The sequence below is a fragment of the Osmerus eperlanus genome, chromosome 7 (assembly GCF_963692335.1).
Source record: "Osmerus eperlanus chromosome 7, fOsmEpe2.1, whole genome shotgun sequence".
Taxonomy (NCBI): domain Eukaryota; kingdom Metazoa; phylum Chordata; class Actinopteri; order Osmeriformes; family Osmeridae; genus Osmerus; species Osmerus eperlanus.
In genome coordinates, this window is record NC_085024.1 from 8,884,419 (window position 1) to 9,028,597 (window position 144,179).

Here is a 144,179-nt window from a genome sequence, read left to right on the forward strand (position 1 = left end):
CTTCTAACCAGTTTCAGTTTTGAAAACAGTGTGACTGTGTATGGTATGTTTTTTGGGCTACTTCTAATACTCATACGGCTGCCGCATTTATGCCTTGGCATGACCTGCGCTGGGATAGAGGGAAACCGCATGGATGGGGAAAGTGTGTGGGCAGAGCAAGCAGTAGTAGTACATAACCTACACACTTCCTTTAGTGAAGTGTATCCTCACTTTCATGAAGTTATTGTTGTAATCAAAGCTTTTAAAGAATGGATCTCTGCATGATGGGCCTGACCAGAGCACAGGTGGCCTGACACAACACGCTTCAAAGTTGTCACTTTCAAAAGGGTGGCATTTTAACCCTGTCAGTCCAACATGTCTAAAAGTTGGTACGCATGCCTTATTGCCAATGGGGAACAAATAAGTCTCAAGAACCCATAATGTCGGCAGCATGGATATTTCTCTACAGTGACAATTTGTGAAGAATTTCAAAAAATGACTTCAAATCAGCCATTCATCCAATTGTCTTGAAATGTTGTGTACATGTATGAAATACATGTCTGTGTCATGTCAATTTTGTAATGGTTTGCAATGCTGAGGAGGAACCCGCCATTGCTGCCTGCAGCTATATTTATTATTATTATTATACTTCTTAAGACTGGGTGTCTATGGCAGGCCCTAGAAGCGCTTGGTCGAAAGTTGTGAAATTTGGCACACTCATTGGGGACAGTCCCCTGGTCCAATTCACAAAGTTTCATGTCCCATACTCGGGCACTCTAGCGCCACCAATGGGTCAAAGTTGGAGATGGGTTTACACACGCAACTTTTAAACCGTATGACCCATTTTCAAAAATGAGGTACCATTGGATTCCCTGGATCAAGCCGAATTCAATGCACACCATGGCGTCAATTTCCGGTTGATAGATTTTCCGCTATTTCCGGTTTTATCAAAAACCTTTGAAAGTCTACTCCTCCTACAATCTTTGTCAAATCTTCTTCAAAATTACCAGATATGCTCTTCAGACCAAGCCGCAAAAAAGTTATGGTAGAGCATTTTGATACCCACAACCGTTTGTCCGTGACAGCCAATCAAAATCAGCAGAAAAGCCACCAAACAGGAAGTGAAGTCATATCTCAGCAGTTGTTTGAGGCAGTGAAACTAAATTTGGTAGGCCGCCTCGGAAACTTATTCTGAGGATGTCCTCCAAAGATTGTGTCATGTGACTAAAAGGGGGCGTGGCCGGAAGCATAAACGTGTTTTGGCTAATAACTGTTGAAGTGTTTACCTTAATAAAGTAATTTCTTTGTCTGTTGATGTCTTGTGAGATATCAAGCCTGACTATTAATAACTTTTCATAAAATTCGAACGGACGTGGCCGCCATTTTGGATTTCATGGAAAAGTATAAAAACCTTTTGCACGCCCCAATTTTTGTCCAATGTTTACCAAATTTGGCAAAGATGATCGTTAGACCCAGTTTCACAAAAGCAACGAGATGAATTTTCAATTTTCAAAAACGTTTGTTCGGTAGAGACGATCAAAAGCGTTGGCGAAGCCGCCAAACGAGGCGCAAGAGCATATCTCAGCAACCATTTGCGCGATTGTCACCAAACTTGGGTTCCATCGTTCCCATGAGGAGCAGAGGAGGCCTGCAGTGTTATACCATAAAAATAACTTTCAACTATCAGTACTCTTGAACGCGAACATATATTTCAACCAAACTTGGTGTGTTGCATGAGTGCAACAGGTTGTTGTGACTTAATTGTTGCACAAGTGCTATGGAGGCCATGTCCTGCTCTGGACTGCTTGGCCCCTCCATTGCTGCTTGCAGCTATATTTATTATTATTATTATACTTCTTAAGACGGGGTGTCTATGGCAGGCCCTAGAAGCGCTTGGTCGAAAGTTGTGAAATTTGGCACACTCATTGGGGACAGTCCCCTGGTCCAATTCACAAAGTTTCATGTCCCATACTCGGGCACTCTAGCGCCACCAATGGGTCAAAGTTGGAGATGTGTTTACACACGCAACTTTTAAACCGTATGACCCATTTTCAAAAATGAGGTACCATTGGATTCCCTGGATCAAGCCGAATTCAATGCACACCATGGCGTCAATTTCCGGTTGATAGATTTTCCGCTATTTCCGGTTTTATCAAAAACCTTTGAAAGTCTACTCCTCCTACAATCTTTGTCAAATCTTCTTCAAAATTACCAGATATGCTCTTCAGACCAAGCCGCACAAAAGTTATGGTAGAGCATTTTGATACCCACAACCGTTTGTCCGTGACAGCCAATCAAAATCAGCAGAAAAGCCACCAAACAGGAAGTGAAGTCATATCTCAGCAGTTGTTTGAGGCAGTAAAACTAAATTTGGTAGGCCGCCTCGGAAACTTATTCTGAGGATGTCCTCCAAAGATTGTGTCATGTGACTAAAAGGGGGCGTGGCCGGAAGCATAAACGTGTTTTGGCTAATAACTGTTGAAGTGTTTACCTTAATAAAGTAATTTCTTTGTCTGTTGATGTCTTGTGAGATATCAAGCCTGACTATTAATAACTTTTCATAAAATTCGAACGGACGTGGCCGCCATTTTGGATTTCATGGAAAAGTATAAAAACCTTTTGCACGCCCCAATTTTTGTCCAATGTTTACCAAATTTGGCAAAGATGATCGTTAGACCCAGTTTCACAAAAGCAACGAGATGAATTTTCAATTTTCAAAAACGTTTGTTCGGTAGAGACGATCAAAAGCGGTGGCGAAGCCGCCAAACGAGGCGCAAGAGCATATCTCAGCAACCATTTGCGCGATTGTCACCAAACTTGGGTTCCATCGTTCCCATGAGGAGCAGAGGAGGCCTGCAGTGTTATACCAGAAAAATACCTTTGAACTCTCAGTACTCTTGAACGCAAACATATATTTCAACCAAACTTGGTGTGTTGCATGAGTGCAACAGGTTGTTGTGACTTAATTGTTGCACAAGTGCTATGGAGGCCATGTCCTGCTCTGGACTGCTTGGCCCCTCCATTGCTGCTTGCAGCTATATTTAGGGGCCAAGCAGCGAAGCTGCGAGGCACCTATTGTTATTGTTAGTATTATTATTATTATTATTATTATTAGGGGCCAAGCAGCGAAGCTGCGAGGCACCTATTGTTATTGTTAGTATTATTAGGGTTCCTCCGGTAGGAGAACCCTATTGTTATTGGTGGTATTATTATTTTTTACCCATGGGAGTCAATGGCAGCCCCTAGACCAGTACCGTAAAAAGTTGTGAAATTTGGCATGTTGAAACTGCAGACCATTAGTAACTACCATACCAAACATGGGCCGTGTGAGACAATAGGTGGCGCTACAGGCCACGCCCCAATATGTCAATTTTCAAATTGATGCCATTTGCAGGCCATAAGTCCCAAAATTCTGAAATTCATTACATATGCCTTATTTCTCATGAGGAATAAAAAAGCCTCAAGAAGCTATAACGGCCGCCATATTGGATTTTTCTGTACAATAAAGATTAAGGAAACGCGTTTATTCCCTACTCCTCCTACATTTTTGGTCGAATTTTCTTCAAAATTGCCATAGATGATATCCAGACTGAGCCTCACAAAAGTTATCGTAGGGATTTCTGATTTTCAAAACCGTTTGTCCGGTAGAGCCAATCAAAATCTGCAACAAAGCAACCAAACAGGACGTTTGGTCAAATCTCAGCAAATCTTTGAGATATCAACACCAAACTTGGTATGTCACGTGGAAGACACTACAACATGTTACCATGTGCAAAGGCAACTTCATACCTCAAAAAATGATTGATATAAAGCAAATTGAATTTATTGCTAATGCTAAAATAATGCTTTACACATCCGCCGGCCAAAAACTGATACTCTGATTCAATCACTAGTTCATATGAAGACTCTTGAGAATGTTGAGTACACAAATCTGAGAAAAAGTTGACTGTAACATGAAAACTCGATTTTTAGTGAATATTTGAAACATGCATGCTTGGCTAATTTCTAGGGCTGTTTCCCCAAATCCTCTCTCCCTTTGCTCCTGTGCGCGCGTGCTCCACATTCTCACACACAAAAGGGGCCAGAGCCCCTTGACACACGCGCGAGCTTGGTACGACGCACAAGAAGAAGGCCATTTTATAGTTGGAGAAGACTTGAAGACAACGACTGACGAGACTCCTGCAGCCCTCAGAGATTTTCATTGTTACATTTGACAGTGAGTAATAAGAGCCTACAACGGCAGTACAAAACATGTATTTTAGCGTTTGTATTCGTATGATAACTTGAAGACTTTTATACTGTTGTAAACAGGATAGCAGCTAATCTATCTAGGCTAGCTGAGCTAAGGATTTCTCTTTGTACAGGCAGTATTACAGGCTAGCAAGCCGTACAATCTTTAACATTATACTTGCTTCTGTGAGACGCGTTTGAAATTTGTATACTGTGCGTAACTATGCGGTTGGGTTGTTCTATTTCTACGGTCTTCACATCGTAAGTTATTCTTTTCCAAACTGTAGCTAGGTAGCCTAGTTTGCTGCACAGATAGAGCTACCTAGCATTAAACAAGTAGCAATGGTACCATGGTTGTTTTGCTTGCTAGCTTTGTTTGGGTTCATGGTTTGATCGTTTAGGAGTTCCATTGAAAGCCTATAGAGCTACAATACGTTTGTAATCGGCATGTTGTACTATGCTGCACGATTTCCCATCTCTTGATAACATTTTATATTTGTATCAATTTTATACACTAAATTGCCAAAGTATTCGCTCGGTTGCCTTTACACGCTCATGAACGTGAGTGACATCTCATTCTTAAACCATAGGATATTATGTCGGACCACCCTTTGTAGCTATAATAGTTTCAACTCGTCTAGGAAGGCTTTCCACAAGGTTTAAGAGGTTTATGGAAATGTTTTACCATTCTTCCAGAAGTGCATTTGTGAGGTCCAACATTGATGTGGAACAAGAAGGTGTTGTATTGGGTTGAGGTCAGGACTGTGTGCAGGCCACTCAAGTTCGTCCACACCAATCTCGCTCATCCATGTGTTTATGGGCCTTGCTTTGTGCACTGTTGCACAGTCATGTTAGAACAGGAAGGGGCCATCTCCAAACTGTTCCCACAAAGTTTGGAGCATGAAATTGTCAAAATGTTGGTGAATTATTGCATTTCAGGAAATTAACTTATGGGTAGGAAATATTTAATGGATTGGGCTCGGCGGGGTATTTTGTCATCCATCCATTCCTACTCCATGCTCTTGATTATGTAATTGACCTACAGGTACATCTTCTAGGCTATGTTTATTTGTTTTAATTTTCTAATGTGAGTCAGTGGCTTGGCAGTATTTTAACAGTAAGGTTTGGTTATTTGTGTTAAACTGTGATGATTCTTTTGGTGAAACATAAATTTAAAGTAAAAACCATTTGCAAGATAAATTGTTCTCAATTGGTCTTAATTTGTATTTATAGTCGAGTCCGTTTCTCTATGTTTACATTTTACAGACTTAAATTTGAATGTAGACAGTGTAAATTGAATAAAGGTAAATAATGGATGTCTAAATATTTTTTTTAAGTACAGAGATTGGTGTTTTGAGAATCCTAACCCTTTCAATATTTTCTTAAAGGTCTGTATACTAGAACTGTTGAGTATGAAGTTATGATAATGTAAGACTATGAAATTGTTAAGCAGTAGTGTGGTATGTTACATTTCATAGTTTTTGATGGTTTTTCTATGTGTTTTTTAGATGCCATGTTCCAGCAAGAGATCCAGGGACCAAGGATCCACTGTTGAGGTTAGACTTCCTTGTGGGAAAAAATGCTAAACCAGTGTGTTTAAGTGATAAGATTAATTGAGAAAAATGAATGTGAATGAGCATTTTTAACAACGTCTTTGTTACGGACCCATGTTTAAAATGTCCTAATTCAGTCTGTATAGTTGTGGTTGTGTGTTTTTTCTTTTCTCCCCTCTTTCTTTCTATTCGCTGCATGCAGGTATGGTCTAGTCAGCGTTTGTTGGCGGTTGGCTATCAGTCTCCCTATCTCGTGATTGGCAATCAGCCGCGCACTTCCAATCAGCGGTTTAGTTGTCAACATAAAATTACCACACTGGTCAGCTGTTTCAGAGATTGCTTTGGAAAGTTGCTTGTTTAGAGAGTTGTCAAGTCAGAGAGACTTCTTGTTGAAATCATTGTAAATGTTGTTATTATTTTGTTAGAATGGTTTGCTTCATAGTGAACCCTTTTAATAGAGCAGTTAGTGGTGCAGCGTTTATTCGAGGGTGGCGTTCATTCAAGGGCAACGTTTAATTGGTAAGAGAGATTCAGTGAATTGTAGCTGCAGTGCAGCCATAGACAAACACAGAATAGACAAGGAAGTCAAACAAAAGCCCAGTGTAAAATGTATGCCGCGCGTGTCTCTACTTTGTGTACAAATCTGACGCAGCATGCCGTAACATTCTTACACTTTAGCTTTCAAACAGAAACCTGTGCAGAAAGCACTCACCACCAGCAACAGATCTATAGCACGCAAACTTGGTGTTGATGAAAAGCACATTCAGGAATGGTTAAGTCAGCTACCTCGCCATATTGTATACAATATGTATAACTATCTATAGGCCTGAATGCAATTGTCGCAATTGCATTATAATAATGTATAATTTTTTTTCAAGCAATGTCTTAATTTAGAATTATATAATTGTATTCAGAATTATTACGTGACTTTATTTTGAAGGCCTTTTGGGACGCTCATGAGTGAGAGTCGACAACCTAACAGCAAGCGAAGCACAGACAATTTAAAGCTCTGATAAAAGTTTCAAGTTCAAGTTTATTATCATATACTCATAAACAGCATTTATAAGTAATGAAATTCTTTGTGCTCAATGTCCGTTCAACTTGCAGAATAAAAAAATTCAATACTAAAGGATGGAGAAAAAGGGTAGAAAAAATAAGAAAAATTGTAGTGCAAAAAGATATTTCAAGGACAGTTCAGCATCCTTATGGCATGTGTGAGAAAACTATCCCTGTATCTGATGGTACAGGACCTTATACTCTTGTATCGCCTTCCAGAAGGCAGGAGGGAGAAAAGACTGTGGCAGGGATGACTAGGGTCAGAAATGATCCACTTGGCCTTTCTCCTGCACCGCTGGCTGTAAAGGTCCTGAATGGATGGTAATGCAGTCCTTGTAATACGCTGTGCAGATTTGACCACTCTTTGTAGTGTCTTCCTGTCCTGGGCAGTGCTGTTGCCAAACCATGTTGTAATGCCACCAGTCAGTATGCTCACAATGGTGCACCGGTAAAAATTGGTCAGTATAGTGCAGTCCATGCCAAATTTCCACAGTCGCCGCTGAAAAAAGAGCCTCTGTTTCGCTGTCCTTGTAACCACACCAATATGGTGGTCCAGCTCAGATCCTCACTGATGTTGATACCAAAAAATCTGAAACTTTTGACTCTCCACAGCTGTGCCCTCGATGTGAATGGGTGCATGTTCTCCCTGCAGCCGCCTGTAGTCCACTATCAACTCCTTGGTTTTTGCTACATTAAGCAACAGGCTGTTATGCTGACACCAGGATGTCATTGTTGCCACCTCTGCTCTGTAGGCAGACTCATCACCATTCTTGATGCAGCCGATAATGGTGGTGTCATCAGCAAACATAATGATAGTGTTGGAGCTGTTTGTGGCTGCACAACCATAGGTGAACAGAGAGTACAACAGTGGGCTTAACACACAACTCTGTGGGGCACCAGTGCTGAGTGTTAGACTGGTGGGGTGATGTTACCTAGCCGTACTGCCTGTGTCCTATCCAGCTGCACATGGAAGGACTGATGTTCCGGTCCTGTAGTTTCATGATGAGCCTGGATGGTACTATGGTGTTGAAAACGGAGCTGAAGTCGATGAAGAGCATCCGCACGTATATGTTGTTCTGATCCAAGTGAAAGAGAGCAGTGTTCAAGGCCAAAGCTACAACATCATCTGTAGACCTGTTCGGCCTATATGCAAACTGGAGTGGGTCTAATGCAGGTGACAGGCAGAATGTAATGTGGTCTTTGACTAACGTCTCAAAGCATTTCATCACAACAGGGCAACAGGGCGGTAATCATTGAGACAGCTCACTGATGGTTTCTTAGAGACTGGGATGATGGTGGCTCCCTTGAACCTATTGGGGACGACAGACTGCGACAGGGAGAGGTTAAAGATGTCAGTGAACACCTCTGCCAGTTCAGGAGCACAGGCCTTGAGAACACAGCCAGGGATGTTGTCAGGTCCTGGAGCTTTATGCACATTCACTCTAAGTGATAAGTTTAAGGTTGTTATAGAGGTTGTTAGCAATCTAAGGAAACCTCTATTCCCTTGTGTAGGCTACAGCATGCAGCCAACAAAGTATGTTGTTTTGTGTCTGTATTTGACTTTGGTGAATGTTATTTACATGCTGCGCATGTCATTGCATGTTCATATTAAGCTAAAGTGGTCTTTATTTTCTCATTACAGCGTGAGTTTAGTTTTAACGGTGGATTTGGAGAAAAAGCTTCAAATAAATCTGTAGCAAGAAAGACACTTGTGCCTGCCAGTGTTTCATGGGATAATAGTATGCTACACTTGTAAATTACTTGTGTAATAAATACTGTGTTTTAATTTAACCAATTAAATAACCGTTTTCTGATTTTTGTGGGGAGGCGTTTAATCGAAGGTGCCATTTATTACACAATGTTCATTTTTGGTGCAGCGTTTATTCAAGGTCAACGTTTAATCAAAGAAAAACTGTAGTTTTCTTCCCAGCATGGGAAGGCCAAAGGATGTTTACAATTGTAGTAGGCCATTGATATGTTTTAAAAGTTCAGGGATGTAATTTGTTGGATAAGAAGCCCCCATCCCCCACTCCAGAGACAATTGATGACAGAGAGGTGCTGACATTAAGTTAAACATAGTCATGCGTTAAAGAGTAGAGTAAAAAATAGAGACAAAATGTGTACATGGATGTTGAAACTCAGTGCTCTGAGTTTGTGCATGTCAGTTTAGACAAACGTAGCCTTTTAAACCTCTAGGTTTAATTCTCTCTTTTATACATTTAAAGTTGGATTTGACATTTAACAGACATTTAATCATTTAGCAAGTTGTTTGACTCAAAAACCATAACGAAGTACATATGGTGTAAAAAATCTGCAGTCAAATTTGGCGAAATTGCTAGCTTGGATGTTATCTTTACATATAGATGGGTTGGTGGTTACAAACAATGAGGATGCGCATGCAGCTTCAAGGCAGAACAATGCCTACCATTTCACCTCTAGTTTATATGTTCCCACCCCCCCCCCCCCTTCTGAATAAAGTTAGATTGATCTGATTTGTTGATATCTGTTGCTATGAAAACCATTTTAGCCAAGCTAACTAACATTGTTTTTAGCTAGCTGACATTACCATTCAATCACTAACAAAACACGAATAGAAATACTTTGCTAACAGTCCTCACGTGTAATCAAAAGCTTGTAGTGAGATCACATGCATGACCCCCCGAGACAAGCTTTCATGTTTTCATCGCTAGCATCTCGTCATATTACACAGCCGGAAGACAGCTAGATAATAAATATTGTAGCGTCAGCGCCCTTGGGTACCCAGCATGCAGTGCACACCAAAAACGCAAATAGCTGTGGAAAATAGTTTGGTTACAACAGCTGTGCAAGGGATTTCAGTTGTTGTGTTCGTTCACTTAAATGTGTGTAATGTTATTGTTTTTTACTTAAGATAATACTGTTGGTCACCCTGATTGTGCATGTTGTGTAGTTTAATGGGATCAGAGAGTCTGACCATGACAAAGTATTGTTAAGCTGCTGTACCATCACAAGGTACACTTGCTAACAGCTGGACATTAGCTATACCTTGGTCCAGTTCCCTACATGACTCTTGACAGTTGTTTGACTGAGACTCTAGAGAGAGCTCAATTCAGGTAGAGTTCTAATAGCCATGGTCTTCTAACCAGTTTCAGTTTTGAAAACAGTGTGACTGTGTATGGTATGTTTTTTGGGCTACTTCTAATACTCATACGGCTGCCGCATTTATGCCTTGGCATGACCTGCGCTGGGATAGAGGGAAACAGCATGGATGGGGAAAGTGTGTGGGCAGAGCAAGCAGTAGTAGTACATAACCTACACACTTCCTTTAGTGAAGTGTATCCTCACTTTCATAAAGTTATTGTTGTAATCAAAGCTTTTAAAGAATGGATCTCTGCATGATGGGCCTGACCAGAGCACAGGTGGCCTGACACAACACGCTTCAAAGTTGTCACTTTCAAAAGGGTGGCATTTTAACCCTGTCAGTCCAACATGTCTAAAAGTTGGTACGCATGCCTTATTGCCAATGGGGAACAAATAAGTCTCAAGAACCCATAATGTCGGCAGCATGGATATTTCTCTACAGTGACAATTTGTGAAGAATTTCAAAAAATGACTTCAAATCAGCCATTGATCCAATTGTCTTGAAATGTTGTGTACATGTATGAAATACATGTCTGTGTCATGTCAATTTTGTAATGGTTTGCAATGCTGAGGAGGAACCCGCCATTGCTGCCTGCAGCTATATTTATTATTATTATTATACTTCTTAAGACGGGGTGTCTATGGCAGGCCCTAGAAGCGCTTGGTCGAAAGTTGTGAAATTTGGCACACTCATTGGGGACAGTCCCCTGGTCCAATTCACAAAGTTTCATGTCCCATACTTGGGCACTATAGCGCCACCAATGGGTCAAAGTTGGACTTGTGTTTACACACGCAACTTTTGAACCGTATGACCCATTTTCAAAAATGAGGTACCATTGGATTCCCTGGACCAAGACGAGTTCAACACACCCTATGGGGTCAATTTCCGGTTATATAGATTTTCCGCTATTTCCGGTTTTATCAAAAACCTTTGAAAGCCTACTCCTCCTACAATCTTTGTCAAATCTTCTTCAAACATACCAGATATGCTCTTCAGACCAAGCCGCACAAAAGTTATGGTAGAGCATTTTGATACCCACAACCGTTTGTCCGTGACAGCCAATCAAAATCAGCAGAAAAGCCACCAAACAGGAAGTGAAGTCATATCTCAGCAGTTGTTTGAGGCAGTGAATCTAAATTTGGTAGGCCGCCTCGGAAACTTATTCTGAGGATGTCCTCCAAAGATTGTGTCATGTGACTAAAAGGGGGCGTGGCCGGAAGCATAAACGTGTTTTGGCTAATAACTGTTGAAGTGTTTACCTTAATAAAGTAATTTCTTTGTCTGTTGATGTCTTGTGAGATATCAAGCCTGACTATTAATAACTTTTCATAAAATTCGAACGGACGTGGCCGCCATTTTGGATTTCATGGAAAAGTATAAAAACCTTTTGCACGCCCCAATTTTTGTCCAATGTTTACCAAATTTGGCAAAGATGATCGTTAGACCCAGTTTCACAAAAGCAACGAGATGAATTTTCAATTTTCAAAAACGTTTGTTCGGTAGAGACGATCAAAAGCGGTGGCGAAGCCGCCAAACGAGGCGCAAGAGCATATCTCAGCAACCATTTGCGCGATTGTCACCAAACTTGGGTTCCATCGTTCCCATGAGGAGCAGAGGAGGCCTGCGGTGTTATACCAGAAAAATACCTTTGAACTCTCAGTACTCTTGAACGCAAACATATATTTCAACCAAACTTGGTGTGTTGCATGAGTGCAACAGGTTGTTGTGACTTAATTGTTGCACAAGTGCTATGGAGGCCATGTCCTGCTCTGGACTGCTTGGCCCCTCCATTGCTGCTTGCAGCTATATTTAGGGGCCAAGCAGCGAAGCTGCGAGGCACCTATTGTTATTGTTAGTATTATTATTATTATTATTATTATTAGGGGCCAAGCAGCGAAGCTGCGAGGCACCTATTGTTATTGTTAGTATTATTATTATTATTATTATACTTCTTAAGACTGGGTGTCTATGGCAGGCCCTAGAAGCGCTTGGTCGAAAGTTGTGAAATTTGGCACACTCATTGGGGACAGTCCCCTGGTCCAATTCACAAAGTTTCATGTCCCATACTCGGGCACTCTAGCGCCACCAATGGGTCAAAGTTGGAGATGTGTTTACACACGCAACTTTTAAACCGTATGACCCATTTTCAAAAATGAGGTACCATTGGATTCCCTGGATCAAGCCGAATTCAATGCACACCATGGCGTCAATTTCCGGTTGATAGATTTTCCGCTATTTCCGGTTTTATCAAAAACCTTTGAAAGTCTACTCCTCCTACAATCTTTGTCAAATCTTCTTCAAAATTACCAGATATGCTCTTCAGACCAAGCCGCAAAAAAGTTATGGTAGAGCATTTTGATACCCACAACCGTTTGTCCGTGACAGCCAATCAAAATCAGCAGAAAAGCCACCAAACAGGAAGTGAAGTCATATCTCAGCAGTTGTTTGAGGCAGTGAAACTAAATTTGGTAGGCCGCCTCGGAAACTTATTCTGAGGATGTCCTCCAAAGATTGTGTCATGTGACTAAAAGGGGGCGTGGCCGGAAGCATAAACGTGTTTTGGCTAATAACTGTTGAAGTGTTTACCTTAATAAAGTAATTTCTTTGTCTGTTGATGTCTTGTGAGATATCAAGCCTGACTATTAATAACTTTTCATAAAATTCGAACGGACGTGGCCGCCATTTTGGATTTCATGGAAAAGTATAAAAACCTTTTGCACGCCCCAATTTTTGTCCAATGTTTACCAAATTTGGCAAAGATGATCGTTAGACCCAGTTTCACAAAAGCAACGAGATGAATTTTCAATTTTCAAAAACGTTTGTTCGGTAGAGACGATCAAAAGCGTTGGCGAAGCCGCCAAACGAGGCGCAAGAGCATGTCTCAGCAACCATTTGCGCGATTGTCACCAAACTTGGGTTCCATCGTTCCCATGAGGAGCAGAGGAGGCCTGCAGTGTTATACCAGAAAAATAACTTTCAACTATCAGTACTCTTGAACGCGAACATATATTTCAACCAAACTTGGTGTGTTGCATGAGTGCAACAGGTTGTTGTGACTTAATTGTTGCACAAGTGCTATGGAGGCCATGTCCTGCTCTGGACTGCTTGGCCCCTCCATTGCTGCTTGCAGCTATATTTAGGGTTCCTCCGGTAGGAGAACCCTATTGTTATTGGTGGTATTATTATTTTTTACCCATGGGAGTCAATGGCAGCCCCTAGACCAGTACCGTAAAAAGTTGTGAAATTTGGCATGTTGAAACTGCAGACCATTAGTAACTACCATACCAAACATGGGCCGTGTGAGACAATAGGTGGCGCTACAGGCCACGCCCCAATATGTCAATTTTCAAATTGATGCCATTTGCAGGCCATAAGTCCCAAAACTCTGAAATTCATTACATATGCCTTATTTCTCATGAGGAATAAAAAAGCCTCAAGAAGCTATAACGGCCACCATATTGGATTTTTCTGTACAATAAAGATTAAGGAAATGCGTTTTTTCCCTACTCCTCCTACATTTTTGGTCGAATTTTCTTCAAAATTGCCATAGATGATATCCAGACTGAGCCTCACAAAAGTTATCGTAGGGATTTCTGATTTTCAAAACCGTTTGTCCGGTAGAGCCAATCAAAATCTGCAACAAAGCAACCAAACAGGACGTTTGGTCAAATCTCAGCAAATCTTTGAGATATCAACACCAAACTTGGTATGTCACGTGGAAGACACTACAACATGTTACCATGTGCAAAGGCAACTTCATACCTCAAAAAATGATTGATATAAAGCAAATTGAATTTATTGCTAATGCTAAAATAATGCTTTACACATCCGCCGGCCAAAAACTGATACTCTGATTCAATCACTAGTTCATATGAAGACTCTTGAGAATGTTGAGTACACAAATCTGAGAAAAAGTTGACTGTAACATGAAAACTCGATTTTTAGTGAATATTTGAAACATGCATGCTTGGCTAATTTCTAGGGCTGTTTCCCCAAATCCTCTCTCCCTTTGCTCCTGTGCGCGCGTGCTCCACATTCTCTCACACACAAGGGGCCAGAGCCCCTTGACACACGCATGCTTTCTTGAAAATGTGTGCTGACCAAGCCCCCACCCTCGTTTTTTAGCCCCTGTTTCATTTCGCTTCCAATCGCAGCTCGCTGTTACGAATACAAATTATTTTTCGGCGGCCATTGTTGTTTCCCGTGTCCCGTGAAAGTCGTCTCCCGTGAAAGCCGTGTTGGAGGCAGCCACTTTCGGTAAGTCCTGGTTTTACACATTTTAAGCTAGAATTAATGATTGGGTTTGTGAAAGTACACTACTCTTGAATTATGGTGAAGGTTTAGCACTTTTAGACCTTATAGATCGTGATTCTGAAGTGACGGAAAACCAAACTCGAAAAGTAGCTACTGTAGCTCTAGCTTTTTTCCTCTGTGTTTTTAATTAGTGAGTCATTTTGCATCTCGGCAAATTGTTCATCAAAAAGGTCGAGGAGAGCAGCCTTTAGGAGAAAAAGCAATTCCCCACAGACCTGTCGGCTCATAATGGTGATTTTTGGCGTGAAAGTCTTTGTAATAAGCCTATGCGGCAGGGAGACTTTTTCAAGGCGAGCCTGTTTCATTCGTCATATGCCCTGAGAAAGCGACCTACGTTAGCCAGGCTAGTTTTGCCAATTTCGGTAAGTCAGGCTATTTAAAGGTCTCTTACAGTCAGAATCACTGTTTACAAGCAAAGGTCGAGCTGGTCTTTTGTCAGATGTGTATATATTGACCAGTTTAGAGGTAAATACTCTTGCCAGAGCCTGGAATCGAACCCGTGTTTCGAGTGACTGCATGGGTCTCCATGAGGTCAACACATTTGGATTCAAGTTCAAGTAATGACACTGCATTTCACAGTCAAAACTGAAGTCTGTATCAAGTGTAGATGGGAAAAGCTTCATTTTTCACAACTGACATGGACCCTTTCTTCACTTTGACAGGTCTGGAGGGTCATGCAGAGGCCTGCTCAACAGAGGATGCAACAGACTCAAGGATGGTGAGATCCACACAGACCCCTTGCTGGACTACCCCTCTCTAGCTGGACAGCTTCTCTTCAGCCCTGACCCCAGAACAGCTTGATCCAGCTGGCCTGCCTGCCTACAGGGACAGTCACCCCACAGACACAGTAGCTCTGCAGCCTGCTTTTTTGAGGACATTGATGAAAAAGGACAAGCCAGCATTACTTTGATGAAAGTCTAAATGTTTAATCCTTTCCATGTGCCAGTATGCCAAGCTGCTGACTTTGTGTCTTAACCCTTGTGCTGCCTTCGGGTCACATGACCCAAAGGTTCATAACGAACCATCGTTGTGTTTACCCAATTTTACCCAATACAAAAACAAATAAAAATCATTTTCTTTTAACCTTCGCAATGTGGAGGGTCTGAGACAGCCCGACGGTTAAAAGAAAATGCTTCACTTTGTTTTTGTATGCGGTAAAGTTGTCACAATACGACGGTGGGTAACAATGACTGATGGGTCAGAATGACCCGAAGAGAACACAAGGGTTAAGTGATGAAACTAGTTCAAGTGATAGACTTTTGACCTGAATCCAATGATTATTCATCTGAATAAAAACCACTCAAGAGAAGTACTGCTTCTTGGAGCATTTGTGCTCCACATCAGTACATCTCACACATTTGCCTTTGTTTCCATGGGATTCATGGAATTGTTAGTTTCTGCTCCACCATTTCCACCCTAGTGTAATAATAAGTATAATTTAGGACAGCAATTACATTTTTGTGTTATCCTTCCGCATTACACACATTTAGTCAATGTTCTTAAACTCAACCGATTATTGTCATTTTACCATACTGTTCATATTGAACAGACATCAGTGTTTACTTGGAAAGATGACTGTATATTTCCACTTTTGATTTGTATTTCCATCGTAAGTTTGGTCTTTAATTTCATTTGGAAGTGGTATTAAAAGGTCTTACATTTAACTTGTTTATACCTTTCTTCACACCCTGTGAAGCCCCCACTGCAGAGACAGTTGGTGACAGAGAGGTGCAGACATTAAGTTAAACATGCCTTAAGAATAGAGTAACAAATAGAGACTAAATGTGTAAATGGCTGTTGAAACTGAGTTGGTGCATGTCAGTTTAGGCAAAGGTAACCTTTTAAACCTCTAGGTTTAAAACAAATTCAGATTTGATTGGAACTCTCTTTTATACATTTATAGTTGGATTTGACATTTAATTCATTTAGCAAGTTGTTTAACTCAAACAACCATAACACGGTACATATGGTATACAATGCTGCAGTCAGATTTGGCGAAATTGTTAGCTTGGATGTTATCTTTACATATAGATGGGGTCTTGTTGATGCGCACGCAGCTTCAAGGCAGAAAGACGCGTTCCATTTCACTTTTACTGTACCTACACCTTTAATGTTCCCGCCATCCCCCCATTTCTGAATAAAGTTCGACTGATCTGATTTGTTGATTTCTGTTGCTATGAAAACCAGTTTAGCCAAGCTAACTAACATTGTTTTTAGCTAGCTTGCATTACCATTCAATTGCTAACAAAACATTAGTAAAAATAGCTTGCTAATCGGGCAGAACTTGAACTCGGGCAGGAGACTCTGAGACCTCAGCGCACCACTAGCATCTCGTCATATCACGCAGTCGGAGCACAGCTAGATAATCAGCGTCAGCGCTCTTGGGTACCCAGCATGCAGTGCGGCATGTTAAAAAAACAACAGCTACGCAAGGGATTTCAGTTGTTGTGTTCGTTCAGTTAGATGTTTGTAATGTTATTGGCCGGGTTTCCCAGATTCGTTAAGAAGCTCTTAACGCTAAGAGCTTCTTAGGAGCGTTCTAAGAGCGTTCTAGAGCGTTCTTAGAACGCTCTTAAGAAGCTCTTAGCGTTAAGAGCTTCTTAACGAATCTGGGAAACCCGGCCATTGTTTGTTAGTTAATATAATCTTGTTGGTCACCTTGAGTGTGCATGCTGTGTAGTTTAATGGGAACAGAGAGTCGGCCATTTTACTATCACAGGCTATACTTGCAAGGAGCTGAACGTGGGCTGTGTCCTAGACCAGACCAATTGCCTATGAGGCTAATCTTGATTCTGGATTGACTGAGATTCTGGAAAGAGATCTACTCAAGAAGAGAGTCAATATCTGTGGTTTTCAAGCCATCTTTGAGAAAGTTTGAAAACAATGTTGCGGTTAATATGTTTTGATTGTGGGAGGCAACTTTTGGACTACACCTAAACCTCATGCGGCCACCGCACCACCCGCACTGGCAAAGAGGGAAACAGCATGGATGGGGAAAGTGTGTGGGCAGAGCAAGCAGTAGTAGTACATAAACTACACACGTCCTTTACTAAAGTGTATTCTGACTTTCATAAAGTTATTGTTGTAATCAAAGCTTTTAAAGAATGGATCTCTGCATGATGGGCCTGACCAGAGCACAGGTGGCCTGACAGAACACGCTTCAAAGTTGTCACTTTCAAAAGGGTGGCATTTTAACCCTGTCAGTCCAAAATGTCTAAAAGTTGGTACGCATGCCTTATTGCCAATGGGGAACAAAGAAGTCTCAAGAACCCATAATGTCGGCAGCATGGATATTTCTCTACAGTGACAATTTCTGAAGAATTTCAAAAAATGACTTCAAATCAGCCATTGATCCAATTGTATTGAAATGTTGTGTACATGTATGAAATACATGTCTGTGTCATGTCAATTTTGTAATGGTTTGCAATGCTGAGGAGGAACCCGCCATTGCTGCCTGCAGCTATATTTAGGGTTCCTCCGGTAGGAGAACCCTATTGTTATTGGTGGTATTATTATTTTTTACCCATGGGAGTCAATGGCAGCCCCTAGACCAGTACCGTAAAAAGTTGTGAAATTTGGCATGTTGAAACTGCAGACCATTAGTAACTACCATACCAAACATGGGCCATGTGAGACAATAGGTGGCGCTACAGGCCACGCCCCAATATGTCAATTTTCAAATTGATGCCATTTGCAGGCCATAAGTCCCAAAATTCTGAAATTCATTACATATGCCTTATTTCTCATGAGGAATAAAAAAGCCTCAAGAAGCTATAACGGCCACCATATTGGATTTGTCTGTACAATAAAGATTAAGGAAACGCGTTTTTTCCCTACTCCTCCTACATTTTTGGTCGAATTTTCTTCAAAATTGCCATAGATGATATCCAGACTGAGCCTCACAAAAGTTATCGTAGGGATTTCTGATTTTCAAAACCGTTTGTCCGGTAGAGCCAATCAAAATCTGCAACAAAGCAACCAAACAGGACGTTTGGTCAAATCTCAGCAAATCTTTGAGATATCAACACCAAACTTGGTATGTCACGTGGAAGACACTACAACATGTTACCATGTGCAAAGGCAACTTCATACCTCTAAAAATGATTGATATAAAGCAAATTGAATTTATTGCTAATGCTAAAATAATGCTTTACACATCCGCCGGCCAAAAACTGATACTCTGATTCAATCACTAGTTCATATGAAGACTCTTGAGAATGTTGAGTACACAAATCTGAGAAAAAGTTGACTGTAACATGAAAACTCGATTTTTAGTGAATATTTGAAACATGCATGCTTGGCTAATTTCTAGGGCTGTTTCCCCAAATCCTCTCTCCCTTTGCTCCTGTGCGCGCGTGCTCCACATTCTCTCACACACAAGGGGCCAGAGCCCCTTGACACACGCATGCTTTCTTGAAAATGTGTGCTGACCAAGCCCCCACCCTCGTTTTTTAGCCCCTGTTTCATTTCGCTTCCAATCGCAGCTCGCTGTTACGAATACAAATTATTTTTCGGCGGCCATTGTTGTTTCCCGTGTCCCGTGAAAGTCGTCTCCCGTGAAAGCCGTGTTGGAGGCAGCCACTTTCGGTAAGTCCTGGTTTTACACATTTTAAGCTAGAATTAATGATTGGGTTTGTGAAAGTACACTACTCTTGAATTATGGTGAAGGTTTAGCACTTTTAGACCTTATAGATCGTGATTCTGAAGTGACGGAAAACCAAACTCGAAAAGTAGCTACTGTAGCTCTAGCTTTTTTCCTCTGTGTTTTTAATTAGTGAGTCATTTTGCATCTCGGCGAATTGTTCATCAAAAAGGTCGAGGAGAGCAGCCTTTAGGAGAAAAAGCAATTCCCCACAGACCTGTCGGCTCATAATGGTGATTTTTGGCGTGAAAGTCTTTGTAATAAGCCTATGCGGCAGGGAGACTTTTTCAAGGCGAGCCTGTTTCATTCGTCATATGCCCTGAGAAAGCGACCTACGTTAGCCAGGCTAGTTTTGCCAATTTCGGTAAGTCAGGCTATTTAAAGGTCTCTTACAGTCAGAATCACTGTTTACAAGCAAAGGTCGAGCTGGTCTTTTGTCAGATGTGTATATATTGACCAGTTTAGAGGTAAATACTCTTGCCAGAGCCTGGAATCGAACCTGTGTTTTGAGTGACTGCATGGGTCTCCATGACGTCAACACATTTGGATTCAAGTTCAAGTAATGACACTGCATTTCACAGTCAAAACTGAAGTCTGTATCAAGTGTAGATGGGAAAAGCTTCATTTTTCACAACTGACATGGATCCTTTCTTCACTTTGACAGGTCTGGAGGGTCATGCAGAGGCCTGCTCAACAGAGTTCAACAGAGGATGCAACAGACTCGAGGATGGTGAGATCCACACAGACCCCTTGCTGGACTACCCCTCTCTAGCTGGACAGCTTCTCTTCAGCCCTGACCCCAGAACAGCTTGATCCAGCTGGCCTGCCTGCCTGCAGGCCCTGCTTGCCCCTGCCTGCCAGCCCTCCAGAGACAGTCACCCCACAGACACAGTAGCTCTGCAGCCTGCTTTTTTGAGGACATTGATGAAAAAGGACAAGCCAGCATTACTTTGATGAAAGTCTAAATGTTTAATCCTTTCCATGTGCCAGTATGCCAAGCTGCTGACTTTGTGTCTTAAGTGATGAAACTAGTTCAAGTGATAGACTTTTGACCTGAATCCAATGATTATTCATCTGAATAAAAACCACTCAAGAGAAGTACTGCTTCTTGGAGCATTTGTGCTCCACATCAGTACATCTCACACATTTGCCTTTGTTTCCATGGGATTCATGGAATTGTTAGTTTCTGCTCCACCATTTCCACCCTAGTGTAATAATAAGTATAATTTAGGACAGCAATTACATTTTTGTGTTATCCTTCCGCATTACACACATTTAGTCAATGTTCTTAAACTCAACCGATTATTGTCATTTTACCATACTGTTCATATTGAACAGACATCAGTGTTTACTTGGAAAGATGACTGTATATTTCCACTTTTGATTTGTATTTCCATCGTAAGTTTGGTCTTTAATTTCATTTGGAAGTGGTATTAAAAGGTCTTACATTTAACTTGTTTATACCTTTCTTCACACCCTGTGAAGCCCCCACTGCAGAGACAGTTGGTGACAGAGAGGTGCAGACATTAAGTTAAACATGCCTTAAGAATAGAGTAACAAATAGAGACTAAATGTGTAAATGGCTGTTGAAACTGAGTTGGTGCATGTCAGTTTAGGCAAAGGTAACCTTTTAAACCTCTAGGTTTAAAACAAATTCAGATTTGATTGGAACTCTCTTTTATACATTTATAGTTGGATTTGACATTTAATTCATTTAGCAAGTTGTTTAACTCAAACAACCATAACACGGTACATATGGTATACAATGCTGCAGTCAGATTTGGCGAAATTGTTAGCTTGGATGTTATCTTTACATATAGATGGGGTCTTGTTGATGCGCACGCAGCTTCAAGGCAGAAAGACGCGTTCCATTTCACTTTTACTGTACCTACACCTTTAATGTTCCCGCCATCCCCCCATTTCTGAATAAAGTTCGACTGATCTGATTTGTTGATTTCTGTTGCTATGAAAACCAGTTTAGCCAAGCTAACTAACATTGTTTTTAGCTAGCTTGCATTACCATTCAATTGCTAACAAAACATTAGTAAAAATAGCTTGCTAATCGGGCAGAACTTGAACTCGGGCAGGAGACTCTGAGACCTCAGCGCACCACTAGCATCTCGTCATATCACGCAGTCGGAGCACAGCTAGATAATCAGCGTCAGCGCTCTTGGGTACCCAGCATGCAGTGCGGCATGTTAAAAAAACAACAGCTACGCAAGGGATTTCAGTTGTTGTGTTCGTTCAGTTAGATGTTTGTAATGTTATTGGCCGGGTTTCCCAGATTCGTTAAGAAGCTCTTAACGCTAAGAGCTTCTTAGGAGCGTTCTAAGAGCGTTCTAGAGCGTTCTTAGAACGCTCTTAAGAAGCTCTTAGCGTTAAGAGCTTCTTAACGAATCTGGGAAACCCGGCCATTGTTTGTTAGTTAATATAATCTTGTTGGTCACCTTGAGTGTGCATGCTGTGTAGTTTAATGGGAACAGAGAGTCGGCCATTTTACTATCACAGGCTATACTTGCAAGGAGCTGAACGTGGGCTGTGCCCTAGACCAGACCAATTGCCTATGAGGCTAATCTTGATTCTGGATTGACTGAGATTCTGGAAAGAGATCTACTCAAGAAGAGAGTCAATATCTGTGGTTTTCAAGCCATCTTTGAGAAAGTTTGAAAACAATGTTGCGGTTAATATGTTTTGATTGTGGGAGGCAACTTTTGGACTACACCTAAACCTCATGCGGCCACCGCACCACCCGCACTGGCAAAGAGGGAAACAGCATGGATGGGGAAAGTGTGTGGGCAGAGCAAGCAGTAGTAGTACATAAACTACACACGTCCTTTACTAAAGTGTATTCTGACTTTCATAAAGTTATTGTTGTAATCAAAGCTTTTAAAGAATGGATCTCTGCATGATGGGCCTGACCAGAGCACAGGTGGCCTGACAGAACACGCTTCAAAGTTGTCACTTTCAAAAGGGTGGCATTTTAACCCTGTCAGTCCAAAATGTCTAAAAGTTGGTACGCATGCCTTATTGCCAATGGGGAACAAAGAAGTCTCAAGAACCCATAATGTCGGCAGCATGGATATTTCTCTACAGTGACAATTTGTGAAGAATTTCAAAAAATGACTTCAAATCAGCCATTGATCCAATTGTATTGAAATGTTGTGTACATGTATGAAATACATGTCTGTGTCATGTCAATTTTGTAATGGTTTGCAATGCTGAGGAGGAACCCGCCATTGCTGCCTGCAGCTATATTTACACTTCTTCTGCCATTGGAGTCTATGGCAGCCCCTAGAACCGTATGGTAAAAAGTTGTGAAATTTGGCACACTCATTAATCACAGTCCCCTCTTTATATTCACCAAGTTTCATGTCTCCCATTGGAGCACTCTAGCGCCACCAACGGGTCAAAGTTGGACTTGTGTTTACACACGTAACTTTTGAACCGTATGACCGATTTTCAAAAATGAGGTACCATTGGATTCCCTGGGTCAAGACGAGTTCAACACACCCTATGACGTCAATTTCCGGTTATATAGATTTTCCGCTATTTCCGGTTTTATCAAAAACTTTTGAAAGCCTACTTCTCCTACAATTCTTCTTTAATCTTCCCCAGAATTGGCACACATCATCGTCAGAGCAACCCTCACAGAAGTTATCCAAAGATTTTTGATTTTCAAAACCGTTTGTCCGGTACAGCCAATCAAAATCGGCAGCAAAGACACCAAACAGGAAGTTGGGTCATATCTCAGCCAATCCTTGAGAAATCAACACCAAACTTGGTATGATGACTCGGAACCCTCATCTGAGGATGTCCAAACAATTTGGTGTCATGTGATCACTGGGCGTGGCCGCAGGATGCAAAAATGTGTTTTGGCCAATAACTGTTGATTCGTTTGCCTTTATTAAGTGATTCCTTTGTCTCATGATATCTTGGGACATCCCGTGTGTGACACATGATAACTTGTGATAACAGCCGAATTAATGCGGCCACCATTTTGAATTACTGAAAAAACGTTTTTTCTGTACTCCTCCTACAAATGTTTTCCAATCTTCACCAAATTTGGCAGAGATCATCTTCAGACCAAGCCTCACAAAAGCCATCATATGTTTTTTGGATTTTCAAAACCGTTTGCCCGGTACGGCCAATCAAAATGTGCCGTTAAGCCAGCAAACAGGAAGTTGGGTCGTATCTCAGCAAATCTTTGATGGATTCGCACCAAACTTGTTGCGTGTACTCGTAACCCTCTTCTGAGGATGTACAACATGTTTTATGGGTCATTCGACTGCTTGGCCACCTCATTGCTGCTTGCAGCTATATTTCAAAATAAGTTTGCTAGAGGCAAGCTAGCTGCTGTTACTCCACAGTTCACTGATTGTTTGAAAGCGCCGGAAATTAGAAAGTTTCTTTTGACATAAAGTTTAGCTGTGGCATTGAAGACAGTACTACACACTGCCAGTGGGCGAGCCGAGTCTGACTGAGGCTAACGTCCAAACAAGCCGCGGTGTCACTCAAATTCCAAGTTTTACACAAATCACAAAAATATGCTGACCCGCTGGCTATCTTCGCAATCGCCATATCTTTAAAACACTGCCCTCCTTCTGATTTTTGATGTAGAATTGACCCTGGTACGAAATTAAGAAAATACTCATCAGAGATCGACAACAGCTGACGCAATCGTCAACGGTCCGTGTACGTGAGTTTAATTCCTTATGTCATTATAACATAACACGCATGAATACGAAAAACGTTTGTGAGTCCGTTTTTTCGTTTTTTTGCCAAAAAAAAACGGATTTTGACGTGTTATTTTGTTTTCTCGTTTTTTAAACACAAACCATAAAACAACTTTATATTTTGATTTTTCTCTCTCTCTCTCTTTCTTTCTGGGTGGAGCTAAGTGTGAAATGCCTGTCATTGGCCGAATGTGTCGTCAGCAGTACCTGTTCCTTCAAAGTAAAAGTTCTATCTATCAGTTACATTTTAGGGTATTCACGTTTATAAACTTGCCAATTAATCTTTATTGACTTGGGAGTTCGCCCCTCCAACTTCATTCAATGCATCTACTTTTTTATCATTGATGTAGGGCCTACTGATATCTACAGGCTAAATAAACTAATGTCAAAATGCTGTAGGCCTAGTCGTGTTTTTCCATTTATATTTGTATTAGTAATATTATAAGATCACATCAATCAATTGTATTGGCCTGTTAGTGTGGTGGTGTTGCTGTAAATTGTTAGCTAACTGATAGTGCTTATAGATTCAACATTCCATTGAACTTCTTTCATATTATAAGATTAGATTAAACTTTGTAATTGAACAGTACAAGTATACAGTACAACAAAATGCAATTAGCATCTAACCAGAATTGCAAATAGTATTTATAAGTATTAAGTAGCCTACATTAAGTATATGTATATAACAAGTGAAATACATGCGTATGTAACAACTGTAAAAATATATACATCATGGCAATTCTAAATGTGCAGAGGAAAATGGAATGTGCAAGGAGCATGTGCAACTGAAATGCAGGGATAGCAGCATGTGCGGTTCTTATGCACTGATGATCCTGTGTACCCTGCTCAGACACAGCTTGTGCATGCCGCTAGGCGCTTGACCTCCTCCCTGTAGTCTGTCACTGACACAGAGTTTCATGCATTCAAATTTCCCCCCAGTCATCTACACACCATACTCCACTAATTTAATGGTTACTTTTAAGTGTAAAAAATAAGTTGCACTATTAATAATACAAAAGCTGTGTCAAGTTGCATGGGTAGTTTTGATGGAGAGCAATCTTCAAGACATGCCACACATCTTTCATTGGATATAGGTTGGGGCTCTCATTGGGTCACTCAGGGATATTGACCTTTTTATTCCTTAGACCAGTGGTCACCAATCCTGTTGCAGGAAAGCTCCCTTTGTGTAAAGGTTTCACTCCACACGGCCTTAGCTGCCGTTAGTGAGTGGTTGCACAACTTACTAGCACACACATGGTGTACTTTTCTCTGTTCCTTTGTGATGCAACATTCAAGTACCATACAAAGTCAAATACATTTCAACACCTAACTGCACCTTCTCTTTCTGCATGAAATACTATATCTTAAATATATCCAGATACATGTGCCAGTTATACTACATTCATGTAAGAACTCTGAAATCCAAACAAACATTCATGCACTTAAACTTTATAAAAAATATCATTTCTGAAGAAGGGTCATTTCAGGTTTCAAATACATTTTATTACAGACAAATGCAAAAGGGCAACATGGCGTTAAACTTGGAGCTTTTTTATATACAAACTGTATATGTCAACACTTAATAGGGCGTTTGTGTGTGTGTGTGTGTATGCGTGCAGTTGTTTGTCTCTGGGATAGAGGAAGTTATCTTTTCGTAGGTTTACAGTTGAGTAAGATCAGATGCATAAGAGCATCCTGGAAGGGCGTATATGTATTGTTTATTACATTGTTATAAATGACTGTCATGTCTGGAAACTGTTCTTCAAAGTGTCTCTCCACTTGGGCTTGCTCTTCTGCATTTCCAAACGGGTTGATGCCAAATGTTGAGGATCTGGTCAATGACGATCTGGTGTCTGCCTCATAAAGATCCGCTGCTGCTGAGGCACAGGGTAGGAGATCCTCTGTGACCTTCTTGACACAGCCATGTTGTGCCAAGATGTTTGGAACTCCTCTGCCTGGTGTGAAACTCTTATTATTTCATTGTTATACATTGTTATAGTTTGTTATACACTTTTTATTTATAACAATTCAATCGTGATTCACAAATGCACATCTTGAAATGGTGGTATGGATTTAGAATCACATCCTTGAATATTGAAGTAATATATTGTATGTAACTGCATGCATTGTATATTCATTGGAGCAATGTAGTTAATTACTTGAGCTTTAACTTACTGCTTGCATAATTTTCCTCATAATGTTAAAGGTTGACATGAATTGATGTGAGAAGGCTGCATTAAAATACCTGGAATTCTATGAGCATTCCATGAGTCCACAACTCTGTTGATCCCAATGCTGGCAATATGACATGTCAGATTAGAAACACAGAACCTCACTGTACTGTCTTCCATGTTGATCCGCTCTTGGTCAAGTAGATTGACTAAAGCTGTCTTTATTGGGTAGTTGACCCTGTTGTTCATTTCAGGCCAAATACGCTCAATTCTGTGATTCTGTAGATCAAGAAGAAAGAAAGATGTAGTATCCCTGACATTTGAATAATTTGAGAATATACTGTAAACAAACATTTTTTTGCAGATTGTTTTCCAAAACTGATTGAACATCTGCAGCAATGTAATACAATTATTTTCCAAAGTGCATTTTGTACATTAATTAAAGTAATTAAATACCAACATTCCAATTTGACAAACAAGAATTGTTGAGTTTATTTGTATTAAGTACTGGTATGACACTGATGAATTCCAGGTCTCTGTATGTGTGTGGGGGTTTCTGGAATGGCAGCTCATTCATCACATGTACTGGTGAGTTATTTAATCATGGCTATATCAACCTACCCTTGTTGATTTGGTTTGTAGGTGAGGTGCTCTGTCCAGGTTGTGTCTGTAACCTAACAGTTGTTGTTGGATAAATAGAGTCAGGTAAAACTCTTTCCCGTGGTCTACCCTTACTTGATCCCACATTCCATATTCCAAAACCGCTGGTCTGTTAAAACAAATATTCAACACAAAGAGCACAAACACCATTTTTTTTTTTTACATTCATGACAACAAATAATTGTTTAAGATACCACTAATAGTTATATATGTGTATTAAATACAAATTGAAAATGTATACAACATCAATAACTGCTTACCTGTAAACATTCTCATAAATTATGAGGTTATTTTTCACAGGCATGGTTGAATGACCAACAATCTTAGAAGTCAAGCCATCAATGGCCAAGACATGTGTGGCCCCAAACATCACCAACTTTTCATTCTGGTCCATGTGAAGCTTGTGTCCCATGTATTCAGCATGGTAGGGAAATGGGTTTAAGTTCTGTGCCCCCTAAAACAACCATATTTATTTAGATTGAAGCATAACCATTTTCTGTAAAGAAAAAACATTTGCATCAGCACATGTGGGATAACAACTAAGGCCCGTTGGGCAAAATACTTACATGACAACGTGCTTCGTGGTTTGGTTGCTGGACTGATCTTAGCGCAGCCCCAACTCGACACTCAGACGCATGAATACCCTTGGTGGATAGGTACCCAGTCATCATTTTACGTCCAAATGTGGGTCCGGTCTGTTGTGACATAGTGACAAACACACCAATAGACATTAGACAGAAGCCTTCTTTATGTGACCTTTTTCATGATGGACACACTACCTGGTGCTTAAAGACCCTAAAAGTAATTTGTTTCAATACATTTATGCAAAATTGATGTGTGTGTATATGACAGATGTAAAAATATGAACTTATATGTAAATATGTTTAGGAATATGTATATTGAAATACAACTTTATATATGTTTAGATTTTTTATTGAATGTGAAGTAAATATTTATATCACCACTATATATTCATTTAGTTCTGTGGTTCATGACACAGAGAAACATACTTCTTGTGTACCCACCTCCTGTGTACCTTTGGCCACTGCCAATTCCAAATGAGTGGCCGACACAACTCCTTTTAAAAGTTATTGTCAGCACAAAACCGCTTTATGTTGTCTATAGAACACCCTCTTTGGACACCAGTGGAAGTCAGGAATGACGACATTTCTTTGTATGTCTTCCCTTGCATCTTCATTTCTTTAATAACCTCGCGGAAGGGTTCAAGTGTTGGTGAATTCATATTGCAGGCTTCAATATTTTGCCGTTATCTATGGTTCATAGGTAGGCCTATTTGAGGTATGTTCAGAGCCTGGTACGTCGAGTCTAGTGTCACATGAACTTCCTGTATGTAGTCTACGTAACCGGTCGCCTGTTCAAAGCTAACTTAATGTGTTAATTATTATTATTGTTTTATAGCTGCAGATCTAAGATCAGATTCCCAGCCCAAAATCTGATTCTTAAACATTCAGTAGAAACGCTGTACTGACACAGGGTCTGCTAAAAATGTACTTCAACCATGGTTCTCCCGCTCAATAGGTTTTTAATTAAATCTTTAAACATTGAAAAAAAAAACACAATTAAGGTAGCCTACTATTGGATTAATTTAATGTATATGTGTACTGAAATAAAACAGTGTATGAAGTTACCGAACGTGCCCCCTCAACATTATTCTCTGATTATAGTTAGAACTCCAACACGTGACGAATCTGACCGCGCAACACTGTCAAGAACTCACCATCACCATCGTCAACGTGCAACAAAAAAGTTAGGCTAGCTACCTTTATAAAAAGGCTGACTTTTAAACAGGAGGACATGCAGGTCGAGAAGATCACCCGCATATTTCAGGTATTTTGTTAAATCATTGGATTTTGAATGAAGGGGCAGTTGCTAGCTAAAGTTAGCTAGAGCTAACTTGCTTAGTTAGCTAACTAACCTCTAATTTCAGCGTGGGCTCGGGTGTCAGAAATAACTGCTAGCTAGCTTAGTAATTATACATCGTGGTTGGTCCAACCCAGCCCACTGCTCTTTCAGAAAAATATGTCCACACTGTTGTTAAAGAAAGTAGCCTATAAAGAATAGTAAATGTTTTTTTTACCCATGAAGTATGTATAGAACATACGCTTCTGTTTTGCAACTGTTTGGTAGCTAGTCACGTGTTTAGTAGCTACAGTACACTATCGTGCTGCCCCAGCTTTGTAGTTACTATAACAAAATGTGCTTCTTTATTAGGTCACCGGTAGCAGTCTTTACTTGACTGACGATGCCAACGTTGCCATATTCCCTGGAGAGCCAGGCTATTTCAGCGCCATTGACCTTGTTTATAGGTCCCATTATGAGGTCCATGGAGAGAGTGAAATTCCCACCACCACCACTCCACCCATCACTCCTACCTCAGGATCGGGACCAAGGTTTAAATTTTCATCACAGCCATCAGCATCAGCTGGCTCTGCTTTTGCCTTTAGTACCCCCCATGCCAGCACTGTGAAGTCTTGGACAAGGTTTACCTTAATTTGATATACTATTGATTATTAGTATTTTGATATATAATACAAATAAGTGTCAACAAATATTTTCCAATCCACTGACACTTCATTGCCATGGGATCACATACTAATGAAGTATAATATTTATTCTATTTTGTGTTATAGAGCAATCAGCATTGGTGAGGTACAGAATGGAAAGCCAGTCGCAGTAAGTGTGGTGACGGTACGGTTCACAGAAATGGAGGCAAACGTACCGAGCATCATTGAAAAAGTGATGATGGGTCTGAAGACAACTGAGTCAATGGTGCTGACGGATGCCAATTGGTGCGAAGAGTTGGACACTGAAGGAACAAGAGGTATTTAACTCAATAATGCTAAATACTGATTCAATAAAATTATGATTCTGTATTTTACCTGAAGTTTCCTATCACATTATGTTACATTGAGTCATTCAATAATGGCTATGGTGGTAAAACACTTTTTCAGAACTGAGTATACATTTCATTGTGTGGTTTGTTTTCAATGTCTTTCCCAGGGTCAATGTATTGGAAGCAAAATTCCCGCAAAATTAATGCTGTGTCCAACTCAGATTTTATTTGACTGAGAAGGAAAACGACCAGGTATGTGTTTGGGCCCTCTTTAGAAACATATCGTTGGCGGCAGTTCACATTTTTTACAATCTATGGTATCCCTTGCTTAACACATTTGGGCCATACACACTACTTTCCACATTATTATTGATATAAGTCACATTATGAGTCGGAACAGACTGATTTCAATCATTTACTTCGATTTTTGGTTCATTTTAATCCAGGCCTCAATTTGGTGATTTTGGTTTCCGTTGATCTTTGTTATGTCATTTTGTTCTCAATGAATAACACAATGTACAATAACGATTTTCATCTTGAAAATGTTTCCTTCATCAAGACACAATGTGTGATTTAGGTGTTCCCTCAATTGTTTGAGCAGTGTATATATTACCATTCAATTGATTTGACACATTCTCTCATGCAAGGAAATTAGTAGTTTTCTCCCGACTTTTGACTGATGCTGTAAACGAATGAAAACTTTATGTAAAATGTTGTTTGACATTGTTGTCACTGTCCAAGTTATCAAAAACAACTAAATTATTAACTTTGTCCTGTTTTGTTATGTTACTTCTCCCAAAGAGATGACAATTCTGGACTGCAGGAGGTCTTGGACAAAGTTGAAGAAGTGCTGGAGGCCTCCCAAGGTCTAGAGGCTGTAGCTAACCAAATGAGGGAGCTGTCCACTCTGGTCACCAGAGACTCCATCAACATCTCGCGTCCCCAGGCTACCCACCTGAAAGAGTCCTTTACCTGCATGATTTGCAGAGGTAGAAAACAGAATTTTTTTTATTGTGCAATTAAGTCATAATTTGCCCTATTTCTTTATAAATAAGTAGCGTTGGTTAACTATTTTGTTAATTGTACATTGCATGCATATAGGCCAGAACAATTTTAAGGTATTTGATATATTCTGGAGTGGCTGGTCTCAATACCAGACTTTTAATGGACATCTGGTGGAGCAGAGCCTCACACTTGTTTTATTCTGATCTGGCAAGTCATTGGTTTAATCATTGAGCATGCAAACAAATCTCAGTGACATCTTTCCTTTTATCCATAGTATGTGTATGCCTGGACCACACAGATCACAGACAAACATATAAAAACATGATCAAAGTTTGTGATGTCACGGAAGTATGTTAACGATGGATTAATGCCATTTATATGAATGGATTCAGTGAAGTTCAGCATCTGAATAGACTGATTTTTTGTTTAAAGAATTAGTAAATAGAGCACTTGTCACAAATCCCAGTGATGGGACCCAAATGCAGACCGGGACTGGTAGGTGGTGAAAAAAAAGGTATTTATTGGGGACAGGTGGGTACAGGTGATGGTGGTAACAAACGTGCAGGTCGGTGGTGAGGGTGGCTAGGCGGGAGTGAATGGGTCTCCAGGGTGCAGAGGCTGAAACAGAGGAGCAGGAGTCCGGTCAGAAAAATAAGGAAAAATTTGCAAAGCGAACAGGATGACTAATGGTATACTTTAAATACAGGCACTAAAGCGCAACGTACTGGTACGTCTAACGATCCGGCAGGGACTGGATGTCAGGCCACAGGTTAAGTAGTGGTAACGATGATCAGGAGCAGGTGTGTAATGGAAACAAGCTCAGGGGGGTGGGGCCGTGACAGTACCCCCCCTCCGGACGCCTCCGGGCGGACCACCCGGCGCACCTGGATGGAGACGGTAGAAGTCCCGCAGCAGGCCAGCGTCCAGGACCTGACGCCGAGGGATCCAGAACCTCTCCTCCAGCCCATAGCCCTCCCAGTCCACGAGGAACTGGAATCCCCGGCCCCGCCGATGGGAGTCCATGATGCGGCGCACCGTGTAAATAGGACCACCGCCGATCATCCGAGGAGGGGGAGGAGGAAGCAGGGGACTGAGGAGGACAGGCTTGAGGCAGGAAACATGAAAGGCAGGATGTACCTTGAGGGCCTTGGGCAACTTTAGCCGGACGACTGCGGGATTGATGATCCTCTCCACCACGAACGGGCCGATGTATCTGGGATTCAGCTTCCTAAACTCCGTTCGCAGTGGAAGGTCCCGGGTAGCCAGCCAGACCTTGCCCCCCACAGCATAGGAGGGTGCAGGAGTACGGCGACGGTTGGCCTGGACTTGATATCGACCGGAGGCCTTCAACAGGGAAGCCCTGGCACGCTGCCAGGTCAGGTGGCAGCGGCGGACGTGGGCTTGGACAGAGGGAGATCCTTCTCCTGTGAGGGGAACAAGGGGGGTTGATAACCGTAAAGGCATTGGAAAGGGGACATACCGGTGGCGGAGGTAGGAAGCGTATTGTGGGCGTATTCCACCCAAGGCAAATGGGAGGTCCAGGAGGTGGGGTTTGAGGAGACAAGGCAGCGAAGCGTCGTCTCCATCTTCTGGTTGGCCCTTTCAGCTTGGCCATTAGACTGGGGGTGGAATCCAGACGAGAGGCTGACAGTAGCTCCAATGGCTGTACAGAAGGCCTTCCATACCGCCGATGTGAACTGGGGACCTCGGTCTGATACGATGTCTCCAGGAAGACCGTGGATCCGAAAAACCTCCTTGACAAGGATCGCAGCAGTCTCCGTAGCCGAAGGAAGCTTCGGGAGGGGCAGAAAGTGTGCAAACTTGCTGAATCTATCAACCACGGTTAGAACAACAGTGTTACCTTCGGACGGGGGCAGACCGGTTACAAAGTCCATAGCCAGGTGAGACCAGGGCCGCCGGGGAATCGGTAGAGGGTGTAAAAGTCCTGCACTCGGTTGGTTCCCTTGTTCTGAGCACAGACAGGACAGGCAGAAACAAAAACCCGGGTATCTCTTCCCATGCCAGGCCACCAGAAGCGTCTGCGCAATAGAGCCATGGTACGGGCAACGCCCGGGTGACAAGCAATCTTAGCAGTGTGTGCCCACTGGAGCACAGCAGAACGGACAGAGTTGGGCACATACAAGCGGCCCGGTGGGCCGTTACCTGGACCAGGCTGATCTAGCAGGGCCGTTTTAACCTCTTCCTCGATCTTCCAGACAACTGCCCCCACTACGATGTCCTGGGGCAGGATGGCCTCGGGTTTGGCTCCTGTCTCCTCTGTCCTAGAGAACACATGGGATAGGGCGTCTGCCTTGCCATTCCGAGAGCCTGGTCGATAGGTGAGGGTAAAGTTAAAGCGCCCAAAAAACAAAGACCACCTGGCCTGACGGGAGTTGAGTCGCCTGGCCGACTGCACGTATGCAAGGTTCTTGTGGTCGGTCCATACGATAAACGGTTGCTCCGCTCCCTCCAGCCAGTGGCGCCACTCCTCCATGGCGAGCTTCACGGCGAGTAGTTCCCGGTTCCCTACGTCATAGTTCCTTTCGGCTGGGGAAAGACGACATGAAAAAAAAGCACACGGGTGGAGCTTACCATCAGCGGGGCTTCGCTGGGACAGGACGGCGCCAACTCCCACATCCGAGGCATCCACCTCCACCACAAACTGTAGAGAGGGGTCCGGCTGGGTGAGGATGGGTGCATCGGTGAACCGGTTCCTCAAATCCAGGAATGCTCTGTTTGCCTCGGAATTCCAGCAGAAGGGCCTGACACTAGACGTCAGGGCTGTCAAAGGGGAGGCCATCCGGCTGTAGTCTCGGATAAACCGTCGATAGAAATTTGCGAACCCCAGGAACCTCTGGAGCTGCAGTCTAGTACCAGGCTGAGGCCAGTCCAGAACCGCCCTCACCTTCTCTGGATCCATCTTCACCTGCCCCCCCGTAATAATGTATCCGAGAAAAGAGGTGGTGTGTGCGTGGAAGTCACACTTCTCTGCTTTCACAAAAAGGCGGTTCTCCAGCAAACGCTGGAGGACCTGCCGGACATGCTGGGTGTGGACAAGAATGTTCTCAGAGAACACGAGAATATCATCCAGGTAGACAAACACAAAGCGACCAATCATGTCTCCAAGAACATCGTTTACCATACTCTGGAATACTGCAGGGGCGTTGGTGAGGCCAAACGGCATGACCAGGTACTCGAAGTGGCCCATGGGTGTGTTGAATCCGGTTAGCCATTCGTCCCCCTCTCTTATACGGACGAGATGGTAGGCATTGCGTAGATCGAGCTTGGTGAACACAGTGGCACCCTGCAGGGAGTCAAAGGCAGAATTCATCAACGGCAGAGGGTATTTGTTCTTGATGGTTATGTCGTTTAGCCCCCGGTAATCGATACAAGGCCGCAAGGACCCATCTTTTTTACCAACAAAAAAGAATCCTGCACCCAGGGGGGATGACGAGGGACGAATGAGGCCTGCCGCCAGGGAATCCTTGATGTAGGCTTCCATGGCCTCACGTTCCGGTCGAGAGATGCTATAAAGGCGTCCCTTGGGAAAGGCGGCCCCAGGAATCAGGTTGATCGCACAGTCGTAAGGTCGGTGAGGGGGAAGTGACAGTGCCTGTTGTTTACTGAACACCTCACCCAAGCTGTGATAGACCTCCGGCACCAGGGACAAATCCGGGGGGGCAGAGGGCTTACTCTGGCTGGGAACATACAGGGAACAGGCAGATTTGAGGCAGTTAGCATGACATTCAACACTCCACCTGGTTACCTTGCCTGTCACCCAATCGAAGGTGGGGTTGTGTTTCCTCAGCCAGGGGTAACCAAGAACCAGGGGAACGCGTGGTGAGGACAGGATGTAGAAGGAGATGACTTCAGAGTGGTTGCCTGATAACAGCATCGTAACTGGTTCCGTTCTCATGGTCAAACGTGCCAGCGGTCTGCCATCTAGGGTAGTTGCTTCTATGGCCTCCGGGAGTTGCTCCTTGGAGAGCCCCAGCTGTTCCACCAGGTCAGCATCCATAAAGCTGTCATCCGCTCCAGAGTCAACGAGGGCATTAACCTCTACTGACTGGTCCTCCCTGATGAAGGTGGCAGGAAAAAAGGTTCTGGCTCGGGGTGAGGGAGACTGAGGAAGGTGGCTCGCTAGAAGACCCCCCATACCTAGCGAGCCTGGGAGTTTTCCGGGGGCTGAGGACAGGAGGAGATGTAATGGCCCGTGCGTCCGCAGTAGAGGCAGCTGTTGGTCTCCCGTCTACGCTGGCGCTCCTCAGTGGATAACCCGTGTCTTCCCACCTGCATGGGTTCAGGGTCAGGCAGCCTCACCTCTCTTCTGGATTCTTGGGGTGTTGAACGATCAGGGGTGCTCTGTTCCTTCTACAGGCTTGGTCGGTCTCAGGTGTGGCGGCTGGTTAGGAGACCCCCATCGTCTCTCCCTCCTTCTCTCCCGGCACCTGTTATCCACCCGGATGGACAAGGCTACCAGGTCGTCCAGACCCTGAGGATCAGGATAAGAAATCAACTCGTCCTTGAGTTGGTCGGTCAACCCCTGGTAGAATACTGCCTGTAGGGACTCCTCGTTCCATCCACTCTCCACAGACAGTGTTCTGAATTCGATCACGTATTCTGCGACGCTGCGGGTTCCCTGACGAATAGCAAACAAACGCTTAGCAGCGTCCTTTCCTCGTACGGGGTGGTCGAATAGTTTCCTCATCTCAGCCGTGAACTCCTGGTATGAGGCAATGCAGGGGTCCTGTCGCTCCCAAACAGCTGACGCCCACTCCAGGGCCTTTCCCCGGAGAAGCCCAATTAGACAGGCTATATTGGCCTTGTCCGAGACGTAGGTACGGGGCTGGAGGTCAAACACCAATCCACACTGCATGAGAAACGAGCGACACTTTCCCAAATCCCCCTCATACCTCTCAGGTGTAGGAACCTTGGGCTCCAGAACAGACATGGAAGCAGGTCCTGCTTCGGCAGGTGCGGGGCAAGGTGCAGGTGGTTGCGGGTCCGCTGGAGCACTAAGCTGGTCCCGGATACTGGACACGCTGGTAGAGAGGTTTTGTACTAATGCCATTATCTCCTGCAAAGCCGTGCTGTGTTGGCCCAACAGATTGCCTTGTTGGGAGACGGCATGGCGCACAGCGTCCAGGGCTGCTGGGTCCATTGTCTGGCCGGATCGTTCTGTCACAAATCCCAGTGATGGGACCCAAATGCAGACCGGGACTGGTAGGTGGTGAAAAAAAAGGTATTTATTGGGGACAGGTGGGTACAGGTGATGGTGGTAACAAACGTGCAGGTCGGTGGTGAGGGTGGCTAGGCGGGAGTGAATGGGTCTCCAGGGTGCAGAGGCTGAAACAGAGGAGCAGGAGTCCGGTCAGAAAAATAAGGAAAAATTTGCAAAGCAAACAGGATGACTAGTGGTATACTTTAAATACAGGCACTAAAGCGCAACGTACTGGTACGTCTAACGATCCGGCAGGGACTGGATGTCAGGCCACAGGTTAAGTAGTGGTAACGATGATCAGGAGCAGGTGTGTAATGGAAACAAGCTCAGGGGGGTGGGGCTGTGACAGCACTATCATATAAATGTTTGGATATCTTTGCTATATCTTTTGCAGAAATAATGGATGAGCCTATGCTGTCTGGGTGTTGCCGGAGCTTGCTTGGGTGTAGGGCATGCTTTGATGAATGGGCACTGACATCCACCCAGTGCCCAAAGTGCCGGGCCGACTGCCCACTTAAGACCCTCATTCAGGTGGCTGGTCTGTCAACTGCTCTGGCCGTAATAAAAGACCTATGAAGGGTCTGTCTCTCTCACACACACACACAAACGCGTTAACACCCTTAACATCTCTTGTTGCATTATTAAGTGTTGACATATAGTTTGTATATAAACAAAGTTCCATGACAATGTAATAAACAATACATATACGCCCTTCCAGGATGCTCTTATGCATCTGATCCATCTTACTCAACTGTAAACCTATGAAAAGATAACTTCCTCTATCCCAGAGACAAAAAACTGCACGCATACACACACACACACAAACGCCCTATTAAGTGTTGACATATACAGTTTGTATATAAAAAAGCTCCAAGTTTAACGCCATGTTTCCCTTTTACATTTGTCTGTAATCAAATGTATTTGAAACCTGAAATGACCCTTCTTCAGAAATGATATTTTTTATAAAGTTTAAGTGCATAAATGTTTGTTTGGATTTCAGAGTTCTTAAATGAATGGAGTATAACTGGCACATGTATCTGGATATATTTAAGATATAGTATTTCATGCAGAAAGAGAAGGTGCAGTTAGGTGTTGAAATGTATTTGACTTTGTATGGTACTTGAATGTTGCATCACAAAGGAACAGAGAAAAGTACACCATGTGTGTGCTAGCTAAGGCCGTGTGGAGTGAAACCTTTACACAAAGGGAGCTCTCCTGCAACAGGATTGGTGACCACTGGTCTAAGGAATAAAAAGGTCAATATCCCTGAGTGACCCAATGAGAGCCCCAACCTATATCCAATGAAAGATGTGTGGCATGTCTTGAAGATTGCTCTCCATCAAAACTACCCATGCAACTTGTCACAGCTTTTGTATTATTGGGTGTGCTTTGCCTTCGGCAAGGGCACAACCTTTGTTCTCTCACATATATATTATTATAAAAAAAATAATAATTTCTTTTTGCCCCCCTAAAACTCAGTCAATATTTGGCCTACATAGACAACCTAGGTGTCAAAAGTTTCGTCTTGGTAGCGATTGAGTTGCTTCTATTGGGATTTACGTTCCGTTGCATGGTTTAAGTGGAAATTAAGTTTTTGTGGCGAAAAGTGAAGCTAACGGTGGCTAACTTGCTAGCCACAGTCAATGACGCTACTTACGTCACTAACGTCACGAAAACTCGCGTGACTACCTCTAGCAGAACATTAGTTTAGCAGCTCGTTAACTTCTGGGAGATAGCTAAGCTAACTGCTTTACTGTAAGGCAGCTGCAGAAACGCCACAAGCAAAGAGGCCAGGGTGATAACTATTTACTAATTTTACTTTGTGATATGACACACAATTGTGACGTGTAATGTACAATATAAGCTGATTTTATTAAGGAAGTACATCTACTTTCGGAAACAGTAGTCTACTATGTCACTGAAGTATTATCATCATGACATTAGCCTCTGTTGCCCGGGCAACACATACTACAGTGGTCTGATGCATCTGTTTTCAATCGTTAAAATAAACATTCCTCACAAATACATTTTCGTTGTAGGATTTATTATGACATTACATTACAAGTAAACGATTTGTGGGTGAAATTATCATTACCTGTGGTTTCAAACCAGTGTTGCTCACTGCAACGCTGTAGCCTACGCGAGACACTACAAAAACATCTACACAGCTGTAGGAAGTCAAACGGCGACAGAACATGTTCGGCACTCCCCTTACTTAAATCAAAAGTCTATCTAACTACTAACCTTAACTTCATTGCCACAGCCTAAACTTTGTCAATCTGTTCATGAAAATAATTAATTTCAGCCTAAACCGTACAACGGAACGTTAAATCCAATTCAACCAACGCAATCGCTACCAAGACGAACACAGCAGTAGTCTAGTACTGTACCGTAGTAGTACAATTTACCGGGGCAGCTCTCCACACAGGGCTATATCGCACTTGGCGTTGTTACTGACAACGATCGCTACCAGTGAGCTTTTTATGAAAGCGATTTTCCACTAAATAAATGTCAAGCTTATTTACGTTTTTGGGGGCATATTTTCAGTTAGCAGATGGTACTGTTTGAATCGCGATTCCATCTTCTACTGCCGGGTAACGTCGTAGAATAATCTTCAAAGGAGGTTCTTTATTCATGAATGAATGCAATATGAGTAGGCTAAATGCCTTAAAATATCACGAGAAGGGAAAAACTTAAAAGGACGTTTAAGTCATAGAGATTAGGTCAATTTTTGCACCGGTCTGCCAAATGTATTCGTTTTGATTCAGCTATGAGGCTGCTATGAGGCTGTACCCTCTCTAGTTAATAGTGCAACTTAGTTTTTACACTTAAAACTAACCATTAAATTAGTGGAGTATGGTGTGTAGATGACTGGGGGGAAATTTGAATGCATGAAACTCTGTGTCAGTGACAGACTACAGGGAGGAGGTCAAGCGCCTAGCGGCATGCACAAGCTGTGTCTGAGCAGGGTACACAGGATCATCAGTGCATAAGAACCGCACATGCTGCTATCCCTGCATTTCAGTTGCACATGCTCCTTGCACATTCCATTTTCCTCTGCACATTTAGAATTGCCATGATGTATATATTTTTACAGTTGTTACATACGCATGTCTACCTTGGGGACTCGACGGCGGCTATCTCCGCATCCCGGGTGCCCATGCAACCTTCGCCTTCATATGGCATCTACAATGCCACTTAGAATAACCATTTGCACATCTATGTATTTCACTTGTTATATACATATACTTAATGTAGGCTACTTAATACTTATAAATACTATTTGCAATTCTGGTTAGATGCTAATTGCATTTTGTTGTACTGTATACTTGTACTGTTCAATTACAAAGTTTAATCTAATCTTATAATATGAAAGAAGTTCAATGGAATGTTGAATCTATAAGCACTATCAGTTAGCTAACAATTTACAGCAACACCACCACACTAACAGGCCAATACAATTGATTGATGTGATCTTATAATATTACTAATACAAATATAAATGGAAAAACACGACTAGGCCTACAGCATTTTGACATTAGTTTATTTAGCCTGTAGATATCAGTAGGCCCTACATCAATGATAAAAAAGTAGATGCATTAAATGAAATTGGAGGGGCAAACTCCCAAGTCAATAAAGATTAATTGGCAAGTTTATAAACGTGAATACCCTAAAATGTAACTGATAGATAGAACTTTTACTTTGAAGGAACAGGTACTGCTGACGACACATTCGGCCAATGACAGGCATTTCACACTTAGCTCCACCCACGTGAGAAAAATCCAAATATAAAGTTGTTTTATGGTTTGTGTTTAAAAAACGAGAAAACAAAATAACACGTCAAAATCCGTTTTTCCGTTTTTGCAAAAAAACTAAAAAACTGACTCACAAACGTTTTTCGTATTCATGCGTGTTCCGTTATAATGACATAAGGAATTAAACTCACATACACGGACCGTTGGCATTTTTCACTCATAATCCAAGCTCCAATTTGCGTGCTAGAACGTCTCTATCACGTTGTATCCATGCGTCGTTGCTAACGTGTGCTGACGTAGTGACGTAGGCTAGCACTGGTACCCTTCGTCGACAGAAGACACTTTTTGCCACAAAAATGTTGTAACCTCCTAAACTGTGCAACGGAGTGTAAATAAAAATACAAGCAACTCAATCGCTACCAAGACGAAACTTTTGACACCTAGGTTGTCTATGTAGTCCAAATATTGACTGTGGCTTAGGGGGGCAAAAATAAATCATAATAAAAATAATAAATATATATGTGAGAGAACAAAGGTTGAAGGCTTGAGCACACCCAACTATAAACTTCCTCACTGTACAAACACAACGAGCATCTCTCGCTCCCATGTCAATGTCTATCGCTCTCTTCTCACAACGTTGCTATTGGCTCGCTGAGGCATGTCTCTCACGTGCACAGAGGATGCAACATCACGTCTCGCACTCGGCCAAAAGCACGTGTCCAATCCACTCTCTTTTACACAGGATGGTCCGAAAAGACCAATACTACAAAAGTATCCAACTCGCATGTTTGGAGTCCAGCAAAGAAGTTTTTGCAAGAGCTGGATGGAACCATTTTCGTGGTTGGAATATAGTGTATCTAAAGATGCCGTCTTTTGCTTTGCCTGCAGGCATTTTCTCGGTGGAGGAGGGCACGGGTTTCATCGGGAGCCAACCTATACAATCAATGGTTTCACTAACAGTGCGTTCACACTGCAGCGGAGCGGGCGGCGCGGCTTCCAATTCATTTTCAATGAAACCAGGCGTTGACGCTCGCGTAGGGCATTGTGGGAAGGCGAGCGGAGCGGAGCGTTGCAAGTTGGATTTTCTCAACTTTATGTAAATGAGGAGCGTGAAAACGCTAGCATTGGCCAATCGGATTGGTTTCTTGTTTCTTGTAACGTAGCAACCGTTGGTCATGATAAACATTTTTAGGTTTCACAATTTCAAGATGGAGGAGAAACTTTTCGTATGTGACGAGCCTGAATTTAAAGATTACATTAAACTAATAATGCATGGTGCATGGTTGCCGATGTCGTCATTATTCCTACTGTGTTTTTATAGCCTACTTTTAAATTCAGTCTCGTCACATTACGTGACTGTTCTGTGCCACTGCTAGCTCGCTAGCCCAGCCTACAAACGACTGGTTGAGTGACCGGTGGCGTAACATGTATTCTACTGTAATCTTGCACTAGTAAAATCTTGCACTTACATAAATGTTGTGTAAAAGTGGTATTTTGATCGATATTGTGAGTACATGAACCCAAATCTGCACGCTTGGCCATGACTACAACAGTGACCTTAGAGAACTACAACTCTGTATTAACTTGTCTAACACGCCCCCGAGCGTGGTGTACTGTGGGAAGGCAAGCGATGCAGAGCGTTAAAAAACGTGTTTTTTAACCAAGCGTTTTTTGGCCAAGCGTGCAGATTTGGGTTCATGTACTCACAATATCGATCAAAATACCACTTTTACACAACATTTTGTGTCACACAGGGACAACACAGGGAGTCAGGTGGCTGAGCGGTTAGGGAAGCGGGCTAGTAATCAGAAGGTTGCCGGTTTGATTCCCGGCCGTGCGAAATGACGTTGTGTCCTTGGGCAAGGCACTTCACCCTACTTGCCTCGGGGAGAATGTCCCTGTACTTACTGTAAGTCGCTCTGGATAAGAGCGTCTGCTAAAATGACTAAATGTAAATGTAAACATTTATGTAAGTGCAAGATTTTACTAGTGCAAGATTACAGTAGAATACATGTTACGCCACCGGTCACTCAACCAGTCGTTTGTAGGCTGGGCTAGCAGTGGCACAGAACAGTCACGTAATGTGACGAGACTGAATTTAAAAGTAGGCTATAAAAACACAGTAGGAACAATGACGACATCGGCAACCATGCACCATGCATTATTAGTTTAATGTAATCTTTAAATTCAGGCTTGTCACATTAGTAACTTTGTTCTGAACAGAACTGGGTGTGCAGACACATACGAAAAGTTTCTCCTCCATCTTGAAATTGTGAAACCTAGAAATGTTTATTATGACCAACGGTTGCTACGTTACAAGAAACAAGAAACCAATCCCATTGGCCAACGCTAGCGTTTTCACGCTCCTCATTTACATAAAGTTGAGAAAATCCAACTTGCAACGCTCCGCTCCGCTCGCCTACCCACAATGCCCTACGCGAGCGTCAACGCCTGGTTTCATTGAAAATGAATTGGAAGCCGACGCCGCGCGCCGCCCGCTCCGCTGCAGTGTGAACGCACTGTAACTGGCGGAAAGCAACAGCATCTTTTAAGGGCCATCATGAGAGTATGGGACATAAATTTGCCATGGAGGCATGGAATGAGTACAAGATGAAAGAAAAAAGTGGCTCAAAAATCCCAAATATGCTGGATAAAGGACATTCGGTATTGGTCCAGGAGAACAGAAAGTATATGATGGGTGTTGTGGAAAGCTTGCGCTACTGCTTGTCAGGGGATCGCACAGCGAGGCCACATTGAAGATGAGGATTCAGCAAACAGGGTAAATTTCGCAAGTTGCTATCTGTAATCGGAAAATTTGATACAACCGTAAAAAAAAAGTTAGAGAACAACCCATCAAATGCCAAGTATGTGCACCATGACGTGCATAATGAGATGATCAATATAATGGCAGAAATGATTCGGAAACAATTAAGGGATGAGATTAAGGATGCTGAACATTTTGCAATTTTGGTGGATGAAAGCAAAGACATCAGCAAAAAAGAACAAATTTCAGTGATCGTGCGTTATTTGAACACGGAATCAGAGAGAGTGGTGGAGGAGTTCTTGCATTTCACTCCAGCAGATGGGTTAGATGCAGACTCGCTCTTTGCTAGCATCAAGCAGACGCTCAGTCGGTGCGGTATTGACTTGAATTGTTGTGTTGGCCAGTGCAATGATGGTACCTCAGTCATGTCTGGATGTAACAACGGAGTCCAATAACTTTTCAGAAGAGAGGTGCCGCAAGCAGTTTACATACACTGCCATGCTCATAGGCTTAACCTGGTGTTGGTGGACTGTGTGCATAATGTAAATGCTGCCGCTGAGTTTTTTGAGACGTTGCAAACACTTTACAAGTTTTTTCGGGGTCTGTGGTGCACAATCTCTTCCTGAAGAAACAGAGGGAACTTCCAACGGCACAGCTCATAGAGCTGAAGAGACTGAGTGACACTCGCTGGGCATGCCAGTATGATGCATCTGTGCGGTCAAGAAAACTCTCCCGGCTATAATCGCTACTTTGCGTGACACTGTTCGCGACAAGAAGGCGAAACGGAGGACAGAGTCTAAATCTGTCAGTTCACTTATAGATGAGCAGTTTGTTCTGCATCTTATTCTTTTTGAGGATGTTTTTAGAACGACAAAATTCATGTCCGATACGCTACAGTTTCCCAATTTTGATCTTTTGACAGCAGATGTCCTGGCCCAATCTGTGATCACTGGCATATCAGAGAAACGTACAGATGACAAATGGTAAGTAATCCGAAAGCAAGCAGGAGACCTGTGTGTTAATACTGGGATAGCGACTGTACAGCGTGAGAAAAGGCAGACCCAAACAGCCAAACATCTGGAGGACTTTATTGTGGAGGCCCCGATAGAAAGACCAGGCATGGGCAGCATGGATGACCTGAAAACGCAGTCATTCTATCCTGTTTTAGACAGTTTATTAATGGAGCTGCGGCGACGCTTCCATAGAAGCAAATGATGTACTGGCAGGCTTGCCAGCCCAAAGCCCCAATCACCCATCATTCCTAGACAAACAACTTATTCTGCCAATGGCTCGTCATTATGGGGTCAGCGAGGATAATTTGTTTGCAAAACTCCACCAGGTTCGACGGCTCCTGAAAAGGAAGGAAGAGCAAGGATGTACCATTAAGAGCAACCAGGAGTTCCTATCCCTTATGAAGCCTTACAAATACGCCTTTGTGGACCTGTACAAATTGATCTCCATATCTCTGACCCTGCCTGTCACATCTGCGAGCTGTGAGCGCAGTTTTTCTTGTCTGCATCGTTTGAAGAGCTACCTGAGGAATAGCAGTGGGGATGGCCGAACCAGTGACCTGGCACTTCTGGCGATTAACCCTCTGCGAGCACGGGCATTGGACAGCGACAGCATCATAGATGCCTTCGCTCTCAACCACAACAACAGGCGCATTGTCCTGTTATGAAGACGTCTAGGTAAGTGAAAGATTTTCCTGTGTTGTTTGTTGCATTCTGCTGGGTTTTTGCAATTGGGTTTACAATGTGTTTTTCTGTCCCATTTTTCTTGTTTAGGTGCTTGACAATAAGGTGGAAACTGCTACACCTGGTCAGCTTGCCCGGATTTGGGTTTTTCTTAAGGCTTTTCGGACATAGTTTTGTGTGCATGATACAATGATCTAGCTCGGATTATTGTGGTTTTGAGCGCCTACTGTTTGGTTTCTTTCATGTTTTTATTGATTGTGACCTAAAATAATATATACTTTTTGAAAGCATTTCTGACTCTTTGCCTGTTTTAGTTAATTATCTGCTATTCCAATTTGCCCTCTTTAGTTTAAAATGTATTGAACTATTTATGTTTAGTTTAATTTATCTGACATGATAGTGGTGACCTGGTGGTCATCTGGCACCAACTTTAAGTATTTGGGATTGCAGAATCTATAACATGCTGCATGCATTTTGTCAGTGACCGTCGCAGATGAACGCGCAGATGAACGCTTTGTGCGCGTCCGTCGGAAGTAGCCTAATGATAATAATAATACGATCGATTTGTATGGCGCTTTTTATGGACCCCAAAGACGCTTTAGAGAGCAAAAATGTAAACATATGACAATATGGTGGGGAGGTGTTGTAGGAGAGAACCATGTGACACATATGCTATCACCCTAATTTCATAGCACCCTCGGTCAAACACCGAGCACCCCCATAGCACCAGCAGAAAAAAATCTCTGGCGCTGCCACTGTACACATGCTGTACGCATCGGTGTTCTTTGGATAAAATATGTTTGTAGGTTTTGAAAGGGACTGACTATGGAAGCAAATTGTTACCAAAATTCAAATGAAAATGCATTTCCAGAAATGCATTTGCATTTTAAAAATGTGGCTGCATTATTTGACTCATAAATGAAATTAGTAATCAATCATCCTATTTGCATTTTAATTTTCTTCTTCAAGAGTGCTCAATTTTTCACTTAATTAAAATGAAAAAGAAATAGACATTTGAGATTTAATTTTCAAAACATGCCCCAGCAAATAGATACCAAAATTCAATTTGAAATGTAAAATTTGAAAATTCAAATGCATTTCCAGAAATGCATTTTCATTTTAAGAACGTGGCTGCAAAATCGTGACCACAATTCAAATTAAAATGCATTTCCAGAAATGCATTTTCATTTTAAGAACGTGGCTGTAAAATCGTGACCACAATTCAAATTCAAATGCATTTGCAGAAATGCAAAATGAACGAAAAAGCATTCTGAGCGGCGCAGCAGAGTGACGTCAGTAGCCGCTCTTCTTCAGCTCCCTGCTGACCGAGCTATCCATCTTGTTCGGTAGGGGGCGGTGTGCACATCTGCATTGCATTACATTGCAAATGTGCCGGGAAATTGATTGAATTGATTGCCGGGTCTTTAGAGCAGCGTTCCCCAACCTGTGCCCACCGGTCCGCGAACCGGTACCGGTCTGTGAGTCATTTCGTACCGGGCCGCACAAAAAAGAATTTATAACATTATTTCCTTTTAATTGATTATCAGAGTCTGAAAGACGTTTTATTCTGAAAAATGACCTGATTCTCTCCTTCTCCGCGGGCCTTTTCCCCTGAGCAAAAAAGCTCTGCAAAGACGTGTGTTTACTCATTTTTTAGCAAGTTTGTGGGCTTTATTGAACGGTATCATGCACGTCTCTTCCTCTTGACACATGACAAGTGATAGTTACCACTCAATGAAGCCTGTTTGAGACAACAACTCTATCGGTGTTTTGGATGAAGGCTATCCTGAGATCGCCACTAAAGCACTGAAAACCCTGCTTCCATTTCCAACATCAAGCGGGATTTTCTGCCGTGACAGCAATCAACCAAAATTTTGGAATAGGCCTGAACTGGATATAAGGAACGCACTTCGGGTGTCACTGTCGTAGCTTATAGTCACACACAACAGTGGGACTGACACATCGAAAGCTAGCTAGTAACAATATAACGATGGAAAACCAGGCTAAGAAACTTAAAGATGGGTCAATTGAAAAAACGGCTGTTTATTTTACATAAAACTCAAAAAACTATTTTTCGCTCAAATCAGCTAAACTATTTTTCTCGCGCTCGCATTAGGTGTGGAAGTCACTAACTAGGATCATATCAAACCCAGAATGTACATGCATTAGCAGCGCAGCTGTCCAGGGCCTATCTTTCCTTCCAGTCCGTTCTGCCGGTCCGTGAAAATATGTCTTACATGAAAGCGGTCCGTGGCGCAAAAAAGGTTGGGGACCACTGCTTTAGAGGACGCATCACAGACCATGGCGCTCCCTCAAATTGTGCAAACACTGTTAGAATTAGCTGAACAGGTAGAATCTAATAATATATCTGAGTCTGATGCCCGTGACCGAGTAGAACAAGTCATAGAGAGCATGGCTGCATACTCTGCCGTCACAGATTTACACATTAATAGTAGCTCTGACACTGTTTTATTCATTGTTTGACATCAAGTTGCTCAGTCTGTGATGCGTCCTCTAAAGACCCGGCAATTCAATCAATTTCCCGGCACATTTGCAATGTAATGCAATGCAGATGTGCACACCGCTCCCTACCGAACAAGATGGGTAGCTCAGTCAGCAGGGAGCTGAAGAAGAGCGGCTACTGACGTCACTCTGCTGCGCCGCTCAGAATGCTTTGTGCAGAATTGTGGTCACGATTTTGCAGCCACGTTCTTAAAATGAAAATGCATTTCTGGAAATGCATTTGAATTTGAATTGTGGTCACGATTTTGCAGCCACGTTCTTGAAAATGAAAATGCATTTCTGGAAATGCATTTTAATTTGAATTGTGGTCACGATTTTGCAGCCACGTTCTTAAAATGAAAATGCATTTCTGGAAATTTTCAAATTTTACATTTCAAATTGAATTTTGGTATCTATTTGCTGGGGCATGTTTTGAAAATTAAATCTCAAATGTCTTTCTTTTTCATTTTAATTAAGTGAAAGATTGAGCACTCTTGAAGAAGAAAATTAAAATGCAAATAGGATGATTGATTACTAATTTCATTTATGAGTCAAATAATGCAGCCACATTCTTAAAATGCAAATGCATTTCTGGAAATGCATTTGCATTTGAATTTTGGTAACGATTTGCTTCCATAGACTGACATGAGATGAGTTTAACAAAACATCCAGCAGGTGGTCTACACTCAAATTGAGCTTTTATTGCATAGTTTGGAGATGTTGAAGCCTGATATCTTATTGTGAAGGACATAACTACGTTCCCGGATATGTTGACAGCATTGATGGTCAGTTTGGTGACCCTGGATCAAGTTAATATCCGCGGAAAAACAGCAGCGGCGAGTGTTTACTATGAGGATAGAAGTGTGGTCGGGTTTGGACAAGGGTAGCGCACGGCTAATTTACCGCCGCCAGCGTCCTTTTACCGGCTCTAGTAAAGGCTAAGCTAACTCTAAAACCTAAAACAATATTTAGCTCGAAAGGTAAGAAGTTAAAGCTTAACGTGACATCATTAAATCAGCTGAAAACGTGATACGATCGGGATTGGACACAGTGACGCTACAGTTTTGTGTCTAGGTTAACTTGTTTGAGGTGTGGATTCCATAGATATATATAAAGACTAGATGTCTTACGGCGGAGTCTAGAACGTCCGCACATGGCGGCCATCTTGCTACAGTCAACTCGCTCACCCATAACATTGTGTTGATGCTCCATGTACTTTTAAAATGACCATAACTTGCTCATTTTTCAACCGATTTTTCAACAGTTTGGTTTGTTATCAACGTCAGAGATGTCGGTATGCCACTGCATACTTAAAAAAAAATAGAATAGAAGTATGCAGTGGCACACCGACATCTCTGACGCATTACATATGTATTACCTTATTCAAATTGAAATGAGTGACCATTTTAGAGGGTTCACACACAGGCCTCTGTTCGGGCTAATTCTATATTAGACATTCTCTGATTCTAGGTTAGAAATGTTGACAATGACCAACGGTTGCTACGTTACAAGAAACAAGGAACCAATCCGATTGGCCAACGCTCTTCACTGTTCCACTGTTCAAACTATTTCTGTTTCTACATCTTTCAATTATTAATACTTTTCAGAATGGGTTTTATTCGCCAAGAAACATCACACAGACAAGGAATTTACTGTGGCAGGAAGGTGCACATATTAAACATATAAGAACCTTAAATAAGAAGTGTACAAGTCTAACTAATACTAAGGGGCTACAAATGTAAAAGATTTAGAATGAAAAAATATATAAAATGGCTATAGTACAAATAGGGCAACATACTGCAATATGGCAAGGTGTCTTGTGCAGATAAAGTGATAAGGGGGGGTCAGATGGCTGAGCGGTTAGGGAGTCGGGCTATTAATCAGAAGGTTGTTGGTTCGATTCCCCTCCGTGCCAAATGACGTTGTGTCCTTGGGTAAGGCACTCCACCCTACATGCCTCAGGGAGAATGTCCTTGTACTTACTGTAAGTCGCTCTGGATAAGAGCGTCTGCTAAATGACTACATCTGAATAAGTGGTAAAGTTAGTGTGAGTCCTTGGCCTTGTTGAAGAGGCCAGCAGCAGATGGGAAGAAACTGTTTGTGTGGCATGAGGTTTTGGTCCTGATGGACCGCAGCCTTCTGCCGGAGGGGAGTGGCTGAAACAGAGTGTGTCCAGGCTGGGAGGAGTCGGCCACAATCTTCCTTGCTCGCCTCAGGGTCTTCGAGGTGTGCAGGCCCTCGAGGGTAGGCAGATTGCAGCCGATCACCACCTCAGCAGCGCGGATGATACGGTGCACTCTGCTCTTGTCCTTGGCAGTGGCAAAAGTGTACCAGATGATGGAGGTGAGGATGGACTCAACGATGGCTTTGTAGAAGTGCACCATCATTGTCTTTGGCAGGTTGAATTTCTTCAGCTGCCGTAGGAAGTACATCCTCTGTTGTGCTTTCTTGGTGAGGGAGCTGATGTTCAGTTCCCACTTGAGGTCCTGGGAGAGGATAGTGCACAGGAAGCGAAAGGACTCCACAGGGTTGACTGGGGAGTCGCACAGGGTGATGGGGGTGACTGTCTTGTTTACGCTCCTGTTTTTGTACGCTCCGCATACAAAAACCTTTACTTAATTTAAATAAACATTGTATGCTTAGACGAGCCCAATTAATTTCCAAGACCTCCTCTTGGTATTTAGCATCCTGTGTCGCTGATTGCAGGGTCCTGACACCGGTGTAAAACTCAGATACAGCATAGTTTGCACGTTCACCTTGTCTTTGCATCATACAATGTAGCCTACATTGAAAAGTACTAAAATAAGTACCTTATAATAAATGTAAAGTTTTCTGTAGCGACAGAAAATATTTTTTGTGTACCGTAATTCGTCAATTATTTTGGTTGACGTTTTAATTTTAAAGTCTTAAAGTTGCGTCAGAAGAATCACATTTCAGTACAATGGACAGCGTCTTGTTAAGTGCAACTTAAGAGACATCCATATAACGATGGATCGTAGCTGTTACGAGGGTTCTCTACGATCAAAATAGCGATCCATCGTTACTTCTTACGTGCGTTTCCCGAACATGCTCGTAAGGAGAATCATCGTACGTGTCTCTTAAGTTGCACTTAACAAGACGCTGTCCATTGTACTGAAATGTGATTCTTCTGACGCAACTTTAAAATTACAACTAATAAAATAATTGACGAATTACAGTACACAAAAAATATTTTCTGTCGCTCCAGAAAACTTTACATTTATTATAAGCTACTTATTTTAGTACTTTTCAATGTAGGCTACATTGTATGATGCAAAGACAAGGTGAACGTGCAAACTATGCTGTATCTGAGTTTTACATCGGTGTCAGGACCCTGCAATCAGCGACACAGGATGCTAAATACCAAGAGGAGGTCTTGGAAATTAAGTGGGCTCCTCTCCAAATTGAGGTGAAGAAGCTCTTGTTTGAAGAGATGAAGTTCACAAGGCCCTCCATTTCTGTGCCTATTCTTCTGCCCATTCAACAAGGTAGTGTCAAATTTAGGTTACCTTATAGCCTATGCATACAATGTTTATTTAAATTAAGTAAAGGCTGAATTGTGTATTGTATCATATATTCAGTGTTGCCTGTCCAATCCTTACATTTTTACATCCTTACAGTTTACCTTATAGATCCATGTGAGGAGCAGGTAGAACAAACTCCCATAAAACAACAATTTCTCAAATTACTTTTCTTGGTACTCCACTTCCCATAGGCAAATATATATATATGAGTCCTATATTTACTACTTGATTGAACTACAAGGTTAAAAACCATGCATATAAATGGTATCACACATGGCATGTCCCAGCTAGCAGCCTAAATAATTCAATGTACAAATACAAGCATCTCAATTCAACATATTTACTGTCTTATTTGCTAGTGTTGACTATATCTACAATCTTGCACAGGCCAACAGCTTTCCAAGACCATGTTTGCAATCTCATGATTCTCACATATTGGCCACAAATGACATTGTGACAAATGACAAACACATAAGTAATGAATACCCCATGTCTTCAACATGGAATCATTGTTTCTGACATGAATAATCAACTCTACTTTAATTGATGGTTGATCAATTATACTCATTATGAGTGTAAGATATGTCAGATGACATCATGATATCATGATGCTCCTGAACCTCATACAAGCAGACCTGCAGAGGCTAACAAGGAGGTCCTTTGCACTGACCCCTGCAACCCTACTGGCAGTGTTAAAGTTCTAGGCCACTGGTGCCTAGAACCTCCAAGTTTTCTGGAGGTTCTTGGAGATGGACATGGGCTCTCCAAGGCCTCAAGGTCAAGATCTGTGCAGGCTGTCACAACTGCATTACTTTGCCACATCCCAGACCACATCCAATTCCCCACAACCAGAGGGGACAAGTCAGTGGTGCAGGACTTAGGCTATCTTCAATGGCTTTTATGATTTTTGTATGAGTTTTCACTCCCTCCCAGCCCCTTCACCCTGTGTGACTTCCCAGTCAACCCTGTGGAATCCTTCCACTCCCAGCACTTTTTGAAAATCTCTCTCTTAGAGGCGCTTTGGATAAAGGTGTCTGCTAAATGAATACATGTAAATGTAACATCAGCTCCCTCACCAAGAAGGCACAACAGGATGTACTTCCTGTGTCAACTGAAGAAGTTGATCTGTCAAAGACAATGATGGTGCGGTATTGGGTACTGACAATGATGGGTACCATATTTGAGTGCATTCTCACCTCCTTCATTACCATCTGGTACCCTGCCTTGGACACACTGTTCCAGCCACTCCCCTCCGGCAGGAGGCTGCGGTCTACCCGGACAAGAACCTCTCGCCCAAGGAACAGTTTCTTCCAACTCTCACTGACTCATGTCTAAATGGAATTAGGCACTTAAAATGAACTTAAATCCAGGAGAAGAATACCACATCAGGCCAAATGAAGTACGAGAGAATTGGACTGCACCTCCCTCTTCCCAGGTAGGCTATTGTTTCCGCATATGCACTCTATTCCTCCTGTCTGCATGCTCACATGTTTTGTTGCACTCCCACCATCTGTTTCTCTCAGGCAGGCCAGGGGGATCTGCTCGTGCTTCTGCTCAGTCGTGACCCTCAAGGACTCTTCCACCACACCCGAGATCCAGCCCGGTAACTACTATCCCATCCTTACCCACTTCATTCAGTCTTGATCATATTCTAAAGAATTACACTCTTGTCTTCACAGGACGCTAGGCTCGGCCTCGCTACCAGCCTCCCCAACGTCAGGCTCGGCTTTGCCACCAGCCTCTTCATCCACCGAGCTTGGTGTGCTACCAGCCCTATAATTCTAATAAACATCTTCAATGTTAAATTGTTGTGTTATTGTACTCGTAAAAGCGTTACGTTTATGCATTTCTAGTTACTATTGCACATTACAACAGCCATATTTCAATTTTATAGTATTTTGAATAAGACTTGACATGTGTTTGTTAAATATACCTTCGTCTACTGCATGCGCCAAACCCACCAAATCAAATTATTTTGTGTAACCTAAATTTACTTAAGACTAAACCGGATTCAGATATTTTTTCGTCACTTAAACTTGTATGGTTCACTAACAAATATCCCAGTTCCAGCGTAACTGGTGTAAAAAGAGAACCAAAATACGTAATCTTATCTTCCATCGTAAGTAACTTTCAGCATTAGTCTATGTAGTTTTTATAGTCGGCCTACGTGTGTCTCCACTGAGTCTCTTTGCTACGATGCACTTAGCGATCTACGACTGGTCTGGAGCTCTCGTTAATCTACGAATATTTTCAAGTGCCTCTTTAGCTACGATGGTTTTGGGAAACGGCCCGTACAACTAAGATCCATCGTACGATGGACTCTACGATCAATTTAGGCTTACAATGCTTTCAAGAAACGCACCCTTGGCTGCGTCGTAAACCTAAGTAGATTTTAGAATCCATCGTACGACGAATCTTAGTTTTACGGGCCGTTCCCAAAGACACCATCGTAGCAACGATCGAGCAAAATAACGAAACCATCGATATTTTTTACGTGCGTTTCCCAAACATGCTCGTAAGGAGTAGGCCAATCTATGCGCTTTCAAGAGCTACGGATTTTCAAGACACACTTTAGTTACGGTGTCTTTGGGAACGGCCCGTAAAACTAAGATTCGTGGTACGATGGATTCTACAATCAATTTAGTCTCACAACGCTTTCGGGAAACGCAGCCCTCTGAATGGAAATCTATGGCTCTGGTACTGATTACACATTTGGCCAATGACAGGCATTTCACATTTAGCTCCACCCACGTTAGAAAAATGGAAATATCAAGTCGTTTTACGGTTTATGTGTAAAAAACGAGATAACAAAATAAAAAGTCAAAATCCTTTTTTTTCCGTTTTTGCAAAAAAATTGAAAAACGGAATAAGAAAACGTTTTCTTATTCCTGCTTGTTCCGTTTTGATGGGATAAGGAATTAAACTCACGTACACGGACCGTCAACGTAGATTATTTTGCGGACTTTTATTTTGAAGCATGTACTAGATTGGATGTTCATCATTGCATCCCGGTAGTTTTTGTGTCTCTCTGTATTGATAGAAGTTCAGTCAGAGATAATTACAAACTAGTAACTACTAAAAACTTTAGCTAATTAATGTAGACTAACCAGTTCTTGCCTTTTGTTTATAGTTGTTGTTCTTTGGCAGCCAGCAGTCAAAATAATAGTAATGCGTGACTATAGCTATAGCTTGGCTTTGAAACCTGTTCGAGCTAGGCTAACGAGAAACTAGCCAACGACACCGAAAAGTTAGCGGTTTGCTAACTAGAAAGTAAGCTCATGCTAACCAATTGCTTTGCTAGCTAGTTTGAAAGGGAAATTAGTCACTTTACATTTCTTAACTTGTTCTAACGATAGCTAACGATAGACAAGGCTCCTTTATTCTAGCTAGATTTAAGAATGTCACTGAGCGCTGTCCACTCAACGGTGTCCAGCCTAAAATCATGTCAGACAGATATCGGAACAGGAATGGACATTATTACAAATCTTGCACTTGACTTGGTTGAATCGCAGGGTAAGTAGCAAATACAACATACTTTATTCTTTGTTACTACGACAGTAGTAGTAGGCTACATAACTGTAGGTCTCTATTTCTGGTCCTTTAATATTGTGTATCGTTCTATAGAAGGTGCAGAAAACTCAGACCTAAAAAAACTGGAGGACATGATGGTGGACTGTGCCAGACTGGACAGAGAGATCAACTGCGTTGATGAGGTCGTTCACCACATAACAACCGAGGTCAGTAAAATTGCACCCTCTGATAAGAAAGTCTTCGTATGTGCCAAGTGGGTATTAAATGTGATTTCAGATGTATTCCTAAAGACGAAAAAAGTCCCTCAAGGTGTGAATAGTTTTTATATTATGCTTTAAAGTCCCTGTAAAGTGACAATAAAATATGGGTTCTGAGTTTTTCACACTACAGACACTACATATGATTGTAACTACCCAGCCCAATTTGAATGATTACAAAATCTTGAAAACATTTACAGTTTTCCAGTGGTGTATAAAGTACCCAAAAGCCATACTTGAGTAATAGTAAAGATACCTTACTGGAAAATGACTCAAGTAAAAGTAACCTTTTAGAATACTACTTGAGTAAAAGTCTTAAAGTATCTGTATGGAGCTAAATCAGGGCCAAATGTTTTGTTAATTCGAAAAAAAAATCTTTAGTCGAAAAACTAAAGCTTGACATTGAAAATGTAAGTTTTGGTCGAAAACTTGAAAAATAAAACCATGTATTAAAAGAAAAACTAAGTGTACCAATTTTTTTTTCAGGTTGAATAATATTTCGATGAAATCTTGGAATAATTTTGAATAAGTTATTAATTTTCACTTTCATATTTTCACAGTTTCACATTTCATGTTTTCAGATTCAAAACTTTTTTTTTACGGCTTAATTTTTTTTTTTAGTTTCATTTTTTTTAGTAATTATGAGTGACAGCCTAACAACGAGTCAGAAGACTCGGCTGTTGGCATGGCGTCCGCTCCGCCAAGGCAACAGGCTGGCGCCAGCGCACAGGTAAGACATGTGAAAGATATTAGCCTTTTTGAATAGATACTTTGGGACATTATCCCCGCAGTGGCATTTTTTTGTCATTAACACATAAAGGGGAAAATAGGTGGACAGCTGGACAAAGCTGGAAATTAAGCATCGCTAGCACTAAAGTTAGCATTAACTAACGTTAGCTTCACACTTCAGTATAGTACTGTACGTAGCTGGTGTTTTTACAGTCAGTCAAGCTCAGTTCTTTTTTTTTTAACTTTAACGTGTAGTGTAACCTAGTGTCTTTGTTAACCTCTGTTTAGTGTGTAAAACGTAATTTATCAGGCCAGAGCATTAATGTAAAGTTGTATTTGTCTATTCTATTCTAGGAACAAATGAAAAGAGACCTTCAGACACTTTCAACAAAACTGTAAATAGTTCACATCCAGCGGGAGTCTCTGTGTGGCCCGGGACAGTTTTGTTAAAAGTGTTCCAGCTTTGTCCAGCTGTCCACCTATTTTCCCCTTTATGTGTTAATGACAAAAAAATGCCACTGCGGGGATAATGTCCCAAAGTATCTATTCAAAAAGGCTAATATCTTTCACATGTCTTACCTGTGTGCTGGCGCCAGCCTGTTGCCTTGGCGGAGCAGACGCCATGCCAACAGCCGAGTCTTCTGCCTCTTTGTTAGGCTGTCACTCATAATTACCGCCTCTGAGTTTAAGCCACGCCCCCTACGCAAAATCGGGGCCAAAAGTCTGAAAAAACAAAAAACAAAACTGAAACTGAAGAAAAAAAAACTGAAACTCTAAAAAAAAAAAATATGAAAAAAAATAAAATAAATGAAGCCGTAAAAAAACGTTTTGAATCTGAAAACATGAAATGTGAAACTATGTGAAAATATGAAAGTGAAAATTGAAAATTAATAACTTATTCAAAATTATTCAAAAATTTCATCGAAATATTATTCAACCTGAAAAAAAAATTGGTACACTTATTTTTTCTTTGAATACATGGTTTTATTTTTCAAGTTTTCTACCAAAACTTACATTTTCAATGTCAAGCTTTAGTTTTTCGACTAAAGATTTTTTTTTCGAATTAACAAAACATTTGGCCCTGATTTAGCTCCATATATCTGATCTTTACTGTACTTAAGTATTGAAAATAAAAGTACAAATGCTGTTAATAAAAAATGAAAGGGTCAGAATTTTGAGAATTATGATGTTTATTCCGACTAGAATGAGCATATTTATAAACTGGGCCTTATTTGAACACAATAGGCAATACTAGCTATCCCCAGAGCTATTCCCTGGCAAACGCCAGCAAGTTTCCAGGAGCTTAACATACTGTATCAATGTTAAATAAAACGTCCCAAAAAGCCATTATGAATTTTTTAAATTTTAATCTTTGTAACATTTTGTGAATGGGCAACCTACTCCTGAGTATCCCAAGGTATGCATAAGGCACAACCTGAGAGCAATAACCTGGCGATCTGATACAAAGCCATAGCATTACATCAGGATCATCAGTTTTACAAGCAAGTTATCAGTACAGTGACAGTGAAATACTTTCAGCAACATGCACACACATCCCTTGAACAATAACGTTACTAGCAGCTATCTTGCTCCACACTGCTACGTTACTGTAGCTACTGTAATTTAGATTGTCACCATCCTAGCTAGCTAGCTAGATACCTCGCCAGAGATGGAATAAAGAATAATAATAATCTTTGTAGGTTATTAGCTCGCTTGAAATATTATATACAGATCTTACCCAGCGGTGAAAGAACATGACTAGTCTACAAGGTTGTGCTGGTGGAATTTAATGAAGAGGTCGTGGGGTTTCTTATTTTTTTATTTGAGACCTGTATGCTTTTGCTTCGATTATTGTTGTGTCCCCTTCATTGTTGATCTTAATGTTTTGGATATATCCTTCCACTTAGGGCTGGGCGGTATGACGGTATATACCGTGCAACGGTAGAAATGTGTCTACCGGGAGAGATTTGGCTATACCGTTTCAACCGCGGTATTTTTTTATTAGTTTAAATTATGTATTTCATACATTCTTATTAAGCATATATGCCATAAACCCCCACCCCCCTACTCACATGAGATATGTAAGGGATAATGTATATAAACGCCGGTCATTATCGGGAAAATAACCCCCGACAGGGCGAACAGCACCCCGACGCGAAGCGGAGGTTCTATACATTATCCCGCTTATTACACGGCTACTTGCTGAAAAAATAACTTAACACAGTGTGTCTTTTTACAATTTATTTGTTACCATTCGTAGTGTTGATCAGCAGAGTAATAGTTCGCCAAAGACGTTGAACTTTCTTTAGGCTTCAAATCAGCTGACGTCGCTAAGCAACGGAGTACGCTGGGGTTGAAAAGTTACCGGACTAATTGCGGAGTGCTACGAAAGACGTGAATCCGAGGCAAAGAGGCCACTTCCCTTGACAGCAGTCAAATATGCATAGCAACGGTCAAATATGAAAAAATTGTTCACCGCAGAATGTTGGGAAGCCCCATTCAAGTGAATGGAGCATTCTACAGCATTAAGAACAGCCGTGTAATAAACCGTGATATATACCGTTACCGTGATATAAAATTACTCATACCGTGATAGAAGATTTTGGCCATATCGCCCACCCCTACTTCCACTGCATGTTGCAGTCCATTTTGCCTTGATCTGGAGGATATCGCGGAGATATTACTCCAAAAAGAATCACTGACACTTACAGACAGTGTTGTGCATGAACAAGTTCAAAAGATGTAGCAACAGTAACTAAGGGGGCGGGGCTTTTGCTAACGGTCAATAGCGTATTAACGTGCGCTAGGACCACTAATTCGCCAAACCTGCTTTCAGTCTGTGTTCTACCACAGTCCTTGACGTTGGTCTCATCACTGTCATGATAAAAAAAAATTCTAAAGATGATTTGATTTTGTAACGAGTATCAAAGGTTTCAGAGGAAATGTATCGGAGTAAAAGTATCAGTTTTCTTTGCAAAATTTAGCGAAGTAAAAGTAAACAGAAATATAAGTCGTAAAGTACAGATATCCAAAAAAACGACTTATAACGACTATACAACACTGCAGTTTTCTCAGATCTTAAATGCTGGGGGCTTGTCCGCTGAGGTCGCTGAAACCACGCCCACTCGCAGGAAAGCTGCTTCTCAACTGTCAAATGCCGCTACAACAAATGGGTTACCCCCTATAGAGCTCCGGACGTCACGTGACTTTACTGTTTACGTCGCCATTTTGGCAGGATAACAGTGGCTAAAATGAACGGCTCCAGCACGGATTTCAACCTGTCCGAGTTCACTGCGCACTTTAATTCAAAAGACGTAGGCAGCTATAAAGCAAAACTTGATCGATTAAACATCAGTGATCCATATAATGCTCCCGGAGTTATTTTTACGACCTTAACGACTGAAACGGAAAGCTTTCTTGACCTTCGGTATCCAGATATTTACAACTCTTTAATCAACTTTCCTTCGTCCTACTCTGGAGAGTCTTTGAAAGCCTACAAAAGCCTGGAGGGATATAAATGGATGCAATCAGCTGGATTAGTGATGAATATTCAGCTTTGAAGTCTACCGTAGGGCTGAACGATTTCGGAAAATAAGATAATCATGATTAATTTGCAATTGCGATTTAAAATGCAATTATTATGATGTATTATTAATATAGATATATACTAGCCTACTGATCTCCAGTCAGCAACATAACACACAAAGTTCAGAAAAACTAAGGAGAACATACCGCCTGTAGCCTACCTCATCGAAAATATTTTGGTAAATCAAAGCTAAACTAGAAACGTAAGCTTTAGTTGCACTTTCTTAACTAAAGCTAGCTAGCTAGCTACCGTTTCGGAAAAATAACTTGCACTGTGGAGACAGTCGGAAATATTTAAAACTCACGCATCTAAAGGTTAAATCTTAAAAGAAAAAGAGACACTGTCTGAACATTTCTGATCCAGTCAGTAGCCTAACAAAAACAGTGGCACCGTCAGCCATAGTGATCCTACTGTATGTGTATCACCGAGGGGTATTGTGTATTTCGTGATGAACGCTTACTGCTTGAGTAATTTTGTAGTAGGCTACATTGAGTTAGGCTTTGAAACATCTCGATCAGTGATCCTGTCGGGTGTTATTTGGCTTATTTGACACACTGGTGTTCAGAATTTTAGCTATGCATCGTACATGGCTTGTGGTGTTTTTTTAGGGACAAATTAGGTTGGTGGTGTTGCCCCATGAGGTAGCAACTTTAGCCAGGCAGGTTTTGCACAATACTTGACACTGCGCAGCATCTTTTTTTAACCCTTGTGTTATCTTCGGGTCATTCTGACCCATCAGTCATTGTGACCCACCGTCGTATTGCGACAGATTTACCGCATACAAAGACAAAGTGAAGCCTTTTCTTTTAACCGTTGGGCTGTCTCAGACCCCCCACATTGCGAAGGTTAAAAGAAAATTATTTTAATTTGTTTTTGTATTGGGTAAAATTGGGTAAACACAACAATGGTTCGTTATGAACCTTTGGGTCATGTGACCCGAAGGCAGCACGAGGGTTAAAGGCAAAATTGGCAAAGTGACTGTAGTCTCAGGTTCTGTCGAGCCTGAGGCCATGATCGTACAGGTCAAGGTACAGTGTAGCATGCAAAGTTGATCCTTCGTCTGCAAACTGCATTACTCTCGCGTGTCACGTGACCAAAGTAAAATCGCATCCTTTGCGATTACAAAATCGCGTCTGTCCCATCGCGATATTAATCGCAAATGCAATTAATTGTTCAGCCCTAGTCTACCGGCTACAAATTGCTATGTGTAACGTTAATGCAGTCAGTTTTATAATTTGTATAGCTAGCTAGCGCTAGCTAGTCTGTAACATTCGTCAACGGTTAGCTAACGTACATTATATCAGTGCAATTTTCATCACAAAAATGCCATTACATATTTATTACAGATAAGAGACTGAATGATCCTCAGTTGAAGCCATGGGTGGCTGTCAGGAATTATGGGGTTCTTCTCTCTGGATCTTAGGAATCCTATAAAATGCTCTCCCTTTATGTTTTTCCCGATGGTTCAGGCATCCCGGCGCACAGCAGCTATCCACCATGTTGAATCAACGTTTATTGAAATAGGCAGCAAATTAAACTATGTATAATATGTAAGTAAGTATATATGTATGTACTAGGGGTGGAACGGTACATGTATTTGTACCGAACCGTATGGTACGGGCGTCACGGTTCGGTGCATGAAATTACACGGAGAATACACGGTATAAAAATTAATAAAACTCCCGTGCAAATTAATTAATGTAATGCGGAACTACTGTTAGATACTCGTGTTCTTTAGGGAAATCTAATCTGAAGCTTGGGCGCCGCCATGAGTCAGAGATAGGCTAGCTAGCAGCGCAAAGAACGAGTATGGCGAGTGGTGGCGACCCACGAGAGATAGAGGACCTGACGGCCTTTTTACAGTGTTTTACAGTAGTACAGGCGAGAGAGTGGTGGATAAGACAAGCACTGTGTGTCGGCGTTGTTCAGCAGTTGTGGGCAGTGACGTGCAGTCTGGGTAGGCAAGGTAGGCACTGCCTACCCTGCCAAAATTAAAACCTAAAAATGTTTATTAAATGATTGTATTTGATAAACTTGTATTTGTATTTTTACTCTTTATTCTTGTGATTTATATATGCAATATTTTTATTGCATATATTTAGTTTGTTATTCCAATTGTTTAGACGTTACGATGACATATGTAGTAGTTACGCATAATCAAATACAAAAACAATTATATAGCTGCAAGCAGCGATGCGGGTTCCTCCGCAAAATGGCAAAATATTATAAAAATATACATTGTAGAAGATCGAGAGTTGGAGAACAAGAGAGCAAAACCACTTCATGTTTGGCCGAAAACAATAGGCTGGATGGGGATGTGAACTTATGAGCATTAGGTTACAAGTCAGTCTCTATCCTCAATGCTATACACCAACTGTGGAGTTTTTATGAAAAGAAAGGGCAGAGTATTGGCTTTGGTCAGCTTTGGGACAAAGGTTAAGAAACGGTTGACATTTCATGGTAAAATTGTAGAGACGCTCCGATCAGGTTTTTTGGTGCCGATCACCGCTCACTGAAATCAGTATCTGCAGATCCGATAATACCGATCACGGTGTCGATATGAAGCATTCTATTTATTGTGTAGCATTATTTATGAAATTAATTATTCTTAACAACATTGGTATTGTATTTTAAGTATTTAAATTACGAGACGAGAGAGTATCATGAATTGACAACCATCCGTTCTATTGCAGGGAACGTGCAACATTCCACTCTCTAGAGGCTCTCAAGAGAACTTGGAGCTTATACAGTAGCTTTCCTGTGGAAAAATAATACAAACTTAACTGCAACATAAACAGGCTATAGCCAAATATCCAATATGTTTCAAGTCAGTCGGTTTCAAGTCAATTTGTCTGCATTTAGGAGGAGATAACTGACAGAATAATGATAAAAGGTGCACAGGAAGTCAGCAATTAAACAAAAAAAACAAAACCATGTATATCTATCTGTATAGTGTCTCACTCACTCACATCCTTTACTCACTTCACTCACTTCACGCACGCACTCACTCACTCGGAGAGGGGGCATACTAGAGTATTCAAACCTTACTTCTGATTAAGCAGCATCACTGGAAGATTTGCCTTGATAAATATAAGCATATCAACATTTTTAGGAGTCAACCTGTTCCTCTTCTCATCTAAAATATGTCCTGCTGTGCTGAAAAGTTGCTCGCTATCTACACTTGTACAAGGTGCGGAGAGGAAGACTCGTGCTGCTTGTGCGAGAGCAGGAAAGAGGTCTTTATTGGCCTTCCAAAAAGCAGTGGCTGTCCGTGACTGTTTTCGTTCGAATGCGGGTCTCACAGAGTAACGTTGCACATGTGCGATTCTGAAAATTCCAACCGACTATTTTCCGATAGGCAAAAACTATGACAAACGCTATAGTATGGCTTCAAAATTTACAATTAGAGGCTAACAAGTAACACTAGCAGGTAGTAGCATTGCTACGAGTATTATGCTAGGTTGCTAGGTAACGGAAGCTAACTAAAGCTAGCTAGCTTCCGTTTTGGAAAACAAACTCTGGTGGAAGCGTCGGAAATATTTAGAACTCACGCATCTAAAGGTTAAAGAATCATTTCTTACCATTGGCGGCCTGAAATGCCTATCTAACGTTTTATTGAAACGTCTCTGATAGTAGTTCTCCAGATGTTATGTCATCTGATCGGCCATGTTTGATCGTCCGTTTTGAGAACGCCGATCAAAACCGATAATGGGAATATCGGCCGATATGGATCGGCGCCGATCAGATCGGAGCATCCCTATAAAATTGCATGAAATTGCGCATGGTACTTCAGAATGATGTCATCTTGAAGCTAATAAGGTTTGAAAAACCATCAGTTCAAATTATATTTTATTTATTGACACAAAGATATTGAGGCAATGTGGACATTTACAAAGATACACCCCTTTCAGCCATTTTGTATTGCATTTCTTATTCCATTTCACCCTATATAAAGACATCTGCCCGCACACTATCCCCATCCATGCTGTTTCCCTCTCTCCCAGCGCAGGTCACGCCAAGGCAGAAATGCTGCGGCGGCCGTCTGAGGTTTAGAAGTAGCCCAAAAACACGCCTCCCACATTTTAACCGCAACACTGTTCAAACTTTAACGAAAACCGCAGATATTGAAAATCTTCTTGAGTTGATCTCTTTCCAGGATCTCAGTCAATCCACAATTAAGAGTATTCATGTGGGCAACTGGGCTAGGGCAGGGCTCATGTTCAGCTGCTTGCGAGAATAGCCAGTGAAAAGACGGCAGCCGACAAGATTATATTACCTAACAAACAATAACATTACAAACATCTAACTGAACAAACACAAAAACTGAAATCCCTCGCACGGCTGTTGTAACCAAGCTATTTTCCACAAGTCTTTGCGTTTTTTGACATGCCGCACTGCATGCTGGGTACCCAATGGCGCTGATGCTGATTATCTAGCTATGCCCCGACTGCGTGATATGACGAGAAGCTAGTGACGCGCCAAGGTCTCCGAGCATGAACCAGTTCTGCCAGATTAGCAAGCTATTTTTACTAATACAATACGATATGATGAACTTTATTGTCCCGCTCAGGGAAATTTGTCTTGGTCTCTGTGGTGCGTCATAAATGCCTTGACAGTCACAATAACAACAAACAATACATCCTCAGCCAAACATTATCAACAGTTACATAACAGTATTGCACATATCCCATAACATAACACATACATACACCTCATAATAATACATGCTAAAAGATCACTGTAATAAAGGCACTATAAAAATTATTACATAAATTTCATCCTCAAGCAGCATTGAGAAGTTTTATGGAAGTTGGAACAAATGAGTTCTTAAAACGGTTGAGTTTGCAGTAAGGGACTCTATATCGCCTCCCTGAAGGTAGGAGGTCATACTCTGAATGGAGAATGTGAGAAGGGTCCCTTGCTATTCTCTGGGCTTGACTAAGAACAGATTGTTCATAAATAGACTGCAAGGTCTGGTAGCTGCTTTTTCCAATGACCTTCATGGCCGTGTGCACCAGACGAGCGAGTTTAGTTTTCAGTTTTGCAGTGAGGTTGCCATACCAGGATGACATCCCATATATGATTAAACTCTCCAGCACTGCCTGGTAAAATAAAACCATAATGCTTTTGTTCACCCCATATACCCTCAGTCTACGTAGGAAATACAATCTCTGCTGTAGACGGGAACACAAGATATCAACATGCACATGCCAACTAAAAGTGTCATCTAAGTGAACTCCAAGATATTTATAAGAGCTGACCTGCTCAATGGGTGAGTCGTGTATAATGACAGGGCTATGATCCCCTACTAATCTTGGGTCTAAGACCAACTCTTTAGTTTTGATAACATTCAGAGTGAGGTAGTGAGCATCACACCATTGCACAAAGTTTTCTATTTCAGAAAAATAGGCTGAGGTACTGGAATCTTTGTGCAGTAGACTGAGGATGGCGGTATCATCAGAAAATTTAAAAACAAGGTTCCCTGGGTGGCTGCCTGTACAGTCATTAGTATAAAGTGTAAAAAGAACCGGGGAGCAGACACAACCCTGTGGGGCACCTGTGCTGATTGATTTGCATTCTGAGAGGGTGTTATTGACTCTAACCTGCTGACTCCGATTGGTTAAAAAGGAAAAATACCACTTAATTAAAAAAGGGTTAACACTTATCTTCCTTAGTTTAGAGATGAGCAGATGGGGTTGAAGTGTGTTAAAAGCCGAGCTAAAATCAATAAATAAAATCTGTGCATATGCTTTTGGGCATTCCAAGTGCTTGACAGTGGAGTGGGTGATGCTGTTAATAGCGTCATCAGTACCTCTCCCCTGCCTATAAGCAAACTGGTATGGATCAAGTACCAAGTTGACCTCTGCCTTAAGCACAGATAACATGTATTTCTCAAAACTTTTCATTACAATCGAAGTCAGGGCCACAGGTCTAAAATCATTGTTATCAACTGGACACGGTTTCTTAGCTACAGGAACTATGATGGATTTTTTCCACAGAGCAGGAACAGTGTGTGAATCCACAGACCGCTGAAAGATGGGGCACCAAGCTAAAGTGAGCTCTTCTGCACATGCCTTTAAAAGCAGTGCAGAAATGCCATCTGGGCCGGTGGATTTTTTAGTGCACACATGTTTTAAAATAGACTGAATCCTGAGTGGAATCCTGTAGTTAACATCAGTTAAAATAGTGTCTAAGACATTATTAGATTCCACAGAAAAGTCATGGCTATCAAATCTGAGAAAAAAGTAATTCAGTTCATTTGCCTTCCCCAGATCATCATCAGTACTGAGGCGTTTCTTGGTGGTATTCATATTTGTAATGGCCTTCAGGGAGTCCCACAGCTTTTTTGAATCCGTTGACAAAAAAGTCTGCTCTATGGTGTCCTTGTGATGTTTTCTGGCTTCCCTCAGCCTCTGTTTGAGTTCTCTTTGCACCATTTTCAGTCCTGCTCTATCATTGTTTTTAAAGGCTAGCTTTTTCCTATTAATACAGTCCTTTACGCTCTTGGATATGTAGGGCTTATTGTTGGGATACTCAATAATTGTCTTTTTCGTAACCACATTGTCTGCACAGAAATGTATGTAGTCTGTTATAACTTCAGTAGTTATAACAGAATAACTTCAGTAGTTATAACAGAATGCTAATGTTTTGTTAGCGATTTAATGGTAATGCAAGCTAGCTAAAAACAATGTTAGTTAGCTTGGATAAACTGGTTTTCGTAGTAACATAAATCAACAAATCAGATCAATCGAACTTTATTCAGAAATGGGGGATGACGGGAACATTAAAAGTGTAGGGTACAGTAAAAGTGAAATGGAACATTTCTTTCTGCCTTGAAGCTGTGTGCGAATCCTCATTGTTTGTAAACACAAGACCCCATCTATATGTAAAGATAACATCCAAGCTAACAATTTAGCCAAATCTGACTGCAGCTTTGTATACCATATGTACTGTGTTATGGTTGTTTGAGTTAAACAACTTGCTAAATGAATTAAATGTCTGTTCAATGTCAAATCCAACTATAAATGTATAAAAGAGAGAGTTCCAATCAAATCTGAATTTTTTTTTTTTTTACCTAGAGGTTTAAAAGGCTACCTTTGCCTAAACTGACATGCACCAACTCAGAGAACTGAGTTTCAACATCCATTTACAAATTTAGTCTCTATTTGTTACTCTACTCAAAAGGCATGTTTAACTTAATGTCTGCACCTCTCTGTCACCAACTGTCTCTGGAGTGGGGGATGGGGGCTTCACAGGGTGTCTACACTGATGTCTGTTCAATATGAACAGTATGGTAAAATGACAATAATCGGTTGAGTTTAAGAACATTGACTAAATGTGTAATGCGAAAGGATAACACAAAAATGTAATTGCTGTCCTAAATTATATTTATTATTACACTATGGTGGAAATGGTGGAGCCGAAACTAGCAATTCCATTAATCCCATGGAAACAAAGGCAAATGTGTGAGATGTACTGATGCAGAGCACAAATCATCCAAGAAGCAGTACTTCTCTTGAGTGGTTTTTATTCAGATGAATAATCATTGGATTCAGGTGAAAAGTCTATCACTTGAACTGGTTTTATAACTTAAGACACTCAAAGTCAGCAGCTTGGCATACTGGGACATGGAAAGGATTAAACATTTAGACTTTCATCAAAGTAAAAAATGCTGGTTTGTCCTTTTTCATCAATGTCCTCAAAAAAGCAGTCTGCAGAGCTACTGTGTCTGTGGGGTGACTGTCTCTGGATGGCTGGAAGGCAGGGGCAAGCATGGCCTGCAGGCAGGCAGGGCAGGCCAGCTGGATGAAGCTTTCCTGGGGTCAGGGCTGAAGAGAATCTGTCCAGCTAGAGAGGGGTAGTCCAGCAAGGGGTCTGTGTTGATCTCAGCATCCTCTGTTGCATCCTCTGTTACGCTCAGCATCCTCTGTTGTTGCTCTCAGCATCCTCTGTTGAACTCTGTTGAGCAGGCCTCTGCATGACCCTCCAGACCTGTAAAAGTGAAGAAAGGGTCCATGTCAGTTGTGAAAAATGAAGCTTTTTCCATCTACAGTTGATATAAACTACAGTTTTGACTGTGAAATGCAGTGGCATTACTTGAACTTGAATCCAAATGTGTTGACCTGATGGAGACCTATGCAAATCACTCAAAACACGGGTTCGATTCCAGGCTCTGGCAAGAGTATTTAGCTCTAAACTGGTCAATATATACACATCTGACAAAAGACCAGCTCGACCATTGCCTGTAAACAGTGATTCTGACTGTCAGAGACCCTTAAATAGCCTGACTTACTGAAATTGGCAAAACTAGCCTGGCTAACGTAGGTCGCTTTCTCAGGGCATAAGACGAATGAAACAGGCTCGCCTTGAAAAATCAGATATTCTGGCTATCTTTAGCAGGCTCTTGTCTACATAAAGCATCCCTGACGTTTTTGGAGTAGAATTGAGTGAAATACAAAATTGTTTACTGCCAGTGGGCGAGCCGAGTCTGACTCTGAGGCTAACGTCAAAACAATCTACCCCTGGGACGCAGTCTCTCTCCAATTGCAAGTCCACAAATCACAAAAATAATCGGAGCATCTGGCTAAATGCACAATTCCCACATCTCTTGAAGGCTGCCCTGCTCGACTTTTTTGGTGTAGACAGAACTGTAAAATGGTGAACTTATGAACATGACGCACCCAAAACATGGCTGCCGCCTAAGCCTATGGGGTCTCCCTGGCCTTCGAACTTATTCCAATTACGAAGACTTTCACAACCCACATCAAAATTCTGAGCCGATCAGGTCTGTGGGGAATTGCTTTTTTCTCCTAAAGGCTGCCCTCCACAACCTTTTTGAAGAATTCGCCGAGATGCAAAATGATTCACTAATTATAAACACAGAGAGAAAAAGATAGCTACTTTTCGAGTTTGGTTTTCCGTCACTTCAAGCTCACGATCTAAAATGTCTAAAAGTGCTCAAACCTTCACCATCATTCAAGAGTGGTGTACTTTCACAAACCCAATCATTGATTCTAGCTTAAAATGTGTAAAAATAGGTGACGTGACTTACCGAACGTGGCTGCCTCCAACACGGCTATCAGGCGATTCCAGTTGAAAACAACAACGGCCGCTGAATTTTTTTAATATTCGTAACGGCGAGCTGCAATTGGAAGCTAAATGAAACAGGAGCTAAAGACCGAGGGTGGGGTCTTGGTCAGCACACAATTTCTAGAAAGGATGTGTGTGCGTCTCACCAAGCTTGCGCGTGTGTCAAGTAGGGTGACCATCCTTCCGTAGGAACCCTAATAATAGGAATACTAACAAAAACAATAGGTTCCCTCCTACCGGAGGAACCCTAATAAGCAGTGCTTTTACTGTCCGTTCCCTGCGGACGACAAACAAAAAACTCACTTGAGCAATTCGATCCTGTATTTTTCAACATTGTAGGCCTACGTTGAAAAGCACAACTCTGCAGTGTCTTTGCACGTAAATATGTTATGCCAGTAATAGGGCTGTCCCGAATCAGTCAATTAGTCGATTTTCTGGTCGATATGCTCTTGGTCGACTAAGATTTTTTTAGTCAAGCTGCCGTATGGCAGTGTGAGATCTGATTCCCGCTTGTGTCACCATTGCTGAATTAAAGAAATGTTATACAGAAATTGTAGATTATATTATTTAAGACAAATAAAGCAACTCTAATAATATATAATTTAAAAGAAAAGGTGTTATTGTTTTCCCTTTCGTTAATCTGCGCTTTGTTTTGTTTAGATTTTTTGCACACGGCACAAGCACAATTGCCTGCCGAACTACAAACTCTGCCATAGCCTACTTTGTCAGTGTTATTAGTCAAAATGGCAAAGAAATCTGTGGTATGGCAGCATTTCATTAAAGTACATTTACATTTACCGGGTGACTCGAAAAACGTTGAATGCAAACTCTGCCAACAACGGTTTATTTTTCATAGTTCGACGTTGAATATGATGTAGCCTACCACCTGAAAAACGTAAGTTGGCCTAGGCCTACTTCGCTCATGCTAACGCGCTGGGTTGAAAAATGAATATGCCTATTATAAGAATCACATCCAAATCGAATGACATTATCTTCTCCGGCCAAGACAACAAAATCTTTCTCTGTTGCACCGTTCCCCACTTGGCTTCTACGTAAGTTCGCATGCTGCACGTTTCCAGGCAGTGATCAGCGCGCTCTGATGATTTGCATGTTAAACAAACAATATTTTAAATTTGTAGTACATTGTAAGAGATAATACATAATAACCAAACAGGTAATTTGTATTATATCGGCATTCGGTAACAACAGGACTGGTAACACGAGACTTGTTATTAGTAATAGCTTATTTTATAGCGGCTGAATCTGGAATGTCCAGCAGCTACATTGAGTCAGATCGGGAAAATGTTTGTACATTTATGTTTGTCTAGTTGTCAATCTCCCTTCTTACGTACGTATTTCTTTCATATTATCTCTCAAAACAGTGAGGATAAACATCACACAAAAGGGTTTGATGAAAAACATTGTGATATTTGTAGAAAAAAAAAACTTTTCAAATTTTGATTAGTCGATTTTCAGAAGTGTTTAGTCGAGTCTTGGTCGACCAAAGAAAATCTTAGTCGGGGACAGCCCTAGCCAGTAATCACCTATGTTACGTATCAAACATGGACCAATTAAAATCGAGATGTTACTGGACATTTGCGCAGCTAACGTCATTACACCAGCTACATTGTAAACTTAATCCCCGCAAAATTCAAGTCAAAAATTGAGGAATTTCTCCAAGCTCGATTTTATTTAAAAAAAGAAGGTAATTAGGTAATCTGGCTTTCATAAGTGCCTAGCCTCTTACTGACATCACCGCACGTCACTGGTTGTGACGTGCGGTGATGTCGCATATAACGCATCTGGCGTGTGCTAAATGACTAAAAATATCCGATGCCATCACCCAGGTGTGCCAATCACTGGAACGAGGCCAAAAAAAAATACTGACGCAATCGTAATTTACGTGTCATCTACAATGCGCCCGTATTCACTCGTAGGGGAACCTGGTTTGTTTTGCTATTCTCTCCGTTGTACCGAACTCGTACCGAACCGTGATGTCTGAACCGCGGTATGAACCGAACCGTGACTTCAGTGTACCGTTCCACCCCTAGTATGTGCGCTCCATTTTGCTCTCCACTTTCCTGCCAAAATGTCGATAACCGGTGCATGCTGGGATTGCGTGACGTCAACTACCGGGGCTCTATTCACACTGAACACGTCTGCAGGGCTCTACGCTAACTTTTTCCCCAAAGAGTACATGTGCTCCTTAATTCTTTTTTTTGTAGCACACATACAAATATAGGAGCACAGTGAGAATTTTGAGTTTTACAAACAATTAATTACATACATATTTATACTGCGTGTGTATGTGTGTACTAAGGGACACATTTGTGGAATATGGAAAGATAAGACGGCAACCAATTAGAAGCAGAGATGGTCCAAATGTCTTACGACGTTTGAAATGGCCGTGTTTAGATGGCAATTTCTGTCATCCTAAAACAATCAAATGTGTTGGTTTTACGCGAACGCTAAACTACAGGTTATGGCATATGGCTTTGAGGAACAGCACATTACCTACCACCAAAATCACACATTGACCCATGCCTACTGTAGAATTTTGTTTGACATTAATTTGAGCGCAAAATACAGGTTTTTCTGTGCAGTCAGACATGAATTTGTAAGTTTTTTATGTCTGGTTTGTTTACTAGACAATTCAGTGGGGGAGTGATCGTCATCATGGCTCAAACCTAGCCAACTTTGCAGTGGTTAGCTAGCAAGCAAGCTCTGAATAAAGCACCAACTACAGTTTACACTTACCTACAGTTTGGCATTGAACTTTAACTATTATCATATCAACAGATAGCCTGCTCTGTTTCATAAATTGTGAATTATATATATATATTTTTTTAATTGCGATGTTGTGAACTATAATACTAAAATTTGTGACCGTGAGGGTGCGTAGACTGCACGTGTCGAAAATGACAACCCAAAGTTATTTTAACCTTATTCTGTGCTTTTGAGAACATTTGACCTGCACACCTCGAGGCGTGCGAGGAAGATCGTGGCCGACCCCTCCCACCCTCGTCACTCCCTGTTCCAGCTACTCCCCTCTGGCAGAAGGCTGCGGTCCATCAGGACCAAAACCTCACGCCATAAGAACAGTTTCTTTCCATCTGCTACTGGCCTCTTCAACAAGGCCAAGGACTCCCATTGACATTCATTCACTTATTTAACTATTATAAGTCCATCTAATGGCAATTCAGTATGCATAAGCCACTTTATCTCAGTATCCGATTGCAGTATGTTGACCATTCACGCTGCTCATTCTATTCTTATTTTTATATATATTTTATTTTATATTTAAATTGTTGTATTCTTAGATTGTTTAGTTCTTAGAAATAGTTAAACTTTTGTACTTTTACTTAATTTAAGATCTGTATATGTTTAGTGTTTTGCACCTCCCTGCCACAGTAAATTCTGTGTTTGTATAACATACATGGCGAATAAACCTGATTCTGATTCTGAACATTTGGGGCTCAAGCACCAGAAGCCACACTCCGCCCATGGCCTATACGGATACTTTTTCCCAGCGTTGTTCACCTCTCTATCTCTGACTGGACTGCATCATCACATAAAACTCTACTGTGTTGGCGAATACCACTTGTGAAATGTGGGACTTGTAGTTTTTAAACGTGGGGTAAATAGATAATTGTAGTTTGTAATCTTTAGTCACAGAGTAGCATGTTATCAATATGTTAATAGCATGGCTAAGCCAAATAACGTTAGGCTATCAATAAATAACAGTTTATTAGTTTTAAAAACGGCTTATGCGCTCTCTAGTTAGGGGAGGGGCTATGCTCAGTGCTTCCATTGCACCATCAAGTCATAGTTTCAGCCCTGCCCAAAAGATCCTGAACACAAGTTGAGAAAACGTTTAACGGTCGAACTCCACAATTCAGTACTACATAGTTTGCAGTCTTTGTAATATGTTTAGGCAATACATTCCAATTTTTTTAAATGTGTTTAGACAAAAAACTCAGAATTCACTTTAAAGCTCAGCTACCCATGCTCATCTTGCTGTAGCCGAGGCATCAGAAGTTAAAATCTGGTGTAGGCAAGTTTTGCCAAGCTAGCTATTTTAGCTTCTATTCCAAAGGAATAAAACCATAATATCCCATCCACTCCCACAAAATACGAACACGCTGCCTGACTATAGAAATGCCGGAAGACTAGTCTAGTTAGTCCACGAGAGAGAGAGAGAGAGCGCTTTGGAGAAAGCAGCATTGTTTTTTTCACAAATTACCCCATGTTGCATTTACATGTAAGAACATACACAACATTATCATAATGAACATAAACATGGCTAATGTTAGTACTCACTACTTTCAAGCTAGCATGTTAGTATTGGGAAATTCTATAATAGAGTTTTAAAGAAATTCCCCCCAGAATACAACAAAACAGATAACTTACCGGTCCAAGAGAAATACGGCTACCATGGCGTCACTTTGCAGCCCCTTTAAATCTATCAGTTCTTGCTCACCGATATTGACTCAGGTTTTACTGTCCAATCTCTTTTTTTCTGGTAGCCTTTTCAACTACTGTCTGTTTTCTCTTTCGTCTTTTAACTGTGAAATCTGGAACTGAATTTATTGCCTGCTCTTTCTCCGCCATTCTTGTGCCTCTTGTTCGGTTGTTTAGAATACCTCTGCTGGTTGAAAACTACAGTAACGTGCATTTAGTGCAGGGGCAGAGTGCGTGCAGGTAGATAGACAGACAGGTAGCCCATCCAGTCATTAGTCTCATAATGGTCTTAATGATTTGTTGTGTTTATTTTAGTCCTGCAACACCCACAGATGTCGGATTGATTTCATATTACCATCAAACCTTGATGTAGTGGTTGCTATCAAGATGTGAAGTCTATTTAGGCAAATATGACAAAACGTGCTTCTCTTTCAACATTGCCTACACCATCTTTAAAGAAAGCTGTGTTGTTTTTTTTTAGGCTAATGAAAGATAAATATAGAGGGAACTAGAGATGCTAATTTAGATAATAATTTTTTTACTGATAACAAACGCTCAAACAACCTTGATTTGTAAAAAGCAGCATAAACAACAACAGAACAAAAACAGATTTTAAATGAAAACACAATGAATCCGAGAGTGTATTGCATTGTGCTTGTACTCTGAAAGTCACTAGACTACGTGTATGGAAGCAAATCGTTACCAAAATTCTAATGCAAATGCATTTCCAGAAATGCATTTGCATTTTAAGACTGTGGCTGCACTATTTGACTCATAAATGAAATTAGTAATCAATCATCCTATTTGCATTTTAATTTTCTTCTTCAAGAGTGCTCAATCTTTCACTTAATTAAAATGAAAAAGAAATAGACATTTGAGATTTAATTTTCAAAACATCCCCCAGCAAATAGATACCAAAATTCAATTTGAAATGTAAAATTTGAAAATTAAAATGCATTTCCAGAAATGCATTTTCATTTTAAGAACGTGGCTGCAAAATCGTGACCACAATTCAAATGCATTTGCAGAAATGCAAAATGAACGAAAAAGCATTCTGAGCGGCGCAGCAGAGTGACGTCAGTAGCCGCTCTTCTTCAGCTCCCTGCTGACCGAGCTACCCATCTTGTTTGGTAGGGGGCGGTGTGCACATCTGCATTGCCTTACATTGCAAATGTGCCGGGACATTGATTGAATTACCGGGTCTTTAGAGGACGTATCACAGACTGAGCAACTTGATGTCAAACAATGACTAAAACAGTGGCAGAGCTACTATTAATGTGTAAATCTGTGACGGCAGAGTATGCAGCCAAGCTCTCTATGACTTGTTCTACTCGGTCACGGGCATCAGACTCAGATATATTATTAGATTCTACCTGCTCAGCTAATTCTAACAGTGTTTGCACAATTTGAGGGAGCGCCATGATCTGTGATGCGTCCTCTAAATCAGCGGTCCCCAACTTTTTTGCGCCACAGACCGCTTTCATGTAAGACATATTTTCACGGAACGGCAGGGATGGACTGGGAGGAAAGATAGGCCCTGGACAGCTGCGCTGCTAATGCATGCACATTCTGGGTTTGATGTGATCCTAGTTAGTGACTTCCACACCTAATGCGAGCGCGCAAGAAAAATAGTTTAGCTGATTTGAGCGAAAAATAGTTTTTGGAGTTTTATGTAAAATAAACAGCCGTTTTTTCAATTGACAAAACCATGTCTAGTGTGATGTATTTTTGTCTCTTAATTTTTCAGCCCCATCTTTAAGTTTCTTAGCCTGGTTTTCCATCGTTATATTGTTAGCTAGCTTTCGATGTGTCAGTCCCACTGTTGTGTGTGACTATAAACTACGACAGTGACACCCAAAGTGCGTTCCTTATATCCAGTTTAGGCCTAGCTATTCCATAATTTTGTTTGATTGCTGTCACGGCAGAAAATCCCGTTTGATGTTGGAAATGGAAGCAGGGTTTTCAGTGCTTTAGTGGCGATCTCAGGATAGCCTTCATCCAAAACACCGATAGAGTTGTTGTCTCAAACAGGCTTCATTGAGTGGTAACTATCACTTGTCATGTATCAAGAGGAAGACACACGCATGATACCGCTCAATAAACCCCACAAACTTGCTAAAAAATGAGTAAACACACGTCTTTGCAGAGCTTTTTTGCTCAGGGGAAAAGGCCCGCGGAGAAGGAGAGAATCAGGTAATTTTTCAGAATAAAACGTCTTTCAGACTCTGATAATCAATTAAAAGGAAATAATGTTATTAATTATTTTTTGTGCAGCCCGGTACGAAATGACCCGGTACCGGTCCGCGGACCGGTGGGCACAGGTTGGGGAACGCTGCTCTAAAGACCCGGCAATTCAATCAATTTCCCGGCAAATTTGCAATGTAATGCAATGCAGATGTGCACACCGCCCCCTACCGAACAAGATGGGTAGCTCGGTCAGCAGGGAGCTGAAGAAGAGCGGCTACTGACGCCACTCTGCTGCGCCGCTCAGAATGCTTTTTCGTTCATTTTGCATTTCTGCAAATGCATTTGAATTTGAATTGTGGTCACGATTTTGCAGCCACGTTCTTAAAATGAAACTGCATTTCTGGAAAAGCATTTGAATTTGAATTGTGGTCACGATTTTGCAGCCACGTTCTTAAAATGAAAATGCATGTCTGGAAATGCATTTGAATTTGAATTGTGGTCACAATTTTGCAGCCACGTTCTTAAAATGAAAATGCATTTCTGGAAATGCATTTTAATTTTCAAATTTTACATTTCAAATTGAATTTTGGTATCTATTTGCTGGGGCATGTTTTGAAAATTAAATCTCAAATGTCTATTTCTTTTTCATTTTAATTAAGTGAAAGATTGAGCACTCTTGAAGAAGAAAATTAAAATGCAAATAGGATGATTGATAAATTCGTTCAAATAATGCAGCCACATTCTTAAAATGCAAATGCATTTCTGGAAATGCATTTGCATTTGAATTTTGTTAACGATTTGCTTCCATATACGTGATTTACGTGATACGTAAATTCAAACCATTAAGATGATTGGCGGCTATATGGAAGTACAAATGTTATTTTGCTGCTCATCAACAAAAACGGAAAATGCCCCCCCCGCGGGGTTCGGGAAAAGTTTGATTTTCCAGCTAGCTCCGTAAGTGACTCAATGTAGTGGTGAAGGAGTTGGCTAAGGCGAACGCTAGCGATTGGTTATGCCAGATCCAGAGTGGCTCTGGGCCAGGGCTCCAGACTGCGACCAAATGGTCGCATTTTGCGACCAGTTTTTGAGACAGTGCGAGCATTTTTTACAAGTACTCGCGCATGTGCGACCAACAAATGTTTTATTTATTGGGTGTGCACAACGTCAGCACACGTTAGCAACGACGCATAGATACCACGTTCTAGTAAGACAGCGATATCAGCGAGCCCTCAGCATTAGTACCGTAGCTAAAAGTCTTGGAATGTTTAGGCTATTTTTCGCTAGGTTCCTACGAACATGTCTTTATCTGCCAGACAAGTGGGTTCCCCTTCGTTCTTTTGGTGAGCTGTCTCACGAGCCCTTCTTACCCGGCGTCATGGAGCCGAGCAGCTAACTAAATACTTATTTAGCACTAGCGTTGTTAGCTACTGTATCCCTGCATGTGTTTGCGCTGTTGCTCAGCAAGTGTAGTGTAGGACAGGGGCGATTCTAGGATCAGACCTTCAGGGGTGCTCAGCCCCCAATGAGAATGTGACATGAATACAGTGCCTTGCAAAAGTGCTAAACCCCCTCGTTAATAAATCCCTAATTTCACTGGATAACAATTAATTCATTTATGTATTATTATGCAAAATATTGAATGAATGAAAAAAATAAAGACTACCAGCATCAAATGATAATAATCAATAATAATTGATATTTTTTTATTACTTTATTATTTTTAGGGGTTCTGAGTTGAAATTTAGGGGTGCTTGAGCACCCCTAAAAAGGGTCTAAAATTGCCCCTTCTAGGAGGACTGATTGATAAGTGCATCATACATTTAAGGCATAGCTAAGACTTGCATACAGTACGTAATGTCACATTAGATAATGTATTTAAACTCAAGCTTGTGTGGTGCGTCGCTGTATATCAGTTGTAAAAATGACCCATCTGCAACCGACGTAAGCACACCCCACAATTTCCCCAGAAATTGTACCCTCTCTAGTTACATTAATAATTGCATTGCAGGTTGATTTTAAAGGTGTGCCCCTAAATTTTCTGCTTGCGCTCCTAAGATTTTCAGTCAGGAGCTACGGTGCTCCTCGTAAAAAAAGTTAGTCTGGAGCCCTGCTCTGGGCATATCCAATAGTTTTAAACTTCAACAGAGTACCCGCCTTCAAAGAAGTTAATGCTTGTCAATGGAGCGATCCCAGACTCTCTGTACAAATGAAATGTATGAGAGTCTTGTTAGGACCAGGCTACATTTTTACTCCAGCCGGAGTCAAATTGCAAAAAGAATCTAGTGCTAGGATATGATATGAATATGCATATTCTTATTTCCATTACTTTTCGTATTAAATCATACACCTGAACTGTTTATACCATATTGAAGAGAAGAACTATGGCTTTCTAATTATATAAATATACGTATGACTAAGGCAAATCATCATTTGGCAAGAAGATTTCACGCAGCAATTTTTACAATACTCTTCTTCGTCTGCCATACTTCATCAGACAACTTCATTTTCAACCACTTTTATTACAAGATATAGGAAAACTTAGAGCATATGAAACATGCATAATTCTGTGGGCAATGTAGAAAGGCTAACAGATTAGAAATATTATTTTGTTTAAAAGTTATGACCATTATAGTGATTAGTGGAAAAACGGAACTCCCCCCCCCCCCCCCCCCCCCCCCCAAAAACAAAACAAAAAACTAGCTGGCGCTAGCTAGTCATACTCCTCTCCATAACTAAAAAGGTTTGACTTTCTTCCACAATCGACCAAATTGGCCAAACAAGTTATAGATATTTATTTTAAAAGGTAAATAGTGTAGCTAGCTAATGTTTATTTAGCTAGTTTTACAGAAATTTGCAAAAAGCAAGGCTATGCAGAACTACTACGGTCAGTAGCTGCCTGGCACAAACGCAAAAGCAGGATCATGTAATTTTGTTGTGAAAAAATTGCGTTACTCCTACAAATGCTTCATAACTAAAAAGACACAATTTTACTTTTAATTGACAGTTTACTACCCATGTTAAGAAACTTGTCTTTACTCGAAATATTGCCGCAGTTTTCAATTAGAAGCGGTAGATCTAACACTGTCTCCCATGGTATCCTCTCTGACTCCGCTTAGGCAAAAGATGGATGACCATGATGACGATACACTTTAACAAATTATATGTGCGTTTAGCTTATGTTGTCATGGAGTATCTGGCAGTTTTCATAAATAAAATTGGTGATTGGAATTCTAAGATATTAAGGCAGGAGCCATGGATTTTAAGTTCCCATATTTGAATGGTCCAGCTGGAAAGGGTTAACATTCGTGTTGTCGGTTAACGGTTACACGATATGCATCCCTAGAGGGAACACATCTAAACACTTTAGGTTCTGAGGGATATGAAGTGAGTTTGTTTTGCACCTCAGGCCAGACACCAGCAGTACCCTGAAGCTTTGTTTGCCCTGAGTGACCGGGTGAGAGACCAGTATACTGAGGCTATGAGCAGGCTCTCTGATGCTGAGTTACAAAACCACGACAAGGTGGTCAGCTTCAAGGAGAGCATTAGAAGTTCCATAAAACAAGGTAGGATGCAACAATACCAACAATATTTGAATTTACAACTTAATTAGTTAATTGCATGTAGATGTATTTTGTCTTCTGTTGACTAAGACATGTAACATTGTTAAATTACTGTCAGTTTAGTTTTTTTTTTATCTATAACTTGTAAGACATTCAATTCTTTCTTTAGCCAATTCAAACACAGCAGAGGATACGGAGGAGGAGCTTGACGAAGACATTGCTGTGACACAGAGTCAAGTGAACTTCATTTGTCCCCTCACTCAGGCCAGTTCATTTCTCTCACACTACAGTACAGTACCCAATATACTGCATAGTTGTGCTACCAAGTCACATTATGCTACCCTACTCTTACTTCATTTGGCTAGAGTAATGTTTTTTGTGTTGCAAAATTATGTTGCCATATGGTTATTGTCTCACTTTTCAACAATGGCACTCAACTGCTTAGAGAGCCAGTGATCACAAACCACCCTTTCACATTCAGACTAACTGATGTCTACACCCTTTCGTGTGTAGCAAATAAGCCATAAGACCACTGCCGGGCTCTGATGTGTAGTGCTTACAGTTGGTCTTTAAGTAAAGTTGAAGTGAATTTATGAGATCGGGTGATCAAAAACATATGATAACTGCTGATTAACTGGGAGGAAATCCCCCCCCCCCCCCCCCCCCCACATGTTATAAACCCCAACCCTATGCAGCTTCTCATAGTCTTGGTCAGATGCTGTGTGTTGGTGCTTCTCTGAGACTAGATCTTTGTCTCCTGCAGGTGGAGATGAAGAACCCAGTGAAGAACCGGAAATGTTGCCATTACTACGACCAGGAAGCAGCTCTGAGCATGATCAAGACCAAACACGATAACAGGAAGAAATTCCGGTCAGTTGCCTTTCTTCCGTGCTGTAACGCGTTTTATCACAGTAGAAACACTTGGGTCATTTCTCAGTTTTTTAACAGACTGTGAAAGTGCAGATTGTAAGCTTTCAAATTATGTGTCATACATTGAAATCTTAGAATAGTAGAAGTTAATATGTGTATCTGAATGTTGGTAAACCTGGAAAGCTCTAGCCTAGATAATCGGCTTCAAAGATTGTAGACCTTTTCACGCCTTCAAAGAGGTGTGGTCGTTTTGTGTTAATCATTAGAAGTGTCGAGCGCCGGCCGCATTGAAGGAAAGAAAAAGAAAACAATATTTGCACTCAATCCTAGATATGTGTGTTTTATCACCCAGTATTGCACTGACTACCTTGCACTGTACCTGGCCCGATTATGGTTCAAGTTATGTGTTAAGTTGTTGGTGCAATTCAGGGGACGGGACGGGGGGGGACGGCGACCATGTCGAGTCAGGGCTCAACATTAACATTTTTTGGCACTGGCCCCACTGGGCCAGTGGGTTTGAAACTTACTGGCCCCACTGGGCCAGTGGGTTTGAAACTTACTGGCCCCAAGACAATTTTTACTGGCCCCCCCTCCAAAAGTTGTAATTTATCATTGTTACAACAAAACAAAAGACTTCTAAGTTGTGTTATTCTGTTAACATGTTTAACCATTTATTAAACACATCCTGGATATAAAAAGAACAAAAATGAAATCACATTTCTAGTGATAAAAAAATAAAAAGGTAATAGTCAGCAAAACAATTGACTTTTAACCTCAAACATGACATGCTCTCTTCCCTGCTGACAGCCATCTCTGCACAACTCTGTCAGGCTGAAACTGAAACCTCTGGTCCCTCAATGCTAATATATAAAAGCTTCCATAGCATTTCATCAGTATGATACTAAGTACCCAAGTCGACACCATTCTTCTGCTGCAGTTCAATAGCCTGGGGGAACGAGGTGAACGGCTGGCCCGTCTTAATTACGTGATATGCCGTTGTTATAAGTCGTGCAGTAACACGATGGGCATCTACATTTAAATTCCTGACCAGCATGGTCAACGGCCTGGAAGATGGATTGTCAACCATCGGCATAGCTGTCACGCAAACCAGGTGCTGTCTGCTAGCATGGCTGGCCAGGGATTGTTTTCGAAAATTGTCGGTGCCTGTGTAAAAAGATCCACTTTTGTCTGCTTTAGACGGGAACATACGACAGACGACACAGTGCATCTTCGTTTCATAAAAAAAAAATGCTTCCATTTGAGCTCGTAGCTCTACTTTGCTGCCATCGTCATTTATTGTCTCGCGCCAGTTGTTAAAAAATGTATCGAGATTAGAGAATTACAATTTGACAACCACTCGTCACTCACTACTCAACTCTTGATTTGCCAACTGTGCGCCCCACAAGCTGAAGTTATTTATGCATTTAGCAAAACATATGAAGGATGTTAACTATTCCAATGCAAAAAAAAAAATTCAATCAATAATTTGCAGTGGCCCGATCGGGCCAGTGAGTTGCTAGTTTAACTGTCCCGACGTTACGTTTTACTGGCCCCGGGCCATCGTTATTGTCGAGCCCTGTGACAGAAATGACATGCCATCGAATAAATAAGATAAATTACATGAGGCCATTTAGTTTGTTGAATAAAAGAGAAAGCTATAGACCTGTTTGAGAGGAATTTACCTTGTCACAGTTGAATAACGACAGTTCAGTGGGTAAAATGGACATAAAGTGAACCCCAAAGTCCATTGACACCTCTTCCCTATGCAAATCTCACATCTCTGTTGTGTAGACACAATAGATTTATTTGTACGTTTTTATTTCAAGTCTCCACCTTCGACGTTTCAGTGAGTGTTGGCCGTGTTGCTCTTTGCTCTGCAGCTTCACTCGTTGTAGACCAACCAATCAGCGCGCAGCTCATCTATATATTCATGAGCATACCATAAAAGGAGAAAACCTAACGTTTTTTCCCGGGACAAATTCACTGGAAGCATCAGGAGGCATAGAACAGCACCCGGGCCATTTTCAGACCAACCAACCCTAATATAATAGTAGGGGAAACACTGACCTATATAGGCTAATAACAGCTTCCTTTGTTCCCAAAAAACGTCTTTTTTTTCTCATCATAACCAATGCTCACGTGCTGTAAGAAGTGACCAACACCAATAAGAGTTCAACCAATCAACTAAAAGCATGAAACTTACACTTTACTTTTACCAGCTGGCTGAGATATTTACCTCCATATTCAACCCCTCTCTGTCTATCTGCTCCATCCCCAAGTGCCTCAAATCTGCCACCATTCTGCCGTTTCTGAAAAAATCAGCTGTGAAGCCTCAATGACTAAAGACCAGTGGCCTTCACTTCTACTGTTATGAAGTGCTTTGAAAGACTGCTGCTAAATCACAAAAGCCTCCCTCCCCTCCACACTGGATCAGCACCAGTTCGCCTATAAAGCAAACAGGTCAACCGCGGATGCCATCAACTCAGCCCTGCTTTGTGTGCTGACCCACCTTGAACATCCTGGCACCTACGCAAGTTTGTTTATGGACTTTAGCTCTGCATTCAACTGCATCATCCCCGGAAGACTGGTGTCGCACTAACATCAGCAGATGGATCCACGACTTCTTAACAGACCGTCCCCAGTCAGTTTGGCTGGGCTCCCAACTTTCCTCTGTCCTCACACTCAGCACTGGGGCCCCCCAGGGTTGTGTGTTGAGTCCCCTGCTATACACTCACGACTGCACCCCAGTTCATGACAGCAATATTTTTATCAAGTTTGACACCGCTGTGGTAGGACTTATTCACAACAATGATGAGTCCACCTACAGGGAGGAAATCCAAAAACTGATTTTTTGGATTTCATGTCGGATTCTCCGGCATGCACTCTAACAATCACTGCTGATAGATGGCCTAACATTTTGTACAGCCCTATTTCTGATACAGTGGAGGCAGAAATTTAGCTGTGGCGGGCCGCCACGGCAAAATCAACATAGAGCAAACACTGACCTGGTGCTCAACCTGTCTCTCAACAACCTCTAAGACCAAATAGGTGGTAGACTTTACATTTACATTTAGTCATTTAGCAGACGCTCTTATCCAGAGCGACTTACAGTAAGTACAGGGACATTCCCCCGAGGCAAGTAAGGTGAAGTGCCTTGCCCAAGGACACAACGTCAGTTGGCATGACCGGGAATCGAACTAGCAACCTTCGGATTACTAGCCCGATTCCCTCACCGCTCAGCCACCTGACTCCATGACTTCCGTAGGAAGAGGACTGACCTTGCCCCGGTCTACATCAATGGGGACACTGCGGAGAGGGTTAAGGACTTCAAATTCCTGGGGACACACATCTCACAGGACATCACCTGGGCAACCAACACCACAGCCCTTGTGAAGGAAAGCACAACAGCGGCTGTAATTTCTCAGGTCACTCAACAAAATCAACTTCCCCCAGAAGCTGCTTTTATCCTTTTACAACTGTTCTGTCCAGAGTATCATTTCGCACAACATTCTGGTGTGGTTTAGCAGCTGCACCGCTGCTGACAAAAAGGCGCTGGACAGAGTCAGGAAATCAGCAAAATATATAATTCACACACATCTCCCCTCACTTACTGATATATATCACACCAGATGCCTGCAGCGGGCAAAAAATATAATTGGGTGTGCTTTGCCTTCAGCAAGGGCACAACCTTTGTTCTCTCACATATATATTATTATTATTCTTTCTTTTCCAACCCCTAAGCATCCGTCAATATTTGGACTACCTAGAAAACGTCGGTGTCAAAAGTTTCGTCTTGGTAGTGATTGAGTTGCTTGTATTTTTATTTACGTTCCGTTGCATGGTGTAAGTTAAAACTACGTTTTTGTGGCGAAAAGTGAAGCTAACGGTGGCTAACTTGCTAGCCACAGTCACTGACGTGACGTTATATGTCACGAAAAAACGCGTGACTACCTCTAGCAGAACATTAGTTTAGCAGCTTGTTAACTTCTGGGAGATAGCTAGGCTAGCTTTACTGCAAGGCAGCTGCAGAAACGCCACAATCAAAAAGATGCCAGGGCTGCGTTTCCCGAAAGCGTCGTAAGCCTAAGTTGATCGTAGAGTCCATCGTACGATGGATCTTAGTTGTACGGGCCGTTTCCCGAAACCATCGTAGCTAAAGAGGCACTTGAAAATCCTCGTAGATTAACGAGAGCTCCAGAGCAGTCGTAGATCGCTAAGTGCATCGCAGCGCAGAGACTCAGTGGAGACGCACGTAGGCAGACCATGAAAACTACATTAGACTAATGCTGAAAGTTACTTCCGATGGAAAATAAGATTATTTTGGTTCTCTTTTTCCACCAGTTGCGTTGGAACTGGGATATTTGTTAGTGAACCATACAAGTTTAAGTGCCGAAACAATATCAGAATCCGGTTTATTCTCAAGTAAATTTAGGTTACACATATACTATAACATTGACATATGGCTGTTGTAATGTGCAATAGTAACTAGAAATGCATTAACGTAACGCTTTTACGAGTGCAATAACACAACAACAATTGAACATTGAAGATGTTAATTAGAATTATAGGGCTGGTAGCACGCCAAGCCCGGTGGATGAAGAGGCTGGTGGCAAAGCCGAGCCTGACGTTGGGGAAGCTGGTAGCGAGGCCGAGCCTAGCGTCCTGTGAAGACAAGAGTGTCATTCTCTAGAATATGATCAAGACTGAATGAAGTGGGTAAGGATGGGATAGTTACCGGGCTGGAGGTGTGGTGGAAGAGTCCTTGAGGGTCACGACTGAGCAGAAGCATGAGCAGATCCCCCTGGCGTGCCTGAGAGAAGCAGAGGGTGGGAGGGCAACAAAACATGTGAGCATGCAGACAGGAGGAATAGAGTGTATATGCGGAAACAATAGCCTACCTGGGAAGAGGGAGGTGCAGTCCAATTCTCCCGTACTTCATTTGGCCTAATGTGGTATTCTTTTCCTGGATTCAAGTTATGCCTAATTCCATTTAGACATGAGTCAGTGAGAGTTGGAAGAAACTGTTCCTTGGGCGAGAGGTTCTTGTCCGGGTAGACCGCAGATTCCTGCCGGAGGGGAGTGGCTGGAACAGTGTGTCCAAGGCAGGGTACCAGATGGTGATGAAGGAGGTGAGGATGCACTCAAATATGGTACCCATCATTGTCAGTACCCAATACTGCACCATCATTGTCTTTGACAGATCAACTTCTTCAGTTGACACAGGAAGTACATCCTGTTGTGCCTTCTTGGTGAGGGAGCTGATGTTACATTTACATGTATAAGTTTAGCAGACGCTTTTATCCAAAGCGCCTCTAAGAGAGAGATTTACAAAAAGTGCTGGGAGATGGTAGCGCCCAGCAAATGGAAGGATTCCACAGTGTTGACTGGGAAGTCACACAGGGTGAAGGGGCTGGTGTCGTGGATTAATAATCTAAGTTTTTACCCAATATCCAAGTTTTAAAACAGCACGGAAACGACAGCAAAGGATGATGCAAAGTGTTTATTCGAATCTAACACAAAGGATTGATTCCAACAAACGCGAGTGTGGTCTCGAGATCAGACTGGAAATGTTTTTCTCCGGACATTTGCTTATATATTTACTCTCCATTATTTTATGATATTTTATCATTGGTACATTATATCTGGTCACAGATGTATTTATGTATTTCACACCCGGTTGGTCAATTGTCACAAAATTTACATTGCCAGTACTTTTCCTCTACCTTCCCCTTCCAGGGCCCTCCTGAGGCCTTGCCGCCCAGCTGCACAGGGACACTGAGTTTAAGGACATAAATCTGTCCCCTGATGTCTGGCGCTTGTAGTTCTCAATATCTGGGCTTTGTAGTCCTTCATGGGAAAGGCCTACACACATACTTCTCTCTCTTGCACTCAAACTCTATCTATCTGGACTTCCACATTTTGGCCTTTATATCTTCTACGTTTTGGTGGTAATACTAATCAGTCAACAGCTTTGCATCTGTTTTTCAGTAATATAGCAAATAAAAGTAATAAAGGTGATTAAGAGGTTCATTTTCAATCATATAATCCATAATCATTTCTCCATCTTCATAATTACAGCAGTGTGATGTTTTTTCCACAACACTGGGAGGGAGTGAAAACTCATACAAAAATCATAAAAGCCATTGAAGATAGCCTAAGTCCTGCACCGCTGACTTGTCCCCTCTGGTTGTGGGGAATTGGATGTGGTCTGGGATGTGGCAAAGTAATGCAGTTGTGACAGCCTGCACAGATCTTGACACTGAGGCCTTGGAGAGCCCATGTCCATCTCCAAGAACCTCCAGAAAACTTCCAGTGGCCTAGAACTTTAATACTGCCAGTAGGGTTGCAGGGGTCAGTGCAAAGGACCTCCTTGTTAGCCTCTGCAGGTCTGCTTGTATGAGGTTCAGGAGCATCATGATATCATGATGTCATCTGACATATCTTACACTCATAATGAGTATAATTGATCAACCATCAATTAAAGTAGAGTTGATTATTCATGTCAGAAACAATGATTCCATGTTGAAGACATGGGGTATTCATTACTTATGTGTTTGTCATTTGTCACAATGTCATTTGTGGCCAATATGTGAGAATCATGAGATTAACATGGTCTTGGAAAGCTGTTGGCCTATGCAAGATTGTAGATATAGTCAACACTAGAAAATAAGACAGTAAATATGTTGAATTGAGATGCTTGTATTTGTACATTGAATTATTTAGGCTGCTAGCTGGGACATGCCATGTGTGATATCATTTATATGCATGGTTTTTAACCTTGTAGTTCAATAAAGTAGTAAATATAGAACTCATATATATTTATTTGCCTATGGGAAGTGGAGTACCAAGAAGAGTAATTTGAGAAATTGTTGTTTTATGGGAGTTTGTTCTACCTGCTCCTGCTCCTCACATGGATCTATAAGGTAAACTGTAATGATGTAAAAATGTAAGGATTGGACAGGCAACACTGAATATATGATACAATACACAATTCAGCCTTTACTTAATTTAAATAAACATTGTATGCTTAGGCTATAAGGTAACCTAAATTTGACACTACCTTGTTGATTGGGCAGAAGAATAGGCACAGAAATGGAGGGCCTTGTGAACTTCATCTCTTCAAACAAGAGCTTCCTCACCTCAATTTGGAGACGAGCCCACTTAATTTCCAAGACCTCCTCTTGGTATTTAGCATCCTGTGTCGCTGATTGCAGGGTCCTGACACCGGTGTAAAACTCAAATGCAGCATAGTTTGCACGTTCACCTTGTCTTTGCATCAAACAATGTAGCCTACATTGAAAAGTACTAAAATAAGTAGCTTATAATAAATGTAAAGTTTTCTGTAGCGACAGAAAATATTTTTGGGGTACCGTAATTTGTCAATTATTTTGGTTGACGTTTTAATTTTAAAGTCTTAAAGTTGCGTCAGAAGAATCACATTTCAGTACAATGGACAGCGTCTTGTTAAGTGCAACTTAAGTGACACGTATGATGATTCTCCTTACGAGCATGTTCGGGAAACGCATGTAAGAAATAACGATGGATCGTTATTTTGATCGTAGAGAACCCTCGTAACAGCTACGATCCATCGTTATCGGGAAATGCAGCCCTGGGTGATAACTATTTAATCATTTTCCTTTGTGATATGAAACCCAATTGTGAAGTGTAATGTACAATATAAGCTGATATAAGGAAGTATATCTACTTTCGGAAACAGTCTACTATTTCACTGAAGCATTAGCATCATGACATTAGCCACTGTTGCCCGGGCAGCACATACTACAGCGGCCTATGATGCATCTGTTTTCAATCGTTAAAATAAACATTCCTCACAAGTACATTTTTGTTTTAGGATTTATTAGGACATTAGATTACAAGTAAACGATTTGTTGGTGAAATTGTCATTACCTTTGGTTTCAATCCAGTGTAGCTCACTGCAACGCTGTAGCCTACGCGAGACACACTTCCTAAACACAGCTGTTTAGGAAGTCAAACGGCGACACTTACTTAAATCAAAAGTCGTTAAATCGAATTCAACCAACGCAATCGCTACCAAGACGAACACAGCAGTCGTCTAGTACTGTACTGTAGTTTACCGGGGCAGCTTCTCCACACAGGGCTATATCGCATTTTGCGTTGTTACTGACAATGATCGCTACCAGTGAGCTTTTTATGAATGAGCGATTTTCCACAAAATAAATGTCAAGCTTATTTACGTTTTTGGGGGCATATTTTCAGTTAGCAGATGGTACTGTTTGAATCGCGATTCCATCTGAGATAGCTCTACTGCCGGTAACGTCGTTGTTGGAATAATCTTCAAAGGGGGTTCTTTATTAGTGAATGAGTGCAATATGAGTAGGCTAAATGCCTGAAAATATCACGAGAAGGGAAAAACTTGAAAGGAGGTTTAAGTCATAGAGATTAGGTCAATTTTTACACTGGTCTGCCAAATGTATTGGTTTTGATTCAACTATGAGGCTTCTGATCACCATTCCCTCTTAGGAAATGAGAAGACAACTATTTCATTCTACACTTCACTCTTAGTATTTTGAGTTGTAAATGAGCAGCAAAAAAAATATGCTTTTAAATCTATGTAATCTTTATAAATAATAAGTATGCATTTTTATATAAAATATACTGAAATATCAGTTGTAAAAATGTCATAAAAAAATGCACCCCTCTGCAACCGACGCAAGCAAGCACACCCTACAGGGCTCTAGAGTCGCATAGTGCGACCAAATTGGTCGCACTATGCGACCAAAATGTGTACGGGTGCGACAAAAAAATTTCCTAGGTCGCACCGGTTCACCTAACCTCCTCGCATCCGCTGTCTCTCCACAAACGAAGCGTTTGTTATCCTAAGACGGAACTGACACTCATGGTTGGATCATATCGTGGTCTAAACCAATCAGAGACAGAGATGGGGCGGGTCTTTGCCTCTGATTGGCTGTGGTCCAGATATTCCTGTAGCTCCGTGCTGTGTGATTGAAATTACGACCTGAGCACCAGAGAGTCAGTTTAGCAGACCTGGGGTCTCATTTATAAAGCTTGCGTACGCACAAAACGGGGCTTAAAATGTCCGTACGCCACTTTCCACGCAAAGGTTGTGATTTATAAAAAACAAACTTGACGGGAGAATGTGCGGTCCTCCACGCAAACTCTGACCCTCCCGTAGGCCTACGCACATTTTGGAAGCAGTTGGAATTGGCGACGCAGATGACCGTACTGTAGTCAGACTGCAGAAAGTGAATGTGGGAAGAACATTACTCGTAATATATTTTGTTTTCCTTACACACGTTTTTTTCACTCGATTTCATAATTATCATGAAGATTAAATCCAGCAGTGTAATCCAGTGTTATTTGCGCTTGTACTGACTGATAATTGTTCCATAAACACCTTGTACAATCCAACTCAAATTTTAAATCAAAATTCAGCGCTGTATGTGTCACCATCAGATTGTCCACTACGGGATGTAGGAGGGGGAGATGCCCGAGCCCGACTGCATGGAATACAGGATAACATCACATATCCTACCTTTAGATAACTGCAGAACACATTGTATAACTAAATATATTTCTTTAATACTGTGCATATATCATCATATGTCAAAAACTGGAAATACAGTCGTTAAGATCCCGCGCAATCGCTACACTCTACGTCCTCGTTATCAGTCCAGACTTCAATAGACTATACTTGTTCATAACAAAACATTTTTGTTTTCAAATTGTATCTCGATTTGCGGTATCACTGGCACAGTTGACGCCACTCGCACTGGTTTTTTTTTATTGGTGATCCAACGGCCACCAAATAATGTGGTTTTCGGGCCTCCACCAATAGGTTAACAGTGTCTGAGAAGTTGTCATGCGCCATGATTCACCGTGAAGAACAATCGCATGCCAGGGTCATTAATATACTGGATTAGCATTCATGAGGTGCTTTGCATTGACCATTTATGGTTAAAAATGGGCGTGTTCAGGGCGGAGTAAAATGCAGATTCACGTACGCACACTTGTGGGTAGTCTGTGATTTATAAAGGGAACATTGCTTACAGGTGTGCGTACGCACGGTTTTATAAATCAGATTTTTTTGGGGCGTACGCCATTTTAGGCTTTTGGGCGTATGTACACTTTTAGTAAGAATCCTACGCACAGTTTTATAAATGAGACCCCTGGGCATTGTATGGCCCGCGGGCCATAACCGGCCACAGGCTGTCTCAATCCGGCCCGCGTGAGGTAAATCAAAAATTTAAAATAAATAAATGTGTTGAGCGGTAGTAAATATGTAGTCCTGAAAGACTACAGTGATCAGGCGATTTACATATGTGCGCTTGCGCAACCTCACCGACAGGAGAGTTAGCTGTTGGTTAGCCCTCGAAAATGAAAAACTGCCACTGATTAACTTTTAACAAGACATGGACTTCTAAGTATCTGTTTACTGAGGTCAAAGTGAAAGAACTAACACGGACATAATAAGAACTTGACTGATTCAGTGGGCGCGGGCTGATGGTTTGCTAGTTGAACTGCAGACCCTGATCATTACCTGTCAGCTGTCTTTCGCATATCCACCTCAGACATTCAGACAGATTTCGATGCACTTGTTCAAGCCCACTGGATTTCTCTCACAGAACAAAATGAACTGAAAAAACGTATTGCTTTTTGTATAAAGTTGATCAATTCCACATCTTTAACATACTGCAAAACAACTTTTCAGTGTTTGTGAAGATTAACTGGTTACAAATAAAATGAAACACTGTTGTTGTTGTTTATACTGTTTATTACTTCTATAATCTTTCCTATTTGACCTACACAAAAAAATATCTAATCTAAAATATTTATATAAATATTTACAGAATATCCTTATTCTTCTGATAACCAGTAGCAGCTAATCAAAATATATACTTTACTGCTTTTTACAATGGGAGAAAATGAATAGTGAGCAAATTGATGAGGCCCTCCAACACATTTCAGGTTTCTCATGTGGCCCCTTGTAAAAATGAATTGCGGACCCCTGAGTTACGAAGCTGGGCCATGGAGCTAACCCATGGAGCTAGGATTTTGATGCTAGGGAGAGTGTGGCAAGATGATTTAGCCAAGGCCATAGGGCAAGAAGGCCAAATTACAGGTGTTGGCCATCTGAAGGGCATGCGACAGCAAGGTGGGACCCGCTATAAGACTTTGAGCCATGAAATGTTAGGTCTCAGTTCAGGGAAGCACTTTTAAAGCAGCACTTAGCACTTTCTATTTTGAAATGTTTTATTTTGCTTAAAATGTTTTAGTTTGGTAGCTCAGTGAAGCACTTAAAAGATTTTTTTTTATATACAGTATGATTGTGCTTCAAATAAAAAATATATTTACCTACACCTTATTCTTGTTTAAGATCATTTACATAATATATATGAATGTATATGGAGCGTGATAAAAAGGTGACCTTGAAATTGTGGCGACGCAAGGAAAAATTTGGGTGCACCTAAATTTTGTGCTGGTGCACCTAAATAAAAATGTTAAGCGCACCAGTGCAACCAAGGCAACAAGTTAGTCTGGAGCCCTGCCCTACAATTTCCCCAGAAATTGTACCCTCTCTAGTTAAGGATTGTTCCTGATTCTGATTCTGATTCCCACCCAGGTCACAACCTCTTGACTCTGCTGCCATCTGGTGGCGTTACAGATCTTTCCAGGGTCGCACTTCCAGACTTTTTAATCGTTTTTATCCAAGTGCCATAAAACACCTGGGGCCTCATGTATAAACGTTGCGTACGCACAAAAATCTTGCATACGCTGGTTTTCATGCACACGGTGTGATGTATAAAAATGTACTTGATGTGAGAATGTGCGGCCCGTCACAGAAACTTTTGAGCAGACTTGAGAATGTGCGGAGCGAATTCTAACTGAAAAGTGCCGAAACTCACCAAACATAACAAAATAAAGTTTCCACTACAGTTACTGTCATACGTTTATGATGTTGACTATTCAAAAAACATAAAAATACAAGTTTGATCATTAATGTGGATGATCACATCAAAATGCCAAAACCCAAACGGGAAATACTATGTACTGTTTAATCCGCCACCACTTAATAACTTCTGTTTAACTTGAGGTGTCAAACGAACAACAAAATCACTCCGGAAATGCATGTCACGCTAACCCTATAGCTGCCATGCTGTTACGATGCGCCACCAATCGTTTCTTAATTTCGAGTTTTACATCGGACCATTTCTTCTTAATTTCTACCATGGTCCGGTTCTCCGAACCCAAGGCATTTACGGCCCTATAATAATAATAATTGTATTTGTAATGCACTTTATATTTAGCTAAATCTGTTAGAGGTAAAAAAAATAATAAAGGGCGCAGATAGCGACAGTTTTCCACTCTGCCGACTTTCTTTGGTGCTAATACCTGATGACAGGCCGCCAAACAGGACACATTTTCTCGCCTCCACCTCTGTGGTTAGAACCTTGATCTCACAGTCTCAATTTGTCTTTTTTGCGTGTTTAGCCATTTTAATTCAGACAAAGAAATTACCTCAGGAGCGCATTTATAGGCCATCTGCATATTCATTTATGGGAGGAGGCAAGGCGGGGTCAGTGGCTCGTTCACGTGCGGTCAATCTCACGTTGATTGTGATTTATAAAGGAAAGGTGCGCAGGACCTGGCGTACGACCGGTTTTATGCATGTAAATATTTCTGTGCGTAGGTACTTTTCAAGTTTTGGCCGTACGCCATCTTCTGGTATGAAAGCTGCGCAATCTTTTATACATGAGGCCCCTGAACTCATGACCCATAGGGATCGCACTGCCCTTTATGTCTTCTTTTAGCTACTTAGCAATTTTTATAATTTATTTACTTATTTATTTATTACTGTGTTCATATTGATTAGGTCTCTTTTCTTATGTGTTAATTTATGTTTTACTATATTGTCCTGTCATACTATGTGTCACCACCAGGAGAAGTGCAATTGAATTTCGTTGTTATGTGCAATGACAATAAAGGCATTCATTCATTTATACTAGAATGTAGCCTAATGGAATTATTATTTGCTTGTCCAGCACAAATAATCAACACAAATGATTATTTGAAATTTGATTATAACTGTACACCAACTATTATAATACAATGAATTTGGCTCTTTTTGGGCGTTTGTGTGTTGACAGGTAAGTGCGATTCTTATGTCATGACAGCGGATTTTGTATATTCGCACATTTTGTATATTCATTTTGTATATTCACACATGAGCGAAACAAATATATGACTTTGATAGTTTGCAACTATTTTGCAAATGGTAGGCTAAACCATGTATGAATATGATAAGGTCGGCCTAATAAAAGGAGATGACAGCATGGGCTGTTATGATCATTGGATTCCCAATAGTATAACTGATCATTCTTGAAAGCTTATTATTTATAATAATTTGAGACACTGACAGACTACAGGGCTCCGTCACTACTCGATTCGGCGGCCACACTTCATTGTCTCCACTCTCTTTGACTTCCTCCTTCACAACCAAACACACAACCCCCTTTTCTAGTACCTGCCTAACATCATAACAGCCCACTCAATAAAATTGCTTACAATAGCATTTCTGAAATATCGAGAGGTGTAAATGAGCATTTTACAACCTCTTACATCTGGCTCCAACGAATTCCCATATTTTGTACAAAGAGATCCTATCAGAATGGAATGCTTGCATTGTTGGGGAACCTGAAAGATGCATTCACGGTTTACAATCTCATAAAAGAGAAGAAATCCTGTGCACAATGCAGTGCCCGAGATTAGCCTTATTTTATTTAGTCCATAGATCTAGACAGAACAAAATGTAGGCTATTCTAAATGATCTGTCAGGCTACTTGTAGTATATAGACCGCCTACTTGATTTATTAAATGCAACTTTCCTTTTACAGGGCTGTACACTAACCTTTTCCACTGGTGGCACTTGCGCTACTAACTTTTTCAGTTACTGGCGCAAAACGTAATTTGGTTGCACAAATTATTTATAGTAAGCCGCTCTGGATAGTAATGAACCTGTATTGCATACAGATGTGCACTCTAAAGGTCCCATGGCATGAAAACTTATTTAACATTAACATGAGTTCCCCTAGCCTGCCTTTCGTCCCCCAGTGGCAGAAATTTCGATAGGTGTAAACCAAGCCCTGGGTATTTTTCTCCCCTTTTGAGAAAATGAAAGCTCAAATGCTCCGATCTAAAAATCTTCCCCTTATGTCGTCATAAGGGGAAAGGTTACCTCCCCTTTCTCTGGTTTGCCCGCACAGAGAATTTGGCCCATCAATGAGAAAATGAGCTACGACATGCGAGCGCTATATTGTTTTTCCCTCAAGAGACATCATGGTTTGCAAAGGCAGTTAGCCCCGCCTCTCTCATAGCATTTAAAGCTACAGACACAGAAATGACATGTCCTAAGGAAAGCTCATCGTGGGACTGCTCGTAGTGGCAGTAATTCTGCATCAAGGCTGAATTTCGGGATAGATACTTCAGATACAGTATTAGGAGACCACTAAGACTAAATAAAAGCATCCAAAAACAGCATGCCATGGGACCTTTAATTACTTGCCATCTTTTAAACCACATGCCTTCTTGTTTTCTGTAACATTGATTGTGATAGATTTACTGCAATTTACAGTAGATGATTTACAGTAGGCCTACATTATGAAGTGCAAAATGAATTTATTTTAGATTTCAACATGCTATGGGTGGGGCACAGATGGGCAGACTCCTGAACTCTTAAGGAAAAATAACGCCGAAATGCAATCGGGAGTGCTGCTGCGTTACGGGATATGTAGGCCCTACCTTTCTCTACACTTCGCGTGCTTCATTGTGAAGATTCAATGTTTCGTGTTTGAATTGTTTTGACGCTGTTACAAATTTGGACAGTCCTGCAATTGAAGGCCCACAGAATTTACAGTACACACAGTGCGCATTGCTCCGTCTTGGTAGGCTACCTTAACCAGCGCCGCCGCCGTCAGTATTGCCAGTATTACCATATGGCAATACTACTTTTGAAACGAGTATTGCCTCATTTGCCTGGCAATACTACTTTTTTGCAGACCTTATGAGGTTTATTTAATTTAGAAGACTTAAGTAAACTGTAATGACAACCACATTTTATGTAGTGAGGAATCTGAAGCGATACGAAAACATTAGATTTTTCAATAGGCTACACGTTGCACCTTGTGCTGGCGAAAAAGTTTGGCAATACTAATACGCTGGTGATGGCTCCTATGACCGTTGGTATTCTTCGAGCCACTGGTGTCGAAATTCATGTCCGTATTGTCCATTCTTCTCACTCACATGCGCCGTTTGACATGGCGAATTGTCCGCTTCATTTTAACACGTCAGATTTGAGGAGCCTATATGCGATTGCTGCGTTCGTCTTGACAAAAGGTTGATTTTATTTTATTTTATCAACGTTAGGCTACACCATTCCGGGTGGGGGTTGCGGGGCTGAAGCCAACTTCATCTGTTGAATGCTCAGAGCATGTTTTAAAACGTGTTCTTAAAATACACATTACTGTTTTAATAAATGTTCATAATAAATCATAGTATATTGATAAAACCTAAGGTAAGCACAAAAATAATCAGTGATACATTTGCGACCCTTTAAAAATTACGGTCACAATGGCATTTCAAAAGGTCGCAAATGCGACCATTTCGGTCGCAGTGTAGTGCCCTGATTTTACATGCGCTACTGCCCTTGCATAACCCACCATCCACACTTGAAACTGGAGTCCCAATGTTACAGTAGCCTAATAGCCCACATAAAACCAAAATACATGTATGATTGGAGTCAGGTGGCTGAGCGGTTAGGGAATCGGGCTAGTAATCAGAAGGTTGCCGGTTCGATTTCCCAGCATTCCCCAAAATGATGTTGTGTCCTTGGGCAAGGCACTTCACCCTACTTGCCTCGGGGGAATGTCCCTGTACTTACTGTAAGTCGCTCTGGATCAGAGCGTCTGCTAAATGACTAAATGTAATGTAATGTAAATGTATTATCCACTGCCTAGGCTACATAGGCTATATAGCCTAGAATTTAATAATAAACCATAAACCTACTATTCGGCCACCCCTAACCAGTGCTCACAAGCAGAAACGGTTGCAGTGGGCACAGAAATACATGAAGACTCATTTTAAAACAGTCTTGTTTACTGTTGAGGGCCGTGCAACCCTGGATGGTCCAGATGGATGGTTGGTGGATGGCCACCATGTCCCAACAAGGCTGCAACGTCAGCAAGGAGGTGGCGGAGTTATGTTTCGGGCCGGAATCATGGGGAGAGAGCTGGTCGGGCCCTTTAGGGTCCATGACGGTGTAAAAATTACCTCGGCAAAGTATATACAGTTTCTGACTGACCACTGTCTTCCATGGTACAAAAAGAAGAACCGTGCCTTCCATAGCAAAATCATCTTCATGTATGAAAATGCACCATTTCATGCTGCAAATAATATATGTGTTAGCTGCTATATGGGCATAAAAGGAGAGAAACTCATGGTGTAGCCACCATCCTTCCCTGACCTCAACCCTATTGAGAACCTTTGGAGCATCCTCAAGCAAAAGATCTATGAGGGTGGGAGGCAGTTCGCATCAAAACAGCAGCTCTGGGAGGCTATTCTGACATCCTGCAAAGAAATTCAAGCAGAAACTCTCAAAAAACTCACAAGTTCAATGAATGCAAGAATTGTGAAGGTGATATCAAAGAAGGGGTCCTATGTGAACATGTAACTTGCCCTGTTAAGATGTTTTTGATTGAAATAGCTTTTGATTTCAGTAAATATAACCTCCTAATGCTGCAAATTCAACAAATGACAATTTTCAGTTCTTTACAACCTATAAAATTATTTGAAATTCTGTTGTGCATAACAATTTGGAACAGTGTATTGAGTTTTTTGTTTTTGGAAATGTTATCATTGGGAGGTTTGTTCAGTAAAATTTGAATTATACCCTAATTGTAAAAGAGAGTGAATAAGAGGCATGCTTTGGCCAACCATGGAACACCACACATAGACAAACCAGCTATTACAGTAAAATAAATTAACCCTTGTGTTATCTTCGGGTCATTCTGACCCATCAGTCATTGTGACCCACTGTCGTATTGCGACAAATTTACCTCATACAAAAACAAAGTGAAGCATTTTCTTTTAACTGTCGGGCTGTCTCAGACCCCCCACATTGCAATGGTTAAAAGAAAATTATTTTTATTTGTTTTTGTATTGGGTGAAATTGGGTAAACACAACGATGGTTCGTTGTGAACCTTTGGGTCATGTGACCCGAAGGCAGCACGAGGGTTAAGGAATGCCTGTGCCTCGTCTTCTAGTGTTCTTACCGACACGCTATGGTGACAACTAAAACCAACATTGAGCCAAAACACAACCTCCCCAACAAATTGGTCCTTTGAGCCGGATAGAGTCGTTACCATGGCAACCTCAGAGCACAGTAAATCCGTATCCGCACCTGGCTCAAGCTTGCGTCCGCGCAGGGAAACCAGAAGGCCGGCACATCTCGATGGCTACGTTGTCAACTACGCAGACGAGCCCACCAAGCAGTTCGTTCGTCGCAGAGAACATGTGACGACATCCACGACCCCCAATCCCAAACCACCACTACCAGGGACATCGAGTACAACTGAGAACCTCCTGCAGCAGATAGTGGAGATCACCAGGCAGCAGAGTGAGACAGCTAGACGCCAGACCGAGTTCTTGGAGTATGTCCTGCAACGCAACAGTCCACAAGCATCTGTTCGGTTGTCCAGAGCATCATCCAGCCATCAGACACCTCGGACCCCGATCATGAAATCAGTGGAGAGGGGACAGCCGACACCTGATGCGACTCCACATGATGCATATTCTATCCATTCTCCCTGTCTGCAGTCTCCTATGTCTCCGTCCTCCTTCGTAGAAGAGTTGTCTCAGGTACTGAAGAATAACTGCTTAGGTAGCCTCACCACCTCCTCTTTGCAGAGACCGCTCTGAGCATCACTATGCATCGCCATGTTGCACCCCGATAGATCAGAGAGTACAGCCACACAGGGTTTGCTATGCGACCACTTCCACCCCTCCCTGTGCAGAAGCATCAGCAGCAGGTGCAGCCTCCTTTTCAGTCACTTTACGCGCTGTGTGTGCTCATAACTTAGTTTTCAAATGGTTTTCTTCAATTTCATTTATATATATCTTATTCATAAGAAACAAACAGTACAAGCAATCTCTACATCAGTAGGCCTTAGAAATAGCCTATCAATGGCAATTATTTATTTATATGTATATGGTTGTAAATATTGGTAACACTTTAGAATAATGGTCCATTGTTAACAAGTAGCTATGCAGGAAGTACTAAGTAGTACTACATTAACACCAAATTTAATACTATTAACTAATATGGAACCAAGATTAACTAAGCAGTAAGTAATAGCTAATTTACGACAAAGGTAGTTCCTTGGTAGGTATTTGGTTATTACTAAATAAATATATCCTCTTGAGAACTACTTGTGAACTATGACCAATTAAGAAAGAACCAATTAATTATTAAAAGTAATTATTCACAAATTCACAAAAGTAACATGTCTAAAAAGTGAACAATTTGGTTGTATTACTCTTAACATGGTCATAACTTTTCAGAAGCTTGTGCCTCAAATGGGTTCTTTGTGGAAACCAGTTTATGAATATTATATCCCCCCAAATACGTTAGCTACAGGTTGAGCTTGTGATTACTCTTACCAAAGGATGGACGTATGTTCTCTGTTTATTTCAAACTTAAACATGGTATAATACAAATAATGATGATTTGTTTAACATTTTTAATAATTAGGAAGTGATGCTGACACGCTCATGATTGGATTAGTTTACTATTATGAGCTCTTGAGTGTCAGTTCAATATGTCTCAGACTCCAAAGACCTACCTTTATGTTACAGTAGCCGCCTGAGGAGGACTTCTCTTTAGGATATGAATATAAACATTTATGTTCTCTTTTCAAAAACAATTTGCATCCTGCATTTATGTTGCGATAAGCGCAAAACCACATCTTCCAGATTACAATGTTTGTTAGAATATCACTAGTGCCTCACAGAAATGTATGCCTGTACCGTATATGTCAAATATAAAAATAGACTTATTATATTACTTGTGAAAACCAGTATAACTCCTCACTAATTACTCAAGCGTTACCTTGTCATCCTGCAGGAACTAGGCCTACTTGTGATGTGGACCATTATTTTAAAGTGACAAACATGTTAACTACTCACTAATTACTCAAGCGTTACCATGACAACTGCAGTGATTGGGTAACACTTTTTTTTTATTATATGCACTGGAAGACTTACATTAAATCGTAAAAGAAAATCCTACATAATGCAAAAATGCACATGGACATGCAAGAATAAAGCATTTTGTAAAATATGTCTGAATGAAACTTTGTTTGGCACAATGATGAAACTTAGCATTTAAACAAGAATTATGTATTTTGGAATGAAACATTCAACACATTCAACAAACTGTGATGAGAAACTGAGTCAAACATAATGGCTAAATAAGTAATAAGTAAGTACATGGCTAACCCTAACCCAATCAACGTATAGGCCTACTCACTCTATAATGAGTCTAGCATTGGCCACTACTGCGAAATACAACAGCAACGCAATTCCAAAGGGATGAAAATGATGAAGGAAGAAAGAACAAATGGCAGGACTGTAAAATAACTTGCCAGATAACCCAATTCAGAGAACAGGAACGTGGCCCAAAACGCAGCTACTGTACAGTTGTTGCTAGCTGTAAAGCCAGGCTAGCTGTTGGCTAGCTTGTAAAAAGTCCCATTCATACAAACTGTATAGTATTGCAGTCGAAATTCGCACTAATTCTACAATTTGAAATTCACCTAGTCGTTATCTAAGGGATTATGTTAGCCTAATACTGAATATTTACCATCCATAAAAATGTGCCAAATGATTTAGCGCTCCAAATTCACTCATTGACGTTGCACCGGAGTATAGGTTTAGGGAAAACATGACATGGATTTCAGGACAAATTGGTTTCGGTAAGCCAAGTCGACTGGATTTGGAAAATGGACCGGCCGGCATTTGATATTTTCTGAGCTGCAGAAAGACGTAATAGCAGTCACATCGAAATTGCCCGCATAATCATACAGTATGATCAAATATTGGGGAGGGACGTGTTATAACGTTAATATTCATAAAATGGTTTCCACAAAGAATTCATTTGAGGCACAAGCTTCTGAAATGTTATGACCATGTTAAAGGTGAAATGACATGAAAACTTCACTTTAAGAGGTTATTTAACATTAATATGACTTCCCCTAGCCTGCTTTTGGTCCCCTAGTGGCTAGAATTTGTAAACCAAGCCCTGGGTGTTCTTCTCCGCCTTTCAGAAAATGAAAGCTCAATTGCTCTGTTTGAAAATCTCCTCTTTGTTACGTCACAAGGAGGAAGGTTACCTCCCCTCTCTCTGTTTTGCCCGTCCAGATAATCTGGCCCGCCCATAAGAAACTGAGCTACGACCGTGCAAGTGTTTTTATCCTCAAGAGACATCATGGGTTGCAAACGAACAAAGCATTACATTTGCTCAGTTTGGATGTACAAAGGAAAACAAAAATCTTTTACAATTCCTTTATCCGAGACTCTGAAGACCCAGTATCTTAATTTTATTTTATCTGGAAATGCGCCTACACAACTTCTGTTGTAGGCGCATTTGTTTTGTATGTCTGCGCCAAACACTTCAGCCACGACTGTTTCCTCAACTTGAGCTAATACAAAACTGGCCTTGCTGAAATTAAATTCTGGATCAGTACTAACTCTCCTTCGTGCAGCTACTAACCTCGGACAAGTAAGTTAACTAACGCTATATCATTTTGTAGTTTTACTGTATATGGTTACCTAGCTTGCTACCCTTAGAATGTGGCTGTAACATTAGCTCTGCAGCTAACAGCTGAGTGACTGTCGCTAATGTAAAGGTAGATAGCATCAAGTATGTGTGTGAATACACATGCTGTAACGTGAGTGTTGTACACTTCTTTGTTATTTGGATAACCGTTCTGCTGTTGGTGTTATGGCGCCCGCGATATCCGCCTTTCCCCTCATTGAAATGACTGAGTGTGTACCTCTGCAAACCAGGGTTATCAGATGAGAATGGGCAAATTCGAGGCATCTTACAGCAACGGCGCTACAGCCATTGCGATACATCCATTGTAAACATTAGCGCATGGTGCCGCCCCTCCGCTCCTCATTAGCATTTAAAGCTACAGACACCAAAACAGCGCGTTCTGAGGAAAGATCCTTGTGGGACTGCTAGTAGTGGCTGTAATTCTGCACCAAGGCTGAATTTCGGGAAAGAGACTTCTGATACAGTATTAGGGGACCACTAAGGCCTATATAAAAGCATCCAAAAACAGCATGTCATGTCACCTTTAAGAGTAAAAAAAACACAATTGTTCACTTTTTAGACATTACTTTTGTGATTAGTAATTCATTGCTTATTCTTTCTTAATTGGCCATAGTTCACACGTAGTTCTCAATGATGATATATTTATTTAGTAATAATCAAATACCTACCAAGGAACTACCTTTGTACTAAATTCGCTATTACTTACTGCTTAGTTAATCTTGGTTCCATATTAGTTAATAGTATTAAATTCGGTGTTAATGTAGAACTACCTATTACTTCCTGCATAGCTACTCGTTAACAACGGACCATTATTCTAAAGTGTTACCTAAATATTTGTATAGGCCTGACAATTGTTTTCATTAAATCAAAATAGCTTAACTAAAGAATGGTGTATGTCATCATGGTGTATTCGTTTGAGACATTATATTTTGTCTCAAGAAGTTTGAGTTCTAGTTTGAGTTTTTCTTTTTGAAGCTCTTATCTTCTCATGTTCTGCCTTGAGTTTGGCGGTCTCGACCTCCACACGAATGATTTCCTTTTCAAGAAGTATGCGCTGCAGCTCAGCAAAATCTCTCTTTCGTTTGGGGGTTGTGGGCGTGGACTTCTGGGATTGTGTCATCCTTTGTGTTGTGGGGCTCTCCTCTTCACTCAGGTTGTCGTTTGAGTCTGTAAAATTGCAACAGTGTAGACTATTTGTTGCTATTTGTCTATAGGCTAGCACTTGATCGTAATGCAAACAATATATAGGCCTAACGATACTTGCTACGAGGCTATTGATTAGCAAACAAACAAATGGAGCTGTAGTGGGAATAGGCAAAATGACTTAACACTCACACTGACAGCTGTCATATCGTGATCTGTGCTGCACTGAACGTCGGAGTCTTCAACCATTTGAACTGACAGTTCTGAACTGTCAAAGCCGTTCAATCCGTTAAAGGTGGGAGAGTCCTCTCCAAAATTATCAATAATAATCCCACTGTAAACTGATATTTTTGGTGAAGGACCACCCCCGGTTGGCGGGTTTTTAAATGCTGATGCATCCTTTTTGGCCCTTGAAAGAAGATCTTTCCACTTCTTCCTAACCTCTTCAACTGTCCGCAGTCCTCCGTCACATTCATTATTAATTTGATCGGTTATTGATTTCCACGCTGACTTATTTTGCTTGTTTGTGTTGCTGTTATTGAATTTTCCCATGAGTACGCTACTATTATGGTTATACATCTCTATACGTTTTCTAATTTCTGTATCTGTAAAGTTTATTTTCCTTTTTGGGGGGTTTTCTCTATTCTGCATTGCTTAATTTTAAGGGAGATGCTAGGCAGTAGTAGAGTGTGCTTAGGCTCTTAAATGTGTTGCTTGGCAACGATCGACACTTTCGCCTTTTCACAAGATCGCGCATCTTAAGACCAGGCGTAGCTACAACCGTGATTTGTCAAGCATGGTGCACTTGGTGTAAATTAAAATCACAAAGTCGGACGTAGCTAAGACCGATGTAAGAGTTAGGACCAACTTTTTTACGCCCAGCTGGTGCACTCGGCCCCTGGATCCCAAGCATCCCATCACCAGTCCCCTCATAAGGCAGTACAACAGCAAACTGTGCCATCCTGGGCCAGATAGAGTCTTTGTGGAAATAAGGAGAACCTTCTGGATCCTCAAAAGGGGGGGAAGCTATACGACGGCACCAACACTCCTGCATAGAGGGTCAGAAATGGAGGGCCAAGCCCACAATCCCAAAGATGGCGGACCTCCGCCTTCGCCTCCTAAAGCCAGCGTTCTACTCTACAGGTGTAGACTGTTTTGGACCGTTCCGGGTGAAGCGGGGGAGATCCAACGAAAAGAGATGGGGTGTGATTTTTAAGTGCATGTGTTGCACCCCTGAAAACAGGAGAAATAATCACGAGAGTGATTTGTACTTGTTTCTCTCTTGCAGGGGTTTATTGCAATGAAGTTAACACACTTGTATCAACATTTCAAATGTCCGACCTTGGAACAACAACATTGACCAAATAATTTCACATATAATATACAACAAATATCAAAATAGTCTTCCACCACATTGTCTGTACTGGCCCACAATGGCGGAGCGCAGGTTCATGGGCACAGAAAACGTGGTGTCCCTACTCTCAAAATATACACACAAAAACTTAACTTAGCTTAGTTAAAATAACTTGGTTCAATGCAAAACGTCTCAATTACGGGTGACAAGTGCAAAACGTCTCAATTACAGGTGACAAGAAAACAACAATTGGTAACGTTTACCTGAAAACAGGAGAAATAATCACGAGAGTGATTTGTACTTGTTTCTCTCTTGCAGGGGTTTATTGCAATGAGCAGAAACAACACGGAAATCCCCTAGTGGCGGGTAAAAGACATAAGCAATCGATAAAGAACACAGGATTCAGGCATTCTGGCTGATAACCGATAATATGACTGAAATGACCTGAAAACAAAACGACATACTTATCTAACATGAAAAATAACGAACAATTCTTTACCTTGAGGCTTCTGTGAATTCACATTTATTGTAAACCTATTTTAACCATTGTCTTTTAAAGCATGAAATCACTTTATGAAATACACTGCTGTATAAAAGAAAACTATACTATTCTAACCTATCACACTAAACAACAATTGGTAACGTTTACCTGAAAACAGGAGAAATAATCACGAGAGTGATTTGTACTTGTTTCTCTCTTGCAGGGGTTTATTGCAATGAGCAGAAACAACACGGAAATCCCCTAGTGGCGGGTAAAAGACATAAGCAATCGATAAAGAACACAGGATTCAGGCATTCTGGCTGATAACCGATAATATGACTGAAATGACCTGAAAACAAAACGACATACTTATCTAACATGAAAAATAACGAACAATTCTTTACCTTGAGGCTTCTGTGAATTCACATTTATTGTAAACCTATTTTAACCATTGTCTTTTAAAGCATGAAATCACTTTATGAAATACACTGCTGTATAAAAGAAAACTATACTATTCTAACCTATCACACTCTCCCCCACTTGAAAAATGTCGTCTCGACATTGTACCAAAAAGAAATTTCTTCAGAGTCCATGTTTACTCATTAGTCCGTCAACAGAAGAGCAAACCATCCACAGGTTGGAACTGAAGACTATAGTCCATAAACAGTCCATTTTCTGCATTCATAATCCAAAAGGAACAAACGTAGTTTTGACGACAGTCTCTCGTACTAGGTCGTCCATGGCAAAAAATGTCAACTCAAGTTTGTTGTAATCCATACATACCAAACGGCTGGGCGTAGTATGGCTGTAGAGCTGGAAACCATGGCACCAAACCTGGACACACAGGATGCAGTGATGGGGCAGGCTGGACACTGAAGCAGGATGGAGTGCCCAGGTGGTCGTAGGTCATCCGTCTCGGCGGGTGTCTCTCTCGTTGAGGTCGCTGGGGCGATGGCTCCTCTGGTCCCTCAGGAGCAGCAGGCGATGGAGGGGCCGGTGGATCACCATCCGCAGAATCCGTCTCCTCACTGGTTGTCTCCACAGCAACAGGGTCAGGAACGTCGCGTTGGTCTCCACCAGGGGGCTCTGGCGATGCGGCAGGTGCTGGTTCTGGAAGCTGATGTCTCACCGCCGGAGGTTCTCTCAATATTTCAACGGAAGAGTCTGATGGCTGGAACACAGGATGCTGAGGTGGTGCATAGTAAAAGCTGTACTCATCACCACTCTCCTCATTGTCAGACACAGGGTTGTCTCGAGCAGGTTTGCTTCTGTTTTTGTGTTTTGCAGCATTGTCTTTATCAGGGTCACGTTCAAAAGGTAAGTGGTCACATGACATGAGTAAGTTTCTGTGTAGCACTCTAGAGCGTCCTTTGCCTCTCTCTGGTCTTACTTCATAGATTGGGAGATCTGGACCCATTTGTCTGACTACTGTGTGAATAGTGTCTTCCCAATAGTCTCTTAGTTTCCCTGGGCCTCCCCTTGGTGACAGGTTTTTGACCAAAACTCTCTCGCCAGGCTGTAACACAGAACTCCTCACTTTGGTGTCATAATGTCTTTTGCTTTTATCAGCAGCTTTCTTGGCATTTTCATTTGCTATGGCATATGCTTCTTCCATGCCTTTTCTCCATTTTTCAACATAGTCTCTGTGGTCATGAAAACTTGAATCCGAATACAGTCCAAAGAGCATGTCAACTGGTAATCTGGGTGACCGTCCAAACAGTAGATAAAAGGGGGAATAACCAGTTACTTCACAGCGTGTACAGTTATACGAGTACATCAACTTGTTGATCGATTCCTTCCAGTTCGACTTTTGTGTTTCCGTTAGCGTCTTAAGCATTTGTAACAATGTCCTGTTCATACGCTCAGCTTTGCCATTCCCCATTGGATGATAGGGCGTCGTTCTAGAGCCTGCTATGCCACTGAGTTTCTTGAGCTGCGTGAATAGCTGATTTTCAAATTCACCGCCTTGGTCGTGGTGAATGCGAGAAGGAAAACCAAATTTCAGGGCATAGTCGTTGAATACAAGGTTTGCTGCAGTTTTCCCTGACTTTGACGTTGTGGCATAGGCTTGTGCAAAGCGTGTGAAGTGGTCAACTATCACTAAAATATATTCATAACCGCCTTTGCATTTGTCAAGATGTAAAAAGTCTATACACACAAGTTCAAACGGCTGTGTGGTTACAATATTGGATAAAGGTGCTCTTGTGTCACGACTGGGCTTTTTCTGTTTGACACAGGAACAAACTTTGGTCACATAATGCTCAATGTCTGACTGCATGTATGGCCAAAAGAAGCGATCACGTACTAGGGAAACTGTGCGGTCAACTCCTTGATGACCCAGGTTGTTGTGCAGTTCTTCAAACACTGTCTTTATGAACTGTTCTGGCAGGACTAATTGTTTGCGGGCAACTGTGGTTCTGTATAGGAGACCATCACTGTCTAGTACTAGCTTGTCCCATTCTCTGAGCAGACATTTGGTTTTTGGACTGAATGTTTTCAGCTCTTTGGTCAGTGGCTTTGAACCTGACTGTTTACACTGTAATACAGGGCCTATAACAGGATCAGTCTTTTGTGCTTGGCTTAACTGTCCTTTCGGTATGGGTGTGAATGATGCTTCAGCTGGCTCACCTTGTGCTGTGACCAACATGGCTGTTACTGACAATGTCCATGTGGCCGGAGTGTCATTTTGCACCTCAATGGCTTGAATAGCAGCTGAAATAGAGTCAGGTGCAAGTTCTACTGAACAGTCTCTCATTAATGTCTCTACATCTAGAGGCATTCTGGATAAAGCATCAGCATCACCATTTTCCTTTCCTGGTTTGTACTTAATAGTGAAGTGAAAGTCAGCAAGCTCAGCAACCCATCTAGAAGTTGTTGCGTTAAGTTTAGCAGTGGACAAAATGTATGTTAGCGGGTTGTTGTCAGTAAACACAGTGAATGTTGGGGCATAGTATAAATAGTCTCTAAATTTGTCAGTGATAGCCCACTTCAAAGCTAAAAACTCTAGCTTGCCTGCGTGAAAATGGTAGTTCTTTTCAGCTGCTGTTAATGTGCGGGAGCCATAAGCAATAACTCGCAGCTTACCAGTTTGTCTTTGGTACAACACTGCACCTAGTCCCTTGTGTGAGGCGTCAGTGTGTACGATGAACGGCTGAGTGAACTCCGGGAAGCCGAGCACCGGTGGGTTGAGCAAACAGTCTATTAGTTCCTCGAGTGCACTTTGGTGTTGATCAGTCCACAATATTTGAGTTGTTGAGGGCACAACTGGACTGGATTTCTTCTGTTTTCTCTTTGTCACTTTTAAGTTGTCTGTGTCTTTTTCGGCTTTCAACAGTTCATACAGACAGCTTGCTTTTCTGGAAAAGTCTTTTATGTACTGTCTATAGTATGACAGAAGGCCTAACATTTTTCTGAGCTGCCCAATGTTTTGTGGGTTGATGTCTTTGAGTGCTCTTACTGCGTCAAAATCTGCGGGATCAACTTTACTGCCCTCAGCTGACACTATTCTGCCTAAATAGCGTACTTCAGCTTTAAAGATGTCACACTTACTTGGCTTAAGTTTGATACCAACGTTTCTTAGCCGCTGGAGAACTTTTCTCACATCCTCCACATGATCATTGAAGGTTTTGCTGTAGACTAATGTGTCATCCAGGTACGGGATGCATATGTTGTCACGAAGTCCCTCCAAGCACTCTTCCATACAGCGTTGAAATGCTGCAGGAGCATTCATCAGTCCAAAGGGGATGCGTATCCACTCATAGAGTCCCCAGGGGGTCACAAAGGCAGTGAGTGGCCGGCTTTCCTCTGACATGAACCCCTGGTGGTACGCTTTTCCCTGATCCAACAGTGAAAACCAAGAGTTTCCACCTAAACTGTCCATAATGTCCTGAACACGAGGGATTGGCTGGCGGTCAGGATGAGTTTTTCTATTCAAGTCCCTGTAGTCTATGCACAGTCTTAAAGTTCCATCCTTTTTTCTAACACACACAACTGGTGAGGAGTATGACGAGTTTGACTTTTTGACCCAGCCTTGTGCTATTAGATCATGTAAGTAACTTTTCATCTCTTGATAGAGTGGGCGTGGCACTGACATATATGCGCGTTTAACAGGCTCATTGTCTTTGAGTGAAATAGTCATTTTCAAGTCTTCAATACAGCCTATGTCATTGTCCGTTTTAGAGAAAGACTCACACTCATCTCTGAGCATTTGCTGCACGATTACTCTCCGTTCTTCACTGAGATGGCTGAGATCTACAGGTGGGTGCCAACTTTCACTAGAGCTACAGGGTGACTGTGTATCTGTGGGAGTAACTGAAGCTACAGTAGCTTTTTCAAACACCTGAGCAGGTAAGATGGAGGTAATAGTCTGCACTGTGCCCACTACTGTACGGCCTAACAGGACAATATCATGATCAGTTGGATTAGAGACATCAACACTTATGATAGGTAGCTTACCCTTTTTAACTTTAACCAAAGTGTCAAAGAACTCTAAATCATCTGGCCACTGCGGATTTAAATCTGGCTCAAACAACATAGTCATGTCTTCTTTAAATGGCTGTGCAGCTAGACGGCACTCAACAGGAATGTGACTTCGTTTTGGTACAGTAATACAGTCTCTCTTAGTTTTGACTTCAAACTCATCTACGGTATCTGCGCTGACAGCCTGAATGAAAGCTTTCACCTTGTTCCTTTTGAGGCTGGGGAATGCTTTTTTCACTGTGCTGTATACTTTTGCCTTTTCGGTCTTATTCAGGAGGTATTCAATGACATTGTAACCTATAATGGGGTGTGACAAGTAAAAACCTTTCATTACCAGCATGGGGATGATTATTCTCTCAGGTGGTTCAGCTCCGGAAATGAGTTGAAAAGTCGTCTCGATCCACCCGAGGTACGGCATGTTGGTTCCATTGGCTGCATTCAAACTCAGTTGAGTTGAGTCCATGAGCTCTGCAACATCTCTCAATTTTATATGTGGCAAATAGTCCTCTTTCCATCTCTCGTTGATGATTGACACTTGTGAGCCTGAATCCCACAGAGCCTGGAGTCTGTGGCCATCCAGGAGACACTCGACCAGGCATTGTCTGCCCACCAGAGATGTGACTTTGTGAGTGGTGTTTACCTGGGCTGGTGGCAATGGAATATGGACAGTTTTATTTTCATGGTTTGTCTTTAACTCAATGCATTGTCTCTTGTGTTCATTCCAATGTTGCTTCTGGCATGTTCTTGAACAATAAAGTGTCTTTTTGCATGTTGAACACTGCCGCAGTGTATTATTTGTATGTTCTTGTTTACAGTTGGTACATTGTTGGGACTTGTGGTGGGCGATGGTTAACACTCGTCCCTTGGTGGTAACCATTGCCCGTTTAAATGTCTCTCTTGTTGTTGTCTTGTACCTCTGTTTCTGCATCCAGCTTGAAAGTGTTCTCCACTTCCACAGAAGTAGCAGTGTGTGCAGCGCTCGCTGGCTCCGGTTTGCTGGCAGGCGTGGCACCTCCTCTCACGACGAGCTGGACAACTTTGGTAGTGCTGCGCTGGATACTGAGGGGGTGGTGGTCTTTGGCGGGGACCCTGATAGCTATAAAACTGCATCTGCGGGTCTCTATCATACTGCATAGCTGGTGGAGGGGCATATGACTGAAGACTAGTCACTGGCTGCTGTAATGTCTCTTTAATTTGCGCTATCTCTGCACTGAGACCTTTAAGGGAGGCTACACCTATCTTAAGCTCTGCTAGTTCAGTAAACAGTTCAGAAGGAAATTTAGGCTTGACCTCTTTCACTGGATTCCTGACGGGCACTGTGTCATTTAACTCAACTGCACTCACACTTGTAGCTGACTGTGAGGCTAAACACCTTTTCTTGTTTTTTCTCTCGGTTTCATTAGCACAAGCCATATTTAACCTCTCTAGCAAGATCTCATCTGGGGTCCCAGGGTCTAACAATAGTGGTTGCATGTCTATTCTGACACTGTCACTCTGAAAGCCTGTAAGTATTGTGTGTAAGCACATACGCTGAACAAGAGCTGGGTCATACTTAAGCCCTGATTCTGACTCTTGTGAAGCAAACAATACTTTCTGTTTCAAATCTAGGACTCTCATAAGGAAAGTTTGTGCGGTCTCTTTGGGGTTCTGTACCTCTGAAGCAAGTTGTTTATAGAGTTCAGTGGCACTCTTCTCTTGGAAATGTGAGCGGAGAATGCGACGTAGAGTGGGCAAAGTAAGCTGGGCCTTTCCCTCCAGGTAGCTGCGTAGTTGTAGGCCTGGCAGAATGGCTCTAATGACAGAATCTACAATGTCCAGCTCTGAGTAGCCTCTGCTCAGTCCGTTTTCAATCTGGTGAGCAAGACTGGAAAATGTCAGTTTATCCTTTTGGCCCGGCTCGCCTATCTGGCCTGATATTTTAAAGTCCTTTTGCCAGTAGGGGCTTTGTTGCTTGTGATCAGGCACACTACTCACAGGGTGGTTACTTGTTTGAAACTGGAGTTGAGCCGCTGTGTTGTTGACTACCTTAACTGTCTCTGTTACCAGTGAAGTAGCAGTTGCTTGGTCTGTGTGCCCTGAATCACCTCTTTCATTTGTATCTTGGTCTTCATTTTCAGCTTTTATTATTTCAGCAATCTCGTCATTCAACAACAGTAGTTCTGACATTCCTTGATCCTCAAGTTCTTCCATTTCATCTCTTCCAATGTGCATCTGGATATGTGTTAGCAGAGACAGGCGTGTTCTTGTGCTGGCCTTTATTTTGTCTGCTATACCCAAGTACTCACAGATGGTCACTAAATGGTCTTTGGGCAAGGTGTGCACTTCACGCACAATTTGTTCTTGTAGTTGTTCCAGCATCGACATTGTGGCAGTAGACAGGAGGAACTTTTGCAGGTACAGGTGACGCTGAGGTGTATGGTCTTTGCAGCTCCTGATGATCTCTGGTTGGCCTCAGGACGCGTAGACTAGAACACAGCTGCCAGCTCTCCTTTACCACAAACCCCTCCTCGCTGTAGTCTGCCTGAGTAGTGTGGGGGGATTTAGCTGGTTTAAACTGCGGTGCACAGACTGTGTACACCAGACATCTAAACAGCCATCTCAGCGGTGCCTCCAAATGTTGCACCCCTGAAAACAGGAGAAATAATCACGAGAGTGATTTGTACTTGTTTCTCTCTTGCAGGGGTTTATTGCAATGAAGTTAACACACTTGTATCAACATTTCAAATGTCCGACCTTGGAACAACAACATTGACCAAATAATTTCACATATAATATACAACAAATATCAAAATAGTCTTCCACCACATTGTCTGTACTGGCCCACAATGGCGGAGCGCAGGTTCATGGGCACAGAAAACGTGGTGTCCCTACTCTCAAAATATACACACAAAAACTTAACTTAGCTTAGTTAAAATAACTTGGTTCAATGCAAAACGTCTCAATTACGGGTGACAAGTGCAAAACGTCTCAATTACAGGTGACAAGAAAACAACAATTGGTAACGTTTACCTGAAAACAGGAGAAATAATCACGAGAGTGATTTGTACTTGTTTCTCTCTTGCAGGGGTTTATTGCAATGAGCAGAAACAACACGGAAATCCCCTAGTGGCGGGTAAAAGACATAAGCAATCGATAAAGAACACAGGATTCAGGCATTCTGGCTGATAACCGATAATATGACTGAAATGACCTGAAAACAAAACGACATACTTATCTAACATGAAAAATAACGAACAATTCTTTACCTTGAGGCTTCTGTGAATTCACATTTATTGTAAACCTATTTTAACCATTGTCTTTTAAAGCATGAAATCACTTTATGAAATACACTGCTGTATAAAAGAAAACTATACTATTCTAACCTATCACACTAAACAACAATTGGTAACGTTTACCTGAAAACAGGAGAAATAATCACGAGAGTGATTTGTACTTGTTTCTCTCTTGCAGGGGTTTATTGCAATGAGCAGAAACAACACGGAAATCCCCTAGTGGCGGGTAAAAGACATAAGCAATCGATAAAGAACACAGGATTCAGGCATTCTGGCTGATAACCGATAATATGACTGAAATGACCTGAAAACAAAACGACATACTTATCTAACATGAAAAATAACGAACAATTCTTTACCTTGAGGCTTCTGTGAATTCACATTTATTGTAAACCTATTTTAACCATTGTCTTTTAAAGCATGAAATCACTTTATGAAATACACTGCTGTATAAAAGAAAACTATACTATTCTAACCTATCACACATGACCACCCGTTGTGTTCATCTGGATCTGCTCTATAATATGGACACAGATGCCTTTCTTATGGCTCTGAGACGGTTTGTGGCTCGACGTGGAACTCCATTTGAACTTCTCTGTGACCATGGAACCAACTTTCGAGGGGGTGATAGAGAGCTGCAGGATGCCTTCAGCACCATGAGTCTAGACCTCCAAACACAACTGGCCAAGCAGAAGGTCAGGTTCAAATACAATCCCCCTAACGCACCACATTTCGGAGGTATGTGGGAACGTAAAATCCGCTCAGTCAAAGCTGTTCTCCATACAACAGTAGGAGTTCAAACACTGACAGAGGAAGTCTTCAGGACACTCCTGACAGAGGTTGAGGCAATACTGAATTCCAAACCGTTGGGATATGTCTCTTCTGATGTGGCCGATCCTGATTCCGTCACCCAAAACTAACTGTTCATGGGGTGGCCGGACACTTCACTGCCGCAGGTCGTCTATCCCAAGTCGGAGTTGCTGAGTCGGCGGAGATGGCGTCACTCCCAGGTACTGGCAGATCAATTCTGGAACGGCTTCATTAAGAAGTACCTGCCCAGCCTTCAGTTAAGACAAAAGTAGATGAAAGACACTGAAGACCTTCAGCCTGGATCCACCGTGATGATCGTGGACCACCAACTCCCCCAAGCACTCTGGCCTGTAGGCCGGGTTGAGACCACCTATCCTGGAGCAGATGGCCACATACGAGCAGCGGAAATCCAGGTCAAGGACAGACGCTACCATCGACCAGTTGCTCGCCTTGTCAGGCTGCTTGCTATTCCTGATGACGATAACCAGCAAGCACCTCTTCCATAGATAACACTGTCTACAGGACATACATTCACCCAATGAATGTAGGGGCGGCTGTAAAAGAGAGTGGATAAGAGGCATGCTTTGGCCAACCATGGGACACCACACATATACATAGACAAACCAAAGCTATTACAGTAAAATAAATGAAAGAATGCCTGTGCCTCATCTTCTAGTGTTCTTACCTACACTCCATGGTGACAACTAAAACCCAACATTGAGCCAACACACAACCTCCCCAACATTAATAGTTGATGACTTGAAAATTATACTGACTGTCATTTGCATCGACTATTTAGGAAAATCAGAGAAATATATAATTTGCATAATAATTTGAAACGCAGTGTAGTGTTGTCACCAAAACCTGTACTCAATAATAAAAACGGTACAATACCAGAATTTCAGAAGTATTGGGTTGCAGAGTCGGACGCTGACAAGCTTAGTGTTGCCAAAAAATCTCACCAGAAATCGCTAGTGGCTCTCTGAAAAGTCGCAAGATTTGTTGCTATATGAGATTTTTTGTTACTAGGGAAGGAGAAAAATTGCTAAATCTAGCGACAAAGTCATAAAATTGCCAACACTGGACAAGCAGCTAATGCTACAGGGGCTGGTTAATGTAATAGTCTAATAGCTAATGTCATATTGCACATACTTTCGTCCTATTTCCCCTAAAGCAATAAGGCTTAAAGAGATCTTCCACTCATAATGTTCTAAATGGCATAAATGCTGCCAATTAATAATTGATGTAACAACGTATTGTAAATGGTCAGTAGCCTATCGATTAAGAAACTCGAAAGCATGTGCACTGTCTGCTTCATTTGATCTTGATAGACTAAGCATTCTGTAGCAAATAATAACAATAAACCCACTATTTATTAATTAAAACTACTTCAGCATAATAATGCACTTAAAATACAAACGTGAGCAAAGGCAGCAATCGCTATCGAATCAACAGACGTGCAATTTAGCTAGCCCGGGGAAGAATACAAACAACGAAAATCACCAGTTAACTTAATTTAAATGAGCAAGAACTATAGACGAATACAATAACAGGCTTAAATGAACTGACAACATAAGTTATACGACTTACAGTTCTTACATTGCAACACATGCAATCTCAAACTGCGGTGTGAAGCGCGTGTCCGTGCTATACTCCGACATGCACTCTAACAATCACTGCTGATAGACGGCCTACAATTTTGTACAGCCCTATTTCTGATACCGTGGCGGCAGAAATGTAGCCATGGCGGGACACCACGGCAAAATCAACATAGAGGAAACAATTGCAAACAATTGCAAACAATTTGCAAACATCACCGTTCATGTCGTTTATGGTTTGCAGCATACTGAAAATGCAATACCTAATAATGTGGCAGACAAAAGGAGAGGGCACAACAGGGTTAAAACATTTTTACAGAGACTTTTAGATTACATAGTTTGCCGAAATTTGTGTTTTGGAGTTTGGGATGTATATTTACATTTTGTGCTTATAGCGCGACCAGAATTTCAAGAGCCCCATGAAGTGTGTCCACTCTTTCTATTTATAAATTATGTTCAAGATTCATATTTTTGAGCTCTACAAATGATCTCCAAGTCATCTGCTGAGTTCTCAAGGTCTACACTCAGTCCACACACACTTTTTGCCTTTAGGCCTACATGCATTGTGATTGAATTAATGTTCTGTTGTTGTCATAAGTAGGCTACAGCCATATTGTAGGTGACTGTTACTGTCAACAAATGAGAGTTCTTCACTAACCTATCTTTTTTTTTTTTTTTTGCTTCGGTATCGAAAATGGTAGAGTATGGAGCTAAAACAGGGACAGAAAACTGAGGTATTAAAAATAGAAATTGGCACTGAAAAATGTTCAACTGAAACAAAAAAATCTCTCAATACGATTTTATTTTGATATTTTTATGCATCATGATGCAATTTCAATCTTTACACTTTTTCTTAATTTCATTTTTTTTCTCAATCACAGTTTTTTTTTACGCTGTCAGGATTTTTACAATGTCACTGGTTTTCAGTTTCAACTTTCTGGTTTTCAGTTTCAACTTTCTGTCACTGTTTTGGCGTAGAGGGGAGGGGCTTGAGGGGAGGGGCTTGAGGGGAGGGAGTGACTGTGCGCGCCCCTCCACCAGAGTCCGTCATCCTCAGTGCAGCTTGCTTCCACAAGTTCACCTGCAGCCACCAAATCTCAAGTGAGTCTGTATACTTCTGCCAAAACAGCACAACGTCCATTAAAAGCTAACATTAAACCTGCCCGCTTCTATTAAAAAAAAAAAAAAAAACTGCAGAAGTAAACAGACTTACTTGAGATTTAGTGGCTGCAGGTGTATCAGTACCAGCTGTAATATAGAGTAGTATATAGAGAATGTTTTAATATGTTTATCCTCCGTGTGTGTTTTCCCTCATCTCCAGTTGTCCAAAGGTGGGCTGCAACAACACAGACGTGAGGAAGGAGGATTTGATCTTGGATACCATGATGAAGAGGATGATTCAGAAAAAGCAGAACTCAAAGACATGAAATGTGATTCCTGGAATGTTTATTTTATTAAAAGTTTCAACATTGGAGACTGTTCTGTTTGTAACATAAGTATCTTTTTCTTTTTTTACAATGTAAATTAGATTTCTGTTTTCAAGGGAGAAACAAAGTTGTGTCCTTAAAATAAAGTTCCTAATTAAAGAAGCAACTCATTTCACTCCACACAAAAAAGTTGTGTGTGGAACTTATCAGTAACTAACCTTTGTATTAGTCCGTAGAGATTGCAGTTAGCAAATGTGACCACTGGATGGTAGTGTCTTAATAGGTTTGTATCTGATATGTCAAATTAGTCATAATTAATAATTAGTCAATTATTTCTAACAGAAAATATTCATGTAATTATTAAAATGTGAAACGATGGCTCGAGTTATGCTTTATTACCATTTAATGAATACAACAGATATTTTGTGAATGAAATCTAGGAATCCACTTGTCTGATTTAAATCTCTCTCCTTCTGACCCATTCAGATTTTTTATCCAACATTTAAAAAAATAAGCCGATTGTTGAGATGAATCTAGGTGAAGCTAATCTTTTAACAATCTTACAATAGTGTTATGATTTCAGCTGCCTTCCTCTCTTTTTAGAAAAGGAATGTTATGCCACACCAATCGCAGCCTAAGATAGTTGGCAGTCAAGACTCTTAAAATGATTAGTCATTCATTCCTATTTTCTGGGTCACTTTGAATTAGGTTCTGCCAGTTGCCAAACTACATTAAGTTTGAGCTGGGAAAATGGCAGCCTGAAGAATTTATTTTGGATAAACTATCCCAAAACATGTGCCCATAACATCAGCCCCATTCCTCTGTATCTGGGTGGGGTTTTTAGGCTGCTGGTTCATGTCAGGGTTGGGAGAAAGTGAAGGAATGTATTTCAGAACAAAAGAAATGACGTAGGACGTTTCTATCTTCCCCACTATTCCCTCCTGCTTTTCTTCCTCTTTCCCAACCCCCGCTCCCCAACCCTCCCCTCCTTTTGGTCTTGTTAACCTCATCATTGACTTGCACCACTACCCTTGACACCACTGGAATGCAATAGATAGCATGTGCTGTGGGAGTATCTGCTGACCTTGAGGTGTTGTTGTGTGCTGTTCCACCTGGTAGCTGTGTGTACAATAAACTTCTAGCATGTTCAGTTACTGGTATATGTCAGTTGTGACAGTCTTTTTTCCCATGAGCCTCATGTGACACCTGGCACATCACAACCTGTGCTGGTCTGTTCTGGTTAGGTTAAGTCGAACTGAGGCTCAGAAACAACACAATTTCAATATAGTATTAATAAGTAGTATCAATTAATTAAAGTGTTTGAAGAAATGGGGTAAACGCTTTTCTTTAAGTGTACTTCACATGTACAATCATGTACATAGCAATACTGATAGTAAAAGCAGTGTAGGTACATGGGAACTGCTATGTAATACATGGTATTAAAGGTTAGCCCAGGTGAGGCCCAAATGCAGCAGCCTGGGTTAGATTCTGGCTCGGGCCAATTCTGCATGTCTTCCCTTTTCTCTCTCCCATACATTTCCTGTCTGACTATGACTGTCACTGTGCAAAAAGGCAAAACAATGAAAGGTAAAAAGGTTAGCAGGATAGAGTATTACAAAAAATGTAAGACGGCACTACAAAAGGAGGTGTGTAAACAATATTAACAACCACTTACCCCCGGAGAGAGTTACTATGTAATTATATTGTTACTACTATGGAAGTTTGTGTACATATATGTAAGTACACATACATGTATGTACACATACAATACATGACGTGTTTCTAAAATTCAGCTCTGACAACCTGCCACATAGACTTGATCAGTGTGACAGAAATTAAGATTATACCTCTGCTTGAGGTATAATCTTAAACCGCCATGCTTGACACATTGTGGTCACACTGGCAGCAGAACCTTTGTTCCCATTGTTCAGAGCAACAAAATATGTCTGACTGAAACCATAGCTTCCTGCAAAATTGGCAAAATGTACAATTTTGTACATTATGTACAATTATACTGTGAAAGTTTGAGTTCAATTATGAGTTATTAAGAAGTCTGTTGTGAACACAAATCACAGACACAAAGAAGGAATATGAAACTCAATGTTCACAAAGATGTTTTGACAAACAAAGCTTGTTTGACCAATATACACAAAAGCTTTTATTCTGAAATGGCCCAGTGAAGTGGGGACTTTTGGGCAGTTCTGGCTGGATCGGGTTATTAGTTTAGGGCTCCCGGCACTATGCTTAGTTTAGGGCTCCAGGCACTATGCTCCCTTTATACTGCCCTGTAATCCAGTGTGATCTGTTGTCCCAGCAACAGAGGCACCTACTGTTCCCTGTGTAGCTCCACAACTCTGGGATAAAAGTGCAGAGGATATGCAAATGAACCTCCAAGGTCCAATAGGATATCCTCAGAAATGGAAGGAGAGTGTAGACAACTGGTTTCATTCCATTCCGGAGAAACTCCTTCAATGTGAAAGGCCGCTGTAGAATTCATTTAGTGCTCAAACAACTGCTGGAAGTAATCAAAAAATCTTTAAATTTTATATTTATCTGAAAGAAGAGGATGTAATCTTTAATATTTTATCTAGGAGTTTATTACAAGGGGGAAGGCAAAGTAGACTTGTGTCCATTCCACAGTGTTCCATAACAGTTTCCCAAGGAGTGGTCAGAGAACACCATATGCTGGCTACTCAACGTACCATGCACAGAATATGGGTGTGAATGATAAACTGCTTAACCCTTATCTGTACACATTAATATTAGTCCCTGCAAAGTGACCATAAAATGTGTTCTGAGTTTGTCACACCACAGGAAAATGTGTTCCTACCCACCCAGCCAAATTTGAATGATTAAAAAAAACAGCAAGTAACTAAAATAAGTTATAAAAATCTAGAAAGAATTTGCTATTTTCTCAGACGATGGGGGCATGTCCACTGAGGTTGCTGAAACCACGCCCACTCACGTGAAAGGTGCTCCTGTCTCAACTGTCAAATACTGCTACAAGAAATAGGTTAGACCAGGGGTTCTCAAACTTTTTGGGGCCAGGGATCCCTTACAGGGGAGAACATTTTCCAAGGACCCCCCCATAATCATAACACCCATTCAGCATACCCTTTGTGCTCTTAAATGGACACAATATGCTTGTTGTATTGGTGCAAATGATCCCCATCTGTAGATTATTATATATTTTTCACCTTTTAATGATACAGCCCAATTGATGGCAAATTATTTTGGACCCCTCCCGTTTTGGTTCGCGGACCCCACTTTGAGAACCACTGCGTTAGACTATACAACAAAAACTCTACAACAAAAATGGATACTCAGCAGGATTGGCTTTACACAGCCGTATAAATTTGAGCCTCCAGAGCCAGAATCACATTCAGAGGACATGGACCGGCTACCCGGTAATTAATCCCATCCTTCTCGGTCTGCAACCGAATGGTAATTTTTAATCTCCCTTTTATGCAAGTTAACAACAGCATACACTCTAGTTACTATTGGACCAAAATAAAAAGTATAGCCTACGTTTAGTCCTGGGAGCAATCGCATCAAATCGCATCAAACCCTCAAGTAAAGTTCCCATCAAGATGTTTCCCAATAGCTTTGTCAACATTCAGAGCACATCTTTAGTGTGTTCGGTTAACATTTCTGGCCGATGCCATAAGATTTGTTCCCTTTCGGCCAACTTACCAACTAAATAGAATAAATAGGTTAGTCTTGGCCTTTGCATTGTGCTCAGATTTTCTTAGATTAAGCTGGTAAACCGTGAATGCTGCCTGGTAAGTGGGGTATCCCATCCCCCATCCTAAAGACCATTCAATCAATTCATGTAATCAATTACATGAATGTTTCAAACGAAACAGCGTTCTTCCAGAACCAGGGTGCTGCATGAAACAACACAGAAATACATGAGACTACATAGAACTAAATAAGACCTACACATTTTTACAGTGCACGTACAAACGTGAGCAACAGGACAATATAGACTGGACAAGACACAGTGCAGTGCCGACCAGTAGCCTTCACAATTCTAGTGATGAGCCACTTGCTTTAAAACCGGTTTGGAGCGTGTGACGAGCAGTCAGTATGCGGTGAATAGCATAACAAAGATGTGGTTTTAGTAGCCAAAGTGGGGGCGGATTGAGCATTTCGCTGATGGCCCTATTCACAGAGCGCCTCCTTAGTGTTTTCACTGGGGCAAATGTAGCCTCACAGGACAGTTGTAAGTTACAGTGGTAAATAAAATAGTCTGCATCAAAGGGGTGTGTTCACACTTTGGTTTGATGAAAACGAACTTTGATGCAATTGCTCTGTTAGCAAACCAGGACCAAATGTAGGCTATAGCCAAATTTTTGGTCCGGACCAAGAGATCCAAGGGTGCTTTCACACCTATTAGTCTGTTTGCTTGGTCCGAATCAGTAAATGAGTTGCTACTTTGTTGCATTTCTTATTAGGTCCGGTTAGTGTTCACACGGTCCTGTTTTAAACGAACCAACGTGTGTAAAAAAGCAATGACGTTTGTAAAAAACAATGACACGCGGTCGTACAGAAAATGTGTGAGGGAAAATCACTTCCTTGTCACGAACAACAATGGAGCAACAGCAGCGTATTGCGATTGCAATACTATCTTTAATTGTTATTATTTGGTGTTGCACGCCACGGTTTTTGGGTTGTTCGTTGGTCTTTTACTCAGGATTATATCCAGGTTATCAAACCATGGGAATTATATTTTTTTCGTCCGACTTTTCCGTCCGACTTTTCCGTCCGACTTTTCCATAGAACATCACGCACTTTTAGTTTTTTTTTTTTTTACTTTCAACCAACATTGGTCCACTGTGCAATGATGACCCTTTATTTCAGTATATAACTAAATAATTGAAATACCTCGCTACTATTATGTGTCTCCAAGTATCTCTGCAATATCATCAGCCCATATTTGCCGAAGAGCCTTCACTTCATCATTGTTTTCCCTCAACTAATTTCGCTGCTAATGAATGGCACGGCTGTCTCCGCCAAGTGTCAATTCCTTTTTCAACCCACAATGCACTACATTTTGGTTTGCTTCCTGGAATAGGTCAATATTAAGTCTGATTACGTTCAGACCTAAAGCGAACCGAACCATGGTTCACTTCGAACCGGACCGAGTCCCGTCTTTTTAGGGGGACCATGGTTCGGTTGTTTGGTCCGCACCATAGTTCGAATGCGTGTTCTCACCTCTCCAAACGAACCGGACTTTCAGAGAAAATGGACCATGGTCCGATTGAAACGGACCAAACATGTCAGGTGTGAAAGCACCCTCAGTGGCCAATTTAACCCCTAGCATCGCGTGGATTTTTCGCTAGCGTCCAGCTTCGTTCCTCTGTGGACACTTTAGAGAAGTTTGAAATGCTGTTTATGGCAGTAGATAGTATTTTGTTGGGGCCTGTTTGCAGTTCACTTTAAAGTTTTTGGTAAGCCTTCCTTTTACAGTCCCTTAAGTACTAGATATTTACATAGAAAGTAAAGGGTATGTTTTGTGTTTTATTGGGTATTACCGATTGGTACCAAGGTGGTAAATACCTCGATAATTCGAAGTATTTACCCATTAACTAAATACTAACGTGCTGATCATTACTGGGTATGTTTTCTGTATTATTGGGTATTACCGATTGGTACCAAGGTGGTAAATACCTAGATAATTCAAAGTATTTACCCATTAACTAAATACTAACGTGCTGGTTATTACTGGGTAATTTTCACTGGTCCTAATTAGGTAAAGACAGAAGACAAAACTTAGTATTTACCTGGAAACGTATAAATATTACTATTTAAATACCGCTGGTAGTAAGTTGGTAACTACGGGAGATATATATGGTAAATTATAATGTGTTATTGGGTAAATACCACTGCTACTAAGTAGGTAAAGACGGCCAAGCTCCAGCAGAATTACGAACAAAATACTCTACTATTACCCTGCAGTTACCTACGATTTATGTCGGTAACAGTCCACGTCTAATGAGAATATAAGATAGTACTTTACAATAAAATACCTTTTCAGATACATTTATCAATGATGGCCTCATTTACTTGGCTGGTATACCTACCTCCGCGGGAAGAGTTTTCCTCTACTGTCATGGTATATCTTCTTGGATACTGGGTATGTTCTTGCGCATGTTTGGACTATTTACTCAGTAAGTAATCTGAAACTGGACTGTAAAAGGAAGCCGTGTTTGTTTCCATGGTGTTACCAGGCTCTTATCCTTTGTAAGCGAATACCACTTTGTCAACGTTACGCTTAGTGTGAACTTGTACTATACGTTCCAAGGCGATACCAGGTAAAACATGGCTATTTACTCAGTAAGTAATCTGAAACTGGACTGTAAAAGGAAGCCGTGTTTGTTTCTATGGTGTTACCAGGCTCTTACCATACAGTTTGTAAGCGAATACCACTTTGTCAACGTTACCCTTAGTATGAACTTGTACTATACGTTCCAAGGCGATATCAGGTAAAACATGGCTATTTACTCAGTAAGTAATCTGAAACTGGACTGTAAAGGGAAGCCGTGTTTGTTTCCATGGTGTTACCAGGCTCTTACCATACCCTTTGTAAGCGAATACCACTTTGTCAACGTTACCCTTAGTGTGAACTTGTACTATACGTTCCAAGGCGATACCAGGTAAAACATGGCTATTTACTCAGTAAGTAATCTGAAACTGGACTGTAAAAGGAAGCCGTGTTTGTTTCCATGGTGTTACCAGGCTCTTACCATACCCTTTGTAAGCGAATACCACTTTGTCAACGTTACCCTTAGTGTGAACTTGTACTATACGTTCCAAGGCGATACCAGGTAAAACATGGCTATTTACTCAGTAAGTAATCTGAAACTGGACTGTAAAAGGAAGCCGTGTTTGTTTCCATGGTGTTACCAGGCTCTTACCATATCTTTTGTAAGCGAATACCACTTTGTCAACGTTACCCTTAGTATGAACTTGTACTATACGTTCCAAGGCGATATCAGGTAAAACATGGCTATTTATTCAGTAAGTAATCTGAAACTGGACTGTAAAAGGAAGCCGTGTTTGTTTCCATGGTGTTACCAGGCTCTTATCCTTTGTAAGCGAATACCACTTTGTCAACGTTACCCTTAGTGTGAACTTGTACTATACGTTCCAAGGCGATACCAGGTAAAACATGGCTATTTACTCAGTAAGTAATCTGAAACTGGACTGTAAAAGGAAGCCGTGTTTGTTTCCATGGTAAGCGAATACCTACGGTGGCCGACATGTGCAAACGCGCTGCAAATTAAGAAAACACATGCCAATAGACAAAACACAAGCAAATTAAGAAAACAATTTCATGAATTTGGAGTCAGGTGGGAGAGCGGTTAGGGAAGCGGGCTTGTAATCAGAAGGTTGCCAGTTCGATTCCTGGCCGTGCCAGATGACGTTGTGTCTTTGGGCAAGGCACTTCACCCTACTTGCCTCGGGGGAATGTCCCTGTACTTACTGTAAGTCGCTCTGGATAAGAGCGTCTGCTAAATGACTAAATGTAAAATGTAAATTTGACAACACATGCGCAGCATTCAGCAAACGCGCTGCAAATACACACAACACAACCAAATACATAAACGCGTTGCAAAAACGAAAGCACGCAAACCAAAAACGCTGCATCCAGTTTTCACAACTGAAGTTGACCAGGCCTCTAGGGGGAGCGCTAAGTGGAAAATCTTGATTTTCGGCCCCACGGAGCGAGAGAGAGAGACGAGAAGTTTGTTTTGGAAATGGGACCAAAATCGAAGGTGCTCTTTTGAAAAACTGTAAAAGAAGAGGGCCGCATGTAAACATGAAAATAACCTTTTTATGTCGCCTCTTTACTTCGATGTTGGTCCAAACCATAGAGTTAATATTACTAGAGGAAGCAACTTTTGTCTTCCAAGATGGCGTCCCCATTCATTTCTATGAAAAGTGCTCAGTGGCGTAGTGAGGCAAGCGAGAGCGCGAAACTGGACCGCGCCATCTTTCCACTTCCGACTCTTCCGGTCTAGCTTTAAACAGTGGCTATTTTTTCCCTGGCTCCGAGACCTCATGCACGCTTGCAACTAGCTGTACACGTCATACTTTGCGACAACCAGTCGCGAGCATAGATTTATATGGTTGCGAGCGTGTGAGCTAAGGCATTGCAGTGGCAGAATGGGGTACAAGCATTACCCAGCTCCAGGTAAATCGGCTATCGGCCAATGTGAACTTTTGTGCTCGTGCCCTGTTAGTATCCGCGAGCACATTTGCAGACAACGTTTATTGACGTAAGCAAATAAATGGGGTGCTAGTTTACCCCTTTCGGATTGGTTTCAAACTTAGCAAAAATCAGGAAAAATTATTCTATGAAAAAGCTATTAGTATGAGCCAGGTTCGAGAATCAAACAAAAATTATTGGGGGAGATAGTTTTGTAAATGTTGACTGGAGTTAATAGAATAAAAACGACCGGAAGAGCCGGAAGTCTAACAAGAAATGCAATACCACCTACATCCACCGGGGCCGTTGCTTCAAGCCGAGGGGCGAGGGCTTGGTCCAAACTTCTCATATGCTCTCTCTCTTTCGCTCCGTGGGGCGAAAAATGAAGATGTTCCACTTAGCGCTCCCTCTAGAGGCCTGGTCAACTTCCGTTGTGAAAACTGGATGCAGCGTTTTTGGTTTGCGTGCTTTCGTTTTTGCAACGCGTTTATGTATTTGCACCATTTTTGGTTTGTGTGCTTTCGTTTTTGCAACGCGTTTATGTATTTGCAGCGTTTTTGGTTTGCGTGCTTTCGTTTTTGCAACGCGTTTATGTATTTGGTTGTGTTGTGTGTATTTGCAGATTGTTTGCTGAATGCTGCGCATGTGTTGTCAAATTCATGAAATTGTTTTCTTAATTTGCTTGTGTTTTGTCTATTTGCATGTGTTTTCTTAATTTGCAGCGCGTTTGCACATGTCCGCCACCGTAGGTATTCGCTTACAAAGGGTATGGTAAGAGCCTGGTAACAACATGGAAACAAACACGGCTTCCGTTTACAGTCCAGTTTCAGATTACTTACTGAGTAAATAACCATGTTTTACCTGGTATCGCCTTGGAACGTATAGTACAAGTTCACACTAAGGGTAACGTTGACAAAGTGGTATTCGCTTACAAAGGGTATGGTGGGTATGGTAGCCTGGTAACACCATGGAAACATACACGGCTTCCTTTTACAGTCCAGTTTCAGAATACTTACTGAGTAAATAGCCATGTTTTACCTGATATCGCCTTGGAACGTATAGTACAAGTTCATACTAAGGGTAACGTTGACAAAGTGGTATTCGCTTACAAAGGGTATGGTGGGTATGGTAGCCTGGTAACACCATGGAAACATACACGGCTTCCTTTTACAGTCCAGTTTCAGAATACTTACTGAGTAAATAGCCATGTTTTACCTGATATCGCCTTGGAACGTATAGTACAAGTTCATACTAAGGGTAACGTTGACAAAGTGGTATTCGCTTACAAAGGGTATGGTAAGAGCCTGGTAACACCATGGAAACAAACACAGCTTCCTTTTACAGTCCAGTTTCAGATTACTTACTGAGTAAATAGTCCAAACATGCGCAAGAACATACCCAGTATCCAAGAAGATATACCATGACAGTAGAGGAAAACTCTTCCCGTGGAGGTAGGTATACCAGCCAAGTAAATGAGGCCATCATCGATAAATGTATCTGAAAAGGTATTTTATTGTAAAGTACTATCTTATATTCTCATTAGACGTGGACTGTTACCGACATAAACCTTAGGTAACTGCAGGGTAATAGTAGAGTATTTTGTTCGTAATTCTGCTGGAGCTTGGCCGTCTTTACCTACTTAGTAGCAGTGGTATTTACCCAATAACACATTATAATTTACCGTATATATCTCCCGTAGTTACCAACTTACTACCAGCGGTATTTAAATAGTAATATTTATAAGTTTCCAGGTAAATACTAAGTTTTGTCTTCTGTCTTTACCTAATTAGGACCAGTGAAAATTACCCAGTAATAACCAGCACGTTAGTATTTAGTTAATGGGTAAATACTTCGAATTATCTAGGTATTTACCACCTTGGTACCAATCGGTAATACCCAATAATACAGAAAACATACTCAGTAATGATCAGCACGTTAGTATTTAGTTAATGGGTAAATACTTCGAATTATCTAGGTATTTACCACCTTGGTACCAATCAGTAATACCCAATAATACAGAAAACATAGCCAGTAATGACCAGCACGTTAGTATTTAGTTAATGGGTAAATACTTCGAATTATCTAGGTATTTACCACCTTGGTACCAATCGGTAATACCCAATAAAACACATAACATACCCTTTACTTTCTATGTAAATACCTAGTACTTAAGGGACTGTAAAAGGAAGGGTTACCTAATTAGGGGCCAAGCAGCGAAGCTGCGAGGCACCTATTGTTATTGTTAGTATTATTATTAGGATTCCTCCGTAAGGAGGAAACCTATTGTTATTGTTAGTTTTATTATTATTAGGGGCCAAGCAGCGAAGCTGAAGAATTGGACAGTCCCCTGGTCCAATTCACAAAGTTTCATGTCCCATACTCGGGCACTCTAGCGCCACCAATCGGTCAAAGTTGGAGTTGTGTTTACACACGCAACTTTTAAACCGTATGACCCATTTTCAAAAATGAGGTACCATTGGATTCCCTGGATCAAGCCGAATTCAATGCACACCATGGCGTCAATTTCCGGTTTATAGATTTTCCGCTATTTCCGGTTTTATCAAAAACCTTTGAAAGCCTACTCCTCCTACAATCTTTGTCAAATCTTCTTCAAAATTACCAGATATGCTCTTCAGACCAAGCCGCACAAAAGTTATGGTAGAGCATTTTGATACCCACAACCGTTTGTCCGTGACAGCCAATCAAAATCAGCAGAAAAGCCACCAAACAGGAAGTGAAGTCATATCTCAGCAGTTGTTTGAGGCAGTGAAACTAAATTTGGTAGGCCGCCTCGGAAACTTATTCTGAGGATGTCCTCCAAAGATTGTGTCATGTGACTAAAAGGGGGCGTGGCCGGAAGCATAAACGTGTTTTGGCTAATAACTGTTGAAGTGTTTACCTTAATAAAGTAATTTATTTGTCTGTTGATGTCTTGTGAGATATCAAGCCTGACTATTAATAACTTTTCATAAAATTCGAACGGACGTGGCCGCCATTTTGGATTTCATGGAAAAGTGTAAAAACCTTTTGCACGCCCCAATTTTTGTCCAATGTTTACCAAATTTGGCAAAGATGATCTTTAGACCCAGTTTCACAAAAGCAATCAGAAGAATTTTCAATTTTCAAAAACGTTTGTTCGGTAGAGACGATCAAAAGCGGTGGCGAAGCCGCCAAACGAGGCGCAAGAGCATATCTCAGCAACCATTTGCGCGATTGTCACCAAACTTGGGTTCCATCGTTCCCATGAGGAGCAGAGGAGGCCTGCAGTGTTATACCAGAAAAATAACTTTGAACTCTCAGTACTCTTGAACGCAAACATATATTTCAACCAAACTTGGTGTGTTGCATGAGTGCAACAGGTTGTTGTGACTTAATTGTTGCGCAAGTGCTATGGAGGCCATGTCCTGCTCTGGACTGCTTGGCCCCTCCATTGCTGCTTGCAGCTATATTTAGGATTCCTCCGTGAGGAGGAAACCTATTGTTATTGTTAGTTTTATTAGGGTTCCTCCGGTAGGAGAACCCTATTGTTATTGGTGGTATTATTATTTTTTACCCATGGGAGTCAATGGCAGCCCCTAGACCAGTACTCAGCAAATCTTTGAGATATCAACACCAAACTTGGTATGTCACGTGGAAGACACTACAACATGTTACCATGTGCAAAGGCAACTTCATACCTCAAAAAATGATTGATATAAAGCAAATTGAATTTATTGCTAATGCTAAAATAATGCTTTACACATCCGCCGGCCAAAAACTGATACTCTGATTCAATCACTAGTTCATATGAAGACTCTTGAGAATGTTGAGTACACAAATCTGAGAAAAAGTTGACTGTAACATGAAAACTCGATTTTTAGTGAATATTTGAAACATGCATGCTTGGCTAATTTCTAGGGCTGTTTCCCCAAATCCTCTCTCCCTTTGCTCCTGTGCGCGCGTGCTCCACATTCTCACACACAAAAGGGGCCAGAGCCCCTTGACACACGCGCGAGCTTGGTACGACGCACAAGAAGAAGGCCATTTTATAGTTGGAGAAGACTTGAAGACAACGACTGACGAGACTCCTGCAGCCCTCAGAGATTTTCATTGTTACATTTGACAGTGAGTAATAAGAGCCTACAACGGCAGTACAAAACATGTATTTTAGCGTTTGTATTCGTATGATAACTTGAAGACTTTTATACTGTTGTAAACAGGATAGCAGCTAATCTATCTAGGCTAGCTGAGCTAAGGATTTCTCTTTGTACAGGCAGTATTACAGGCTAGCAAGCCGTACAATCTTTAACATTATACTTGCTTCTGTGAGACGCGTTTGAAATTTGTATACTGTGCGTAACTATGCGGTTGGGTTGTTCTATTTCTACGGTCTTCACATCGTAAGTTATTCTTTTCCAAACTGTAGCTAGGTAGCCTAGTTTGCTGCACAGATAGAGCTACCTAGCATTAAACAAGTAGCAATGGTACCATGGTTGTTTTGCTTGCTAGCTTTGTTTGGGTTCATGGTTTGATCGTTTAGGAGTTCCATTGAAAGCCTATAGAGCTACAATACGTTTGTAATCGGCATGTTGTACTATGCTGCACGATTTCCCATCTCTTGATAACATTTTATATTTGTATCAATTTTATACACTAAATTGCCAAAGTATTCGCTCGGTTGCCTTTACACGCTCATGAACGTGAGTGACATCTCATTCTTAAACCATAGGATATGATGTCGGACCACCCTTTGTAGCTATAATAGTTTCAACTCGTCTAGGAAGGCTTTCCACAAGGTTTAAGAGGTTTATGGAAATGTTTTACCATTCTTCCAGAAGTGCATTTGTGAGGTCCAACATTGATGTGGAACAAGAAGGTTTGGCTCGCAGTCCCTGCTCTAATTCATCCCAAAGGTGTTGTATTGGGTTGAGGTCAGGACTGTGTGCAGGCCACTCAAGTTCGTCCACACCAATCTCGCTCATCCATGTGTTTATGGGCCTTGCTTTGTGCACTGTTGCACAGTCATGTTAGAACAGGAAGGGGCCATCTCCAAACTGTTCCCACAAAGTTTGGAGCATGAAATTGTCAAAATGTTGGTGAATTATTGCATTTCAGGAAATTAACTTATGGGTAGGAAATATTTAATGGATTGGGCTCGGCGGGGTATTTTGTCATCCATCCATTCCTACTCCATGCTCTTGATTATGTAATTGACCTACAGGTACATCTTCTAGGCTATGTTTATTTGTTTTAATTTTCTAATGTGAGTCAGTGGCTTGGCAGTATTTTAACAGTAAGGTTTGGTTATTTGTGTTAAACTGTGATGATTCTTTTGGTGAAACATGAATTTAAAGTAAAAACCATTTGCAAGATAAATTGTTCTCAATTGGTCTTAATTTGTATTTATAGTCGAGTCCGTTTCTCTATGTTTACATTTTACAGACTTAAATTTGAATGTAGACAGTGTAAATTGAATAAAGGTAAATAATGGATGTCTAAATATTTAAGTACTAAGTACAGAGATTGGTGTTTTGAGAATCCTAACCCTTTCAATATTTTCTTAAAGGTCTGTATACTAGAACTGTTGAGTATGAAGTTATGATAATGTAAGACTATGAAATTGTTACGCAGTAGTGTGGTATGTTACATTTCATAGTTTTTGATGGTTTTTCTATGTGTTTTTTAGATGCCATGTTCCAGCAAGAGATCCAGGGACCAAGGATCCACTGTTGAGGTTAGACTTCCTTGTGGGAAAAAATGCTAAACCAGTGTGTTTAAGTGATAAGATTAATTGAGAAAAATGAATGTGAATGAGCATTTTTAACAACGTCTTTGTTACGGACCCATGTTTAAAATGTCCTAATTCAGTCTGTATAGTTGTGGTTGTGTGTTTTTTCTTTCTCCCCTCTTTCTTTCTATTCGCTGCATGCAGGTATGGTCTAGTCAGCGTTTGTTGGCGGTTGGCTATCAGTCTCCCTATCTCGTGATTGGCAATCAGCCGCGCACTTCCAATCAGCGGTTTAGTTGTCAACATAAAATTACCACACTGGTCAGCTGTTTCAGAGATTGCTTTGGAAAGTTGCTTGTTTAGAGAGTTGTCAAGTCAGAGAGACTTCTTGTTGAAATCATTGTAAATGTTGTTATTATTTTGTTAGAATGGTTTGCTTCATAGTGAACCCTTTTAATAGAGCAGTTAGTGGTGCAGCGTTTATTCGAGGGTGGCGTTCATTCAAGGGCAACGTTTAATTGGTAAGAGAGATTCAGTGAATTGTAGCTGCAGTGCAGCCATAGACAAACACAGAATAGACAAGGAAGTCAAACAAAAGCCCAGTGTAAAATGTATGCCGCGCGTGTCTCTACTTTGTGTACAAATCTGACGCAGCATGCCGTAACATTCTTACACTTTAGCTTTCAAACAGAAACCTGTGCAGAAAGCACTCACCACCAGCAACAGATCTATAGCACGCAAACTTGGTGTTGATGAAAAGCACATTCAGGAATGGTTAAGTCAGCTACCTCGCCATATTGTATACAATATGTATAACTATCTATAGGCCTGAATGCAATTGTCGCAATTGCATTATAATAATGTATAATTGTTTTTCAAGCAATGTCTTAATTTAGAATTATATAATTGTATTCAGAATTATTACGTGACTTTATTTTGAAGGCCTTTTGGGACGCTCATGAGTGAGAGAGTCGACAACCTAACAGCAAGCGAAGCACAGACAATTTAAAGCTCTGATAAAAGTTTCAAGTTCAAGTTTATTATCATATACTCATAAACAGCATTTATAAGTAATGAAATTCTTTGTGCTCAATGTCCGTTCAACTTGCAGAATAAAAAAATTCAATACTAAAGGATGGAGAAAAAGGGTAGAAAAAATAAGAAAAATTGTAGTGCAAAAAGATATTTCAAGGACAGTTCAGCATCCTTATGGCATGTGTGAGAAAACTATCCCTGTATCTGATGGTACAGGACCTTATACTCTTGTATCGCCTTCCAGAAGGCAGGAGGGAGAAAAGACTGTGGCAGGGATGACTAGGGTCAGAAATGATCCACTTGGCCTTTCTCCTGCACCGCTGGCTGTAAAGGTCCTGAATGGATGGTAATGCAGTCCTTGTAATACGCTGTGCAGATTTGACCACTCTTTGTAGTGTCTTCCTGTCCTGGGCAGTGCTGTTGCCAAACCATGTTGTAATGCCACCAGTCAGTATGCTCTCAATGGTGCACCGGTAAAAATTGGTCAGTATAGTGCAGTCCATGCCAAATTTCCACAGTCGCCGCTGAAAAAAGAGCCTCTGTTTCGCTGTCCTTGTAACCACACCAATATGGTGGTCCAGCTCAGATCCTCACTGATGTTGATACCAAAAAATCGGAAACTTTTGACTCTCCACAGCTGTGCCCGCGATGTGAATGGGTGCATGTTCTCCCTGCAGCCGCCTGTAGTCCACTATCGACTCCTTGGTTTTTGCTACATTAAGCAACAGGCTGTTATGCTGACACCAGGATGTCATTGTTGCCACCTCTGCTCTGTAGGCAGACTCATCACCATTCTTGATGCAGCCGATAATGGTGGTGTCATCAGCAAACATAATGATAGTGTTGGAGCTGTTTGTGGCTGCACAACCATAGGTGAACAGAGAGTACAACAGTGGGCTTAACACACAACTCTGTGGGGCACCAGTGCTGAGTGTTAGACTGGTGGGGTGATGTTACCTAGCCGTACTGCCTGTGTCCTATCCAGCTGCACATGGAAGGACTGATGTTCCGGTCCTGTAGTTTCATGATGAGCCTGGATGGTACTATGGTGTTGAAAACGGAGCTGAAGTCGATGAAGAGCATCCGCACGTATATGTTGTTCTGATCCAAGTGAAAGAGAGCAGTGTTCAAGGCCAAAGCTACAACATCATCTGTAGACCTGTTCGGCCTATATGCAAACTGGAGTGGGTCTAATGCAGGTGACAGGCAGAATGTAATGTGGTCTTTGACTAACGTCTCAAAGCATTTCATCACAACAGGGCAACAGGGCGGTAATCATTGAGACAGCTCACTGATGGTTTCTTAGAGACTGGGATGATGGTGGCTCCCTTGAACCTATTGGGGACGACAGACTGCGACAGGGAGAGGTTAAAGATGTCAGTGAACACCTCTGCCAGTTCAGGAGCACAGGCCTTGAGAACACAGCCAGGGATGTTGTCAGGTCCTGGAGCTTTATGCACATTCACTCTAAGTGATACGTTTAAGGTTGTTATAGAGGTTGTTAGCAATCTAAGGAAACCTCTATTCCCTTGTGTAGGCTACAGCATGCAGCCAACAAAGTATGTTGTTTTGTGTCTGTATTTGACTTTGGTGAATGTTATTTACATGCTGCGCATGTCATTGCATGTTCATATTAAGCTAAAGTGGTCTTTATTTTCTCATTACAGCGTGAGTTTAGTTTTAACGGTGGATTTGGAGAAAAAGCTTCAAATAAATCTGTAGCAAGAAAGACACTTGTGCCTGCCAGTGTTTCATGGGATAATAGTATGCTACACTTGTAAATTACTTGTGTAATAAATACTGTGTTTTAATTTAACCAATTAAATAACCGTTTTCTGATTTTTGTGGGGAGGCGTTTAATCGAAGGTGCCATTTATTACACAATGTTCATTTTTGGTGCAGCGTTTATTCAAGGTCAACGTTTAATCAAAGAAAAACTGTAGTTTTCTTCCCAGCATGGGAAGGCCAAAGGATGTTTACAATTGTAGTAGGCCATTGATATGTTTTAAAAGTTCAGGGATGTAATTTGTTGGATAAGAAGCCCCCATCCCCCACTCCAGAGACAATTGATGACAGAGAGGTGCTGACATTAAGTTAAACATAGTCATGCGTTAAAGAGTAGAGTAAAAAATAGAGACAAAATGTGTACATGGATGTTGAAACTCAGTGCTCTGAGTTTGTGCATGTCAGTTTAGACAAACGTAGCCTTTTCAACCTCTAGGTTTAATTCTCTCTTTTATACATTTAAAGTTGGATTTGACATTTAACAGACATTTAATCATTTAGCAAGTTGTTTGACTCAAAAACCATAACGAAGTACATATGGTGTAAAAAATCTGCAGTCAAATTTGGCGAAATTGCTAGCTTGGATGTTATCTTTACATATAGATGGGTTGGTGGTTACAAACAATGAGGATGCGCACGCAGCTTCAAGGCAGAACAATGCCTACCATTTCACCTCTAGTTTATATGTTCCCACCCCCCCCCCCCCCCCTTCTGAATAAAGTTAGATTGATCTGATTTGTTGATATCTGTTGCTATGAAAACCATTTTAGCCAAGCTAACTAACATTGTTTTTAGCTAGCTGACATTACCATTCAATCACTAACAAAACACGAATAGAAATACTTTGCTAACAGTCCTCACGTGTAATCAAAAGCTTGTAGTGAGATCACATGCATGACCCCCCGAGACAAGCTTTCATGTTTGCATCGCTAGCATCTCGTCATATTACACAGCCGGAAGACAGCTAGATAATAAATATTGTAGCGTCAGCGCCCTTGGGTACCCAGCATGCAGTGCACACCAAAAACGCAAATAGCTGTGGAAAATAGTTTGGTTACAACAGCTGTGCAAGGGATTTCAGTTGTTGTGTTCGTTCACTTAAATGTGTGTAATGTTATTGTTTTTTACTTAAGATAATACTGTTGGTCACCCTGATTGTGCATGTTGTGTAGTTTAATGGGATCAGAGAGTCTGACCATGACAAAGTATTGTTAAGCTGCTGTACCATCACAAGGTACACTTGCTAACAGCTGGACATTAGCTATACCTTGGTCCAGTTCCCTACATGACTCTTGACAGTTGTTTGACTGAGACTCTAGAGAGAGCTCAATTCAGGTAGAGTTCTAATAGCCATGGTCTTCTAACCAGTTTCAGTTTTGAAAACAGTGTGACTGTGTATGGTATGTTTTTTGGGCTACTTCTAATACTCATACGGCTGCCGCATTTATGCCTTGGCATGACCTGCGCTGGGATAGAGGGAAACCGCATGGATGGGGAAAGTGTGTGGGCAGAGCAAGCAGTAGTAGTACATAACCTACACACTTCCTTTAGTGAAGTGTATCCTCACTTTCATGAAGTTATTGTTGTAATCAAAGCTTTTAAAGAATGGATCTCTGCATGATGGGCCTGACCAGAGCACAGGTGGCCTGACACAACACGCTTCAAAGTTGTCACTTTCAAAAGGGTGGCATTTTAACCCTGTCAGTCCAACATGTCTAAAAGTTGGTACGCATGCCTTATTGCCAATGGGGAACAAATAAGTCTCAAGAACCCATAATGTCGGCAGCATGGATATTTCTCTACAGTGACAATTTGTGAAGAATTTCAAAAAATGACTTCAAATCAGCCATTGATCCAATTGTCTTGAAATGTTGTGTACATGTATGAGATACATGTCTGTGTCATGTCAATTTTGTAATGGTTTGCAATGCTGAGGAGGAACCCGCCATTGCTGCCTGCAGCTATATTTATTATTATTATTATACTTCTTAAGACTGGGTGTCTATGGCAGGCCCTAGAAGCACTTCGTCGAAAGTTGTGAAATTTGGCACACTCATTAGGGACAGTCCCCTGGTCCAATTCACAAAGTTTCATGTCCCATACTCGGGCACTCTAGCGCCACCAATGGGTCAAAGTTGGAGTTGTGTTTACACACGCAACTTTTAAACCGTATGACCCATTTTCAAAAATGAGGTACCATTGGATTCCCTGGATCAAGCCGAATTCAATGCACACCATGGCGTCAATTTCCGGTTTATAGATTTTCCGCTATTTCCGGTTTTATCAAAAACCTTTGAAAGCCTACTCCTCCTACAATCTTTGTCAAATCTTCTTCAAAATTACCAGATATGCTCTTCAGACCAAGCCGCACAAAAGTTATGGTAGAGCATTTTGATACCCACAACCGTTTGTCCGTGACAGCCAATCAAAATCAGCAGAAAAGCCACCAATCAGGAAGTGAAGTCATATCTCAGCAGTTGTTTGAGGCAGTGAAACTAAATTTGGTAGGCCGCCTCGGAAACGTATTCTGAGGATGTCCTCCAAAGATTGTATCATGTGACTAAAAGGGGGCGTGGCCGGAAGCATAAACGCGTTTTGGCTAATAACGGTTGAAGTGTTTACCTTAATAAAGTAATTTCTTTGTCTGTTGATGTCTTGTGAGATATAAAGCCTGACTATTAATAACTTTTCATAAAATTCGAATGGACGTGGCCGCCATTTTGGATTTCATGGAAAAGTGTAAAAACCTTTTGCACGCCCCAATTTTTGTCCAATGTTTACCAAATTTGGCAAAGATGATCTTTAGACCCAGTTTCACAAAAGCAATCAGATTAATTTTCAATTTTCAAAAATGTTTGTTCGGTAGAGACGATCAAAAGCGGTGGCGAAGCCGCCAAACGAGGCGCAAGAGCATATCTCAGCAACCATTTGCGCGATTGTCACCAAACTTGGGTTCCATCGTTCCCATGAGGAGCAGAGGAGGCCTGCAGTGTTATACCAGAAAAATAACTTTGAACTCTCAGTACTCTTGAACGCAAACATATATTTCAACCAAACTTGGTGTGTTGCATGAGTGCAACAGGTTGTTGTGACTTAATTGTTGCACAAGTGCTATGGAGGCCATGTCCTGCTCTGGACTGCTTGGCCCCTCCATTGCTGCTTGCAGCTATATTTATTATTATTATTATACATCTGTCATGGGAGTCTATGGCAGCCCCTAGAACCACATGGTCATAAGTTGTGAAATTTGGCACACTCTTTGGGACCAGTCCCCTCATCACTTTCACCAAGTTTCATGTCTCCCATTCCAACTCTCTAGCGCCACCAATGGGTCAAAGTTGAAGGTGTGTTTACACACGTTACCTTTGAACCATATGCCGCATTTTCCAAAATGAGGTATCATTGGATTCCCTGGATCAAGACAAGTTCAACGCACTCTATGACGTCATACCCAGTCATATAGATTCTCCGCCATTTTGAATGTTAACGAAACATTTTTTCGCTACTCCTCCTACAATTCTTGACGAATCTTCAAAATTGCCACAGATGATCTTCAGACCAAGCCTCACAAAAGTTATCCCCTGGAGCTTTGATTTTCGCAACCGTTTGTTAGTTACAGCCAATCAAATTCAGCAACTGATCCGGAAAAAGGGAAGTGAGGTCATATCTTAGTGAATCTTTGATGCATTGACTCCAAACTTGGTGTATGGATTCATGACCCTGTTATTAAGAGGTCCGAAAAAGGTAGGGTCATTTGAGGTCTAGGGGGCGCTACAATAGGCAAAACTGTGTTTTGACGAATAACTGTTGATTTGTTTGTCGTATTTAAGTGATTCCTATGTCTCGTGATATCTTAGGAGATCCCGTGTCTGACGCATGTTAACGCATGATACCAGACAAATTGATGAGGCCGCCATTTTGAATGAATGAATTAAACTTTTTTCCCTACTCCTACACAATGTATCCAATATTCACCAGATTTGGCACAGATTATCTTCAGACCACAATCACCTTGACATGTCAAAATAGGACTGAATTACAGCTTTTTATACTTGGGTCAAATCTGACAACGCTTCCCACACGAGAAACTGCTTACTTTCTTTTATACAGTAACTGAACACAGCATTTCCCTGCAGTGAGAAGGTGCAAGTGCAAGGTCATAGGTTCGAACCCAGCCACAGTCATCAAGCATGTCATGATACTGGTTTATCTGTTTAGTGAAGCCAGGTATGCCACAGTAGCTGTCTAACAGTATAATGGTAATGATAATGTTCCATTCTCAGGGGATCTATACTCAAGAAGAGTCAGATTTATTGTGCTTTGTCGATATAGTGATGCTACATCTAGCCAGTGCATCGGATTTCTTGCATCATAACTTCTGAACAGATTTGTCATAAATCACAAGATTGGTCTCCTCTGATTCTAAGTGGCATACTAAGTCGAAATATATCACACTGTCCCGTGTCTGCCATTTTGGGCGTCGGCCATTTGGAATTTTCATTAAAACAAACTCCTCGTTCGCCGTTGCTCCTATTTTCATGGACATGTAATCAAATCATTTTCAGACCACAATCACCTTGACATGTCAAAATAGGACTGAATTACAGCTTTTTATACTTGGGTCAAATCTGACAACGCTTCCCACACGAGAAACTGCTTACTTTCTTTTATACAGTAACTGAACACAGCATTTCCCTGCAGTGAGAATAGCTCACTGGGATAAGACGGGTTCATCTGAAGTGTAAGGTCATAGGTTCGAACCCAGCCACAGTCATCAAGCATGTCATGATACTGGTTTATCTGTTTAGTGAAGCCAGGTATGCCACAGTAGCTGTCTAACAGTATAATGGTAATGATCATGTTTCATTCTCAGGGGATCTATACTCAAGAAGAGTCCGATTTATTGTGCTTTGTAGATATGTGTCCTCTAAACTCTAGGGGGTCGATCCCGTGGCTGACACATGTTAACTTGTGATACCAGCCGAATTGATGCCGCCATTTTGAATGAATTAATAAAACGTTTTTGTTCACTCCTCCTACAAAATGTATCAAATATTCACCAAATTTGGGACAGATTATCTTCAGACCACAATCACCTTGACATGTCAAAATAGGACTGAATTACAGCTGTAGCTGTAATTCAGCAGCAGAGCCGCCAAACAGAAAGTTGTGTCGTATCTCAGCAAATCTTTGATGGATTCACACCAAACTTGCTGCATGTACTTGGAACACTCTTCTGAGGATGTCGAAAGTTTCTTCAGGGTCATCTGACCTGCTTGGCCACCCCATTGCTGCTTGCAGCTATATTTCTATATGGTTTTGTTCGGCTTGACATAGCGTCTTATTATCTGGATCGGAGGTAAGCACTAGGCAGCGAAGGTCGGAGCTTCAGCTCCTTCAGGCGACACGCCCCCCCAGTCTCAAGCAGAGAAGACTGCTGATTTTTTCACGATTTCAAAGCCTAATTTAACATACTTGTCGGTGTTATTTTTTCATTCGAATTTGGATGGGTAGTTAATAACACATTATTCTGTGGTGTGGCGAACTTAAAACTCGTTTTCAGGTCCACTTTACAGGATCTTTAAAGTAAACTTTCCATTCAGAATCTTATTGGCATCCATTTCGGAGTCTCGCAATCGCCATCCACTCAAAGCGCAAGTTAGTCGAATACTCTTTGGCTGTCTCGCAAGCCCAAACAAGTGTGTGCGGCGTGCCTGTTGTTTTGTTTCCGGTCTAGCTAGATCCGGTGTGGTGTTGTAGTTTTTCTAACGTTACTAGTTGTTGCTAGTAAAAAACTACAAAATGTGGTAGGCCAAAAAGAACGTTAATCTCGCGATAAAAAATGTTACGCCATTAAAATGGGTTTGCGTTAACGCCGTTAATAAAGCGTTTAACTGACAGCACTAATATTCTTATTATATTATTAGTAGGTTGTGCATTGCATTGGTAACAGAACTATTCTACATGTAAAGTCAATTTCCGCTTAGATATGTTCTCTTAAACAATTTATATTACGTTAGAGTAATTACCTGGCAATATGAATTAACGTTTGCTCAAGACAAAAAGGTAAGCCAAAAGAATGCTAGCTAGCTAGTAACATTGGCTACAAATCACTGGGTCTAAGAGCTAGCTAACAATGTAGGTTTTTTTTTTACAGCTGAGGTTAACAAGCAACATATAGCTTAGCATATATCTAAAGTTTATCTATGGTTAGCAAGCAATTTACGTTTTCGATCACCATGTTTGGGGCATCAGAGAGAGGCTGAAGTGGAAGGAGAGAGGGTACAGCTGCAGCTGTAAGATGTAGCCATTGAGCAAAACCCATAGCTTTCTGGACTACATTTTTGAACCGGTCTTGGGGGAAATGAACGCTACATATGCGGGAGTTTTTGTGAAAAACTGCACCACGGCTCATACAAAACGCAGTCCACTGTTTCTTCAAGTTCACCGCAGGTGGAAAATAAAATCATGATATGTCTTGTTCATACGTGGAGTTGCACCCAGAGACAGCACAAGTAATCATGATGGGGAAAAGAGCGGGAGATCGATAGATTGATACTAAAATAGAATTAGATAGAGAGGTAGGTAAAGATAACGTTGGAGATATGGGTAGTTGACAAATAAGCAATAAAAAATGCTTCTTTGTAAATCAAATTTTTGGGGGACAAAAATCATGTATTTATGTAGTGTGAAATCTGCTATTTGAGAAGATATAAGGGGTCACTAACGTTGTCCATTTTTCACTGTTTTTTGGAATATTTTCACTGAACTTCACCATAACTGTGTCCTTTGGTGTGACAAAAAAGAAATAAGAAAAAAAGTATTAAATAATATACAAATAGCATGATAGAGATTTGTCTTCATTGTTACAGTCTTGTTTTCATATAGTAGTATTTATTTAATGCAAAATTATGATTAACTCAATTTCAACCCCAAAACTTGTTTAACCTGATGGACTTTAACAAGAAATGCAAGTCAAACTTTTCTGTCATCCTTACAAAACTGTTTAAAATGATGCAAATTTAAGATGAGTTGAACTGTAGCTCACCTAATGCAAAATTCATTACACTCATACATTGTCACGTCATTGGACATAATTTCTAGTTATTGCATTAAAGAGGAAATGAAAGTTATTATTAAAATATATACTTTAGGTGTGTCAATAATAATAATAATAAGTTGTATTTATATTACACTCTATATTTAAGCAATCTCCGAGTGCTACAAAGCATATAGTAATACAAATTTAAAAGAATCAAACTTTAATAATTAAAATAAAAAAAGATCAAGGACACATTTTTAAAAAAATAGCCACGCTCCTTGGCTACTCTCCTGCAGAGATAGACAAGATTGTCCAGCAATGGCGTGCCATTCATCTTAGTAAATGGAAAGAAACGAAAAACACAGTGGGCTTCTGGAGTGAGATTTAGAAGTGCAGGGATGCAGCTGATATTAACCCATTTCAGGAACTAGCCAGGAACTTGGAGCCAGGAGCTTTTTTTGTTCCTCATGACAAATGAGGCATGTCACCAAGTTTCAGAATAATTGGAGCAATGGGGTGGAAATGCCATCAGTTTGAAAATCGGAATTTTGGACGTTGCCTGTGGCGCCCCCTATGGTCCGATGTGGCCCATATTTGGTGTGGCGGTACCCACTTGCATGTAGTATCAATGTGCCAAATTAAAAAAATTATGACCAATAACATGTTGAGTTATTGTGGCGCAAGGAGAAGATTAATAATAATAAAACTAACAAAAACAATAGGTTTTCTCCTGCCGGAGGAACCTTAACTAACAAAAACAATAGGTTTCCTCCTGCCGGAGGAACCCTAAATATCGCTGCAAGCAGCGATGCGGGTTCCTCCGCAAAATGGAAAAATAAAAATGTACATTGTAGAAGATCAAGAGTTGGACAACAAGAGAGCAAAATGACTTCATGTTGACCAACGACAACAGGCTGAGTGGAGATTCAAACTCAAGAGCATGAGGTTGCAAGTCAGCCTCTGCTACACATCAACTGTTGAGAGTTTATGAATAGCCATATTGTACTTTTCCTATAAAAATGGGACAACGGATTGACTGGGTTGCTGCTGTAAAGAATAGCTTACTCATAGTTTTTAAAAAGGTTGTTTGGGGTGCCATAACTTGTCATGGAAGGGAATTTCAAATCATGCCTAGCATCAGTGGCGATGTGTCCTGGCTTAGGTTACTGAAATTAATTTGCACAACAGGAAAGGGATCCACCTGAACAATCAATATACTTCATTAGAGCTAACTCGGTTGTGAATCTGACACTACCATGCCAGACTACAAGTAGCTAGCTACTGTGGTGAACCTGGCTTGTTTTGCAGTGGTTTACACAGTCTCGCTAAACAGATGATCGGAGTGTTGTGATGGGCTCTAGTAAACACGCATTGCTATGTTTTACAACCGGAGGATTAATCGGAAGACTAGAAACCGTTTTGTCAGAATAAAAAATAAAAAACTATGCCTCTGACTGGTTTTGAACCTACAACCCTTTCCTTACCAGCACAACATCTCAGACAATTGAGCCATTCCCAGACATGGATTACACAAAGTTCAGTAACTTTTAAATGAAATAAGCCGTTTCTCCAATGGCGAGCATTGTCAGATTTGGTCCAAGTTCAAACAGCTGTAATTCATTCATATTTTCACATATCAAGGTGAAACTTTGCATGGTATTTCAGGGGCGTGTCACCTTAAAGCCTATTAGGTTTGAACCATCCTTCAAAAATACATTTGATTTAGTGACACAAACATATTTAGGCAATGTGGACATTTACTAGCCTGGGTGCCAGCCGAACTTAGCTCCGCCTACAAATAATTTTGGTCGGGAAATTGGGTCTGGGGTCGCTCGGTTGGGGGAAAACTATGTCCGAACAAGAGCTGTTCGGACCAATAAAATTGTCAGGGCGGGCTTTATGTGATGATGGACAGATGATCAACAGTAACGTAATCAACCACGTCACCAAAGAGCGCTTGGGTTGAATTCGTTTTCAACAAACAACATATTACGTTGCTCTGATTGGTTGTAGGTCTATCCAATTGAGCGAAGAGGCATTTTTTTTCCAGGTTCGGTTGAAACACGCCCCATACACACAGCCCAACAGAGCGGTATCAGACTCATATTCTGACTAGAATTATGAGTATGACAACGTCAGGCTAGACATTTACATAAATACACCCCTTTCAGCCATTTTGTATTTGATTCAATTGTCTTAAGTAACGTTTTTTAATACAGCAATTATACATATCTGTACCAAATTTCAAGTCAATTTGTTCTTTTGTTTAAGAGGAGATCAATTTTGAAGGTTTTCCCAAATTATCACTGTACAGGAAAATCCATCACGGCGGACCTTATGGGTCCTTGAGGCTTTTTTGTTCCTCGTGAAAAATGAGGCATGTACATCAAGTTTCATAAGAATTGGAGCAATGTGGTGGAAATGCCATCACTTTGAAAATCTGACTTTTGGAAGTTGCCTGTGGCGCTCCCTATGGTCCGATGTGGCCCATATTTGGTGTGGCGGTACCCACTTGCATGTTTTTTTTTTAGATTAGATTCAACTTTATTGTCATTGCACAGAGTACAGTACTGAGGCAACCAAATGCAGTTTAGCATCTAACCAGAAGTGGAAAAACAGCAAAAAGTGCAGAGCATGGCATGTGTAAAGTGCAATAAGTGAACAAATAGACACAAATAGACAGTAAATACAAACAGAAATTGGGACAAGAATAGCAGCAATGAATAAGAAGTGTAAATAAGTATGCAAAGTGCAGGTGCAAGATGTAGTATCAATGTGCCTACCGGAGGAACCCTAATAATAATAATAAACATATTTATGGTGTTTTTCACTCACTTTTTGTCTCCTACAGAAAACTATTACATAATTTAGTGACTTCTAGGGACTTTTAGGACAGCTAATAGCTACTTTTCTTACTGAGTTGGCAACACTGTGCACCATAAGCTTCACTAGTGGGTGCACTAGGAGGCTGTATCGGAGGCTGTATGATAACTTTGGTGAATTTTGTTTTGTTAATGAACTAATGCGATTAACAAAGGCATTCACAATTAAATTAAACTAAGCGCTTACACACCAGAGTGGGTAGTAAGGAAAATAGGGAAATTATGTTTGGTTATTTAGAAGCAAATTCACTTTTACAACCGATATGGCCAGTTTAGTGCTGACTGCTGGCATAACATTGAATCTCTGGTTTCAAAGGGGTTTCTTTATGGATTAAAGGCTGGCTAGGTAACAGAAGGACAATATAAAGTGGATATACTTTAAGTATAGATCAGTGAATTTTGTTACATAAATTAATGTGTTTACACATTAAACAGTAGACAAATGAAGGCTACATAACCATTTGCATGAATGTAGGCTACCACAGAATTGTCAATTTGACTAGAATAGATGATGTGGAGGTTGAACAAGTACTTCAAAGATGACAGAGAATTTAATTTGTTATCTGATAAATATAGGTACCAAAACCACTGAGAAGTACTGTCATCACCAGCTGCATCACGGGCACTGCACTATCAATTTGTAATTCCAGAAATCTGTGTGTGTCACCAACATCATCGTGGGCACTGTGCCCTATCTATAATTCCAGGAATCTGTGTGTGTGCTCCACCAACGGAATCTGTATAGTGTGTATAGTTTAAGTAATCTGTATTTGTGTGTTTCACTGACAATCTTAATCACTGACTGCATCACGGGCACTGTGCACTAGTTGTAACACTCTGTATTTGGCCTGACATGGCACCTGTACACACCAAGACCTTACAGCACTGAGTTATGACAAACCTGCAGTCGTGAATAATCCAGAATTCAGCAAAAATCTGTGGAGCTGTTTGATGCTGTGTTCTCTGTGTGAAGAGACAGAGACGGGGGCTAATCAAGCTCTGTTGGTCCTGGAGCTGACATGGATGGGTGATGGTGAGTGGCAGTGGGAGGAGAGGGACTAGACTGCAGGCCCTCAGTAAGGACTTGCTTGGTAATGCACGTCACATCGATGATCCTGAGCTGAAGGAGAAGTTGGGAACAGGGTCAAGCTCCTAGCTAGCTCCTCATCCTGTCAGGGTTGCATGTCATCCTGCTAATAGGCGAAGCCTGCCTAGGGCTTGCGTCCAGGAATAGGCCTACTGAGATGACTCTCTTTAAGTTTGTCTCTCTCTAACTGTCTCTTGCTCACTTTCTCTCCCTTATGCACTCATATAAACATTCTCTCTCTTCCTTACTCTCTATCTGTCTGTGTCTGTCAGTCTCTTTCTATTCATATCACATTGACAAACACTTGTTTTTATCAGTTATGTCTCCTCCTAGTGCACACTTGTTCATATTCTCTGTATGGAATCCATTGATGAATGCAATGCCTGCAACCAGAAAGATAAGGCATCTGTTGTACCTATGGAACTCACAAACATTCACAATTACAACAAATGCCATGGATGGAATGGAAATGACAGAGATGCCACAATGTCTTTCCTGGCAACCCCAAAAGTCAATTTGCAAAAGAGAGAAGGGCAGTCACTCCCCGAGAGAAACTCCCTTCCTTGTTCTCCTTTGTCTCATTGGCATCAGTTCTGAGTGCAAATCTTAATACAGATGCATTGTTAAATACTCCTAATTGAACCTAAGGAAATTTAACCCTTGTGCTGCCTTCGGGTCACAATGACCCGAAGGTTTACAACGACCCATCGTTGTGCTGCGACAACTTTACCCAATACAAAAATCAATAAAAAGCATTTTCTTTTAACCTTCACGCTGTGGAGGGGTGTGAGACAGCCCGACGGTTAAAAGAAAATGCTTCACTTTATTTTTTTTACTTGGGGGGAGTCACAATGACCGAAGGGTCACAATGACCCAAAGATAACACAAGGGTTAATGTTACATCCGTCAAGTGTGTGTTGCTGAGCGGAGATTTTGTATTTTATCGTAGTCAACAACTACCACTACACAGGCCCACGGTTGGAAAACAGGAGCTTCACTGTGCCATAATCATATACACGAGACACAAGACGAGACAGCAATTGAATAGAACAAGGGCACAAAAGCAGTCACTTGGTGTGGCCTTGGTGCTCCATCATCAGGGGGACATCAATAGCATCCCAAGCAGGTCCACAAATTAGAGGGCCGAGAGGGTTTCTGCATGGGAGAGGACATCTGGGGGCTCGTATAGCCACCAGAGGATTAGCAGCAGTTCAAAATTTGCCACAGAGGGGATCAGTGTCAGGGGAAGAATAAAGAGCAAGAGGGGGATTAAAGAGCTTCCCGACACTCCATCGACACTTATGAAGGGCTTAACCAAGCTATGGATATCATTAATGAATGGATGGGCTCACTACGGGTTGTCTTTTTTCCTTCTTGATAATCATGTATTCCACAAACACACATTAAAACGCAATGAGGGGCAATGGGCAACGTCTGGCCACAAGGCTGTATTCATGCTGCATTCCTGTTTAAACATATCAACGGTAAACATGTTATTATGTTAAAATCGCAGTCTTTCTCTCTTACTCCAAGAGATGGTGAATTATTCATATCTGGTTGCATGGTGAAAATGCCATGGATCTATTGGATATATTTTGTTCAGTGAACATGTAACAGTGTGAGTGGATCACACCCTGTATTCAGATGGGCATGCTCTGTTGTTGGACGTCCTGCTGTGTCTGCCTGTCTGTCTGCTTTCTGGAAAGTAAGGATATGCATTCTCTCGGGTAAACACTGCTTCCAGGGTGGAACCAAAGACCCACCAGAGAATGTAAATAACCAAGCAGTTCAAAAAGCAGAACAGCTCAGAATCCAAGAAAAAGGTTTTCCTTACAGTATCATTATAAGAATGCCTGGAAGCGAAGGGATTTCCTGGAAACAACGCCTGCCTCTGATAAAGACTTTGTTTAGGAACATGGAGATATCATTCTCAGCACCAAAGAGCTTGAAGTACTGATGTGGACATTATCATTTAAGAAAAGTGGTATTCACTGTTGTTTGGTTTGAGCTGATAAAGTGTACATTTCTACATTTATTTCCAGGCCTACAGTTCTTGTTTATGGATTAAAGTACATGTTCAATGTTAAATGGAAAAATAACCGTGTTGCATTTTATTTGAGGAGTCCCCTAACAATTTCTAATGTTGACCTACGTAATATGTTGCTTAAAAAATCATTTTTAATTTAAATTTTCTTTAAGTTTATTTTATAAAATGTATGAAATTGTTTCTGCACCATCAACAAAGTGTTTAAACCCTCATTTTTGCTTGTCCAATAGTCATAATGTATTGGGTTGACTATAGTTTTATTTTATTTATTACTACCCCATGATGTTGGCTGAATCTTAAGCTGAAAACAAGGGCTTTGAAGAAGTTTGTGTGTGTGTTTCACTCCTGTGTCCAGCCCTGCTGTGTCTTTCCAGTCTGACTCCCTCTATTGTCTCTATTGACCAAGAGGAAGAAGGGAAGAGATGAGGGGGCTTATTTCTTGCAGACCGCTTATAAATAAGATATTGGGAAACTCCCATGTTGCAAGTGTTTACTTGAGACAAAAACTCAAGTAAATATGAAAAGATATTAACCAAAAACTCCAAGTTACATATTACTCATCAAAAGAGAAAGATAAATCACATAAACCAAATATTGTGTTTCTGTTAAAATAGTCATGCTTTCATTCATTTACATATACACTCCACATCTACATTCCAATTTCTCTGAGCATATTGAGATTTTAATCAGACTACTGCACAAGGGTTTCTGTTTGCTGTGGGGTGGGGTGAGTAGGGGGAGATACGTTGGTGTAATTAGTCTCATAATTAAAGGCAATAAACAGTAGCACACAGGGGAGATACATTTTCCATATTTAGTTGTAATCACACAGCTTTGATAAGTGTGTCAATTCT

General features: G+C 41.3%; 1 protein-coding gene and 1 pseudogene across 1 annotated transcript; one reads left to right on the plus strand and one right to left on the minus strand.

Annotated features, from left to right (window-relative positions):
* Positions 1–25,272: 25,272 nt before the first annotated feature.
* On the minus strand, positions 25,273–27,702 carry LOC134023755 (uncharacterized; annotated as a pseudogene).
* Positions 27,703–52,793: 25,091 nt separating this feature from the next.
* nsmce2 (NSE2 (MMS21) homolog, SMC5-SMC6 complex SUMO ligase) lies at positions 52,794–114,687 on the plus strand. The gene is made up of 6 exons (XM_062464719.1): positions 52,794–53,309; positions 53,421–53,533; positions 77,047–77,203; positions 77,370–77,464; positions 77,964–78,070; positions 113,420–114,687. Exons 1-6 carry the CDS (start codon positions 53,195–53,197, stop codon positions 113,523–113,525), a joined length of 693 nt encoding a protein of 230 aa, XP_062320703.1. The 5' UTR covers positions 52,794–53,194; the 3' UTR covers positions 113,526–114,687.
* Positions 114,688–144,179: the final 29,492 nt, after the last annotated feature.

Bases quoted from the DNA above. Each gene is read 5' to 3' on its own strand.
- nsmce2 (XM_062464719.1), top strand. From the start codon at position 53,195: ATGTCACTGAGCGCTGTCCACTCAACGGTGTCCAGCCTAAAATCATGT. The intron at 53,310-53,420 runs GTAAGTAGCAAA...ATCGTTCTATAG, and splicing joins TGACTTGGTTGAATCGCAGG to AAGGTGCAGAAAACTCAGAC. The intron at 77,204-77,369 runs GTAGGATGCAAC...TTCTTTCTTTAG, and splicing joins TAGAAGTTCCATAAAACAAG to CCAATTCAAACACAGCAGAG.